Below are 133789 nucleotides of genomic sequence, written 5' to 3'. Positions count from 1 at the left end.
ACAACAAAACCTATGTTTGGGTGTATTTTAGACCAAATGGAGAGGATCACATGAGGAAAAACAAAGTTCTTCTTGGGGTTGCTTTTCAAAATGGACTGTGTAATTGATTTTTATTTTTCAGAGTCTCTTCATGACCAATTTAAATTCCTCCTCTATGAGCTCTAAGTACCTCTGTATGCTTGTTTTTATCAGGTATTGCCTCTGAAAGAAGTTAGCTTTGTATCACAGCAACAGTGTCTTAAATAATGCAGTATGCAGTGTTCGATCAGCCATTACCCAGGGCAAGATTTTGCAGGTGGTGAAGGAGCAGAAGATGGAAACCCTTTGCCCTCTTCAAGCAGTGGGTCCCAGCAGATGGGGGCAGGTACACTTCAGCCCTCTGTGTGACCCAGTAGCGTTTTCCTTTTGCCTGGTGGGCTCTCCTGCCCTGTCCCGACGGCTGTGTTGCACCAGCCATCCTGCAGTGCTTTGGTTCTGTTGCTGGTTAAGGAGAATCTGGACCATCCTCCTCACTATTGGTATCGTGCCCTGCTGCCACAGGCATTTTGACATGAAGCTCGCTTCCTCACAAAGGTGCTCTGAGCAGCTGTGCTATCAGCAAAGTAGGGTGCTTTCTTAGACCTGGGGTGACCTGAGGATCAATGTTCTGCATCTGTCTTTTGATCTGTGCTTCACCCTCCCTTTGCTTTGAGAGTCTCACCCCTCTGGGCTTGACACAGTGTGGCCTGGATGATGCCCAGGATCACAAGCAATTCCTTTCCAGCCCCTGTGCCCCTTGGTCTTTGTTGGCTTTTTTTTCCCCCCTCTCCTCTGATTTCCTTTTGCTGCCTCCATGCCACCCCTTGGACCACAGAGAGGCTTTCTCAATCTCTGCTTTCATGGGCTGTTGAAAGGCTGTTCATACAGTGAAAAAGGAAAGCCAAAGCTGAGATCAGCTGTTGAATTTTCATTCTCTTGTTGCTTGGTGGCAGGGAATTAGCCTAGGAAAATCGATGGGCACTGACCCTTTCCTGCTGGCCAAGTGCTAAACTGAGTGTTTTAGCAATGACAGCCAAGCTATGCACTGCCATCCCCCAGATCTCATCCTGCTCCATCCCTTTTCCCGAGCACTGGGGCCAAAGCTGGCCGTGTGTTCCTCCCCTGCCTCTGGTTGCTGGCTGACTGTCAGCCACAGCATGCGCAGCAGGAGGCTGGGGCAAGCGTGGGTGACCCTGCAGGAAATGCTGGCAGCATAAATATTTTATATTTAAATTATTATTATCCACCAAGACTTATTTTTGTGTTAATGTAAACTAAAAGCCACAAAATAACTGGTAACTAAAAAGAGGGCAAAGGGGGTCATTCTCACACCAGCGGCAATTACCAAGGAGGAACCTGCCATAACATTGGAACATGCAACGCCATAGGAACAGCAGCGTAGAAAAAACATGTAGAAAAGTCCTAGAGGCTCTGGACAGCTCTGCTGTGGGTGTTTTGGTGAGAGGTTGCAGATCTGGGAGAAGAAAGGCAGACTGCAGGGCTGCACATGGAAGGCCCTGCGTGTTGCAAAGGTGAAGGCACTGTGCAATCCCCCCCGGTACGGCACCTCTCGTGCTTGTTTGTGCTCATCCCTGTAGCCAACGGGTTCTCAAGAACAGCCTGACTTAATGGGAGTGCTGAGGAACGGCCATGTCCCAGGCCATTTGACATTCTGGGCTCCAAAAGCATCAAGCTGCTGCACGTTGGGAACAACAGTACAGGGCATTACTCTTGCCAGCAACGTCACCCTGTTTCTTGGCTTCTTGCTTGATGTGGGTTTTGTCTGGTTTCTGTAAAGAGGGTTGTATTGTGTCATCCCATTTTTGTTTCAGCAAAAGGTGTAGTCTCATCAAAAGCCAGCTTCCTATTAACCTGTGTCAGTAAAAGTCAGCACCTCCAAATTTCTTCTGAAGCCAGGGAAGCCTCAGATCAAAAAAGCTCATCAGAAGAAGCAGTTGCTGTGAAATACAATGCATGCTCTTGGGAGTGTCCCTGTGCAACGGGCAAGTCTTTTCCAGCTCTGCCGTGGAAATGGGCAGATTGCGTGTCTGGGATCACTCAAGCAATGTGCAAAACACAGGGAAAAAATAAGGGGGTGGTGGTGTAATAATCTCCCCCAACACCAAAACAATAATAAGTGAGCTAGTGATTTCTCAAGCAGATGAGGGAGGATAGAGGTGGGAGCTTGTACCGGCAAACAGCTGTGGAAGTGCACATTTTGGAGGGCCAGAGGGGAGTGGAAATGCAGAAGTGTTGAGAGGCAGGTGAATTTTCCTAGGCTGTTGAGCAGAATATTGCACAGAGGCTGTGCCGTTACACCATGCGTTGATGGTGCAGGAGAGCCCGGCGGGCTGACACGAGAGCATCGCTGAGGGAAGCTAATGAGCTGTGCCCGGGTCCATGCCTCTGCTCTGTGCTCTGTGCAGCAGGGAGCGTAAAAAGATAGTTGAAAGAGTGTTTCATGCTTCAGTGTCCTTTCCTGTGAAAGCACAGCTTGCATGTGTAACCTGCAGTATGCCGTGCACATGTTTATAAAGTCCGACAGTTTATTACACAGACTGAGGTGTATGCACAAGCACTTCAGAAGGCGGGAGCTCATGCTCCCTCCATCCGGGGACTCCCTGTCACCCTGAAAGAGGGCAGGGGATTGCTCAGTCCAGCTGACAAAAGGTGATGGAGTTTAGTATTGGCTCTGTGCTATTGATTTTAAGTAATCCAAGCTCTGTTTGGAAGTAGGAAATAAAACAAGGGAAGAAAAGGTTTTCTGAAAATATCTGGAGTATCTATATGCTGATGAAAACGTGAAATGTGGAGTATTTTTAGCAGCTGTTGTCTGAGTTGCCCCAAATCCATTAGTTATGGAATTGGCCATTGATTTTTTTACCACCTTTAATTAAAAAAGAGACTTAATCCTTTTTAATTTTCGAACAATCCTGAATCAGAAAGCAAAGGATGGAAGGGGAGGAGTGGGAATGGCACATGGCAGTTGTATTATCAAACCTGCATCTTTCCCTAAGAATGCTTTTGGTTTGTTATAAACTTTCATTTTTTTTCATGGAGGAAAGAGTATGAAAATAATTTCCTGCCTAGCTCTTGTTGCTTCAGTGGAGAGAGACCACTGAGAGCGAGCTGGTCAGTGACTTATGGACGCCCACTCAGAAAGTGTATTGCATTGCTGTGCCCCCAGGAGAAACTTCTTTGTCCTGCTGTTTGTCGCCACTGTTTTCTTCTTCCTTGCACACAATGGTATTTCTCTTTTTTCTCTTCTGTGCCCTGTGGTTACCTCCTGCCCATTTCCCATGCTTCTTTCTGTCAGCAGCCCCAGCAGCGGCGATGAAGAGCAGAAGCCAAACAGGATGCAAGTGGTTGCATCTCAGGGTGGTCTTTCACAGCAGCTGTGGAGCCTATTGGCTTGGTTATGTGCTTCTTCCACCCAGTGCATTACAGCTGGGACCCTACAGCTCAGTGAGTGAACAGAATGTCCTACATCATCTGTTGTACTGAAAACCTATCCTAATTCAAGCGATAGCTCCCCATATCCCAGCTTCCTTCAAGCAAGAGCGAAGGAATGCTTTATTCAAGTGAAAGACCCAAAAAAGGCCACTTCTCAATCTTCCTGTGAGATGCCAATGAATAGATTGCCTCAGAAAATGAATTCTGGGCTCCACAAGTAAGTGCTTTAATTTTGGGGTGGAGGCACACATAAGAATGAGACTGATTCTCTGCTTCCCCTGCAAATTCCTTCATAATTGAGCTGCTATTAGCAACTCCAGGGCGGTGCACTGTGTTTTTATGGACCAATAATAGATGGCTGGGGTGATTGGAGGCAATCAGCCTTCAGCCTAGAATTTTACAAAGCCCCAGATGTGGAAAATGATAGGCCACTGAAGCCTTCCCTTCTCAGACTTATAAATACCCCACGCTCCAGGAAAGCAGGCCAGCTGCTAGCTAGTGGGGAACAGGCAAAAGACCTGTGGCCACGGTGTTGTGTGTGGCCTGGGCCACTGCCAGTTGCATCAGAAGGGTTGTCCTGATTGCTTTGGCCCGTGGTGTCCAGCTGGGGTTAGTTGTACCAACTGGAGCTGTAGTGAATGGTACGGACCGAGTGGGGCATGGCAGATGTGGCAATGACCTTGCAGTCTCTTGCAGTGGTAAGGAGGTTTTGTGGGGCGAAATGCATCAGTTTTGTAAGAGCAGGACATGACCGTCACTGGGGTGGGGCTCGTGGCCAGGCTGGGACCCTATGTAAATGCATTTTCCAAACTAATTTTTCGGGCTGGGTGCTACCTGCAGTGGAGCTGAGCCTTGTTGTGCAAGAGTATACTTAATTTCATTGCATTGCTCATGGGTCCTGGAGCACAGCTGTGCAAACCAGCATTGAATTTGGAGGTGCTTTCTATGCTAAAGGACGTCTTTGTGATCTGGCATTGCCCTGCAAAAATCTCCTGCTGCTGCCTTCTTCTGGTGCCTGGGAGTGGGCCAGGCACGTTGCTGTCTTCTCTCGGTGTTCAGCAGCCATGGGTGCACGCAGATCTGCACGGGTGTGTGGAGCTCGGTGGTGGTGTTCAGGGTCACCAGCTGACAGTGCAGGTGGGCAGTGTGTACAGCACCTAGGTCAGGCGGGATCCTGGGCTCAGTCAGGGCACCAGTGCTGCTGCCCTGGTGCTTCTCAGAAAACCCAAATGCGTTCTGTTACCTAGCAGGCAGTGAGCCTTTTGACTTGGAACCCATCTAGCAAATGGGAGAAATGATGGATGCTAATATAAAAAAGAATCGGCTGATGGAGGGAGCAGAATGGGGAGGCATTTAATGTTTCTCAAGTGAGAAATCACTAGGAAAGAAGGAGCAAACTGCGCTTGAAAATAGATGCTGACTTGTTTAAAGCCAGAGGAGAAACTCAAATCAAGGCGTTGTCCATTTTGGAAGTGCAATGGAGACAAATTTCCAATACTTTAATAAAGAGGAGTCTATTAACCGTAGCCTGTGCTTACCAAGGGCAGTCAGTTGTGCTGCAGCAGTGTGAGCACATTCAGAGTGCAATTCAGCCTCTGCCTGAATTGATATTGCACAGTGGTGTTAGATGCAGCACTAAGATATTCCTTTCCTGGCAGCGCTCTGCTACATCCAGGAAGGGGCTTGTGTCTCTGTTGCTCTGTGCCTTAGTTGATATTCCTAGCTGCAATCGGGTTTCAGGTGGGTCTGTGAGGATAGCAGAACGAGCAGAGGACCCTGCTGGAATTCATGCCTAGGAGCTATGTGAGCCAGTGGAGGAAGATGTGCTGTGAAAACCCTCCCCGGCCCAACGCTCAACACCGGGTTTCTCTTGTCACATTTAGAGGTGTAGGGATTTCTGCATGAAAAAATACCTGCTGGTGTAGAGGTATTAACACTATTGAGAGTCCGGTTAACTAAGGCGGCTCCCAAATCTGATCTTAGGTGCATAATCCTGTAGGGTGGTGATGACTGGGAGTTTTCCTTTTTTGACTTTTTCTTTTCCTTTTTTTTTTGTCTCTTTGCAAAAGTATTTGCTCAGTGTAGAAAAGCACCATTATCTGTGACATATACTATAGTTAGTAAAGTAAAAAATGTTGTTTGAGAGTGTTAGTTGCTGTGTTTCTCCCCATGTAACAAGGGAGATTTTGATTGTTTGGAAGAGAACCCTGGCTGGAAGGCAGCAGAGAAGTGCCTTTCGGTGGAAGAGCAGGAAAGGAGCAAAATGAAACTTGTACTGGTCTCTTTAAGACATAAAAATAAATGAAAGCATAAATCTGAGCCCATTATGGATCTGCAATAAATGTGGTGATAAATCACAGGCAGCTGATAATGTAAGAGTAATGCATGTTTGCCATACAGTCACCACATGATATTAAAAGATAAGTGTCCATTTACAAAGCAATGATGAAGCAGTTCTGGACGCCTTGAAGATCACCTTGTAAAACTGCTAGGTGAAAGGAAAAGGTCCCAGTGCTCGTTCCAAAGGAAGTGCCAGAGACACTGGAATACGTTGAAAGAAGGTGAACTGCCTTTGCTTGCCCAGCAAGGCTGTCCCGAGGAACAGGGAAACTGAGCTGATCTCCCCAACTTGCACTTCCAAACCTGTCTTCGAGTTGAAGCATCCTGCCAAGCGAGGAGGACAGTGGTTTGCTTGCAATGCTGCCAGATTGAAACTGTGCCTGAAAAGTAGTGTCAAACCTCATAAAGCATGTAGTAAACGTAAACATCAGTTGTGATTGGGATAAGATGAAATGCTAGCAGTAACTAACAGCCAGGATTAACCACCAAAAATTTTGTGTTGCTCTATAAACCTTGGGCTAGGCAGCAAAGCAATGAGCAGGGCTGCATAATTACAGTGATAAAAGTGCAAGTGTTCTCAGCACACTCAGAGCAGAAGAGTCAGATGAATACTGCTGAGCTTGGGAAGCTGTTAATTTGTTTCATTTCTGTAAATTTCCATCCTGTAGCCTCAGCTGGTACCCTCAGTTACTTAGCTTAGATCCAGTGTATGCAGTGGAGGTCTAGGGACTTGCATCCAAGACAATGGCTGCTGCCAAAATGAAAACAGAAGTAACTGCATTATTCATGGGTCTGAAGGCTGGGTGGGGTCATTATGGATGAATCCTGCCCTTCTATAATAATTCAAGCCTTGAAACTTTAGCCAGCAGTTTCCATATCTAGCCCATAGCTCCTGATTTAGTTAGGATGCATCCTTTAGCCAGCTGGCTGTAGACCTCCCGTGGTGGTGACTACCATGTCCTGAGGGAAGCTGCCAAGTGATGGGTTGTCTCACTGTTAGGTGCATTCAGATTTCGTTCTTAAACTGTATTTTGATTTTTTTGGAGATGGTAGAATTCATACGTCTCAGTAATTTTTATAACCCACGTTGAAATAATTTCATATGGGTAAGAGCTTTGGAATATGTTTTACTTTATCAGACATGTTTTCCAGAACTCTGAAGTGCATTTTTGCTCTTCTTTTGGATGGTTATTTCTTCTTTAACCTCCATCTGGAAAGAGATACAGGATATGTTGCAGTCTAAAAGTACTGCTTTGTTGCTATCTGGTATTCCCTACAGCTAGACAAGAAACATTTTGCCTGAAGTTTTTGTTGCAGGATTATTATTTTTTTAAAATTTCAATTTATTTTTTCTCTTCTGCAGTCAAAAATTCATCTGAGGGCGGCCAGGGTTTCTGCTTAAAACTGTAATTCTGTGAAGACAGAAATATTTTTGATGAGCTCTCTGCTCTCTTCTATCTCCTTTCTGTTTCTGTCATGGTTTGCAAGACACTATCTATTAGAAAAGTGAAATATCTGGGTCATCCCTGTCTTGATCCATTCATTTTGTCATCTGTCTTCAAGGTGGGTTGGTGTAATACCAATCAAATTAAATAGCTCATTAACAACCTTGACAACACTAGCTTGGGTTCTTCTGGATCAGGTGGAGATTGAATTGCTGCACGTGATCACAGCCCTAGTTGTTCCTGTCTCATTCCTTTATACCCTGGGACCCCACTTAGTGCTTAACAGCACCTAAGAGATGCTCTGATCAAATAAAAGTTTCACATCTGGATTTTCTTCTCCCTTGTCTTCCCTGGGCACTAGAAATGTTTGGCCTTGTATTGGGTGTCATGTCGTAGCCCGATGATGGGCACGTGGGAGGCGTAGGACTGGAGAGCACCTCCAGTGTCCATCCCATGTTGAGCTCTGTCTTATGTTCACTGGTCGCCTTGGGAGGCTGATCCAGAGCAGCCTGATGGGGAGATGACACATAAAACTATGGGGAGAGGCTGTGCTTAGTTTACGGGTCTGATCAGACAAACTGTGTTTCTTTCAAATTTCCTCACTTTCCTCTTGTAAATAATAGGGCTAGTATCTGCCTTGTCCTTGGTAATGAACTTAGAAATTAGAGGTGGAAAAGGCTTTAGAAAACACAGACTCTAATGCATATGCATGAGGAGTTGACAAGCATCCCTTGATCTGCTTAGACATGTTTTGAGCAGATGGATGGGCTAGCTGACCTCTGGAGGTCCCTTCCAACCCAAATTGTTCTAAAATTCAGTGAATATGAGTCATTTGAGGCTGTGTTGTTATTTTAACACGTTTGTATGCTTTTATTCTGAGATTGGCAGCTGTATTTCCTGGATTCACTTAAGCAACTGGCTTAACATCTTTAATAGTTTCAACATATTTTTTTCAAGTGCCTTAGCAAACCAATAAAGGTAATTTAAAAATCAAACATATGAATTACGTAGTGGAGCCATACCCCATGCCAGCTGATAAAATGACCAAAGTGCTCAGTGCTGTGTGACCAGAACCAATGCTGCCTCAGACACTGAAACGGGGAATCTTTGAGATCTGTGTTGGTCTCCCTTCTCTTCAACCCAGATTATTCAAATCTAGAGCCACTTTGCTTTGTGTGCGTGTACCAGTTCAGGCTCCATCCCTTGGTCTTTCTTATTTCTCCTCCTGAGAAGAGTGTGTTGGGAGCTGTTTGTTTGCCCCTGCATTTTTGTTCCTCAGAGGCAGCCTGCGGGTGGTCTCGGTTTAGATTGTGTTTGTCTCATAATTCTCTTCTTTCTAAAATGAAGAAGGGAATGGTGGTTTTGCTCTTGCAGATCAGCTAAGAAGGGGTGGGTTAGCCTTGTCGACCAGCCTAACTCCCACCCAGCCACTTGCTCCCCACCAGCCCCAGGAGGATGAGGGAGAAAATAGGAAAAAAACCCAACCAGGAACAAGAAAACTCATGCGTCGAGAATAAAGACAGGGAGGTTGCTTACCAGTTACTGTTGCAGGCAAAATAGACTCAGATCTGCAAAAATGAATTGGTTGCCACTTCTGGCTCGTCTGCCTCCCCCCTTCTCCTCCCTCCCCAGAGCAGTGCAGGTGGGATGGGGAATGGGGGGCTGCGTAACAGCTCCTCTCTGCCACTCATTCCTCCTCACATTTTTCTGCTGCTCCCACATAGGTCCCCTTCATAGGCTGCAATCGTCCAGGAAAAATCTATTTCAGCGTGAGCTCCTCCATGGGCCATAGTTCCTGTCAGGAGAACCTTCTCCAGCATGGGGTCTCCACAGGCTGCAGTTCCTTCAGGGGATATCCAGTGTGGAGTCCTCCATCAGCTGCAGAGCGGGTATCTGCTCCAGCGTGGTCCTCTTCACGGGGTGCAGGGAGCACCTGCTCCACCACAGTCCTCTCCACAGGCTACAGGGGAAGCTTGGAGCACCCCTGAGGTGAGCCTGACGAAACTGTCATTCCCTGGACCCTTCTTCTTGTCTTTCTTGAAGATAAAGAGTGACGCTTGCATTCTTCCAGTCCTCAGGAACCTCTTCTAATCACCATTAGGATGAAGGATTATTGAGATTGACCACAAAATGATACCAGCCAGCTCCCTTAGCACTTATGTGTGCATCCCATCAGGGCCTGTGGTCTTATGTATGTCCAGTTTGTTTAAGTATTCCTTGACTTGATCCTCTTCCACACAGGTACATCTTCCTTGCTCCAGACTTTTGCCTTGGTCTCCAGGCTCTGGCATTTCTGAAGCTGATGTTCCTAGTAAAGACTGAAGCGAAGGCGGCATTCAGTACCTCACCCTTTTCCCTGTCCTGTGCCACCAGGTCCCCTGTCCCATTCAGCAGCAGGCCCACATTTCCCCTAACCTTCCTTTTGCTATGTATGCACTTACAGAAGTCCTTCCAGTTGCCTTTGACACCCCTCGCCAGGTTCAATTCCAGGTGCTATTTGGCTTTCCTAAACACATCTCTGCATGCTCGGACAGTGTCTCTATGTTCCTCCCAGGTTACCAGTTTCCACTTCCAACTCCTGTATATTTCCTTTTTTTGAGGTGTTTGAAGTTTGAGGTTTGCCAGGAGCTACTTTATTATCCATGCAGATGTCCTAGCACTTTTGCTTGACTTTGCACTTCTCAGGATGGACAGCTCTTGAGCTTCAAGAAATGAAGTCCATGTAAAGAGCACCCATATCTGGAGGCTTCTATTACTAATGTTTCTTTTTTGAGTCCTTCAGGTCAAACTTTTTGAGTTGCTCGTTCTCCATGGCAGTTAGGTTCTTACCTAGAAGAACAGAAAATTATTGTCTTGGGCTTAGTCAATTCCAAAACGTGAACCTCAAAAAAACCCCAGCAAATACAGATTGGGTCATGAGATGGAAGTCCTGTTTGTGGAGAGTAATCTATGGCATTTGTAAAAAGGATTTTTACTGTTTTGCTTTGATTGTTAAATTCAAGTGTATCTGAATTTATCCTGAACTTTAACAGGGCGATACCAGTTTAGATCAACTTGGAATGTAATCTTCAGCTCCTATACACTAATGCAGCGTGTTGGTTCTGGATGCAGCATGTGTCCTCCATGCCTGGATCTCCTGGTTTGAACTTTTGTACATGTTTCTTGAGAGCTTATTCAGAAGAGAGTGGTTCAATAATTTAAATGTGGATGAAGCTATCTCTTTCTGGCAGGTCAGATCTCCTCTGCCTTCCTTTTTCTTAGTGTTCAAGATCTACCACAAATTAGCTTCGCTAGTGAATATTTGCCTTAGCTTCACTCAGAAAACTTACTTGTTGAAAGAAAGAAACTGTGTAAATAACCCTCCAAGCTCAGGCAGCCTGGCCAAGTGCCTTGTAGCATTTTTCTCTTAGAATTTAATTTGTTCTAGTGATTTAAAGTGCAGTGTTCACACGGAGCTTGGAAGCCTCAGTGCTTCCTTTCATCACTGTTTTTATCATGATCAAACGAGCCCTTATGGTGTACAGTGAGACTCCTCCACATTATTAGTAACAATTCAGACCTATAGAGCTGCTGTTTGTTTCTGGCAGGGGAAATCGGTATGCGGTGGCTCAGGAGCAGTTGTGGCCCTTTGTGCTTACAGGTGAGCATCAGTCAGGCTTATGCACACCACAGTTTTGCACAGCCCCTGCTGCCTCAGCCGGCTAACAGCAACACAGAAGGCAGAAATATATATTTTTCAGCTTGGCTGAATCTGGAGCCTTCAGGAGGTGTTAGTGGGCCATTGCAGGGAAAAAGTCTGCAGTGCAGTTGCTTTGAGTTGTACCTGATGTTCAGGCAGTTAAAGACACTTAATTAGCACTCTGCTTTCTTTAGCTTCTATGAGCACCCTATAAATCACTTCCAAACTGGAAAGTCAGTCTGACTGTCAAGCCGATTGACCGACAAAGATCTGAGGAAGATTTGCTGTGGGGTCTTTTCACAAATAATTGTGCTCAATCTCAATAACTGAAGTATGTAGGGGTTTTTTATGTGTGCATTTATTCATGTTTCATAAATGCAATCTGTTTGCAAGAGAAGTGCACATTAAAAAGCTATTGGAATTCGGAAGTATTTATCATGTTTTCAGGCTCTTTTTTTTTGAGATGTTGAAAAAATCATCCCAGCCTGCAGGAGTCTGCTGCTGCTGCCTATTAAGTATACAAAACCATATGGTGGTTTAAGACTCTCATGCATGATAGAATTTGCAGGTATAGACGGCTGAACAAAGTAAAGGAAAAGAATTTTCTTCTTGCTTTTCCTCTATTAAAATGTTATGTTTACTTCCAATATGGCTCTAAAGTATTTTTCTAATGTGAATATTGTTGGCTAGATTTGAAGCTGAACAAGAAATGAGTAAAATGAGAAGAGTCCTGGGTTACAGTTATAATTATGTTCAAAATTCCTACTTTAAACATTGTGATGAATTTTTAATTAGAAGTTTGAAATCAGGGGATAACATCTAATTTCCGTGTTGTGAGCAGTACATTTTAAGTGAAGATCTGTGTTTTAGAGGTGCAAGGGATTAGCTATAGGGCGGCTGTTTGATCTCATAAGAAAATATGAAAATAAAGAAAAAGACTTCATCTAAGTGATGCTTCAGGTTACAAGCATGCAGGTTTAGCTTGCCGCATCACACCATAACAGCTGCCATTGCAACCCTGCTGACCCATACATAGGAAAAACATCCTGGACACCTCCACACCCTGTGATTTGGGGTTTAAATTCTGGCAGCTCCCACCCAGACACCTCCTACATGGACAGCCCTGCTACCTTCCCAGTCCCAGTGAAATCCTCGCCTGAATCTTCGAGCCTTTGGGTGCTGGGGCAAACTTCACTGGCCTTGACCGGATGAAAGAAGACCCAGTTGTATCCCAGTCTGTGAGACACGTGGACAGGGATAAGGCAATTGTTAGCTTTCTGTTGTTTTTTGATAAAGCCACTTACTTGATCTTCCACATAGCCGAGGGAGATTTTGGACACATGCCCCAGCCTGATGAGTTCATTGTTCACCAACAATGAAGGCCTGATTATAATGAAGATGCGATGGCTGATGTTTACTGCAGGGCAGCGAGCATCTTTGTTTCCACACGTCCCACTGCGATTTTGCCTTCCCTAAAACTGTTGTCGGCATCTTCTGGAAAACATGGCCTGCATAAGCAATGCTGGCTGCAGTGTGGGTGCTGGAGGGGGAAATGAGGCAAAGATATGAATGGGAGACAGCCTGGTGCCAAACAGGCAGCTGATGAGGAAGGGCCAAACAAGAAAGCCTTGGCCCTGGTTGGGCTGTTAAAAGAGCTGCCATAATGTGGGCATTGTCTTGGTAGTAAAGCTCCTATGCTCTTTCGCCTTTTCTGGTGTCCAGCTCTATGATGAGCAGGTTAACTCTCAAATATTTGAAGAAGAAGCCACTTGGCTATACAGTACCCATCTTCCCTTTCACTTGCACTAGTTTTATTTCAGCCTCCTTTGGGCTGCTCCAGGTCGTCTTGGTTGTTGGGACCAGTTCGCAGCAGTAGGTACTTGTACTGCTGGAGAGCTTGTTCAGCTTTGTTGTGTGCATGTTGCATCTGTTGAGCCCAAAAGGAGAACTGTGGTGTTATTGCCACACTGATCTGCAGCTCCTTGGGGGACCAGCTGGCCCAGCAGGAATGACGTGCATCCCAGGACTTTGGTGAGATGAGCTCCAGCCATGCAGGGGAGATGCTCTAAAAAATCATCCTGTACTTTTAAATGCACTGATAATGATCTTCCCCAACCATAAAGAGTCCCCCTTCTGTAAAGAGAAGCACAGAGGTCCTGTTGTTCCTTATGTCACCTTCTCTGGCAGGGCAGGGCTCCAGGAGCAGTGTCTTGTATCCATGAAGTCTACCCAGAAGATCTGCCTCACACATGGAGACCCTAAAGGTTTGTTCTCTGCAGCAGCTGGAAAAGGAGGGAAGGCTTCTCCCCTAGTAGAGCCATCCATGTGGGAAGATGAACGTCTCCTCACAGCTGAGTTTTTGTCTAGCAGAAAGGGGCAACAATATCCCAAATGACAAAGCAGGCAGGCTCTGTTGAGAGCTGACCCAAGCACACACCATCCTGCCTGCCCTGTAGCCTGTTCTGCTCCCAGCAGCAAGAGGGTCCTTTTTCCACTCGCCTCATGGCCTTGAGGCAGGGAAGAGGCTCCCCAAAGGGCGCATAGGTATGAAGAGTGTGTTAGAGAAAGTGAAGCCGAAATGCTGGATGGCAGGGAGTGGTGTAGGGGACACTTAGCAGTTTGCAGACTCCAAGCTTGTGCTGCTGTTGTGTGTCCTGCAGAAAGCTTCCTGCCTGCATTTTTGTCAAGGAGCTGCAGCTCTCTTAGTGAAAGGCTATAGGTTGCTGTTTTCCTTCTCTTTCCTTACTGTATTTCTTCTTTTATCTTAGTCTTTTTTCTTTTCCTTAAAAAAGCAACAAAAGCAAAGAAACAACAAAATCTTCAAAGTAATTCAGCCTGGCAGTCTCAAGATAGCACTGTTAAACTCACCTTGGCAAGCTCCACTCCGATAAAAGACACACTTGGCAGCTTCTTGCTGCTTTTCTTAAGGAAATTCTGCCCTTTTTGGTTTGTTAAGCACCTAAAATGCCTGGGTGAGATTACAGTGCTATCTTTTAATGATCCCAATAGAGGCTGATGCTACTTTTTCAAGGCATATACTGCCTGTCTTGTAATTGGTAGCAGACAATTGACATGCAAGTGTCTCATTTGGGGAAAATTGCAAATTAAAATGGTTACGATGCTGCAAATAGCACAGCTCATTATTCGCAGTCCTGCTTGTGTGACGCAGTGCACTACTGAGGCTTGAATACCATCAAGACATTCTGAGTGACACGTGTGGATCTCCCCTGCCTGCGGCACGGAAGGGCGTGTGGCAGGCTGGGTCTGGTCTGCAGAGTCCATGTGGTCACAGGGCTGTGTCAGCCCAGAGGAGCCGGGCTGTGGGTGGACATGGCCTTCACGCACCATCTTGGCTGTCCACCAGGAAGAAGGAGGAGCCCTTGAAGCTGAAGGGCAATGCTCAGAAGAAATGAGGATGTCGAGGGTGAGGGCCTGCCAAAAAGTTCTTGGCAGCTCAAGCTGTCTGAGCTTCTCTGCTAATGCACTTCTCTCCCCGCCCACCAGCCCCTAAATAGTTTAGGTAGCAATTTCTCCTGACTGCCTTTGACTTTTCCATGCTTTCTTGATCTCCAGATGCCAGAAGGCTGCATAGTATCCCAGGTCTGGTCTCCTTGTCACAGCACAAGTCACATGGGATTGATTGGTAGACAAGGATTGTGTCTCTTTGCCAGATCCTCATGCTTGGAGGTCACTTTCAGTCCTGCGGCCATCGCAGCCCCCATTTTGGGGTACAGTCTCTGTTCTGTGTGTTTCTCCTTTGTAGACACGTGACTTCCCATATTCAAGCTGACTCTGTGTGAGCAGTTCTGGCTCCCTCAGTGACCCATATGTCTTGGCATGGCAACCTTGTCATCATCACTCTCTGCTGAGCTGCTGGCTTTTGCGTCACTTGCCAATTTTGTCTGCATCAACTCCCAGAGCACAGCTGAAAGCAGAAAACCATTCTGGGCACAGTCCTGCTTCTCATGCCACCTCACTAGCGCTGCTCCAGTTTAATGCTGGTTTCCCTGACTGGTTGCTGCTTGGTATCTGTCAGGTAGGCAGTTTTTAATCTGTTTAGTTCATGCCTTATTGATGCTATATAGTACAATTTTTTTAAAACCAGATGTCATTTGATACTAAGTCAAAAGCTCTCTGAAGATCTAAGCCTATTACAGCTGGACAGTTCCCTTTATCAACCGAATTTGTAATCTCATCACAAAGCGAAATCAGGTTTGTTTGACAAGCCGTATTTTCCATAGAAATAGATTATATTTGCCTGTTGTATTCCCTTCTTTAATTCTTCAGAGAATGGGTCCTGTACAGAGATTTCGACAACGCTGTCCTGGGTTGATGTTACATGTCCCTTTCCCTCTGCTTGTGTTTTTGCAATACTGGCAAGACGTTGTGACCCTCCGAGGCTGCTGGGTGAGCTGTGCTGCTCTGGGAAGGCAGAAGTAATTTATCAGAAACCAAACTGCCAGCTGTGCCTCAGAGCAGGGGAGCAAGGCATCCCACGGGAGGCAGTTTGACAGGCAAAGGAGTTAGGAAAGGTGACAGGTCTTGAAGGACAGCATCTTCCAGGTGCAAGAATGGGCTATCCTGATATTGAGGACACCTCCCCGCAAGGCAGTAGGAGCCAGGTGGCAGAGCAGGTAACACACTTTCTTTGCATCTCCTAAAGAGTCCCCTACCCCTAGGCAATAACCCCCCTCATGACTTCCAGAGATCGTTGCCCCCCAGCCCGTGGGGCTGATGGCTTTCTTGCAACAGCCCTGGGAGGAACTGGGGCAGGGTGTCATTTGGTGTTCCTTACCAGCCACTCTTCCTTTGTAAGCCGGAGGCAAGATTTTGTCATGTAACCTACAAAGTGACACTCAGAAAGACAAACAGATGCATAAGGAGACTGGCTTAGCTAGGCAGGGGAATCATGACCTGACGTGTTTCACACTCACCAAAAATGGAAAGGAACCGAAGTGAAACCAGTTGTTTTGTGGGAAGTGCAAATTCAGAGAGGTGTTTTTGTAGCGCTGAGCACCCAGGGACTTTGGGTTGGGATGGGGATGATGGGTCATTACTGCAATATAGACAACTCACGTGGCTACTCTCCAGTTTATAGCTGTCCTTAGACTCCTGGAGTGGGCGAACAAAAAAAAACGCAGATGAAGGTGCTCACTTCGATGGGAACTAAGGCATTATATACAGCTTCTTGCCATCTTTACCTTTCTTACCTGCTCAGAATAAAGCCAAGCCCAACACATTAGGAATGACAGTGGGAAGCCAGCCTTAAGGAGACCTTCTTCTAAGAGCTGTCAATAAAGATTACCTTTTGTAATGCCTCACAGGTAGTCTGCTCCCTGCCTGCCTGCTGGATAAGACAGCACAGGGAAGATCATAGTGTGTTCAAAAGTAATACCCCAATCAATGCAGACTGCCCACCTGTCTGATGCAAGACAGCTTTGATAAGCAGTATAGGGAGGCTTGGTGAGTCTCCATACCCCTCTGTTACTCTGTGGACTTCTTAAAGTTCACCTGGGACTGTGTCTTTTTTCCCAGCTTTCTTTGGAAATCCCTTGTTAACCTGACCTTTTTTAATGTACTATTTTGTCCACTTGTGATGTTCTTCTTTTGGATTACTCCCCAGACTACATAAAAAGCCAGTGTTGGGATGTTGCCTCCCAGGGCTGAGCAGAGAGGTTGCCTTCCTCACCGTGCTGGCAGTGTTTAAAAAGATGAAGAAGGCTGACGTGCTTGAATGCCCTATCTCGGGCACAGCTGCTTCAGTGAAGGGGCTTCTTACCCTCTGTACTGTCGCTGCCTGCAGTTCCCTGCAACCAGATGTGATGGCTTCAGGGGAGGTAGGTATGTTCATCTTTCAAGCAGGGGAGTAGAAAAGATGCTGTGGGGAAAATACACTCAGGAGATTGACCAGGGGTGGCTGTCTCCCATAGAACTTCGTAGTCTGTGGCATTTTTTTACCAAAAGAAAGTCAGTGTTTGCCCATCTTATTTAATGGAATGGTCTCGTATGTTATAAACCATTCTCGTTGCCAGCAGGCTGCCAAAATTTCCAGATAGGCAGCTTAGGGAAGGAGAAAGGCTCACAGCAGAGGAGATGTTGGATGGCAACATCTTGCAGCAGTGCTGTGCTGGAAACTGAGGCTGGTGTTCATGCTGGAGTCCAATGCTTTTGCTCTTCAATGTCAAGTGTAGCCATATCAGGTGGGCTGGGTCAGACCTGAATGCTGAGGTCAGTTCTAACTCCTTCTAAGAGATCCAGCCGACTTACAGAGGTGGAAACATGTTAGATGGAGGTGGTCTGTCTCCTACAAGTGGCCTCAGCCATGCCACTTGGAGGGAGGAGTTGGTACCCCACAAGTTGTCTCTTCCCACAGGTAGAAAGTGATGGGTGGCTTATCCTGCATCAGGCAGAGGCATCTGGGTGTGGTGTGATGGAGGTCAGCACAGAGTCCTCCCCAGTTTGACCTCTTCGGCAAACAAGTAGCTGAGAAGAAGCAGTTTCCCATGGGCTATAGGGAGAGAGGAAAGGCACCTGGCTGCTGAGGGTACCCTGTCTGCAGGGTGAGACATACCCTGACTATGACCAACTTCTCTCCACCACTGATGACTATGGCCTAATTTACTGTCAGACAGTTTACATTGATGATGCTCAGTTTTAATGACCTGTATGTCAGAACTTGGGCAGCAGCCACAAACCACAGAGCTAGAGGACAGACACATGAGAGGAAATTATGCCACCAAGAACAGCTGAAACTGGGGCAGCCACCCCTGGGGCACGAGGTGTTTGACTGACAGTGCTTCCCCCATCCTGCAGGAGCTGCAGGGCCACGGTTGGAGGCTGCTACCTCAGCCCAGAACTTCAAAACCCATTTTCATTCTTGTTTGGGGATATTACTGGAAATCACAGGTCAGCAGTGGCTCCAGCCAGTTAACCCTGTCATGTACCCATCTGCATCCAGGTTTCTTCCCTGGGCTCGTGGAGGGCTTGTGAGCTCTCACTCAGCAGGAATCTGCCCCGTGGGAAAAGCAGAGCTGGAGAGAGGGGAACAGACTGATGTTTGTGGGTAACACATCTGAAAGCACCTGCCTTCAACCTCAGAAATCCCATTTGTTCACATCTTTTGGACAAAGCAACTGCAACTTTAGTCACCTTCCCCAAGACTAATTCAGGAAACGGAGCTGCAGGTAAAATAAAATTCCTTGACTGACCTTTTTTTTTAAAAACTCTGTCCAAATCACTAGTTGCCTCTGTTGTTAAATGCTTCATGCCTGTCTTCAGCCAGTCTTGGTGGCCAAGTATGTCAGAGCTGGGTGTCACCACCACAGGGGCCACAGCTTTCCTCCTTAGCCCTCAGGCAGTGGAGGGAGGCCTGCAGCAGCTAAGCTGTTTTGTGTTGATAACCACACCTATATAGATATTTAGATGTCTATAGTATCTGCACCATATCTACCACCATGTGTGAGCAAATCTGGGCACTATCCTGGCTTGAGAAGATCCATCTTCCCCCCCTCTCCCCATCTGCCACTGCTTTTGATGCTGCTGCTGCACAGCAGCTAATGCCTTCTTTCTTAAGTGCCTTGCCCGCTGTAGTGACTCTGACACAGGGTCTGCTCCTTGCTGTGCTCGCATATGGCAGCTGTTAGAACCAGAGTGAGCACCGGCAGGACCCCAGCCAGCCTGTGTTGTTGAAGACGTTCCCACCGCCTCGTCTGGTGCCTGGCAGCTCCGTTTGGCCCTTGTCTTCTCACAGTATTTATCACCCAAACATCCTTTTCTTGTAGGTGCAACTTCTCATACAGGTCTCATTGGAGACGGAAAATTGATATAAATTTCCTCTGAATGAGGCTTAGCTCATTTGCAGTGCCTTGGCATCAGCAAGGTGTGGTTTAACCAAAACAACCACAGCGCTGCTCATTTTCTTGGCAGCAATGCTGAGAAACTGGGTAGTGGAGCAACCCCTCGGCTGACTTTGCCCAGTCAGACATTTATGGCCTCTCATCAAAGAAAGGCAGGGGGATGTGAGCGTGCTCGCACTTAATTTTATGGTTTTTATAGCGGAATTGGTTTGACTGGAAGTTTTCACAGCATGTTTGTTCGTGAGTCACATATGAATAGGAAAGCAGAGGTGGAATCCTTTGGGGTGGTGTTTTGCAGCACAGTCTGAGTGACTTGGCAGTCTCTGTTTTCCAGGCTCCTGAGAGCGAGGATAGGAGCCTCAGGGTGTCTTAAGCATCAAAGGAGGCGGCTACACAGTTCTGGAAGTGCCTGCAAGAAGGTTTTTGCAGCCCAGCTGGGCGCCTCATCCAGGTAGACTTTTGAAGGACTTCTTACGAGTCTGACGTGTTTAGGAAGTGCTAGAAATACTCCGGGAAAGGGACCTGCACCTTCCAGGTCCCCACAGCAACCAGAGAGCTGGTTCCTCTGTTTCCTCCGCAGGAACTGAGACAGAGGTGTCCGTGGGTGGTGGCTGAGGCAGCCTCCTGTTGGGAAGGAGGCTTCAGTTTCAGGCTTGGTATTCCTGAAATATGTATCTGTGACTGGTGCCTCCAAGCTCTGTCTACAATGCTGAGGTATTAAATCCTTGGCTCCATCACTGTTTTGCTTTTCCTGTCTATTTAGAGGAATATACGGTTGCTATTTAGCACATACATGGCACCAAGCACTCAGATCTTGGTAGGCGCTTCTGTCCACACTCCTCTCTACCTGTCTAAGCTACCAGAGGGTTTTGCAGATTTTCATGCAGTTTGAAGTTTTGCAAAAAAATCACGGGGAACTGCATGTTTTCAAGTATCTAAACTTGAAGATTGATCTGATACTGAGAACAGGATTACCTGGCAGCTCCAAGGTTGGAGAAAGCTTGGTGGAAGTAGGGAAAAATGTTATTTTGGCAGGCTTTTGAGAAGCATAACTTTTGGGCAAGTGGAACAGCACATAGATGACAGAAAAAATAGGTAAGGATGTAAAAAGTTTGGTTTTTTGTTTTTTTTTTTTTTTTTTTACTTAAGGGATCTGTAGAAGGCAACTTTGACAGTGCCTTTGCCATCCTCTGCTTATTTTGTTTGGCATTTGCTGTTTGCTCATCCTCACAAACTTCATTTCCCTGTGTCTTTCCCACCACCCCACCTCCCCCCCTTTAAGAAGCAGAGCATGAAGCTTTGCTAAACCCAAGCCTCCTTGTCTCAGGAACTTTTGCAGCCACAAATTTTGGAAAACATGACTCCTTAATACTCCTTTAACATTTTGAAATAAAATTAAACAACCTAACAAGACAATCCAATTTGTAGCTTGAAATTAAGTTAGAAAATTAAATGACACTTTTTGGGCTAGGTTTTTAGCCAGTTTAAACTGTTCCATCAGTCAAAGATATGCTAATTAGCAGAAGCTGAAAAGATCTGTCTCTGCAAAAAAAACATATAATGCTGTTAGCTGAAATTTTAAACTAACTTTGTACTTTTTGTTGCATTGGCTAAAAATACATACATATATATATGTACATATTTACAGAGAAAGAGGGACCATTTCAAAAGAATAAATTAATTTCTCTGTAGCCTATCATATTTAAACAAAAACCTATGTATCCTACGAGATAAGAAGATTGCCTCCTCTGACTGGATTTTTACAAAATAGTTTTGGGATGAATAGCCATTATCTCAATGAGTAAAAACACTTAGCACAAGTGCATGGAGATAAAACCAAGCATTTCAAAGTCCTCTGCAAGTGTGGGCTGTTTTAGCTTTGGAATTTGCAGCATTCAGGATACAACGAGGCTCAGAAGCTGCCTGCAGTTTTCGCCACAGAGCTGGTGGCTGAAGAGTAAGGCTGATACTAGATAGTTTACTCAAAATTCTTAGAGTCCCACTATTGCATGGCTGTTTTAAGCTTCCTTGTTTGTTGGTTTGTTTTTTCTAAATAATGATACCTTGGGTTCTTAAGTGACTAGATCCAAACCTATAGGCAAAGTGATGTTTCTAATTTCTGTAGACTGAAATGTGTTGCTCACGGGTGGGCGAGCAGCAGAGCACCCACCCTGTGTGTTCGGGGTTGGCGGTATGGAGGTGAGAGGCAAAAAGCAGGGAAGAGAGCAGGAGCCAGAGTGCAGTGATTGCTATGCAGCGTTCTTAGCAGCAAGCCTGAGCTTACTTCGGCCATGCTCAGCACTGCCTGACATGTGTTGGTGCTTCATCCAAACGGAGACAACTGCAAAAGAGCCCCTGGTACTTCAGGTTGGTGGTGGGAGTGTGATACCAATACAAGCTCCACCGAGGCTGTCTGGAGGCTTTAAAGGCACTGATGTGCTTGACAAAGGACGGAGTGCAGGCTGTGCCCTTGGTCCTGCTCATCCCCTCTCTTTTTTTTCTCTTCATCCTGCTGTTGAGCATGGCCCACAAAGCCTCCTCCTCATCCCTTCCTCAGGCTGGGGGTTGGGAATACTGCGTCGCCTCTCCCCACGTCCATCTCACAGGAGAGGCACACCAAGTGGAGCCTGCCTGCCGGCCTTCCTGGGATCAATGGGAGATTAGGATCTCCTTCTGTACTGCTGTGATTGACACACATAACCCAAGTACGGCAGGAAAAAAACAAGCCATGAGCTTGCTGGCTGCGTAGGGCAGATGGTGATCTAAATACTGCTCAGTGGCAAATGGCTTTCCAGTTAAGTGGAAGCTGCTCAGGAAATGCTCTGTCTTCATAACAGAGAAACATTATTTTTTTTGTACAAAGGACAAAAACCTTGTTATTTAGAAAAAAAACACCTCTGTAAACCAAAGAAAACAAGGTGTCATGGTTGATGTGTACTTGCATGGAGCAAACTATTTCTTGCCAGGCACTTGTATCCTACAGGTATCACAGTTTGAGTGTCTGTCTATCTGCTCCGTGCTGATGCATTCAAAGCTTTCTTGCTGATGCAACCCACATCAGCAACAGTGGAGGAAATCAACAGCCACAAAGGAAGAAAGCAAAACCTGAATTCTGAAGAAAGGAGCAAGGTATAGAAAGAAGCAGCAGATGCTGATATTTCAGGTCCTGCCTGCTTTTGAAATTCATAAGGATGCAGCTAACACTCTACAAACAAAAGTACATTTCCCTCCACTCAAATTTTAAATTCTCTAGAGGTAACAAATGTTGCAAACAGACAGTTCTTGGTATTAGTTCTATTGTACATGGTGAATGCATACCACACTCCCACACTTGTGCAGGAAAATTGAACAGTCAAAGCAGAATCTAGTTACACATTCCAGATATATCTACTGCTCAGCTCAATATATTCATTACCTGGTATTGTTCCATAGCCGCTTTCATCAATAGACATGAACAATGCCATATACAATAAATTGGCATTCATATGGTTATGTAGATTTGATAACTCCCTAAGCAAACTGTCAGTGGAAGTCCTCTGGAAAGGATGAGTTTCCACATTTTTCAGCAGACTGGGTGCAGATGGGGCCAGAGTATTGCAAAGGCTGCCTCATTCCCAGGAGAAACTGGGAACCTGCTTTAGCTGTTGCTCTGACTTGTGAGTTTGGGTCCAAAAAGCATGGTTAGATAGGGAGCCCCTGAGATGTCCCATCACCTGTGGATGCTGGCAGTTCAGCCAGCTGGCCTTATGTGTGGGTTTCGATGCAAACCTGAGAAGAGCAGCCTTGCCCTAGGAGGTGTTGCAGGGTATCTGCAAACCGCTGTGCAAGAGACTCCCGCCCATATCCTTGTGTGTTTAGTGTCTTTAATGTCACTGAGTCAGCCTGAGCACCTCTCTCTGGCAATCCATGCAGTTGGGAAGGCTCTTATGGCCACCAGCCTTTGCTGCAGTGCTGGATCTGAGCTGGGATGGGAAAGAAACCTAAATCTTGGGGGACCTCAAGTCTGGTAGTCTCCTGGAGAAGAAACAAATACCATGAGAGATTTGGTGCTTATAAAGAACAGTGCCTGCCTGATGTTTGACTGTCAAAAATGTATGTTCCAAAAGAGCACCAGAGTATCTTGCTAATGAAACACATGTGAGGAAGTCTGGGGGAAGACTGCTGCCCCTGCCCGGTTTTTGTTGGAAGGTGTATGCAGGAGCCGTGGGCTGGCTGGTCTTACGTGTTTTATTATGGGGTCACAACACCACTTTGATTGCATGGCAGAAGGTCACATGGTAACTTCTGGTAGACTGATGATAGGGGTGAGATGGACAAGCTGTTGGGTGCATATTTGGCCTTTCCCAGCTCTAGAGCAGCAGCAGCAAGCTGTAAGCCAGGAGAGCTTGGGAACAATTACTCAGTTTCTGTGTCAGGTTTTGCCATATGAAACATCTCATGACACTTGTCTCAGCATCCAGGACCCACCTCTGCCCCAGGTGCCACTGAATGGAGAGGCAGCCTTGTGCTGGGTCCATCTGCAAGGCTGGGAGGTGGCAGTAACTCCTTCACCTGCTCCCGGCCTGAATTTAGCCTCAGGGGTATTACCTGCCTCTTGCAGTTCTTTTGCAACCCACAGCAGATAAGCAAGCAGCTGAGAGTCTCAGCACTGGTGGCGACTGCTACTCTTTCTTGATTTAAAGGACCAAAGCCCAGAAGGTCCAAGGTTTCCCACAGAAACCCACTGGCTCAGGACTTAGGACAATTTGGGCCACTTCTGCTGGGCAGCTTATAATCAGAAGCATATCCCTGGATCCGCTGGCATTGCTCCTTCTGACCCTGCCTGTCTGACAGCTCTTGGCTACCGGTGCAGGGATGCTGCTGCATCCCTCATTTCTCATGGAACTGAAGTCAAGGAATGTCACATGTTTGGAAATAACCTGTCTCTGGAGGGATGTCTGACATGTGCCACTCTACCAGTGCTGCAGTGTTTGCTTTCCTCCCTGTGTAGCTGAAATGTTGAGCCTCTGTTTGCAGAATTATGCTGCGATGGAGAGACGGGATGCAGCTTGATGCAAGCAAATGTCGATTTATTGTACAGAAGCACGAGTTTATATATACTTTCAGAAGCTGCGCGTTTTAAACGGATTGGATCTTGAAGCTAAGCCTTGCATACCAGGCAATCCCCGACTGGTGGTTAACTACCAGCGATTAACAGCAAGGTGTTACCTCTCCTTGGCCCGTCCCCCCCACTCCCCTATGCTCTCTCAGCATGACTCATCATGTTGATTGTTGTGTCTGTTCACGCTCCTTGTCCTCCCAGGGTTAGTGACCTACAAGCTCCAGCACATTCCGCTCAGCTAACTGGTTGCCACGCATGGTCCTAATTTCCAGCCCGCTCCTGCAGAATTATTTTTTTGTTTACCTACTGTCGGAGTCCTGAGGGCACTGATAGGCCTTAATGACCCTGAGCAGAGACCTCCACCCATGCACCCTGCCCATGAGCCAGGGGCCCATTCAAACTCAGGCCTGGGTCCCTGGTCCCTGCCTGAGCTGTGCTGTAGATGTGTCCGCCCACTTTCCGTTGGGCTCAGACCGTTGGTCACGGGGAGCCCACGGCCACCACAGGCAGCAGGGCAGAGCCGTGCTGGCACGCAGCGGCGCTGGCAGGAGGCAGCCTCTGGCCCAGCAGCGCTGCCACAGCACCAGCACCCCGCTTCCCAGCCTCGCCGTCGCCGGCTGGGCCCCCTCCTCGCTGCACGGCCAGGGCCCTCCTCTCCCGGGCAGGATGGGCCAGGCCAGCTGCTGCTGCAGCTCCAGGTGGGCTCCCCCCGGGCTCGGGGACACGCGGGCACAGCTGGGCCACGCAGCACTGGCGTTGCTCACGCCCGCCGCTCTCTGCTCTGCAGGGAGGCTCTCAGCGACGCCGAGCCGGTGCTGAGCGCGGACGTGCGGCTGACCCGGGGCCGCAAGAGGAGCGAGAGGCGCCTGCTCCTCCTCCACGAGGAACTGGTGGTCGCCAAGTTGCGGTAAGACCCTCAGAGCCCAGGTCCTTGTCCCCAGCCCCGGCCCAGGGACACCCTGGCACCAGCCCCAGGCCCCGGCCCCTCGGTGCTGGAGGCACCAACATCCGTCCCAAGGGCAGGTGGGGGACAGGGCTCTGCGCGTGGGGACCCAGCCCAAGGAGCCCCCCTCCAGCTCAGTGCCCGCCTCTGCTCTCTGCAGACATGGCACCAGCCTGCGCCCACAGCTCCGCCTGGCGCTGGACCAGCTGTGGGTGCTCAGCAGCGGGAAGGAGGCTGCGGGGCAGGATGGACAGGAGGAGGAGGAAGGCACCGATGAGGACAGCACCTCTGTCATCCTCGCCTGGCCCACCGGCTCCTGCATCGCCACTTTTGGGTGAGTCGTGGTCGGGCAGGACAGCTTCCCAGCCGTGCCCACGCCATCCCGTGAATACTGGCCTCTGCCTTGCGTGCAGAGCTGGGCAGGGAGCAGGCAGCTCGGTGGCAGGGAGGGAGGGATGGGGGATGTTTCCCCATCCTGCATCCCCTCGTCACCTTTTGGTCCCCAGAAGGGAAGGGCAAATGCAGCTGCTCAGGCAGGACAGAGCAACCCAGGGCTTGGACAGCGCCTCTGTCCCCATGACCAACGGTCTGAGCCCAACGGAAAGTGGGTGGACACATCTACAGCTTGGACAGCGACGGCCCCGTCTGCAAATGCAGGGGGACTTTGCCGCTCGCCAGGTGAGTTTGGGAAAGCAAGGAAACCACCTGCAATGGATTGAGCTGTGCTCACTTGTCCCGAGTGTCACCATGCAGGTTGGGCAGCCCACGGGAGGATGTCACCTGGACGGACAAGGACAACTGCTGGGCAGCGCCTGCTGGATGTGCTTCTGCGGGGACACGGAGAACTCTGCTGCTGCCCGCAGCTTGCAGGAGGGTAGGGCGAAGGCTGGCACAGGCTGACCCCGTGGCACGATGGCTCTCAAGAGCCTCTAAGTCAACACCTCCGAGCCACAGCCGCGGTTCCAGCTGCTGCCTCCCTGCCCATCCTGCCGCACCACACAGCACCGTGCTGCCGGTGGGGCAGCGCAGGGCAGGGCAGGCGCTGGGACCGCTGGCCTGGGGTCTCCATTGGTGGTGTCTTACTCCGTTTTCCTTTGCAGCAGGAGGGAGAAGCAGCAGCAGCAGCAGCAGCACCAGCAGGAGGAGGATGGGGCTGCCCTGGCCCTTCGCCCTGCGGCGCACCCCGGCCGCTGCCCAGGCGCCAGGGCAGGCGGGCTCCAGCTGCAGCAGGGTGCTCTTTGGGCAGCCCCTGGCAGCCCTCTGTGGGGAGGACAACACGCTGCCCCGGCCCATCCAGGTAAGCCAGCCTGGACAGACGGGGTCCCCAGCCCTCCCTCCGGCTGCTCTGGAGAGGGCCTGCGTGTCCCCAGCAGCTGCGGGGACAGGGCACTGGGCTCTGCACCCCCAGAACCCGCTTCTGGTCCCAGACCCTTTGTGGCGCTTGGGCAACCATGTCTGGGGCAGAGCTCTGGTCCATTCTGGGCATTCCTGGGGAACAGCGTCCCCCAAAGAGGGGGGAACCAAATCCTGCCTCTTCCTGCCTCTGGGGGCTTATCAGAGCTTTCTGACTCTGTCATTGCAGGTGCTGACCGATTTTCACGGGCTGAACCGCTGTGACTCCTGGGCCCCTGCAGCCGCTGTTGACAATAAAAGAATCTTTTCCCTCTCCTGACCGTGTCTGCCATAGGGTCTTCTGGAGTGGGGAGCGCTTGTGCTGGGGTGGACCCTCGGGGAGGAGATTGGGATGGTCCCTTGCCCCAGCACCCTTTCCAGCGGGCATCGGGGCTGAGCTGAGGGGCTTTAGGAGGAAAAGCAAAGCACAGAGCCACACAGGAGGGGGAGGTTGGAAGGGACCCGTGGGGGTCCTCTGGGCCAAGCCCTCTGCTCCAGCACGCTCACCTAGAGCAGGTCGCAGAGAACTGTGTGCCCTTGGCCTTTGAAGATCTCCAAGGACAGAGACTGCACAACCTCCTTGGACAACCTCTGCCAGCATCGGACCACCCTGAAAGGATAAAGTTCCTTTCTCATGAGCCGATGCAATGTCATGTGTTTTAATTTGTACCCATTACCTCCCGTTGCTTTCAGTGGATACTCTTGAGAAGAGCCTGGCTCCTTCATCTTCATTCCCTCCCAGAAGGTTTATAGTTACATAGATAGATACTATGTACATATCTACATGGCTAACACCACCACCCCATCTTCCCTCCCCCTCTCCCCCGACACACACAGGTTTTCTTGTCTTAAGCGTGCCAGCTTAAAAGCACCAGGGTAAATTTGGCTTCCTTGATACTCCTTTTCTTCTGTGTAACGTCTGTGTGGTGTGTCCACCAGCTTCATGCCTGCAGTGCTGCTCCTCTCTCTGGAAATGGCTCAGAAAGGGAAATGAAGCTATGGAAAATAGCAGCCTGTGCAAAAGAACAAGTTAACTGGACTAGAACTACTCAGCTGGGGAAAAAATGGCTTAGGGAAGACATGCTAAGGATGTGAAGAATGATGAATGCTAAGGAGAGGCCATAAAGGGACTGGTTACATTTCAGCTTCCAGCAAGACTCAGCTGTTGTCTAGGTCATAGTGAAGACAAAGAGCAGGTTCCTCATAGACCATGCACTTAAAACCGCTGCTATACACTGTAGAACTTAAATGGTGTACAATCACAGCTTTTTCTTGATAAAAATCCATCCAGAAAATATTATTCTTAAAGGTAACCACACCTGGGAACTGTAAGCCCATTGCTCCACCTGATTTGGGACAACTGTCCATCTCACTGTGCAACAGCCTGGAGCAACAGCTTTTTTCTCCTCCAAGCTTGGAAGCTCATACAACTGAAAATAGAAAATGGACTCATATTAAAACATGAACATTTTAATTTATGCATCTGATTGATATTATGCTGTAATTAAATTATATTCCCATGGTGTGTATAACATCAGGGTTGTAGTAATACAAATAATTACTAATTAACTCTAATCAGATCAGTTAGCAAATGGCAGATTCCAGATGAGTAAGCTGGCCAACAGTGTGTGGTGAGGAAAGCCAAGGAAGAATGAAGAAAAGCTAATTTGTGCTGATGGATAAGGGAGGAAGTGAAAATAACAGGAAACTGATTTTTAAGAGAACTCTCCTGCCAAAGAAAACAAGAATGCAATCTTAAAGGATCCTCTAGGCAACAGTCCTCACCCTGCAGCTCAATTCTTGGAAAAGCCTCCACTTTGACCTGTCACACTGTGCCTTGACACCCTCCCAAATGCTCCTGCCTCTCACTATGCTTTGGTGCTGAAGTAAATAAAGGGCCAGTACACAATACCTTCAGCCAAAGGAACCCTCCTAAGCTGCCTCCCAGCTGACAATTCTTTGATGATGACAAGTGATGATGGCACTTCAGTGCCTTTCTCGGCATGCCAGCAGCACCTTGGCATAGGAATTTGGGAACGAGTTCCTAATCAGTTGATCCCACTCATCTCCAGGTAACTGCAGTGCTGCAGAGGCAACTTTGAGCTGCAGAGATGGCTGGATTGGGAAGGCCCGGGCATATGTGGTGGGAAGAGCAGTGTGACAAAATACCTGGGCATGGGTGTCAGGAAGCACAGGTCGCAGGAAAGTACAGTATCTGGATGGTGCTGAAGATGCAGAGAGCCCAGCTTGAGCACACTAGAGTATGTCTCCCAAGGCTTCCTCTCTAACTAGCAGATAATCACAGCCCTCTGACATGTAATTCAGAGCATTAATCTCTTGTTCTGAATTGCCCTCTGGAGACACTGATTTCTCTCTATTAACTACTGCAGGAGCCAGCAGAGAATGAGTCCAACAGGAGTTCAATGTTTTGCTGCAGTACACACCCCAGAGATACAGACATGATCATCTCAGACCTAAGGATGCTGGACTAGCACCTGAGCAATGTGACAGCTTAGGAAATAGTTGCAAGTGTTTGGAGTTCAGGGTCTGGCAAGATCCAGAAGGCAGGAAAAAGGCTGTTGCCTGTTGCCCTTGCAGAGCCAGATCAGTTGAGGACATTGTGTCTAATGTTCAGAAGAAGGTTGATGTCAGGACTGGGTGGGAGCCAGGGGCTTGGGCAGCGTGGGCTGAACAGATGGAGTGTGTGTCTTGGTGCCTGCAGCTTCTCTTCTGAGAGCACCAGCATGGAGCTGCTTGGCTGTGTCCTCAGTGCCATGAGGTCCCAGCTCTGTCTAGCATGAGCCCCATCGACCAGCACTGGGATCATGTTTCTCTGAGCTTCTGGGTTTGTTCCAGATGTGTGGGAGCAGCCTCTGTAAGGGGAGACCAGGGCATGAGAGGAGCAGATGAGGACATAAAGCATTCAGCTTAAGAGTTTTTTCCCCATTCAGGTCGTTCTCAGACCCCTGCTGGCAGGGCTAGGTCCTCACCTTCAAACTCTGGGAGTCTTTAGGACAGGGGAGATTTGTGGAAGGTATGTGACAGCAAGAAAAGAGGATCTGCCATTGCATGCGCTGGGGAGTCTTTCCCAGGCAGAAGTAAATGCTGCTGGAGACGCAGGTGGCACAGGGCAGATCCTGCCATGGGGAGCCTTCTCATGGGGAGCCTTCTCATGGGGAGCCTTCTCAGTGCTTCCCTCGTGCTCTTGCTGAATGGGGTCAGCTGATGCTACCTGAAGACATGTATTGGGTTGGAAGTAGCCTGACTTCCCCTTCACATCTCCCACTGACTGAGTCACCCCGTTGCTCACTCTTTCCCTCCCAAGCCCCTGCCTGGCTCTCTAGCAGCTGCAGGCTGAGCCTGGGCGCTGTGGCTTGGCCCTACTGCCAGCTGTGCGGGCTTTGCTTCCCTGCCACGCTTTAATGCACAGCGCCAGGTGTGAGGAGGCCATCCTGTGGTCTGCACCCCGGACGATAAAAGCATCCAGGTCTGCCTTTGCAGCTGGCCATAGCAGAAACCCAGCTTCACGTCCCCACTGAGCAGGGGCGCACAGCACACCCGGGATCTGACGCGGGGGACTCGGGACATGCGCTGCTTTCTGCTTGGCGCAGCTATGTCACTGTCGGCTCAACACATTTTACCTGTCCTCTTTCCGCCTGCCTCTATCAGAGGGCACCTGTGGCTCAGTCTGCTAAAGTGTCTAACCCTTCGGCTCCAGGATCACGAGCTTTACTGCACTAAAGGAGGAGGATGTGCTTCCAAAGACAGATTGCCCAGTGCAGAGGGCTTAGGATAGCTCTTCTTCACAGGACCGAGGAGAATTTCTCTGCACATCAATGAAGTATGAGAATCTGGGACTGGGGCTTCCTATGTGATAGCCAATATTGCAATCCAAACATCTGTTTCTGGCTTGAAACAGCAAAATATTGTATTTCAGCAGTTCCTAAAAAAAAAAAAAAAAAGAAAAAGAAAGAAACCAAAATATTTTTAAACAGTTTGGATCTGCCAAACAAATTTTCAATTAAAAGAAAATTCAAAATGTCCTCTTGCCAGCTGGACTGCAGTTTGATGGGTATCAAATATTTTAGAGGCAAATAATTTCAAAAGAAAATAGCCTGTGTTACATCTCAAAAAGGTCAGTGAGAAATATTCTGCCATTGTGAAAGGGTTTCACTTTTTATTTTCTCAATTATAAAATGTCCTTGAAACAAACATCTTCCTTCAGCCAAGCCTTCCTTTAGATTAAATGGCATTTTCTGATGGAAAATGTTCTAAGCAAACATAAAATGATTAGAAAATGTGACCAGCTCTAATTGCTGCTGTGTGCCAAGAGTATGGCAACAGGTCCTTTTCTTGGAGGGCAGCAGGAAAAGGGAAGTTGCCTGAGCTTTTTTTTTTTATTTGATGATTCAACAAGTCACTGGCTGCTCAGAAGTTACTGGTAAGAGTTCACAGGCAAGACTTCAGAAATCATCAAATGAACTAATTTATCAAATTAAAAAATAAAGCAAGAAGAAATTGCTTTAGATTGTGCCAGGGGAGGTTTAGATTGGATGTTAAGAAAAAATTCTTCACCAGAAGGGTTGTCAAGCCCTGGAATAGGCTGCCCAGGGAGGTGGTTCAGTCACCATCCCTGGAGGGATTTAAAAGACGTGTAGATGTGGTGCTCAGGGACATGGCTTAGTGGTGGGCTTGGCAGTGCTGGGTTAACGGTTGGATTCAACGATCTTAAATGTCTCTTCCATCCTAAACAATTCTATGATTCTATGAAAATTCCTGGAATCATCCTTCCCACATGGATGCTGAAAAATTTTGGCCTTAACTATGCATGCTAGAAGAACCTCAGGGAAGAGAACGGTGCAGTAGTTCATATTCTCTTTTTCCTCAGGGATGGACCACCAAGCACTGGAATAAAAGTTTTGCTCCCACCCCTAATCTACACAGGGGTTGTATCTGTCACCCAGTGGATGGAGTGGGGCACACAGTAGCTGGTGAGGTGCCAGAGATGTGCCATGGGGTTTTGCTACAGGTGACTCAGGTGACAGGACACTGGCTCTAGGAGGCTTCTCATTGCACCCAGATTGGCAGGTCAGTGTCTGTAGCTGATGATACTCACTGATCCTCAAAAGGTCTTGGGAGCAGGAGGGAAATGCCCTTTTTACTGTCCCATGGACCAAGGAATTTGCACCTTCCGTGAGAGCCACAGAGCATTGCACAGCTGCGCAACAGTCTGCAATCTGCAGCCAACCCAAATGACAATGCAGCTCAGGAAGGAGGGAGTGATGTGCAAAGCCAGACCTTCACTCTGGGAGACGAGGGGAGAATTTTCTACCAACCCCAAGGGACTGTACAGTCCTGCTGCAACACAGAAAGCTGTTGGATGGAGGCTAAGAGGAAGAAGAAGGTCTTGCCCTACCAAGACATCTGGAATGGTGATTTTTCTACAGACCATTTTATTTTAACCTCTCATGTAAGATTTTCTCATTTGACTAGCCCACCTCTGTTAGTCACAGCTGGACACACCCCAAAACTGCTTGTCACAGCCTGAGGAGGTAGTTGAACACAATGCTTTGTGACCATATCCACGCTTTAGAGACCTCTGAGAGAGCTTCTTTGAGCCCTGGTGGCTTTCTGACTGTCCAGCAGCATTTTTGCAGGCATGCTACTTGCATTCCGTCTGAGTAGCAGCTGTACCCAATGTTCTTTCTGGTCTCCAAGATGGCTCACTTCCTTGACGAGGCTGTCATTCTGTCACAGCTGTTATGTTGCTCATAACTGAAGCAATTTAGTAATAATACAAGCTGTTGCTTCGTGAGTCTGTTTTTGAAGTAAAATCTATATTACTTAGCCTGCATATTGGCTCATTTAAGCATTTATTTATTGTGATCAGTCTTGCCTCCTGGATATGTCTCAAATGAGCAAAAAAGTAATGAATGTGCCAGGGCTATAGTAGGCGTTCTCAAAATATAATGGATAAACCGGTTCTAGGACGGAATGAAGAAATGTGGCCCCAGTTCGAAATGTGAGTCAATCCCAATCCCCTGGGTGCTCAAACTCTCCTTCAGTTTGGGAGGAATTCAGAAAGTGGAGCTGCGAATTTTCCTGGACAAGCACCTGCAAAAATGGTGGTCAGCCCACATGATTTTTGCCTTTTTGCTTTGATTTGCACAGGGAAAATGAAGACGTGGTTCCCGTGGGCCCTGCAGCAGTGCTGTGGAAGGCAGGAGGCCGGGGGAGCAGGCTGCACCCGGGAGGGGGAGCTGCCCTTTACAGGGGCCTGGGCAGCCTGAAGAAGTGGATTGATCTGAACATTGTGAAGGTTGTTGAAAGCAAATGTGACATCCTGCCTCTGGGACATGCTGACCCAGCCTTGGGAAGCATGTGAGGGGCTGGTGATGGCTGGTGCCCCTGCAGCTCCAGAGGGTAAATGGCTGCACCAGCAAAGAGGGCAGCCAGCAGCCAGAGGGGAGTGATTGGGGTGATTATAGTCCCCTCTACTTGGGACAGGGGATATCCCACCCTGTCTGGGGGTCCCCAGTACAAGAGACAGAGGAACAAACCGGAGTGAGTCCAGTGAAGGCCACCAAGCTGGCTGGGAGCTGAAACACAGGGCATTGAGCAGAAGACCCAGGTGGGGTTCTTCAGAAGTCCCTGCAGACGTGAGCTATTCTATGGTCCTATATGCAGACCACCACCTCTAATTCCTAGAGATGTCAGATGACAGGATGACTCCAGAGAGCTCGTAAACAGCTCAGACAAGCTGCCGGTCCCTGCAGAGCAGTGTAGACTCTATTAAGGCTTATTTAAACACATGAGGAAATCCATGGCCAAGCTGGATCAAGACCCACCTTCCAGTGGGCCAGATCCTTTCTGCTGCAGAGCAGTGGGTGGCACGCTGCTAAGGATGTGGCAGTGCCACTGCCATGTGTGACCATCGACTGGCCCCCACCCAATGCCAGCAAAAGATGCATTGGATGAAGGCAGCAGGGAGAAAAAAGCAGCGAACAGCTGCCTCAGAAGCATGTAGCTGGGAAGCAGCAGCGCTTAGCTCTCATGATCTGTTGTGCATTTTGTAGATGATTATCGATCAGTATTGTTTGGTTTTTTCTGTTGAAATCCACTGCAGTATTCTCTTTAATGGAGAACAAACCAGTTCATTTTCCTGTGTCTTTCTGTTCAGTATATGTTATGTGTACATATATATATGGATGTATAAGGATGTATACACCTGTATGTGTACATATATGGCCCTGGCTACAAAACAGCATGAGTCTGAAAGAGGGGGAATGCCTCTGAGTTTTCTGGAGGGACAAACTGGATCTGAGAGGTATGCAAACACCTGACCTTGTGCTGGGAAGGGAAGGCTGCTGTAACCCACCTGGTGTATCACTCCGGCTGCTTTACCTCCACACAAGCCAGTCTTGTCACTGGTCAGGAAAGTCTGTAGATGGAGGGGTTTGACCACAGCAAAATAGGCCACCACAGAGTTGTCGTCCAAGATAAGTGGTTTTCTCCCCAGATGCATGGCACTGTGGTTGTGTGGAACTGCAGATTGGATTCAGTAAATTACAGATTCTTTCCCACCTCAGACCTTATAAAATCTGTCTCCCAGAGCCCTTTTCTGCGCTTCTGCTTCCTTCCACAGACAGCGATACCCTGAAATGGCTAGAGCAGCTCATTGCGAGAACACTTGGAGGTGTCCAAAGAGGGAAATGTGATGGCACGAAACGAGTTGCAACTGCCTTTCAACAACTGCGTGCCGCAGGGTCACCAGAGCTGCTTCATAATGCATAAATACGAGACATATGTTGTCCTTCACCATATCACCATAAACTGCAACAGTGCTGGCAGCTCCTGCTTTCATTCCCTTGACACAGCGGTGATCCTGGTGTCTGTAACACTGAGTCCTGTCTGTGATGTCTGAAGCAAAACCCCATGTTATGTGTTGCACAAGAGAAGTGGAACCATGGGCTGAGGTGACCAGACTGCCTGAGGAATCACCCCGTGTTGATAATGCAGCAGCTGTGAGCAAAGCCATGTAGCCAGCAAAGAGCATTCCTTGTGCTGGCCTGATGCAGAAAGTGGAGCTGGTGCAGGATGCTGAGAAAGGCTGGATTGGTTTAGTTGAGAAAACTGACACTGTTCTTGTCATCCATCTCCATCTCTGCCTCCTGCCTTGGATTTGAAATTGTCTCAGCCCAGGACTAGCTACTTGGACCACATCTTGCCCTGAAGAAGCCAGGTATATTAACAAGGTCTCCTAGGTGCAGCCCTTCTGCAAATACTCATCCTTGGTCTTGTGTTGCTAATAGGCAAGATTAACAAATTCTGAGACTAATGAATTAAACTCTTCTCCTGCAGACTGTGTGTGTCATGGCCTGTTGTGCACTGACAGAAGCTTCACCACTGGCTGGGGCTTTTAGCAGCCTGAGTGTGTGTTCTGCAGGGTCTAACACGCAGTGCACTCTCTCTTTGTGCCCTTTCTCTGGGAGCAGTGACTGGGCACATCTCTTCCATTGCACTGCTCCTTGCTGTGAAGTATATAGGCACTTAACCGTATTGAAGAAGTCCACAGCCACTGTCAAGTTCTGTTGAAAATGGCCACTAAATTAAAAAGTCCCTCAGGTCAGAAACACCCTCCGGCCAGCCAACATCGTGTGCACTGATGCAGGAAGAAATTAAGGAGAGATTACAGAGAGGCCGCTGGTTGTTGGCTGCCTGTGAATCTCCCCCGCAGCTCACCAGGTGGTATTTCCCCAGCTGTAAAGGGGGGCATGGCACCCAGCCCAGAGAAGGTGATTGCCACTGATGCTGCCATGGGCAGGCAGGCAGGCCCCCCATCTGCCCCCCCGTCTGCCCCAGCCTCAGTGTACAGTGATGCTCCCCAGCAGCTTCACTGTGCCCTCCTCCTGCCTCGGCAGGGAGCTCATGCAAACTGGCCACCCAGTGGGTGTTGCATGGGAGATGGGAGAAATTCATTTCAGGCTGACAGAGCAATAAAGAGCGCTCGAGGCAAGGAGGATTCCCGAATGAAGGCACCGAGAATCAGTGGAGGTATCAGGGGGTTATGAAATCCCATCAGATGGCAGATGTAATGTGTAATTAGTCTCTGACCCAGCACATTAGTTGCTGAGAGTCTTTCTGTTCCCTTGAGCTCTGAGACTTTCACAAAGAGGGTTTTTTTCTTCCCTCTCGGTGAGTCTCCAGCACTCCCCATGAATCTTTTGAGGTTAATCCACAATGACATCCTACATTATACGATTAAGCGGAGCCTTCCAACCCTGGACTTTACAGCTTGATATTTTCCCTTGTAGTAGATCTTAGCTATCATTACAGCTTGTCATCTCGTAAAGGTATCCAGTGCCACTACTTTGACATTTCCTGACTGAGCCAATACGGGATGAAAGTCTCACTTCAGAAAGGGAGGGAAGCAATGAGGCAGCTGCAGCCTTTGGGAGACTGGCTTTTCTCCTTTCTCCCTCTAGAATGACAGAAACCTTTTGTAAACTGAACAGGATCTCTCTGTGTCCAAACACAGGACAGAGCACTCTGCAACCCCAAAAGTGATGTTTATTGAAAATTAAATTGCTTTTAAGCCTGGAGAGAGCATAAAAGGAGCAATGGCTTCTGAATAGCAGGTAAATTTAAGGGTCGAGCTCAAGTTGAACTGAATGACAGGTACGTTAACTCAGTTTCAAAAAGTTGCTTTGAAAAACGAAAGCACACAGAGTAATTTTCTTGGTGTCCCTCTATAGATAAATAAGCTTTCAAGGGTCTATCCTTACCTGTCAGTACTTCCTTCTGACTTCTTCCATTCATCATGCACAGCAGATGTAGCATCCCTGTCTCTCCTCCATGGTCCCACAACCCTTCCTTTCCCAAAGGAGGGGTTACAAACAGAGAATAGACATCAGCAACAAGCAACCAACAATTAATAATGGTCATCTGCAAATTGCTTTCTTAGTTCAACGATTGCTGACAACATTTCATAGGCAGTCTTGAATGGTATGGCTCTAAACAGCAGGAGTAATTGCTACAGCAACTTATGAAGATATTCCTGTACCTGACTGTAATTTGCCAGTTCACACAGGTTCATATGCTGTGGCATCACTCAGAAATGCCAGCATCATCTGGGTAAGGCAGACGCACATACTGGTCTCTCTGCCAGCTTGCCTGAGCGCACAATAGGAAGTTCACGCCAGATTTATTCTGTCTGGGGGAAGACAGGTGGGACCTGCTCTGACACAGAGCTTATATGTGGAAAGATAACATGACAGCTTATTTTTTGGTACATCTGAACCAGTGGAGCACTTGTCAGCCCATGGCCTGTAGTGGTTTGCAGCTGGTACTCAGAAAACAAAAGCTGGTGGGGTGGTTTCGGCTGCAGTGTGGGTTACACAAGCTGTTCTGTCTGAATAAAAGGACACAAATTTGATGTGGCTGCCCAGTTTCAGAGCTGTGTTTCCAGCTTAAGCAACAGGGACTTGTGATTTCATTTGCACACATACCCTCCTCCCTTGTGCTGATGAAAAGGGCTAGAAATCTCCCCACGAGTGTTTGGAAAGCTGTTTCCTGACTTTGCCAGCCTAAGGTTTTCGTCAACATCAAACAAGGTCATAGGCAGCCCAAGGCATCACTTTTACCTTTGGTTCTTGCTGTTCCTGTTGCTCTCAGATATCTTATGAGAGCCCAAACCATGTTTGTCTTTGCTCTTTCTATCTGGGCCCATCAGGATGGCAGGGCTCTACACGTCTCCCAGGCTGACGCAGAAAGACATATTGGTGTGCAGCAGAAAAATTGATTTCCACAGCTGGCATCTTCCAGGAGTATCAGTGCAGGTGGTGAGATATATAGCCCACCCAAAATTGGGGTGAGCCTCTCTTTCTTCAGAACAGTCATGTATGAAAACTGAAAGCGCTTGATGTCGCTTACATGTCTGTGAATGTGCACTGACTTGCTGAAACCACACGTCTTTGCAAGGTCACCCCAGACACTTGCTCTGCTCCTGCAGCTCTGTGAGGGTCAAGACCCTCTCTGCCAGGATGGCCCCACCGGCAGGCTGACCTGAGCCTGCTGGCCCAGGGCACACTACAAACTACAGGAAGGTTTGTTTCAGGTGCACAGGTAAAGCAAAGCTAGATCCTAAAATCTGTCTCTGCAACAGGCTGCTTCAACATCTCAGGTGGGTGGTAGCTTATAGCTGCCTCCTCAGACTGGTGCAGTGAGGTGACACGGACAGTGTTTGAGAATCAACGTTTAGAAATGCAGCAGCTGAAACGCTGCACCAGCTGCTCTCAGCCCACTGCAGGCTGAGCAGAGGGTGATATTCTTGCAGCAAGGGAATCCTTTAAGGCAAATGCATCCTCCTGCAAGCTGTAAGACAGCACCAGCACACCCCGTGTGGTCCTTCTTGCATGGTCCTTCTTGCTCTTCCACCAGCTGCTCCTGCACAGAGGTGGTTCCTCTGCTTCAGCCACATCACAGCATGTGACAATCCCAAAGCCTGAGCTGAGGAATCCCTGAGTGAAATGCTGCCTCTGCATCATTTCCTTCAAATTTCTCCTTCCTCCTCATCAGAACCTTCCTAACACTGAGAAGCAAACCCGTCCCACCCAGCTTCAGAGATCTGTGTTTAGCAGAAGCTCAGGCTGTGGCATCGGTGTCAGTGGCACGTTCTAGTCTTCATGCCGTAGATTTTTCTTTAAAGGAATATATCTGTTCTGCCAACCAGAGATGCTGCAGCGGGCCATGCCAACATCACTGACCTTAGGAAGAAGCAGGTTCCTGTTCAGCTCCTGACTGACCCACAGCCCTGGCTCAGTCCTGCAGCCCACGCTGCAGATATTCAGCAAACTAGACCCAAACTAAGGCAGAAAGCTATCAACGGGAGCTTTACCCCCACTTTGGGCTACAGCGAGTCCCAGGTCTACCTCCCTGGGATGCAAGCCCCCTCTAGGTTCCTGCTCACCCCCCTGGACTGCCATGGCAAGTGGCAGCCCCATGGTTCATGGTGGGATGCTCCAGCACATACAGCCCAGAGGCACACCCTCAACTTTCAGCCAGGTGATGCTCTCAGGAGTGCTTTTGCTAGGCAGGTCTTCCCCACAGTGCTGCTCCTGTTTACTGTCCCTTGTGGGTTCTTAGAGACATGCAAGCCTGCACTCCCCAGTTTGGCATGCTATTTTTAAGGCTAGGTGCAAAGGCCTCTATATTTTTAAGGCCGCCTGTATGGGAAAATTTCTTCTAGCTCCAGAGCTGACTTTTGCCTCTCAGGTCCATATTCAGCCTGCAAAACCATTATCAAAAATCGTAAGGCAGACCCCTCAACCACATTAAAAATGACATTATTATTATTATTGTTGGGCATGTACAATGACCTTAGAGTCTCTGTATTTGCTTTCTAAGTTTTTGAACTCCAGATTAAATTCAGATCAGACCTCTCTTTTGAAATGAAAAATCTGAGTTTCTTCTTCAATACCATCTGCTCCAAAGTTCAGGCTTTGAGAAAAAGAGTGAATTCCCCACAAATCATGCTGAGATAAGGGGAAAGCACATTATACATGGCAATCTGTGTGTCAGGGGCAAAGAACAGGAGGCTGTGGTGAAAGCCAAGTCCTAACTGAAATATGTTGCCTTGCCCAAATTCAAGCTCACTGGCACCTGCATGTTGCTAAAGTGAATGTGTGCGCTCACTGGTCTCACTGCACATCTCACATGCTGCAGCACGTAGAGCCTTCACACAGGGGTAGGGTGGTATCCTGGGGGTGTTAGCTTGAATCCCAACCATCTTTCTTATGATGAAACACAGGCAAACACACTTAAATCAGACTTATTTAGCAAATGGATTAGTTGTTGACGTGTGGTGCTCAGCTTTGGGGTCTTGGATGGGGCTTAATATGGCCCCCAAAGATTCCCAAGGTGGTGATGGATGAACAGGAGCCCATGGTCCGCAACCTGGATGTCACCCATGGGCTGAGTGAGACAAGAGCTCTGCTGGCAAAGCATGGGGCTTCTGCTGTGAGTTGATCCCTCCCAACAAGACGTAGGTCCCAAGGACCTCCAGCCGTGCACACCACCTCCTCAGCTGACCAGCACAGGAGTCACCATGTGGCAGGGCTGCATCTCTGCCCCGTAACAGTGCGAGACCTTGGGAGATACCCACATCTGAATGCACAGGGCCAGCCAGCTATTCTGAAGCACTCAGGACCCTGAAGGGCCACTGGGCTGTACTGGTGCATGCCAGGAGTGCAGCTGAGGGTGACATGCCCTATACTGCTGCACCTCTTTTCCCTCCCCCTGGTCTTTGTGCTTAGTTTAGACGAAAAACAAATGGGAAAAGGCCCAGGTGGGAGTCTCTTCATTAAATAATCAGTATTCAAGACAATAATCCTTGTCTGCTTGTTAGATAAGGGCTATCCTACCACCAGACAAGCTTTTCTCTCAGGTGTTACTCCATTATGAACTGAGGCAAAATAAAATCTGGACTGAGATACACGTTTGACAGAAGTCCAGGCCTGGCATACATGACCTTGTAGTCAGATAGGTCTAGCAACTCTTCACCCTTTAAAACAACCAAGAAAGAAACTTCCCATTTTTCCAGAACAGGAGGAACACTTTGAAATGGGGCAAATGTGAACCAAAGCAGTCATAGCCACCTCATCTCCAGGGGGAAGTGAAGCGGGACTGCAACACACATCCCAGGTTGGTTTTTAAAGCCATAACACACTGCTTTGGAGAGCCTGCTGTCAGCCCCATAGCTGGAAACCCTGTGCATTCTCTTGGAGGAATAAGGAGGCAGCAGATTGTGCCCTTGTCCCTCACCTCCCCAAACCCAGATACTGGCCACTGGGGCAAATACAGAGTGGGGACTCTCACTTGCCCACTTACTACTGCCTGGCTTCAAAGCGAAGGGGCTTCCATAGCAGGTGTTAGGGAAAAAAACATTGAAGAGGAAGAACCACAAAATTGACTTTACCTTAATAGGGCAACCTGGCCAAACCTCCCTGCATTTACTGGGCCCTCAGCTTTAGCAGTGGCTGAGGATGAATGATGTCTAGGAGTACGTTGCTAGTCTCCAGGCTTAGTTTGAAGCCCAACAAATCAATGCAAAAAAAAAACAAACCAAAAACTGTCAGTGATTGCAACAGGCCTTTGGGTCCAGGTACAGTATGGGATGGTCCATATGGGTGCTCCTTCAGCTGGCTGAATCTGGGGTACTGGGGCAAGTTTCACTTAGTCTAATGCTTCACAACCATCCAAATAAAGTGCCACACGGAGCATCAGCAGCTGTATACCATGTGTTTTAATAAACTGTATAACTAGCAGAAAAATAGGTTTGTATGTGTTTGCCCTCCTCCCCCGTAAAATAAAAGAAGTAAAATTAAAACCAAAATAATGCCAACCCCAAAACAGGAGAAAAAAATGGTCCCAGAACAAAGCTGACACACAATACAGAGTTGGAAAAAAAGGTCTTTGATGACATTCTTGGTAAAGAAATTATTTTTGTAAAACACAAGGCAAAAAAATGCTTATTATTTTGATCAGTTTCTCGCTCTGTGTATATATATATGTAGATACATATATATCTATGCTGATACACCCTTGGTGGGATGAAATGGTACATCTGTAAGACAAAGAAAAGTAAAATGTTGACTCCGGGGAAGGAGCAAAGAAGGAAAAAATGTATCGTTTCAGTCAGTGAAGTAAGGACAGTGCTAGAGTCCCTTACAACGTACCATTGCGCTGCTTGTCGAGGGACATGCTTGTCTCCCCATGGCTGTGCTGTGTCCCTGTTCCACAGATGAGCTGTGAGCTTGTAATCTGAGTGGTCTCCTTCACTGCTCTATGTATGAGCAGGACCCCAGAAATGTATGAAGCATTCCTTCCCCTGGTTAATTCCCATGCTTTACCATGATTTTTAATTTAAAATTGATTAGTATTTCAGTTTGCATTTTTACCCCTGGGCTTCTAGCACTGACTGCTCTGCAGGTCTCCACAGCAAGGCGGAGCAGCCCAGATGAGCGATATGCCACAGGAATGTGCCGTTACTATGATGTGACTGGATGGAGGAATTCACTTTACAACAGTTCTCATGCTACTTTGACCTCACACTCAGTCTGCAGAGCCACGTCATGCAGTAACCTCAGCTGTTCTGCATTGGGTGGGCCTGTGGGTCACATCTTAATCCAAAAACAAGGAAAGGAAAGAAAAAATATTTTTTATTTCCTTTTCTCCTTCCATGGAAACCTACCCACACAAGAATAGTAGGCAATACCATTCTACGCTGTGGTCTCTGCTTCACTCTTAGACAAATGAGTCCTGCACTCAAAAAAAAAAAAAGAAAACATGTTCTTCCTCCTGTTGTTATATTGCTCTTTCTGAGAACCAGCCACTGTCCATGCTTTCCCAGATCTCAGTGCCGTGCTTAACAAGCAAACTAAGCACAAGCTCATGCTGGCTGCAAAGTTCAGGTCACCAAGAAGGTATTAAGAAACAGCTCAGTTTGCCAGCTGCTTGTAAACACCATATTGCAAAGAAGGCAAAGGCAACGCACCCCTCTCCACACCTCCCCCAGCTTCCTTCCTTGTATTTTTTTTCTTTTTTCTTTCTCGGTTTCCTTTTTTTCTCTCTCTCTTTCTTTCTTTCGCTCTTTTGCTCTTTATCTCTTTCTTTCCTTCTTTCTTTCTTGTATGGGGGTTCATGAAGAGAAGCAAGACTTGTGCATCACAAATGGAGGAACTACCCCCACCCCAGCCAGCTTTCCACCCTACAATAATGCACAAGCCCATCTTATCCTGTACCTGCCCCCAGAAGGTGTTTGTCTCTTGATCTTTTTGGAAAATCATGCAGTCTGATCTGCTGGGGAGTTCTGCAGTGCAGGTGCTGGGCAGCTGGTTCTCCCTCTTTCCTGAGGTTCATAAATGATTGTTTTTGGACAGATAGGCAATAAGAGCCACAGCCACCCCAACGTAGATGCCAGTTCCAATTGTGATGGACAGGACAGCCAGGAAGAGTGCTCGCCGAGAGCTGGAGCTTGCATGATGGAAGTCCCCCTTGGCTACTGCTTTGTTTGTCTGCAAGACACACAACAACAACAATGCAATATATTTATTTGTATCACCTGGAAATGAAGATGCGATGCTCATTTCTTGGCTGAAACATGATCCTGGGATGTGACAGTAAACTGGCTGGAAATCAGATACTTTTTTAGTCAAATGAGGTTACTTGCACAATTTGGACTATGATGGAACCAATGGCATCTCAAGCAGTACTTTTAAGTGCCTTTAAGATTTAACATATCCTAGGATTTAATGCTATGCATCACGATGTCTCCTGAGATGGCTCAGCTGCCCCTGAGGAGGTGGACAGATGGGCTGGGAGCCAAGGGTCTGCCATGTCTCCTCCAGACCCAGCTACAATCCCCCTTCTGTGAGGTGGCTGGGTTCCAGCCTGGCTGGGAAAGGTGAAAAGGGAAAAGCCCTCTAAAAGTGTCACTTGCACAAAAACATTCTTCCAAGTCAGCTCAAATGGTTGATCCATTCTTACCTGGACAAGGACAAGACGGGCTGAATTTTCCCTTCCAGAGCAGTGCTTTTTCACATTCTGACTAGGCGGAATGACTGGCCCAGGTTCTCCACCACGGAGAGACCAGACACCATGTTACCTCGCATCCACCTTAGGCCTGAGCTTTAGTGCAGGACAAACACCTGGGAAACCAGAGCTAGTAGACACTGTTTCAGCCTTGATTCAGATGAACACTTACGCATATGAGCAAGGGCAGTTCCCTTGATTATCAGATGTGTGATGCACATGCTTAAGTGCTACTCTGAAGTGGGGCCACTGGTGTTAGAGCCATGCTCTTGTCTCTTGGGGGTGGTGCATTCCGTTGGATGTGTCAGCTGGAAGAAGAGTTTCCATTTTGATGATATTAGAAGTGGCTTTTGTGTCTTCTGCTACGGTTCCCAGTAGCTCAGAAGACTAATCCAAAGCTCTGGTAATTGTATCACATCTTAGATGTAGCTTTGAGTACCCAAGCAGGTGCCTTGAATTCAACCCGATCAGCCGAATTTCCCAGAGTTACTGGTCAGGCATTTTGGCTTGAGCACAATGAACCTCAAAAAGTTACAGCTTGTTAGTACAGCTGTCAGTAATGAACACAGGAAGCAGAATTGCAGCTGACTGCGGATTGTCTCCTGTGATGATCCCATGGTCACCTGGCATCAACGGGATGGTCACTGCAGAAAGCTACATCTGGAGTTTGAGAAGTATTCAAATATCAGTCCTTCTAATACACCCTTCTAGACACCTTCAAGCCCAGGACCCAAGACAAAAGCAAAATCACTGCTCAAAACAGGCAAAGGAAAGTTAAAATTGGACAGGACTGATCCACCCATTGAGAAGACCACCTAATGCCATTTCAGTGGGTCTCAGTCTCACAGCGTGATGAAAGCAGGACATCATTTTTACAGGCCATGATGCGATATCAGTAGGGTGACCTGGCAAGCAGTAACAGATCTGTCACCAACCAGAAAGGTCTTGTAGAAGCATATGAGGTCCATAAGTTCTAAGACAGTCTTTGTTCCCTTGTTACGAGTGAAGAATTTGTAATGCTTTTAATTGTATTTCTTCACAAATGCTTGATTTGCTGGGACACTTCTGCTTCAGTGTCATCTGTTGCTCTGTTTTCATCTTTTTTTTTTACTATGTTGCTACTCAGAACAATTTACAGCAGCCAAATGACACACTGAATAAAAGGCTTCTGGCCTTTCTGTCAATGACTATTAGGAGAACCATCTCTTCTCATTCATCAACCTAATTTTTTAAGCACAATGCCTTATAAATGTTGCAGGCAGAAACAATGTCAAACAATACATACTAAAAGAGAGAGAAACGAGGCTGCAGGCAGGAGGAAAATGATAATTTCAAAACAGCAACATATAAACAGCTTCCAGGTTTACATCTAGCGTCAAGTCCTTTAGTTTAGATGGAGAAGGCATCCTACTCACTTTGCAGAGGGTGTCTGGCCAGGCCTCTCGGCAGGGTGACCAAGGATTTTGTGAGATTCTTGTCTAGGACTGCCAAACGCTCAAAAGAAAAGCCCTTTCTGAAAAAATGCCAGGGGCTTTGAGGATGATAGACATATATGTTAGGGTCACTTAAAAGTGTTGGCAAGGAAAGGAGAGAAAGCTTTAGAAAGAGTTGGCCATTAGCTCTCCTCAAAGATTTTCTTTGAGCATCTGCTACCCATCACAGCATTAATAAAAGGCTTCAAACAGAGAGGCTCCTATTCACTGAAGTTGGGTTGGATTTGTCAGGTGGAGGTAAATGCACAGCACTGAAGCTATTTGAGCTTTTGGATAAACCGAGGTAACCAGTTTCAAGCCCCAAAATGGAGCAAATTTTTGAAAGAGCTGGAACATTTCAATCTGACATTTCTGAAATGTTGCGTTATGTTACAGAAAATTCTGCAACATTTTGGGATGACCTCTTTTAAATGAAACTTTTAGCAGTTTCAAACCAGTACTTTTTCACTTAAAAATAGATGGAAACTCAAAAGGAAAAGAAACCATTAACCAAAATGTCACATAATCTGAAAATTTGACAGTTTGTCTTGGTTGGATTCAATAAAAGATGTCGGCTCTACCCAAAATGATGTGTTGCATGACCCAAAGGGATTCAGAAGGCTGATTTGTCAAGCACTAATAGCCTTTTTTCTGATAGGATCTTCAACCTAGCAACAAACCTGCTCACAAAGAATAGCTTTTTTTCTTGATGAGTTCTCTGAGGACAGCCCTGACCTTTGTGAAAGGGTTTGACCTATGGTGCTAATCCAGCTTTTTGTTAAAACATTCAGCCCAGCCAAAACCAGATGTCTTGTCTTAGTCACGTGCTGCCATAGAGTTGCTGAACTCTGCAGCTACTGTCATTACAATATCACTTGATTTTGCTTGAGGAACAGGACTGCACTTTCATAGAAGTTCTAGTTTCCGACAAATTACCTAATCTGAGTGTGGGTTGGTTATTTTTTTTCTTTAAACTTCACGCACATTTTGTGACTTAGCAAAATCAAACCCCTCCTATATTGAATTCTGAATGTCGAGTGCATTGGTATGGGCACACAGAAAGGACGATCTTCTATTCCTCCTTTATTCCATTCAGAAAAGTTTCCACTGAGATGGAGAAATAATCAATGCAGAAACCATTTTCCATCAGTGTTAAGAGTAGTCTGAAAGGATTTGCTTATCACTGAGAAAACTCTTTGTTGCTATTCCCTAATTAGCAAAACCATTCCATTACTCCCCAATGTCACTAAACGCGAATTACAGCATTTCTGCAGGTTTAAGCTAAACAGATCTGGAAAGTAGTTACTACACAAAATGCAAATAAGGCCAATTTTAATAGGTTAGCATCTGGCAACTAATAAGCAGTTTTTCCTGAATTGTTTTAAACAGGATCAGGTCTTTGGCATCTCTGTGCACTTTGAGGAAGTCCCTTAATTTTGGTACCCATCTTATGACACAGCCCATTTGATGCCTGACACAGGAAAGTGATGCTCTGTCTGGGGGCTTGCACACCAGGGATGCCTGTGCTCTAGCAAACTCTATGTGGGAAATGAAGACAAGAATTGTCTTATGTAGATTAGAGAGCCCAGTCAGACCCGGTCTCACCAGTTTTTCCTTGAGGTGGTAGAAAATGTGATGACAATGGTTATTAAACCTAAAAAGAAACCCAGATATCTCAATGTAGACAGTGGTCAGGCTGTTCACTTATCTTCACAGTGTCAGTACCTCGGGTACTGTTAGCTGAAAGATAAAATTTGTCTACACAGAAGGACTGGCGACCTAAGCCCATGATCAAACACCACAGACAGACAAGCAGACACAGTGATTCAAGTCACGAGAACCAAAATAGGTACAAGTACAGAAAGTGGCATCTGTTGCGGACCCTTCCTGGTAATTGTTGCCAGCCACAAAACCGGGACCTCAGGCATCAAAACAAATCCAGTCTTCATTTTTGACACATTAGAGGGAAAAAGAAGTATTTCAGATAAAAATATTGAATAAAGAAAATACCCCACCAAATTCTGGTTAAAAATGAGGTCACATTTATGGTGTTCTAGTCTGCAAACCATTGCAAAGCAGGATGTGTTAGACTGATGCTGTCTCCGCCTTCACTGAACAGCCCCATGCTGTATGCCCACAGTGCCTGTGATGGGCACGCTCTGTGCAGCCCTGGCTGCCACGGGCACCCTGCTCTATGCAGAAGCCTTGCCTGAGACTACAGATCCCTGCATCCACCCAGGTGCTCCTGCTCAGTTGGGGGGGGGGGGGAATGGGGTAATGTGCACCACCAGGGCCCTTGTCAAGCCTCTGGGGCTGATGTGCCAAATGGTACAAATGTGTTTCTCCACATGCAATGTCCAGCCATTCATACCCAGCTGGAAATGGATTTCTGTGAGCTCCTCTTCACAGATTCAGCTCTGGGACTCTCTAAAACTGTATTTGCTCTTGTTACTTCTTTGCTCTGAAAAGCAAAGCCCCAGATACGAATATTGCTGGGCAGAATATTTAGCAGGTATTAACTAGCCCATCATGCTTGACTCTGGAGGGTAATGCAGCCAGGTACAAGAATGAAGATCCAAATGCCCTGCTAGCAAAGGGCTTGATTCATTACAGCCTTTTCAAACTAAGTGCCTTAATTTAAGTAGTAAAGAATACAAACAGCTATTCTAATGGGCTTAAAAGTGGCTGCAGAAGTAAGCACTTTTCCTAATCAAAATTATATTATCTGTGGAGTTTCATGGTACTTCTATCCATTCACTTCTTCTCTTCCCTGGCAAGACTGTGGATGGCAGCCAGATGATTGATGAACCAATTTCATACAGTCTTTGGGCAGCAGCAGGACCAACAGGTTTGATAAACAGAGCAGGGGACAAGTGCAAGACATGGGATGAATTATGAGTGTGGGATAATTCATCACACAGCACCAGGGAAGTCCCCTCACTGCACAGTCAGATTAAATACTTCTCTTGCTAAGGGTCTGTGTCCCTGGACTACCCCTGCCTCTTGGTTCTCCCTTGGTCTGTGTCCTCTGGATGCCCAGATATGACTATCAACTTGCCAGCTTCTGGAACAGATTGTGATGAAGGCTAGGGACTCCACAGCTGAAAACAGGGGCTTGAGCAAATACCAGCCCCCAGTCAATCACCTCTTTAGAGGCTTTGGAAGTACGCCAGAAAGTGAGGAGGGGCAGGGGAAGAAGGGGTAAGGAGATCTGAAAGGTTTGTCTTAGTTTGTTTAACTAACAAAATGAATGTCGTCTTGTAGAGAAACACTTTCAAGGAACTTCCCTGGAATTTCTACTTCAGCTTCTGCAAAACATATTCATCATGTCTCTGGGCTGCATGTTTTATAGGCTGAGAGAAGATGAATACTGTACCTCCACAGCTGCAAGGCCAAAAAATTCTGCTACATCTCACAGTAGTTCATATATCATACTCAAAAAATACCTTCTGGTATGCTGTATCTGAGAACAAGAAACACATTGATCACAATTATTAATCCTCCCTCATCTCCCTGAGGCTGGAAAGCAGGAATGGCTTCGTGTAGGAGAAGAAGAGTGTATCCTGACCCCTTTGGTCCGGTAATGGGAAGATTTCTTTTCATGGGTGGAAATGGCCAGCAGGGAGCAGGGATGCAGAAGCTCCATGGAGCCACTGGCCAGACCCTGAGCCTTCCTCCTCAAGTGTCATGCAAAAAAAAAGCCACAGAATGAAGAGTAACTTATACAGAAAATGCCTCTGCTCCAGTACATCCTCTTATCCTTCTTCTAGCCAAAAGCTCTGGCTACTGTTTTTAACTTGCTCAACATATACTTCTGCTGATTTCAGACTTCTGGGCAGTATCTTCCACATGCAGGCTTACACCATGTATTTTCACTATGGTGAGAAAAAGACTTCAGAGTCTTTGCTAAAGATACAGATGGGGGAAAAGGTGAATTCTGGATTTGCCTCTGGACCATGAATGATAGCAGAGAGGTGCCAGGCAGCAGGGTAAAGCATGGGGCTGGCAGACACCTGGCGTAGGGGTTGGACATGGCAGAAGAGTTGTCAGTCCTGAGGAGAGGGACCATGGAGTCCCATCAAGCAGCTCCGCAGGCAGAAATGATGAACTAAATAAATGACAAAGTTCTTCGCTCTGTCAGTCGTTTGCAAATTTCCATAGCATAACAGAAACTTCAGCCTGTGGCAACCTGCCTTTCAGGTACCAAAGAGGTTTCTGTCTTCTGGAGGTTACCATCATTTCTGCTGGGAAGTTGGCCCAGGAAAAGGACATGAGTCTCAAGCAGACATTCTCTGTTTGGAGCTTACTGTGGGAGCAGTGGGGAGCAGGCATCGCTTGAAATGCAAGCCCTTCTAAACAGATACACACACCTCCTAGGCTCAGTGCTGGAATTCATCTCTACAGATGCTTAAATTTCTTTTCCTCTTCAAAGGAAGGCATCCAGTCTGGTCTAGTCTTCAGTCTTCGGCCTCAGTGTCCAAAAGCAATTACTGGATCATCTTCAGGAAATTCCCATCCACACTTCAGTGTTGATAGATAACTTGTTTGGGATTGATGTCTTTCTTTCAGTGAGGGATCAACCCCACCCTGGGCATTTAGAAGATAAAAAGCATAAGATCTTGACCATATCCTGCTATCTCACTGTCTGGTAGCACTGAGATCCAGTTGGGATCACTGATAAGGACTGTGAGACAGTAAATGCTTAGCCCACGTGGAACTTCCCCTGGAGCAACGCTGAGACACTATGAGTGCTTGGGTAGGAGTGAAAAAAGGATGATACAGGGATGTCACCAGTGTTTCATTAACACATGGAGAGGGGATAAACTGGCATATGCAGCTGCTGCTGCTTTGCTCAAGGCTCTGCCAGATGTCCTGAGTGCTCCGCTGCACCTCAGTGACAAAACAAAACCCAGTGTGAAAACTTTCCCTGAAAGATTTCTTTCAATAATGAATCCACATTCTAGGAAACAGGCTTGTGCCCTCAGTGGCCAGAGCATACCACCATGCAATGTGAATGCACCGCACTGGATTCACACTGCTGCCCACCAGCATCCCCTCTGACCTCCCTTGCCCCCTTCCTTACCACGACTGCTCAGCAAGGCAGTGAAACAAACCACAGGCTCATCACGGTGGAGGTAGGAACAGTCACCTGTTGTAAGGCAGGCAAGAAAGGACGGGCTGGTGACCATGCTGTGTCTGGAGGAGCCTTTGGTATTGCACTTCAAGTCCATGTGCAGTTTAACATAACCTTTCTCCATCCAGCCCTCCAAGTGGCATTTCCTTCTTTGTGAGCATCACCTCCCTTATCCTGCATATGAACTGCCAGCCTTGACAAAAACCTACCAAGCTCCTGTGGCACGTGAAAACAAGTGGCCTGAATAATGGGATTCCTACTGCCACCAAATTTAATGATGTTGTATCAGTGGAAGGGGATGTACTGGGAACAATATTTATCCCTGGAAACCCATGAAATGCTCAGGAGAAGAAAGTGTGAATGGGGAGAAGAGGGTGTAAACGGAGACCAGCATGAATCTGCCTCTCCTGCATGATCAACTTTCATAGCATCTGGGTTTCAGCCATTGGATCATCTTGGTATCAATGTTTTCTGCTGAAATTTGAAAATATGACGTAGGCGAGGACATGATTCAGCCCCCGGCTGGTGCTGCCTGTGGTGCTTGATTGTGTATTCAAGTGCAGATAAAACTATAAATGTCCGAGTGAGATTTCGATACTTGGAAAAACAAGAGCGTAATAATGAGAACAGCAGGCATAAAAGTCCTGAATGAGCAGAATGCAGAGAGATGTTTTTAGATAAGCTCCACAGCAACAGCAGTTCATTTGATTGCACTTGAGAGAATGAGACCTCAGCCTGTGATATCAGGGCAATTCTGTTTTCCTGGCATATACAGGAATTTGGATGTTTACGATAAAGAAGATGAGTTCCCCCCTCCACTTTGCCTCTAGGCCATAAGCAGACGTTGCCTTTTTGTGATGAAGAAAATGTGGGAAAGGTGACAAGCAGTGAAGCCCAGTTTGCACACACACAGACGTGTGCCTGCACAGACTTACATGCAGCTGACATGGGTTTGTGTCCACACACACAGACATACACATGATCTGCCTAGAGGCTGGATGCAGCTACCTGGTATCACTAAGTTTATCAACCAATTATTAGTGACCAATTCAGTCCCAAGGGGTTCCTTTATTTGGCTGTTGGTTTCTTCCTTTGTTTGAAGACACAGTTTAAAAGTGAGCATTACTCAGGAAGGGAAATCTGGAAGTGATTCCTATTTTTCAGATTGTAATTCATGAGTGGCAAGAAGTTGCCCACAGCTCAGGGGACATCACAAGGAACCATTTGCCCGTGGTGTCCTGATCTGTATTGGGACTGACTGGACAGTGCCGCAGATGAGTCTGCATTTTGGGAATGTCACAGTCTCTTCATGTTGCATCTGGTGCACAGTCAGCAACAGAGGTCACCAAGAGGCTGTGGAGTCTCAATTCTTGGAGATATTCAAAACACCACTGGACATGGACCTGAGAAACCTGCTCTATCTCACCCTGCTTGAGCAGGGAGGATGGTCTAGATGACCTCCAGAGGTCATTTCCAACCTCAACCATTCTGTGATGCTGTGAAGACTTGAAGCTGTACAAAGTTGTGCAAGGTGTTATTCAACAGCCAATTTGTTTATACACAAATATGCCTGGAGAAATTCCTCTCTTTCACAGGCAAAACCAGGGCTTTTAAAGCCCTGTGATGACTTTGTTAGGGCTTTGTTGAAGGACCTGCTGTGGATAGGTTGGTATAGAGAGTGGATTCCCTCTGTCCACATCCAACAGTACTGCTCCGTGACCCTCCAACTCCATTTCTATCAAGGTGCAGTGTGTGGTCTTAACCTGGGTAACTGTGGATCTCAGACCCCACTGTTGGGGCCTTTTCTGTCCATGAGGATGGCCATATGACCCCACCAAGCCATGTGGGTATGTGTCTTGTGGAGGAGTGGCATCAATCCCCACCTCCAAGTTGGGGGCACAGTTTTCTGTCTCTTGGGGTGGATGAGCAGGCCATTGTGTGGTATTGTTGCAATTCAAAATGTCCACAGGACCAAGTGCGAGGAACATGGTGAGGCTCTCTGCCATTTGGTGTGACCTGCCTTTGTTTTGCTCTGGTTCCTTCTGTCTGCCTCTGGTCTTCTTCCTCATTTGTGATGGGAGGAAGACCATGTCAGCAGTTACTTTACATTCACTGCAGTGGCCCTGGACTCTCTTCCCTCCAACATGAGTCACACAGCAGGGGAAAGGGTAGGAGATGCTGCCCAGTACTGCCAGAAAGTCCAGCCCTGGACCTCCACCTTCCACTCTGGGAACAGACAAGAGAAGGGTGGCAGGACAGGGAGGTGATAGGGGTTTCTGCCTTGGGCACCCTGAGCCACATTTCGGGGAGGACAAGAATGGGAAAAGAGGGTCACAGTCATGTAGGTTTGAAAGTGTCTCTGGGGTAGTTTCTCCTCCTGACAGGAAGAGATTTGATCACAGAATGAGTTCCTCCAGTTCTGAACTCTCCATTTTCTCACCTGCAGGTGCCCCTTTTTGAATTGAAACTAAATCTCTGGGGTTTAAGTGAATTACACAATCCCCTATCTGATAGGCCATTAATGATTTTTGAGATCAGATTAAAAATTCCTGAGGTAAGATTCACTCTTGTTTGTTGATACCAGTAGCTTTCTCAACTTTGTATTACCATCAGCCATGATGGTTCTACATGTAATCTGTGTTACACTGCTCTTTACCTACTCCCAATTGCATGTGTAGAGGACATTCAGAATAGCTCTTTCTGATCTGCTGTCGGCAGAGCCCAGTTTTTAGGGCAGTGTTTTTTCCCAGCACGTGGGGTGGCTACCACATCAGTTATATGGAAGTGTCTCTGGAGGATTCTCCTTGGGGTACCATTTGTGAGACCAGCCTGCAAACTCTGGAATTCCTCTAATCCCCACCGATGATGTGGTGGGATCTTTCTAGGCAGGTGACCCAACACAAGGCATTTTTGAGAAACATTTCGTCATTTGATATGTTAATGAGTATGGTAAGAAATTATCAGGCACTGCGGACTCTGAAGCATCCAACAATGAATTGAGGTAACTTAATCCTCTTCCTTCAAGGAGTATGTTTACTTCAAATGAACTCAACTTTTCGATAGTTTACTTCAGGTACGTCCACCAAAGATTAAATGATGAAGATTACCTCTTCCATGTGAGACCTCTGTGCCCTTTTCCATGCCTTCTATTTCCTCGAAGCCCACAAAAATGACAAAACTAGGAACAAAACCCCAAAACTGTATTTTTTTCCTGGGTGACTTCTTTGTTCTCTTTAAACCTTAATGCTCTTTTCCCCCCCTCTCCTGGAGAGGTAACATAAGTGATGCAACTGGCTTTAGCAGGCCACAAAGGACCACATGACTGGAAGGGTGATTAATACAGAGGGAGAAACCTGCTTCTCTGACGTGCTCTGTGGATTGTGGTGAGTGGGATATCAGGAAAATGTCTGACAAGCACATGCTGGAAGAAAGATTTTCTGGGATTCCCAACATATTTAATCCAACAGAAAAAATCTTGGGGGCCAAGCAGAGTGACAGGCTTTGTGTCTTTTAAACACATCACCTCTTCAGTACACCAGAAAGTTTAGTGGATTTGTTTTATAACTGGAGATAACAGCAAGTAATTAAAAGCCTGATGAACCTGCAGCACTCTTGCAAGGAGAAGAACTTAAGTGGGAATATACCCCACTTAGAGCCCCGTCTAAATAAAATATTAGGGAGTTGCTTTTGATTTACATGTGGCCAGGAATGAAGCCAAACTGAAACAAAATTTCCTGTCAGTGCCAATAGACCAGGTTCTCAGTTCTCTGGAGATGCTGGAAGGATTCATGTTGATCCAATGTGGCTACAGAATAAAGCTCAAAATTACAGCGTCTCTCAGTTTGCAGAATCCTCTGGCGAGCTATCAGTGTCTTTTACATATTTCTCATTGGAAATTGCTATTTCAGCCCTAGGACTAAATGCCCATCAAGGGCAGCTCAGTGGGGCTGTGTGACCTGTGGTAGATGAGGATTTGCATCTCAGTAGGTAGATGGTAAGGCTTGATATCAAGGAGACTTGGAAGTCTAGTCTTGCTTGTGGTGGGGAGTGCTACAGATGAGCAGACAGGACTTGCTGCTGCATGGAGCCTGGATCACTTGCTGGCATTAACCCATGCATCTCCAACCCCTCCATTCTTCACCATGGTCCCTTGGTTTGATTTAAATTAAAGGATAATGCCCAGGTTTTATTCAGATTTTTAAATCAGCCAAACCACCTTTGTGTAAAAACAGGGAAACGGAGGCAGGAAGAGAGAATTGGGGTGATCCTGCAAGGAAAGGCAGAAGCTGCAGCAAACTCATTCTGAAAGGTATCCCGATGCCACTAAATTTTTATTTTTATTTTATTTTAACATCAATCAGAAAGAAATCTAACTAACTCACAAAGGATTCAGAGTGCTAACACAGAACAATTGCCGGTTTAATCATATCGCTTTAAGAGGCAAATCTGTTTACACTCCCAGAGCTTTTTGCGTCGGCCAGCTCTGCAATAAGTTAACTGCCAGGGTATGGACAAGGCTGTTGTTCTCTGCAAAGAAAGGCTTTGTTTTTGAAAAGAGGCTAGGAGTTTCATTTAGGAGCTCCAAGAGGAAAGTGACTGAATTAATTTGGGGTCTGCTGTTAGACGGGTACATCTGACACAGTGAGAAATGCTGAAGGGACCCCCCTGCTTGCAGGAATGCCAGATAGTTTGTGTGTCTGTGCAGCTTGGATGGTGGAAGAGAGCTGTCCAGCATGAGGGATGGGATGGGCTGAGCATCCCCCTCCTTGCCCTCATCACCAGCTTATATGCACAACAAATGGACTTCATCATCTACGGGAGACCTGCTGCTTTATTTGCCTGATGAGCAAAATTGGCCAATGGATTGAAAAGTTCTCAATGAAGGCTGATGGGCAAATGGACAGGCAGACAGACATCCACAAAGGCCACAGAAAATGAACACAAGCTGTAAATTACCCTAGGGTATGGGTTATGCATGCATGGTACCAGCAAGGAAATGCCTATGGCCATCATTTGCTATTGATTGCATCAGGGATGCCCTTGCACATGACAGAGCTGTAAGACAGCTAAACAGCAGCGAGCCCTGAATTCAATTCCTGCAAACTGCTGATGGTCTTCCTTCCCAAGGGCAAGCTGGAAGTGCCAGGCATGGCCCCACAGAGCCCAGCCACTTGTGGCAGGGGAAAAAAAGCAGGATCCAAGCTTCAGTCCCTTCTCTTTCTACCCACCACCACGCCTGGACACCAGCAGCAGCTCCCTGCTCTCATAGCCAGCATTCTCCTGCCTCCTGGCTTGGGTTCCAAGCCCAGATGACAGCAGCAGACCCAGCGGGCTGTCACAGAAGTCTTGTTTCAGGTGTCTCAAAGCTCGGGGATCCCCTGTGAGCAGTGACAGAGAATAGCTCTGAGCAAGATTAACTCTTTCTGGCACACATTAAGGTGACTGATTTTAAAAAGCTGATGTGTTACCTTTCTCTTCTAATTGAAATGATTAACATCTCCTCCCCACGTAAACCAAAATGTCTTAGTTTGGTTAAGAAAAACATTTCATTTAATTGTATATACTTTTTGTTTGTTTGTTTGATGCCCTGAAAAATGTTGGAGAAGAGCATAAGGGACTGTTGTCTCCATACATTTCTGACCAAGGGCAGAAAACAAGCGTAAAAAAATATGATGAAGACAAGTGTGTGATACTAGATTTTTTTAAAAAATCACGGAAATTAATTTAACAATTTCATATAGACAGTTTTAAAATATTCCACTTTGCTTTTCTTTGTTGTTTTTTTTTCTATAGATACACATTAACTGAACTTTTCAGATGAAGAATTTTGTTCCAATTGATAAAAAGGATTGGTTTTGTTCTGCTTGAAAATGTATTGATGCAGGATGCTCCTGCCTTTTCAAAATGGTTTTGAAAACCTTTTGAGACAAGAAATTTCTCAAAACAACTCCTTTCTGAAATGCATATTAAACATCTGTGTCTGTGCATGTATATATATATGCACACACATTCTTAGCAAATCAGCAAAACTTGGTGCATAAATTCTCATTTGGCTCCAATATTGGTCATTATGCAGTCAATTTTTAATTGATTTTCAGTAATGAACATGTGCTGCTGCTTCATAAGTATGACCCTTCTGAGGAAGCTGTTTCTCTTGTTGGGGCTGGAGTGGCTTTGAGTGAACAAACTCCTGTGGAGTATGGAGTAGTGATCTTCCCTATGGGGTATTTTGTGCCTGTTGCTGGATGCAAACCTGAAGCTGCCTTTGGTACCTTGGAAAACACCTAGCCTAGAAGGGAGACACTAAGAAAATAATTCCTGGCTATGCTGCTCATACTCTGGGGGAGACCTGGAAACCACATTAGGTGGTGTGATCCCTGAAGTACAGAGAAGAGATTCTCCATCCTCCATGCCTAACCCCTAAACCCATCCTTGGATGGGGAAAGAATGAATAAGGAGTGCTGTAAGACAGGCATCCTACCCAGTCACCCACCAGCATCTACTAATGGCAGCAACACCTCTGCACAGGCTGAGAAACTGAAGGACGTGCTCATCTCTTGATTCAACCCCATACTCAGTAGAGGAGGAACTCAACAAGATCTCATTTTTCACTACAGGGAAAGTTCATCAGCTGACCTGGACCAATTAATTTGTATTTGTCACCATTGCTGTTGGCACGGAAATGGAAGGTCTAACCTTGTATCAAGCTGTCAACACCCTGAAATGACTGCTCTGTCTTTCTTATGACTCAGCATCTGCAAGGCAAGAACTCCATGTTCTCCAGCAGTAACACCTTGCAGTGCTGTCACACCAGCACATACCAGCCCCTAATCTCTTGTGTACAAAAGTCCTCCCTCCTTCACCTGCAGCCAGTCCTGCATTTCAGTGGTGCAGGGCTTGGTGTGTGGGCTTTATCTCAGCCTTTGCTCTTCCCTGGAGACTTCTTACCCTTGTTAGTCATTTCTGCTCCTCCTGCTGCTCCTCAGCTCCTGGTTCACCCTCTGTCTTCTATCGAAACAGCAACCCTGCTTTTGTCATTTGTGGACGTTCTCTCCATCCTTTTAAACGGGTGCAGGCTGTCTGAAGGGTGGAAGGTGCGGTATGCTGTGTTCTTACACTGTTTCAGCAGGGAAAAAGCTCTCTGCCGAGCTGGGGCGTGGGTGTATAGAAGGCATCAGCACTACCTCCCCAGGGGCGGGCAGCTGGAAGGAGCCCAGCAGCAGCCAGAGCGAGCTGGAAAGGCTTTGCTCATTCTGCTGCTGCACTGTGAGCAGGACATTAAGTTGGTGATAGATCAGGAGAGCTCTCCAGAAAAGCTGCTGCTGAGTTACCTGTCCGAGCACCAGTAACAGCCCCTCCCAACCCAGTTTGTCTGCTGGCATCACAGAAAGACAAGGAAGACCCCATACCTGCAGCATCTTAAGCAAAAGAGTAAGTGCAGGTCTCGCAGCACAGAGCTGCTGGTTTCACCTCCATGAAGGCAAGAACATCCTGCTAACGTGCCTTCATCGTGCCTAAGTCAGCTTGTATTCCTGCCCTCGGGAAGAAAGCAAACTGGCTTGAGACATGTTTCCCCAAGGATTCTCTGGCTTTGGTACTCTCTCTTCTTGCAGCATCTTCCTAACGCCTGCAGTAACCACCCTGTAATATATTTTCTTGCTGCAGGCTTGCTTCCCAGATCTCCTATTGCCATGCTAAGAGAAAGGAGCAGGATGGAGCAGAGATGCAGCAATACTTACATTGGCATGCCGGGACTGTTTTATTTTCAATTCACGGGGCCCCTGGTCAGAATATTTGCTGCTTTGATGCTAACTGGTGGAAGGAAGAGGCCATCCCAAAGGTCTCTTCTCCCGTTAACAAACTGCCTCACAGGGGTAGGGCTCCTCCTCAGTGGAAACCCATTAGCATACAAATATAAGTCCTCATTGTCCAACAGGGAGAGCAGAGATTGCTAATAAGGATCCTTCTTAGTGGCTCTGAGGGGTCATCAACAACCTGGCCAAGTTTTTTTTATATCAAATTACTCCAGAGTGTACAAACAAGAACACAAAGTCTGCTTTTCTCTTTCCCTCTCCTTTATTGTGTTGCATACATATAGCCAGTATCTTGCTCCCTGTGATTTCACTGGTGTTGCTGTGTCTGCCAGAAGCAATGAAAAATTAAACCCAAAAGCTGCCCTCCCCAGCCAGCCGGCTTGTCTGGCAGCAGGCAGGTCAAGCCTCAACAGCCGGCAGCAGGTCCTTGCCCGTGGGAGAGCGGTGTGTCTGTGTGCGTGTCCCTGCTGCACATCCTGCACCACGCGGGGCTGCTGTGGCGAGGCAGGGAATGCACAAACACGTTCACTGCGGGGGGACGCAACCCATATGCCACACTTTTCCTGTGAAGATAGATAAAAGCCTCAGCAGGACACCCTGGTTGAACAGAGGAGGACTCCTGTGAAATGCAAACTTCAGGAGTCAGAGCTGCCTCCCTTTGATTTGAAAGGACTTTTCTTCTTGCTCTCCAGACCCTTCCCGTTAAGGTACGGGGGTGTGCTACCCTGGTCATCTGGCAGGATGACAGCCGCTACCGAGAAAGCCCCTTTCACGTGCAAGTCCCTTTAGTTTGGCTGCCTTGTGTCCAGGACTCCTTGCACCCAGGCATGCAGAGGAAGGCTATACGCCTGCCTTTGCTTTTCCTGCAAAACCCAGCGGGGATCAGCATGCCGCTACTCCAGCAGGAGCTGCCATCCATCCGCTGGGCTGCCGACAGCACACGGGCCTGTGCCCCCTGCCCGCCCCGGGCAACGGGGTCACCCTGGGCTTCACCTCAGCCCGGGGCAGGCCAGGAACCACTGTGCCTTGGGATCTGACAGGTCACGGGCCGTGTTTCTGTAGTTTGCTCCTGTCAGGGTTTTCCCAAGAGCTCATCCAGCTTGGGACAGACAGAGGGCCCAGCAATGCCCAGCCGTTGTTAGGACCTTCCTCCAGGGTGGGCACCTCGCTGACGGAGGGAGTGAAGGGCTGGAGTGTGTCCAGGGATGGGAGATGGGGCTGGGGCACCTGTCTGATGGGGGGTGGGCAGCCTAGAGAGGAGGGGGCTCAGGGGAGACATTATTGCTCTCTGCAGCTGCCTGACAGGGGCTGTGGGCAGGGGGTGTCTGTCAGTCTCTTCTCCCAGATAACAAGTGACAGGACAGGAGGAAAGAGCCTCAAGTTACACCAGGACAGGTTTAGGTTGGGTATTAGGAAAAACTTCTTCATGGAAGCGGTGGCCAAGCACTGGGACAGGCTGCCCAGGGAGGTGGTGGAATCACCATCCCTGGAGGTGTTCAAAAACCACGTACATGTGGTGCTTGGGGACACAGGTGCTGGGTTAATGGTTGGACTTGGTGATCTCAAAGGTCTTTTCCAACTGAAACAATTCGATGATTCCTGAGTAAGAGCACAGTAGCGAAGGAGATCCAGCCTGCCCCCGGAGTCCAAGTCCTCAGGACTTGCTCAGAGTGATTCTTACCATGTGGTGAGGGGGCATGAGGAGCAACAGACCCCTCTTACTCACCTGGCATCAGCTTTACACGAGAGGGTATGGGAGAGGATGGGCCACATCCAGAGGTGGTAGCAAGGGAGCAGCATGAAAGTCTTGATGCAGAGAGAGAAACTGTGTGGATGCTTAAACATCTTCCACAGTGCAACGGTGGATCTACAGGCATGCCGCACTAGCGAGGCACAAAGCCTGTCCTGGTCTGGTATCTCTGTCGCGTTTGTCCATGAGAAGATTTCAGCAGGAAGCCGTTCACGTGGGAGGGATTTGATAATTATTTCAGAGCTTGCTTGCTCTCCTCACCTCCTCCCCCTTCTCTCTTTCATCTCTCAGCCCCACTGGGCTAATACACGCTTCATGATTGAAATACATCCTTTCAGAAAATATTCCGCTAAAATATTCATGAACAACTGATTTCATTATTTGCTCAAGGCTAAATGACTTCATGATAGCTATGCAGCCAGAGGCCTAAAGCAACTGTCTGCCTTGGTGACCGTCCCCCACTGTCTCCTTCCACTCCCTCTCTGTCTCTTCTCACTTCTGTAAGCCCTTCAGGAGAGGCTCCTGCATTTTTCTTATCAGTTCCAAGGTGTTAGCTTTGATTTGTAGAGTACCTAGCACAACAGGGATCCTTGTCCCGGACAAGTGCTGGTGGCAATAAAAAAAGATACAGGCATTATCAAAAGCATCCTAATGACACTAAGTTAATTGTCCACACTTCTCTCCTCCACCAGAAAACAGCACAAGGCCAGGATCTGACCATTTCTGGAACAGGATACAAATTTTATCACAGGGTACTCTCCGAGCCTTTGTTCCCTTTCAATTCAGAGATGAGGTTCTTACAGTAGCAGGATGCTTGCTGCAAAAACACTGTCAGGGAAGATATATTGCACTTTTGCTGACGTTTCTATCTCCCACTACAGAAAAGCTGTCTGCTGATGGAGGAAATACTTCTTTCTAGTATAATTACAGGTAGTAATTCCTGCTCAGTGGAGTTAGCAGTTCCTCGCACACACAGCAGCACCCATGTGCAAAACTTGCAGAGATGGGAAATCACTCTCACAGGGCACAGCTCCACCACTGCTGATGGGAGTGGGTGCTGCATGACTTTGTCCCTGATTCCCTCAGAAAATGTCTCTGTGACATTTCAAACCTCCAGCTGAGACTGATTTCAGACGTGCTCTGTGGTATCTGCAAGCCAGAGGGTGAACAACAGTTGAGAAAAGTAACCACCTGAAGAAACTCTTTCAGGGGACATGAGCAAGTATGTCCCACAGGCTGGTACTGGGCAGAAAAAAGGGACTTCAAGTGTCTAGAGACATCTGGGGTGATAAGGAGGGAGTGGAGTGCCAGCAAACAGGAGGTTTTGAAGACAGAAGGCCTCCTCACACCTCTGGAAGCTGGTATGGAACAGCCACAACTGATTTTAGGAGCCCTGGGCAGCAGGGCAGATTACCAGCTGTGTGCACACCACTCGATATGCCTTGGTCTCTGCTGGGCTCCAGACTGGGACAGATGTGGCCCCTGTCTCTCCACTGTGCTACCTCCCCTCTTTGGCAGGACCACAGACTGAAACATCCCTTCTGCAGTTTGGTGTTAGGCAACAGGACAAAGAGCCCTGGGCAGGGGATGTTGCAGAGACTGGTGACAGCAATCTACAGAAAAAAATATTCTGTATAGCTGTGTCACAGCACTCTCAAAACCAGCTGGCTGCAACAAGGTCTTTTACCATCACATACCAAGTTAACCTCAGTAAGTAGTTCCCATGCCTCACCCCAGCACGGCCACCAACCCCCCACAAGGTCTTACAGCTCATCTACTGTTTGTGTTTCTTCATTCTCCTCAGGCCAGTCCCTCTGCTGTCTTCTTGTCTCTCCTCACCCAGGGCACACTCTTTCTCCTCCCTCTGCTTCTTCCAGGTCTCTCTTCATCAGCTGCTCCTCTTCCAAACCCCTTACAGCTATTTCACTACTTAGCAGGAACCAGCCACAGCTGCACCTTACCCACATCAGCCAACCCACCGCCCCTGAAGCCAGCCCACAGCTGTATATTATCAATGTTAATTAACCTGCCTTCATTCCTCTACATAGCTGTCCCTCCAATGCCTAACAAAGGGGATCCTAAGCCCACCAGTGAGATATCAGTTAGGTCAGACCCCTACTGCCACCGGATGACTTTTGAATGTGCGTACTTGGCCCAGGCACAAAAGGATGATGAGGGACCACCAGTTCATCTGATGGGAAATGAACAATTTCAGTCAAGCAGGGGCTGTCCTGCTCGCCCATGAGGAGGGCAACACACTCCTGCAAATTTCATTTCCCTACACCGTGCAGGAGGAGCTGGGTGAGGGAGCACAGCATTGTGCTTTGGGGCATACCTTTGCAAGGAAAGGAACTTGGTCTCTCTCCCAGTGCCATGTCCTGACTCAGATCCACCAAACCTCCTCGCTCAAGTTCTTGGGCTAGCTGCTGGAGCTGCTGAGCTACTCATAGGAGGCTGATAACAACATTTCTATCATTTTTTTCTGCTGAGAAGTCCCATGAGGGGCAGTATGTCCCCCTGGTGGGAAAGACACGCCTGGAGGTTCACCTCAGTAGAGCAAAAAGCAGTGGAGGAAATGCTCTCCAGGCTCCTGGGAATGCAGGCAGGAGACTCAGCCCCAGACAAGGCCAGGGATGTAGCGATGAGCAATCCGGATTCATACAGTAATGTCTTCTGCTGGAATGAGCAGCTGGATGAGATGTTCAATGAGATGAAACTGGATGAGGTATTGGGCATGCAGGAACTTCACAGGGAATGAGAGAACGTGCATAGTTCCGTACACCAGCCAGGCAGCAAAGGCACATTGCTAAAGCTGTTTACTGGGTGATGAGTGATGAACAGGACACTTTTAACCCCACATATTTACCAAAGCAGGGGAGCTGCTTTCTGGCACACCGAGGTGGTCATTTATCTGACCATCACCACTTCTGGGCTGGAGGGGGTGTGAACTGTGAACCAGCTGAGACACTGGCAGTGATATGGCTCCACAGAAAGAAAATCATTAATACTGAAAACAGAAGAAGCTGTGTCACCAGGCTGGAATTAATCCCCTTTCAAACAAGCCCTTCAGTAGGGAGAAAAAATGGCTTTATTATTTGCAAGCATGTGGCTCAGAGCAAAGCACCAGGTCATGACAGCAATCTCGAGCATGTTTCAGGTGCCATCGCTGCCGTTGGAGCAATTGGGCCGAGTCACTCCAGTGGTCTTTAAAAATCACCTTGCTTTCCTCTTCATGTGAGAGAGAATGAAGGTTCTCGTCCTTGCCCACAGTAAGGAAGGTAATGAAAGGAATGGCTACAGCAATTTGGGGCTACCTTGCTCTCTTCTTACAGATTCCCAGTGCTTTTGGAGAGCCTTAAATTATCTCCAGAGGAAAACACCCGCTTTGTGAGACACTGGAGTGCTAGTGCAAGGGAACATCTTCCCAGCCAGCTCTTTGCTTTGTTTTTCCCCTTCTCTTTGGTCCTAACCATGCAGATGGATAGGTTATATAGCATTGATGTTTACATTTTACATGTAGCTGCTTCTCTGGGAGCTGAACAGTGTCAGAAGGTTTTGATTTTGCAGAAATGCCATTGGGAGGGTAAGGCAAAGGAGCTGTGCTTATTTGAGTGGAATGAGGCTGATTTATGTTCATCATTGTGTTGTCTCCCTGCCTTGCAGGCAGCAACATCTGACTCCCACTGTAGCTCTGCACACAAGTTGGATGGAGGGATGTGAAATTACATCACTGGTCATACAGCCTTTGAGGGATGGTTGCCCTCTGATACCTGCCAGCAACAGGGCTTGTGAGGTCTACTGACTGGCTCCAAGTGGGGTCCTGAGTTCAGGGCCTCTTCCCAGGGCGTCCTGTTCAGTTCTGGCTTTTCTGGGGTCTGATCTGAAGCCAGGTGAAATGGATGGGACACTTCCCAGTGGCTTGAGAAAGTCTGAACAGGTTCCTTAGAGACCTTTAAATCTGATTCCTTAGAGAAGCCTTTTAGATCTGAATTCCTTTGTAGGTTTGTGCCCATTTTGGCACAAAGTCTGTTGATTTCTCCCAGCTTCGGTATGGAAAAATCACTGTTTAATTTGGCTGAGGTGGCAGAGAGGAGCTGGCTGAGTGCACATAGGAAATGATAATCCTGTTGAAGATGTTCATGTGTGACGTCTTACAGTCCAAGATTATATGTTGATGAGAATGCCTTTGGTCTTGAACTCTAATGCTAAATTCTTTCTTTTTCAGTTCAGCTGCTCCTTTTTAACACTGGATTTCCTACTTCAGCAGCTGCAAAGGCAGGCTGACTAATTCTATTAGAGACAAGAGCAGTGCTCAATTTTCCTCTTTCTACTGAAGAAGTGCTTTCCTTTCATAGTAGCAAGGGCAATGTGAAGCTTATCCATAATTGAGCCTTGCTGGAAAGGTTATTCCAACATGATATCAACCTCTTCAGGTCAGAAGGATATTCACCTAGGGATAGCATTTCTCACACCCAACTTCTTTCTTTATTTCCATTAACATTATACTGTGATTTACTGTTGCACTTGCAATTTCCAATAAAAATTCTGAAGTTTTCAGTGCCTTGTCCAAAGAACAGAGATGTTTGGGGGAATATGGGGGGCTGAGGAGGGGGGACCTGACACGTCTGCATGAACACCTCCACCTACTGAGTCCCAGTGAGTGCATCTTCTGTGAGGTACAGACAGATGAGGTGGGACGTGCACGTGGTATTGCCAAGGATGGGAAGCAAGATGGATTGATGCCTACAGCAAAGCATAAAAGATGAAATATATCTCATGAGACCACAAGCCACAAGGTCCTGTTAGCACTTAGAAAAAAAAATGTATTTAAAATGGAATGTAATAATTATAGAAAATTGGACTTAGGCATTGCTGATATTATTGAAATCCAAGCAAACAGGGGTATGAAGACATGTGTAAACCCAAAAGAGGTAGGTGACAATAGTGACCTTTACAGCCCAGGATCCTCCCCACTGATACTCCTGTCCCTCTTGCACTAGATATTCGGCAAAGCAGAGACACTCTTCCTCCTTGGAGCACTTCCTACCAACAGCCATCAGTTTAATTTTGCTGTAAGAAAGCCAGGAAGGAGTTCATGCCTGAAATTCCTAGAGTAGAGGCCATTTGGAAGAAGAGCCTTGGGGTTGTCAAGATCTGGTGCAAAGCTTGATTTCTTTGGGATGCAAATGCAGGAGACCACTAGCATACCCAGCATGGCCGAATGGCAGGTGAAAGGTGAACCAGGTTTAGTGAGACAATTATAGAAGCTAATTTTCAAATGTGCACTAAAATGTGCCACTCGACCTTGAATAAACATCCATATTCACATTCTGCATCAGTGCAAGTCTACGTGCTTATAATGTGATTTCAGTTAAACAGGAAAAACTTCTATCAGGAGAGAAGCAACCCTCTCAGGGCTGCCATCCTAAACCCATTAGTTTCTATATATTGGAGGGTGGGGATGGACTTGGATAAAGCATCTGCACAATAGTTTACTGAAACACACCTAACAGCCAAAATACGGCCACTAATACCTGGTATTTAAATACATGTTGTGGTTTAACCCCAGCCAGCAGCTAAGCTGAATATTTGCAAAATCAGCATTTGTTTAGGTGTTTTACTAACTGACTATTGCCACTATCCTGTAGCTGGCTGAAAGTTAAGACCATTTCTGCAGTTCTGACATGTGGACTGATCACTGCATAGAAATCACCGGTTTTAAAAACATCATTTTTTTAAGAAGAGAAGAGACCTCATGGTTGAAATTATGGTGAGTGAATGGAATTTCAGTCATTTATCTATTTTTTTTCCATTTTTTTTACAAAATTACACAAAAATTTGTGTAGCTGTGCCTTTCAAGGGTAGAAGGCATTTTAACCAGTGTTTGGTTTCAAGTGGTAGAATAACGGCACCTCACAAGTTATTGAATTCAGGGCAGCTATACACAGGAGTAATCTCAGGAGCATTCCTAGGTCTTAATAAAGGGTCTCAGTTTTTATACTCACTTGCACTAAACTGAAGTGGGTAATGTATCTATGGAAAGAAGGAACGTTTTAGATCCCTCTATAGGCAATGCCTGTCTTGAAGCGAGGGAATGAGCGACATGCATCAGCAGCGTAAAACTGGTGTCACCGTAAATATTGGGCAACAGCTTTAATAATACACTTGGTTAATAAAACATATTGGTTTTCTTCTTGAAAAGGATACAGTTATTTAAATTGCAACTGATGCTAAATTTTTTCATTATTCTGACTTACTAATTCCAGGCAAGCTCTTTTCTAGCTTATAAATGGCCAGAGCACAATATGTACTTTTCTCTACACGCTACAAGAGCATAGGTAAGCAAGCAAGCTCTTGGAAGAGTTCCCCAGGGTCTAAGGATGCACAATCTGCCAGCTTTCAACGTTTCTGCTATTAAAAATAATGGTAAATTACATCAGTAATAACATTTTTTTTTTTTGCATGCCAGGTGCCAGAAGATTGCCGAGGAATATAAAGTGGCATTTCTGGAAGATGCATGCCCTCCTCCTCTCTCAGCAAGTCAGGCTTTTCATCAGTTTCTGAGAGCAGGGCTGCAAGACATCTACAACATCATGCTTCAGCAACACAGCCTACCCACATGGAGCCAGCCTGAGCATCCAGGGCATACGGCTGCAAACCAACATCATGTGAAAGTCCTCCAAGGGAATTCAGGGATGCATAGGCTAGAAATCAAGACAGATATCCTGATGTGGGAAAGCAGAGTCTTTTTTTCATTACCTGAAGTTGTACTTCTGAAATCAGATGGATGAGTTAATATGGTGGATGGGTGGTAGTTACTGCATTGCATCAGGGGCTTGAACACAAAGATCTTTAAAACTTGTTGCCTTAATGGCACATGAAGCTTTTTCCTCTACATAGGGATATCTGTCTAGCTCTAAAGCAGAAAGGTAGGTGACTGAAGAGCAGTCCATTCATGGCAGTACAGAAAATATAGCAGACTCAGATCTCATTGCATTCCCTAAATGGATCTGGGTTTATCTGCTTCCATGTGCCAAAGCTGGATACCACTGCCCGCAAGTAAAGAGTGGAAAGGAGAGGTTGAAAAATCTTGACAGACATCCCACCTGTTGCAGCACTCTCCAAACTAGACAGCTACAACACGGTCTTTTACCATCTCATACCAACATACTCTTCATGCCAGTCCCTCTGCTGCCTTCTCCTAGCCTCTCCTCACCCAGAGCAGGCAGGCACACAACTCTCACTCTTCTCTCTGCTTCTTCCTCCCCTCTCTTCCTTGGCTGCTCGGCCTCTTAACAGAACCAGCCACAGCTGCACCTTACCCACATCAGCCAACCCACCGCCCCTGAAGCCAGCCCACAGCTGTATATTATCAATGTTAATTAACCTGCCTTCATTCCTCTACACCCACCAACGTGTTGGTTGTCCCATGCTGTTTACTCTGCTCCTCTGGGACAAACAGGGACTGGGGTTGAGTCTCTGGGAGGAGAAGAGCCACCAAGCAAGAGACGTCAAGGTTGTTCCTTGAAGACCAAGCCTGCATTTATACCAGTCATTCAGGAGGTCAATGATACTTCCCCTTCACATGCAGATGGTTAGGTTAGATAGTGTTGATGTTTTCATTTTACATCTAGCTGCTTATCTGGGAGTGGAACAGTGTCAAAAGCAGAGGGGACAGAGGTGGCTAATTGCTTATGCCAGTCAAGATTGTAGGGGGCAGGCGACAGAGAGAGAAATCATTTTATGAACCATAGCAATGGGGAAGTACTCTGTAATTGCAAGAGACTGAAAAAAAAATAAATAAAAAGCCCAGCTGTAATTAAAAGCCCAGAATAAATAGCAGGAGAATGCAAACAGCTCTCCTTGGTGCCCCTTAACTTCTCTGGAATTTGAAATTTATTGTCCTTTGTATGTTATATCCAAAAATCTACTGGTAAATTTAACAAAATGGGAAGGTCTTCACATCACACAATGGACTGGCAAGGGTGCTTTGATCCAGAAAAGCACGGAGCACTTGGCCAGCTCTGACTTCTACCCTGCCCTACAGCAACCTTCCCAAACCCATGGGAATGCCAGCACTGTCTCTCCAGCACCAGCAGCCAACGGCAGGGGTGTTATCCTGCCCTTGCCTTGTTCCTGCTGCACTGATGTATCTGAGAGCACAGGAAAGAAAAGCAGAGTCATATGTGCACCTGGATAAGAGCACACAGGTAAACGGAAGGAGCACAGTGATGATGAGCTGCTCTAATAACTACCCACTGACCAGCAAGAGACTGAAGCACCATCAAACAAGGGCAACAGCAGCCAGAAACTCAACGGTCTGCACCCTTAATAGCATTAGAGAGTTAACGTTCTGGCGCTGGAACTTGACTGTTCACACTTTTAGTTAGAAAAGTCCTTGGTGTGGTTTTGGTTGTGACAGGTATCAGTGTCCCAGATGATGCCACTGCATGGTGAAGGAGTTAGAGCAGAGCAGGACCGTTCCCAATGTTCATCTTTGATGGCAATGACCCTGATGTAAGGTAAGAGAGCAGAATGGACCTAGACCATTCCTGTCCACAGGCTTCAGCGCCACAGGAAAGCCCTGGGCACATTCAATTTATTAGCAAGGATGCAGTCAGTGTGGTCTAATCCACTGGCTCCCACTTCACTGAATCCTGGACAACCAGCCATCCTCAGAATTTCTGGGAAAGTGCCATGCCAGGCTCAACAGTTTGGTCATCACTGGTGTCATGGGCAGAGTGATCTGGGATACCCAGGTCATGGCCCGCATGCCAGGTTCAGCGCACTTAGTTTTAAGTGTGGGTAACTCCCTTTGGCTTTTCCTGTGCTTGACTCTTGAGGCTGAGCCGTGGGGCACATCCAGCCCTCGCTTGAATTAATTTCAAGGGGACATCTTAGGTGCATACAAACCTAGGCGCACTTGGACACACACATAGATGTAATATAGATACAAAAAATATCTGATGTAAATAGCTGTAAATCTGTTTTACAGCAAACGTTGAAGAGAGTTCAAAACCCTTTGGATCAAGTTTTGAGTGAGGAGTGAGGTTCATTCTTGGTTTTAGGGAAGAAATTACAGCTTTCCTGCCATTGTCAGCTGATCTCTGTGCAGAGCGGAGGTGGCATTTGTGTTTTGCAAATGGGCCTGGGCTATTTGCATGGAGCTGCAGCTCTTCTCACTGTTGTTAAGCTTCCTTTGAAACTTTCTGAAGCAGTTTGTTTACACTCACCCACATAGAGAATGACACACTCCCAGGGCTGTTAGCAACACGCGTCTGCTGGGAAGCCACACAGGCAGCAGCAGCCACCAGACCTGAGACACCTCTCAGTGCCTGCACCAGCTAGCTCTTCCACCCACCCTCCCTTAGACAACTGCAGGGACACTAATGCACCTCGTCAGGGGTCTCACCTCAATGAACAGGATCTATCCTTTGCATCAGTCATCCTAATGCACAGTCCATGGAGGAAAGGGAAAGTGAAATCTCAGGTCACGCAGCAGTACCAAGAACAAACAACCTTGGGTCCCTTAGTCCCAGCCTTGAGCTAGGGTGGCCTGCTCTTGCTCTGGTTGGTGTTTGAGCATGAACAGATAGAAATGCAGGTCCTCAGCAAGGATATTTGGTCATGAGGCACATCTGCAGCTGGGAAAGGGTACAGATGTGGTGATGCAGCAGCCTAAACTGCACTGGAGTTTGTCCATGTCTTCAGCACACAACACTACCTCTGCTTCCTGCAGAGGCACACGGAGGGTTTCTCAAGCTTCTTCCGTGCACACAGAAGTCAGGACAGGCTTCTGCAGGAGGTGAAGGGAGTTGGAGGGCCAGTGTGCATCACATCTTCCAAGAGGTCTGGCAAAGGGTGACTCAAAAAAACCCGGATCCTCTATGAGCTTAAGCAACATTGGCAGCCACATACAGGAGAGGTCTCTATCACGGTCGCTGCTAAGGGAGAGCAATATATGACTCCTTGTGGGGTAACAGAAAACCTACAAGAGGTTTGGGGAAGAGGCAGGACAGGCAGGCAGACTTTGCAGGTGCACCAGCCATGACAATCCTCACTCCTTCCCCAGGCTCTCCCCTGGCATTCCCTCAGCAAGTTCACACAGCTGGTGGAGTGAGTGCCTGCCTCTTCCAGGCAGCAGTTGCCTGGAGACCTCTGCCAGTGCTGCCCCAGCTGCCCCAGTGGCAGGACAGAGATGGGCCATCTGTGGGGCAGACCTGAAGTGGCCCAAGGACAGGACACCTCCAGGCGAGTTTGAATCTCTGGTTCCGTCTTATGAAACAAAGTCCACATGGTGTACAGGCTGCTTTTTTGGTAACCAAGAACCCAAGTAAGGACTGAATGTAGGACTCCCACTTCATATGTGGCGATCTGAATCCTTGGAAATCTCCTCTCTAATGCTGCCAGGCTTGCAGGAGAGACCACTCTTTGAGATACAAAGAAGCTGGAGATCAGCAGTACTGCTGTCCCTCAGCAAGTCTGAACCAGAAAAAACTAAGAACTTGCATATCATGAAAGAACAGACACAACAAGTGAGGCCAGGCCCCCCTGTACCTGGTGTCCAGCAGTGGGAAACAACCGATGCCTTGGGAAGTGTAAAAAGGCAGCGCAAGAGCATCATGCTGCTTCCCCTAAACAGTCCTCTAGTCTTCAAGGAACACTGTGATGGAACAGGAGTGATTTAAAGATCTCGGATCCCTTTATTTATTTTGTTACTTTGTTCATTTCTTTTTGCAGTGAAGACCTCAGCAGAACCATCAGCCTAGCTAACATAGTCACTGACAGATCTTAAATATTAATAAACATAGCTGCCTTCTGTAATTTGAAGCAATGCTCCTGGTCGGGGTGCTGCAAAACCAGCTGTTCGCTTGCATGATCTTCTGGAAGAGGACGTGCATGTCAAAAGGGGGATGTGCAGAATGTGCAAAAGAGGGTGATGAAAATAGCTGTGACTGCTGGTGGAGCACAGACTAAAAGTGCTCCTGTTGTGAGTGGGTAAGTTGCAATGGAGGAAGTAGCTGTCAGCTGGCATAGATACATAGCCCCAACAGCCCAGAAATACAGAACCCCAAGGGGGAATTCGTCATAGCTCTTTCTTCACCAGTAAACTTGCAAGGCAGAAGCTTAGATTTACAGAAGCAAACAGCAGGGCTTGGCTGGGCATTTTCTCTCAATGTGTTTTATGTTTGTTTGGCTGCATATGGAGTTTGACAGAACATGACTGCTCTCTGTGAAGATTTTCCTGGGGATGTGCAAAAAACTGCTGAGAAAAGGAAAATACTTCAGTTCCAATCCTCTGCTGCAGTGCTGCTCCAAGGCAGCTGCAGTTTGCCTGCTGAAAGTCTCCCTCTCATCTGAGGACCAGGGTCCTCACCAGGATGCCTCTCCACCATGATGCATTGTGGCCAGGAAGCTCTGGGATGTTCCTGCAGGGAGTCCTGCCAACACTCAAGAACATGAATACAAAACAGGATAGAAACATGTAGACTTTTAGCTTCAGGCTTAGGTTTTCTTTTCTTTTGCTTTGCCTAGTGCATTCTCATGAAAAGATTTTTTCTTGTTATTAAACTCTTTTTTGCAGGGAGCTAAAAAAAAAGAAAAAGCATTCTGCTTTTGGACTAGCTGTCAAACCCTTTTTGATGGCCATAAATATATCTACATAGCCTGCTGGTATGAATTGATAACCATTCTTAGTCATTCACTATGGATTTACTGAACATTTAAAAACTCACATGACAGTTTTCCTCCTGCTGCAGGAAACTACCTTTTCTTTTCAGAGCGTAGGGAGTTAATACAATGAAGCATCAAACAAGTAAATGTTACTCCAGAAATACACAACTTTGAACTCAGCAATCCTGCAAAAGCCGTTTAGCTCACAATCTAGGAAAGTCACCAGCATTGTTCATTATACACCATTTCCATAGGACGTCAGACCAAGCAAATCTGAGCAAGTTACAAATGTGACAGAGCTCTCCTGACAGTTTGGTGAGATTACCTTCACCGATCAAATGACACAAAACCTGCAGGAAGAAGTGAGACACAGAACATCACACAAAGATGAACACTGTACTCCAAAGCAAGTGAATCAAACAAAGCCGGATTGTGTAGATGGCACAAAGAGCAGCTCACAGATAACAAGAATAATTCAGAAGGAATTATGGAGTCCTGATCCATTACTCAGAGTATAGAACTTAAGTTGAAAACTAAACCCTAGAGTCTTAAAAGCACTTTTTTATGGCAAAGGGAGAACCATCACCTTGTAAAGCAGGGTCTCCAGATCTGCAAATTGATTTTTAATCATCAGACCCACATCTTCCCATCTCTTCCTTGAAAGCGTTGAAAGTTCAGAAGTGAATTTCATCCTAAGGCAAATTTTTGAAGTCTGGAAAGACCTCTCAGGATGGAAAGTTATTTCTTTGCTGCAGCTTATGCAGAAACTAATGGTGGGAGGAAACAGGCACCAGGTCTTTACTGCAAACTCTACCCTGGCCCTTGAAGAAATGAGCTTCTTTTCAGTTCCATCCGCCTGCCTCTGTGGCTTGAAAGAGTGCTGGCATATGCTTTCTAACAAAAATTGAGTGGCAAACTTGACAGGAGAGCAAGGAGACGCCTACTGCACACTTTGTAAACAGGCTAGTTCAGAAAAGCTGCAAGCACACCTGTTGTCAAGTAGCCAGTAAACTAATTCAAGAACGAGATGGCTGCTGTGTGAAATTAAACATTTTCTTTCCACTGAAATTAGTTACAGAGCAGAGAGCAGAGGCATGTTAATAAATCAGTTCCAGTGTATATCAAACTGGCATAAGAGAGGGTTTTAGCAAAACCAGTTGTAAGCTTGTAGAAATCTTAAGCTCTGCCTACAAAAGCTGCAGAGACATTCTAGACTGTTCCTCTAAACTGCTCTCCATTCCCTGCCCGCCCAGGTAAAGCAGCACTGCATTTCCCCCTCTTTACCTCCAGAAAGCTTTTTCTAAAGCCAGACCCAGACCTGCCTCACCGCAACCTGGGACTGAGGAGTTTTAGCCAACTTGGAGTTGATGCGGAGAAGAGTTTACTCCCTCCTTGTTTGCACCTGCCTGTCACACACATGGAGAGCGTTCCTGCATTTCTCCCTGTTCAACTCTTGTTCAGACTTTTTCTCTGCTCTGCAGCAGCGAGGAGCCTTAGCTGGCGTTCAGGCGCTGGTGACACTGCCGCACACTGAAAATGTAGGCAACAGCATGAAGGAAGGGCTGGCACAGGCAGAGATAATAATATGTATTATGCTGAATTTTATGTCAAGACCAGAAGGCTCTTTATTACAGGATTTTCTTCTTTACAGCTCCCAACAGAGCAGCTAATGCATATATTAGACTGTAAGCCTCTACAATGCGATCTATGTAAATCACAAATATAAAGCCATGTAATGTTCCCTCGCCGTGATCCAACATCAGCACTGTCAAAGCCAAGGGGGGCCCATTGCTGCTTTCACTGGCATGTCTTCGCTGGCAGGATAACTCCCTTGCTGGGGTTGCACCTCCCAAACCAAGTGGCGGGGGCAGCCACTGCTGGAGAAGGGACCAGCAGCTCGTTCTGTGGCAGAGACACAGGCATGAAAGCTGACGCACGGGACTGTGTAAACAACAGCCCTGCGGCGTCAGCCCCAAAAGTTCCTCAGTTGTCTCCTGTTGGAGGTACCAGGGAGCTGGAGTCTGAGCTGAGCCCTGGAGAGTGGGAACCCCAAATGCCTGAGTGGGACCCCCCAGCAGCTAGCCAGCAGTTACTGCTTGGAAATGTCCTTGCTGGCAGGAGAAACTGAAAGGGATTCAGCGAAAGGGATTTTCTGAGGATGGGGTGAAGCTAGTAGAAGCAACCAGGGGTATCGCCAGGCTCAGCCATTCCCAGTATAAGAAGATGTAAGAAATTCTAGATGGTGAACAAAGGAAGCACCAGGACAAGTGTCACCCTTGACTTTAACAATCCCAGAGGACTTGCCTTTATTCCTAGCTGGGGGTTTGCACCATAAATTAGTTCCCTGCTCCTAACCTGTACACAAACCGCCCAGCGCTGTGGTGCCACCACCACCATGGAGCAGTAGCTGGTGGAGTTTGTCACTGCACCGCTGGCTTCCCCTCTGAGGTGGTAGGACATCGTACCCCAGTCTTGAGTTCGAGGAGGGGGGTCAACTGGCCTTCAGCCATTTCTTGCCCGTTTTCTCACCCGGGGCTTGAAAGGAGGGTGTGGAGGAGGCAAGTACATACCCCATTGCATGGGAATGCTTGCAATCCGGGACGCTGGTGGCGTTTTTTTGGATAGTGGGGATGATTGTGCCTCTTGCAGCACCTGCAGGGAAACTGCCTGCAGACAACTCTTCATTTCACACTCGCCTCTGAGGAAGTGGCTTCACTTGCTGTGAAAGACGCTGTTTGAAGACATTTCACTAGAGGAAAACTGGCTTGTGAACCAATCAGGAGCCCTGGCTGCTGCAGTGATCAGTAGCATGTAATTTCATGCTAAGAGGCATTTGCCTCCTGAGGGCCATGTTAATGGAGTCCGACTGGGGGTTGATTTGGTTATCCTTCGCTGCTAGGTATACAGATATCATTTTCCACAGGCAGGCAGGCTGCATGTTAATGATCCTTCCTCGCAGGGGCTCGGAGGCGGCAAGCTCGCACAGAGATCCCTGCCACAGACAGCTAATCAGAGAAGGCACAGCATCCCTGCGGGGGTGGCTTGGTGGGAGGGCAGCTCTCCCAGTCACTCCTGCTACAGAGGGGAGGCTTAGCCCCTGCCTGCATGCTGCTGGGGCCACATCAAAAGTGATCGTGGTGGCTGAGGAGTGAACCCATCAAGCGTCCTGACAGCAGAACAGATGCACACCGCCAGAGATGCACCAGGCCTTCACGTACTGTCCCGTGGACAACGATTTCCAGTGGGTTCTCATGACAGTAGAGAACACACGTGGCCAGAAAACAAGCGAGCTGAAAAGGTAACTGTCCAAAAGGACGTGCTGGCATTTGCTGATGTAGAGCTGTAGTGCCAGCTCCTGCAAAAACACTCTCGGGACAGCAGCCAGAGGACCTAGGCTTGCAGTCAGCAGTGACAGCAGAGATGTCAGAACACCAGTAATGAACGCGCAATGAGGAGAGGCAGGGAGTGTGCCTGGCTCGTGTGCGATTTCAGCTCCTAACAGAGAGGTGCTGCGGCAGTGCACCTGCTGAATAAACGTACTGCTCACCCATACTGCACTCAGGAGCCCGAGATGTGAGCTGGTATGCCCCAACCCCACAACCCTGAAGGATGGTCCCTGCCCCACAGTGATTTGACACGCATCCCTCAGCCTTGTCTCAGGGGCATCGGGGTCCAGGTGTGCCATGTCAGGTACAAAGGTGCGATAACAGACCCTTTCTCCTCCACCAGCTTTTTTTTCAAGGCCTGCCTCTGATACTCTGGGTTTCCAGCAGATCACCTTCCTTTCTAGCAGCTGTATTTTTGGCTGTTCAACCCAAGGTGCTTCCACCAGTCACAGATGCCCCCCCCCCCCCCCCCGCGCCCCCCCCCCTCCCCATCAGGGATGCTCTAGGGCTTTATTATTCCCAGTGGGTTCAACCAGTGGTGCACAAAAAACAGTAGCTCTGAAAAGTAATCCACAAAATCTGCAAGGAAGTCACCAAAAGCGACACACAACAAAACCATTGTGGGAAGTGATGTAAGCAAGAAGAAATGGGGGGGTCATGGGTAGAGCCAGAAACAAGCCCCTTCCCTATGGAAAGGCTCGTCCAGCCCAGAAAAGCGGGATCTGTTTCAGCCTTACTTGATGCCACGTGACGTTGACCTCATTGGCATTGACTTCATGGTTCCTGGTCTCAGTCCCGGGGTGACATACACAAATGACTAAAGAATATCTCAGTACTCCCCATTCTTTAAGAGAACATTGTGTCTGTCTCCAACGTGGTTTTCTTGTTTACCATTCTAAATAACAACCCGGTGGTGGCAGACAGATGGGCAAGATGAACTTAAAGGTCTTTGCCATGCCTAATGTCTATGATTTTATGAGTCATTTCAGCCAGAAAAAAACGGAGATGAAATGTTTGAATGGAGCTAAAAAGACATGACATCAGGGTTCTGTTTCCTTTCTTTGGAATTAGCAATAAACTAAATTATGCTTAGCTGCTTATCATTAACAAAAAAATCTTTAGCTTGCTTTCTCCAGAATATGTTTCCCCTCCCTCCTAAATCAATTCAGATTCAGAGAAAAGCAAGAGGCCTTCTCTTGTGTACACACAGCAGAACAATCTGGTCTTTGAGCAAGTAATAGAATTTCAGGCATCACAAACGAATCAGCAATGTCTCAGCCATATGTACATCCAAACGCATGTAAAATACTTAACTGCAGCCTTCAGCAGTGCTTTTTGTTCTGGCTGCTTAGTCGAACAACCTGCCCTGCTGGGCTGGCTAAGATGCCCTGGTGAGGTCTTCCTGGCACAGCTGTGCGTGCCTTTCAGGGCGCTGCTCTCGCTAGCACATTTCATTTATGAGGTGAGAAGTCGGGATTTTCCTCAGTGGACTTCATGACACAGTGAAACTCGTGGTGTCACATAATTTGACACAGAGTAGTATTCATCTGCAAAGGGGCCTGAGATGGTTCAAGGACTCCATATCTTTCACAAGCATCACACGGACAGGGGCTCACCCCCCTCCCAGCATGTGCCTCTCCTTTCTCCACGGCCTTGGAGCACAGCAGCCTTTCCTCCCAGCACAGCCTGCTCCCTCCTGACACCTCCTAACCTCAGCCCTGCTCCAGGTCTTTGCTGCAGAAAAGGAGGATCACAACCTGCCAAGAGTGACAGAAGGAGGAGCATTGCTATCTTCTGCTTCTCCCATGCTCCGGCACTGGTTGAAGCACTGCCTGGCTATGAGAACGGGTTTGAGACAAAGACACAGCAGCAGACGATGGCAACCAGCTATGAGCCGCAGTTTCATCTGTAAATGCTTGCTGTGACAGCACAGGGATATTGGAGTACAATTCACCTCCTCTTGAAAGTTACCCCTTCACTTCCGACAGCTCAGTGACTCTTGAGACTCTACATGAGGAGAGAGGAGTTGGAGCCTCCCAACGCAAGCACAGGTTGCGTTAGTTGACTTGCCCCTTTTACAGTGATTAAAATGCTGGCAATTGAGAACTTCCCAGCTCATGTCAAGGTTGCTGCTTTGAGTTTTCTTCTCTGCCCGTCTCCCAAAACAGACTCCACGATACTGCTATGCATGTGGTGCAAAGAATAAATAAAAATAGTTACTATATATAACACAGTATTTCCTTCTGTAGCTGCAGGCTGTATAAACAACCCCCGAGATGTCAGACCTAAACGTTACATATTCCCTGTGCTTCTTGTCTTCCCTACATTGCCAGAGCTCCCTAATCAAAATGGACAGAAAACTTTTCCCCATACGGGATCAGATCTATTCCCCACATAGGGATTTTCCTTTTTCTCCTTAGAGGACTCTCCCTTTGTCCTTGCTGCTTTGCAAGGCTCATACCAATGCCCCTCTGACCCTTCCAGCACTGTCCCTCATCTCCTCCAGGTTTTCTACCACAAGCTCTCCCACTCACACTAACAGAGCAATTTATTTTCAGGTGTTGACAAGCATAGGCTGAAGATAAAAAGCAGACATCAGACACCAAACACCAAACATCAAGGCATCATCTTAATCTACCTTTGTGACCAAGTATGAGGATCTGCCAAAATGGCAATACAGCAGCAGATCTCCTGGTCAAAGGAGTAGATGGCCATTTGCTCCTGCTGCTGAATAACTCTTCCGAACTATTCACAGCCAAGTAGGTTTCAGGTCTTATGATATTTGTCATCTTGTACAAGTCCAGACATCACAACTCACCTTATCCGTAACCTCTACACACAGGAATGCCTTCCCCAATCAGTGTTCCATGTTTCCAGGAGACCTCATGCTCCAAATACCATTTCTCCCACCTCTGCAAAGGTAGAAGGATAGGTACCTGTTGTCAGGGCTTTGAGTGCAGCAGTGGGCTCAGCCAGGTGCTGTGAGACTCCTTCCTGCGATGACAAGGACACTGCCCTGCCTTACTGTCACCCCGGCTCCCTGTTCCCCTTCCCCGGTGGAGTGGCCCTGACCTTACTGCTCCCCGAAGCCTCTGGGCAAAGATGCTCACTGAGAAAGTGTTGGCATGGGGTGAATGGAAGTGTGTGTGGAAAAGAAGGTATCATATAGCCTACCGAAGTTTTACCCTCAGATTTACCTATGCCTGTGGCATCAACTTAAGGTCATTCTCAGTACTGACATTAGCATAATTCCCTGCTCCATCTGGTCACCTGGAAATGGAAGCTCTGGGATGCCTAACCTGGATGCCCAAGAAAGATCTAAACTAGACAACATTGCCATCTCTGTTCAGCAAAGGAAATACCAAGCAGGGTGCACAGTCGTCACCACTTGCAGCAGCACCACTGCCTTCCATCTCCCAATTCTCTCCTTATTAATGACACGGTCACACAGTGCAAAGCCAGTTCCTCCCAGCAACCCAAGCAGTGGTAGAGAGCCACATCCCTGTGGGAGCAGGGAAAGCATGCATCCTCCTGTTAAAACGAATGTCCCCGGACTGGACACCAAATAGGATAAGCAGGTCACATGTTTGCCAGAGATTACAAATGGTGGTATTTCTACATTTTACCCTTGATCCCCAATGCAGCAGTTGCTAGGAAGAATGATCTTATTTGCTCTGCCAACAGATGCAAGCACATACGGTGAAGACTCCAGGTTGGTGAGGTACAGGCTGGTAGATTAAAAGAGAAGCTAAACATACTGGAAGGGTGATTTAATGCTGACAATATTGTCACCACCCTGTGCTCATACTGGAGATAGCAGATGATGCACATTCTGCCAAAGAGATTTCACAGAGGTTGTGATTTTCCTTTCCACAGAGCTATGACAGCAATCTCTCAGCTTAATTAGCAATTGCCGAAATATGTCACACTTGGTAGGAGGCAAATTATTTTGGCCTTATCAAATCATTTTCAAACATGCTATTTCCTTTGTGGTCACAAAAACATTACAGCTTCAAATCCACAAGGGAGCTATTACAGAGGAGGGCGAAATTTTTTTGTGATAACAGCACGGCTCTGTAACAAAACAGCAAATGCAGGGAAACAGGAATCTTTGCTGCAGGTTTCACTGTGACACTGCTCATTGTACAATCATTCAGGTCTGGCTGACTTCCCAAAATGAGTGGAAGCAGCTATTTCCCCCAAATCATGTTATGGCAAGCAGCAAGTCAACATAGTCTTCACACGTATCCTATTTTGAAAGCAAAACAGAAGCTCCCCTAGCTCCCACTGGAGCTGCAAGCCTGATCTGCAACGTTGAGAGAAGTTCAGATTCCCACTGCCTGACTTTTTTCTCCTAAAGACGTCTTGATTTTATAGGCTTGATGCCAAACTGTGGCATCTTTTACATCTAAAGCTAGAAACCTCAAGGTGACTCTGATGGATACCCCTATGTGAGGGCTGTGGGGTAAGGCCACCGAATTAGGAGGCAGAAATGCAACAGTGTCAGCTCCTTCATATATTTATATATATCCTTATTTATGTCTGTTAGGACTTGGTAGGAAACGTGGGTCCTGCAGGTCGAGAACAGAGATAGTGTGAGATTGGAGGCAGACCAGGAAGGAGGACTGGTCTTGTACTGGAGGCTCCAGCCCAGGCTCCCACCTCTGTAAGCCTGGAAATTATATCAGGAGCCAGGCAGCAATGTCCGATACTGGATCATGAGCAACAGTCGGGAGCCCAGCCTAAGGACAGGTGCCTGCATTGGCAAGCCTGGCCTGTACAGAGGAAACGGTTGTTTCTCTTCCTTCCGACTGTTCACCCCTTGGATTTTTGAAGAACTACCTTGCACTTTTGATTGTTGCACTCCCATGAAGGACTCTGTCGAATGTCTCAATGGCTTTTGCTGTTCAGAAACCTTCCTGAATCCCTACTAAACACCACACCACCGACTGACTCCTTCCTCCCTTTTTTCTAGGGGGGCTTCTCTGATGAGCCAGGTAACCAGAGAGAACAAAAATCTCTCATCCTCCGTGGGTTTGCTTTTGTCACTTTTTGCCTATGAAGTGGCTAATGAATACAAGGTTGCTTTTTCAATGCTGATGAACAACTCAGCAGCTTGAATCCCACTGGCTTTCAATGGGATCCATGTTCCTCTTCTTCTCTGGGGTGTAAAGATAAGCAGAAAGGTCCCTGGCATCAAACGGCAGGTGCTAGTCTCAGCACTGAGAGCAGCACACTTCCATGGACCTGCCCTGCCCTGCCTGCTCCTGGCGGGGCTGCCTAGCTCCGCAGGGCTGGGCTGCTCATTTCCCCTGAGAGAAACAGCTTCTGGTGTGCAACACACCGTGAAGGTCAGACTTACCTCCCTTCTGACCCAGCCACAGTCAGGTGTCCCTACTTCAGCTCTTCCAGGACTGTAATTTAGGTGGTTCTCACCCATCCAGCCCAGCAGCACGCAGGACAGCACAAGAGGAGAGTTAAGTTCAACCTACAGACTGGCAGTGGTGTAACTGCACCCAGCAGGACGCTGTTTTCTTTTCCAAGCTAATTGTAGCAGAGCATGCCAATATTTGTGCTTCCTGCAGGACAGATTACTCCCCTCTACACATCCTCTTCTATCCGGTAAGATCTTTTCTGGTATAAAGGACATTGATACTAAGCTTGCATTACAGGGATGTGCTGCCTGAAGTATGCTGCTTTAATTAAAACAGTATAACTTCTGCTTGCAATTAATCCCTAATGGGCTTTGAAGATTGGATCGTTCATTTATCCTGGACCACAGTAAATGGGAAATTTTCGATTTAAGGAGTGCTGGACCCAAGGGGCAGAGAGATCAACGCCAAAGCATCTGGCATCTGACTGCGAGGATAGCAAAGCAGGGAAAGCGAGGCTGTACAATGGCCAGAGTGTCTTAGTCATGGTCCCCTTCCCGAGTCACCCTGTAGACACCCCTCCTTTTGTCCTCTGCAAATGAAGAGGAAGCAAGACTCGGGCTCAGCCCTTTTTAAGGCAAAGCTGTACCACAAGCCACCTCCACACCAAATCTAGCAGAGGCACAGGCAGCCTTCAAATGCACTTACTGCTGCTTTATGCATTGATAGATAAAAGAAACCCAACTGAAATATATGCCATTATTAAATGCATTGAAGGTCAAATCACCATATAAATCCAGGAGAGTACAGGTACTTCCAAAAGCAAGCAAGTGCTGTCACTGCAGTATTCTTACCACAGCTTGTTCCTGCTACCAGGAGGAGCAATGTCCCCTCTCAGTGTATTGGCAAAACTGCCTGATAAGGTAAGGAACATCTAGACGTCATCAACATTGCAGAGATTGACTGGTTTTACTTAGCCTCCCATTTCCTGAATACTGGAAGTGCTCATCTGCCCAAGCATGGCGTGTCCTGGGTGCCCTGCCATTACGGATGGGAGGGATCCTAGAGAAAGGCCTCATCTGCAGGGAACTGCATCATCAGGAGATGCAGGAATGCTCTTAAGACCTTTCCAAATGAAGGCCTTTCTGCTCCTGAGACCCCAGTTCCCTCAGTGAAAGGGAGCCACTGTTATGCCCCATTTAGACATAGTGCGTATGGCTGAACTAGGTCTCGTGTTCACACCAGAACACAGGAGCCCTGAACTGAGACACGCATCCCATGCCACAGGGAAAAATTGCTCCTTGAGCTTACCTTGAATTTTGTTTAAATGATACTTCATTCTTCTCTGTTTTCACTATTTCTAAGGAACGTTAAGAAATGCATGGAGAACATAAACCTCCACTTGCAGTTCATGAACGAAAAAACAGGCAAATAATGTTACCAGTTCCCCAGGCTGAATCCAACACCCTGAAATACTTTTGACATTCTTTGCTGTTAATAATGAAATGCAAGGGAACTAATGCTGCTCATTCCTTTTCCAGCCAGAGTGCATACATGCACTGGAAATCTCTCTGATATTTGTTTTCCAGTCAGCAGACATACAAAGTGTGTTATGGTTTTGTTGTTATTATACAACACATAAGTTATTAGAAATGGGGGAGGGTGTCATCAGGCATCAATTCTATAACAAACTAGAATCAGAGTATCTGAAGGCTTGAAACAAGGCTGACAGTGGGAAAGATGCTCAAGTGTTGGCCAAACAAAGTGAGATATAGTAAGAATAAGAGCCAATGTCCACATGATTTAAATATTCATTTTCATTGTGGGGACACTGAAAGTCCTGGGAAACAAGAAATTTGTGTCCAAAACTCTTTAGGAGCAGCCCCCAAATGTCACAGGACAAGGCGGTCTTCACCACGTTTAACGAAGGAAAGCTTTCCAATGCAGGTGAGACATGCTGAAGGCACGTCAGGAAGGGCCAGGTGATGCTCTGGGCGAGCCCAGCTGCGGTGAGCCGGCCCGGCACAGCTGCGGGTCCAGCCAAGACTGGGAGGATGCATGGAGGCGTGAGCAAAGAGTTTGGACAGCCTCTGGAATAATGCTGTGGCAAGGTCCCATAAGGTCACTAAAGTTCTTGCTTTACAACAGCTTCTGTGTAAGTGAGGGCTCCTAATTAATTGCTTAATTAATTGTAGGCTGTAGAAACCTGCTTAGAACAATGCCATCTGTGCGACAAGGTCAAGGAACGAGGACACATTCAGCACAATTACTGACTGTGGTGTCTGAATGAAATTCAGAAATCCCAGGCTGGGACAATTACTATTTAAATGAGTTCAAAGGCCCACATCTCTGCACACCAAATCCCATTTCCTGAGTTACCACACCTGGGAGGATTTGGAAGTTACTCTCTCTGCTGTTATCAGCCCAAGGACCACCTTCAGCTTTTGTAGCCCGTCCTTGCCTCAGCGAAGGGAAGAGCTGGCAGCAGCCACTAGGCTCTGAATCACAGGCAGGCAGCTCTCCGCCAACTTTTGGTCCCCATTGTGAAGGGGGAGACATGATTCCTTCTAGAGGTCGCCAGTCAGGTGTCTGAGCAACAAAAAGTCCAAATCCCAGCCAGAGGAGGCTCCCTGAACAGACCTGGGGAGGAAAGATTTGGTCTTTCCTGCTCCCACCATCACATTTCCAGACCTCCTGCTAGAGAGAGCAGCTGTAAGGAGAGGTCCCTCATGGCAATACACCTGATGATGCTGGGATGGACACTGACATGCATTGGACATCTTTGGGACTGGGGACTGGGAATTCTGGGCAACAGCTGGTGTGAACTGCAGCCTTTCTCCTGGACTTCATGACAGCAAAGCACTCGTGCCAAGGAAGGCAGGCTGAGGAATGGCATCAAGCAGGGATTGCCAGTTCCATCTCTCCTGCCCGATGCTGTGGCCCCTCTTTGATCTCTGGCCTTGCTGAGTCCCTCTGTGAACATGTGTGGACTTGCACTCACCCAAGCAACCCTGACTCCTTCACACTTCTTTGAAACAAGGTATGAAATGCCAAGATGTGGAAATATCATTCATAACTCCTTGCTCATCGTGCCCCATAATGAGCGCATTTTTATACTAAACTGGCATGGGGGAGGGTAGAAGAAAGATTTTCACAATACTAAAAAAGTGGTGGTTTTTTTCCCCCAAGCACATAAAATAATACATTAGTTTTATTACCAACAGTACATCATGTATATTGATAGGTGCATTTTAATGTCCTGCCTACCTCTGTGGATACAGCTGGAGGCAACGTATCCAGCAAATGCTATTGTTAAATTAGGAAACAGTGTTTGGGAACAATGCAATAATATTAGATAATTAACTAATCTTTCACTTCTTAGAGAAAGATTTCAAGCATTTTAGGCACAAATGAAACAAGGGCTGGAGACAGGTACCACAGAGACTGGTACGAGGTAGGGTCAAGACTCTTAGGGACTGAGGCCAGAGCTACTGAAGGAGAGTACCTGCCTATCTGTATGCCCCAGCAGCCCCGATCTCTAGGGGCTACCTCAGGGAAGCTGTTCCTGCTGGGCTCAATATTTTGCCCAGAGTCATGGGAACAAAATGCAATCTCTTCATCTACTTTAATGGGACAGGCTTATTTCTTGTTGGTCTTGTTGGCTCTCAAGCTTTATGGCTGGCATGGACTTTACAGAGGTCCTCCTGGACACTGCCACCAGCAACAGAAACCTGTCTTTTACTGTGCTACCTTCCAGGGTCCCATGATACGACTCCTTTCTGTGTTTTAGCTTTCACTTGAAGAAAGTCTTGCACTGAAGTGGGAAAGTCTGCAGGCTCACTGCTGGGACAGCTGTGTTGCTGGAAGAAAACCTCAGTGCATAACCACTGGGGAGGAGCACGATGCTCGGGCGCAAAAGCTCAACACTGGGAACCTTCTCCCTCCAGGATTTTATCAGTTTATACAACAGCTGTGTTCCTTTCCCAGGTTCTGTCTTGCAATAAGTTCTGAGACTCACCTATTTTGATATGATGGATAATCCAGTATTTATTTTAGGTTGAAAAGCATAGTCATTACCAGTGAAAATGGCAGTGCCCAGTTTTAGGTACAAACTGCACAGCTGCAGGTAGGTCCTAGTCCATTCCTTTTCAGCTGGTTCTTGTAGTTCATCCAAAAGTAAATACATGAAAACTTTATTTCTTTCCTGCTGCTGGGAAGGCAGTCAATTCAACAAGGAGTTACTATTTTCTGGCAGGCATCTTTGGGTGCCTAGATCACTAGACTCAAGTTTTCACTTCAGTTTTTCTGCAGCCCATTTGAAAGAGGTATGTAGATTGTAATCAGAAGTGATCCATTCACTTTGCTGTGCATCCAAACAAAGCAGTAATTCAGCAGCTCTCACCAGAACAGCTGCTGAAGAGATAGCAAGCTGTATATTCAAGATTAGAGTATAGCCCTGGGTCTCTGGGACATGATGATCATCTCTGAGTGGAAGAAAAAAATACCTGAATATTCTGCAGACTGATAAAAGGTTAATCTTAAGTCTTTGCTGTTGAAAACTTCTATCCATTTACTGCTGCATACATTAAACTTCAGAGGTGCGTGCCTCCTTTCATTTGTTTTTGTACTGGAAAAGGGTGTTGTCACTGTGCGAGGTGAGAGAAAGGTCCATTATGTAAAGAGCACCCAAAGAGCTACTCTAGACATACACTCTGTTCTTCTTGCCACAGGAGAATTCATTTACTGCCTTGGATGAGAGGAGCTTCATCACGTCACCAGGCTTCTGAGGCAGCCACTGGAGCAGCACCCAGAGCTTTCTGGCTTTTCTGACACCTGAAGCAGACACTGCAATGGCCAGAACAGAGGGACCATGTTCCATTGCTGTCTCTTCTTCTCTCATGCTTCTTTCAGCAGGGTCACCTACTAGGGAGGTGCAAAATCACATGCCCTGGTTTTGCCTTGTACTGGCAACATACTCCTTCTGTGTGCTCTCCTGGAATATAATCTGTCCTGGACACTACCTTTGCAGGTGTGAAAAAATCAAGTGTTTAGCTGGGATATGCAAGGATTACTAACAAAAGCCCCTCTACGTTCCTGCTAACAAAATGCATCCTTTCTGCCTAAGCTAAAAACCACCAAAAAAACACTACCTAAGACTAAAAAGTTGTTTACGCTTAGTGAGAGAATCGCCCAAACGTCAGGGGGCCTGAATCCCCTGATCGATTCCTGTGGAAGATTTGTAACCCTGCTCTTCAGATGCCTATACCAGACCTGAATGGCTTTGTGAATATGCCAGACACACCAAGCTTAGTGGCAGGCATGCAAGTAACCTGTGGAAGGTGCACTGAAACAATCCTCGCTGTCTCGTAAGCCTGTGGAATAATGAGCCAATAGATGAGCAACAAAAAGTAACAGCAGGATGAAAAGAGGATGCCAGGAGGGAATAATGTTTTATACCCTTGGAGCATGATATTGATAGGTCTCTGGGCTTTGTCTGGCTCAGCATAACGCGTGAGGCATAAACGCCTGGCACAGAAAAATTCACATAGAAAGTCTGCCATTGTGCAGGATGCTCTTGCTAATAAAAGAGACACCTCATCCTCTCAGACGTTTTGACTTGGTCTCTTCTGTCCCAAAACCTCCTTGTCATTAAACACCTGCACAATGAACTAAACTCTCCAGGGAATGTTATTTGCCAGCTACCTTTCCAATTACTTAAAATTAGCTTAAGGGCTAAAGCAATCAGGCCATTCATTAATCTAATCCCTTTTTGTAGCTGTAGTCCATGACTTGGAAATGCGACCGTAAAATCAAAAGGACAAAGAGGAATGAAAAGGAAATTATACAAGACACTCGTAAAGTTCCCTGGCCCAAGACCTCAACCACAGCACACTGAAATCAGCAGCTGCTGACACACAACACACTCTGAACGGCCGCTTTCTTGTGTGCATGAACATCTCTCTTCCCAGGAGATGTCTACCCCGAATGGAAAGGTTGGCATGAGCAAAGCCTTCCCAACTCAAGCCACTGGCTGGGAGCCAGCTCCTGCCTGGAAAGCAGAGAATTAGAGGTGCTGGTAGTCGATAAACCCCGCTTGAGAGTGGCTGTCACGGTCTGAGGAAGACCCTGGGGAACCAAAGGGCCACGAGATATCCTCTGCCACTCCGTCCGGGACTGGGCTTTCCCTCTCTGAAAGGAACGGAAGTTGCAAACCTTGAAGGTACTGAACCCTGTGAATTTCTGCACAGTGGTTGCACAGACTTTTTGCACACGTGAGCTTTTTGCAAAGCCAAGGGATGTCACCTAAATGTCCCTAATCAGGGGCCAGGGACATCAATTTCAGAGCTGCTCTTCCAAGAATAAGAGATCCAACACTCTCACACAGCAACATATGTTCCTGGCTATCTCAGCAGGTAGTCTCTCTCTCTCTATCACAGTTAAGAACAGCAGCCGTGCTATTTTATGCTGGCACAGACTGTGCCGTTCAGTATTCACTACCATCCTCTGCCCGGCAAATCTGCCATCTGCCTGATGGGAGCAAGGGGAGGAGTGTGGACAGGCAGCCAGCAGTGACCTCCTGCAGACCAGCCCTTGTGAACACAGCCCCGTCCATGCCCTGGCCACGCACGTGCTCTGCACACCCCGTGGGCTCGGCATTATCCTCCCAGCATTTGCCTTTCACGCTGAACCTGCACAGAGACACTCTGCATCAAGGGAGAGCTCCAGCCCCACACAAAACTGTCCTGGTTAGGACAGAGGTTATCACACCCATCTATTTAGTGCCCATGGTCGCAATCACCTGCTCCATGAACATGCCCACATGTAGTCACCATGGCAGAGAAAGCAATATCCATGTAATCTTACATTTAATCCTTCTGAACATGGATATCTCTAACCTGCCTTTCTTCAGGAAGGACCTACCTGGAGGAGTAAGCTGGCCCTACCCAAGCGATCACAACCCATGCCATGCTCCTAAATTAACTCTGGTCATCACAGCCTCTCTCATACTCTCTGTTTCCCCATCCAAACCAGCATATTTCCTTCTTCCTGATGTTCTTTTTTCCTCCTCAGAAGTGCTGAGGGATCCTCACTCTTGCTACTGGGCAGACTGGGTGCCTGAGCCCAGGTACTAGAGGGATCCACACTGCACAGATGTGTGTGTGTATATATATATATATGTATATATATATTTGTATGTGTGTGTCTATATAGATAGATATTCTCACTGGTGGACCTCCATACTGCTCAGACAAAGGGAAGAGAAGGATGAGGCCACTGGTGCTGACTGCATTCGTTGAGTGCTCTGAGTGTCATTCTGTGACCTGTGTGTCAAGCGATGTATATATGTACGTACGTGGTGTGTGTGCATGTGTGCTCTGCGTGTGCGTCACTGCTGCGGGTGCATCTGCAGCCTTGCTGCTGGCTGGCCCTGCAGGCACCGAGCGGCAGCAGCTTTGCCCCTCTCGGGCTGCTGAATCTGGCATGGCGTATTCTCCTCTAAGAGACTCTGCCTCTGTGTCTAATGCACGTGCATGGTCAGCAGTTTACTGCTCACAAACCCACTCGTGGTGCTCAGCCTAAGCAGACCGGTGTGCACAGCGCTGCTCCCTGCTCGGGGGCAGACCCACTGCCAGGGTGGCATCAGTCGTGTCCACAGACCTGACAAGGGCAGGACGCCTGGGTCACACGCAGGCAGTCCCTGCCCCAACCCCCTGAGCGGACAAGGCCGACAAGGGGTGAAGCCCATCGGCACAGGCCATGCTCCCCGGGCTGAGGCTCGAGTCTAGATGCCAGTCAAAGCACAAGATATGTGTGTCTGAAGAGCCATATGCAAGTACAAGACAGCTGTCTTGTGGCAGCTAAAATTATGGTGTCATTCAATGATCCTGAAGTGCTTATCCTTGCAATCACTGCGTTTAACAGGAGCTCACACATATGCACTCATACAGAGACAGTTTGCAAGCAAAGCTGTACGAGCAGTTTGCAAGCGATGTTCACCCCGTGTTTCCTCACAGAAAACCTTGGTTTCAATCGTTTCAATCTCCTGCCAAACTTCTGGCCTGAAATCTAACATGCCAGCCCTCCACAGCTATCCTTGTGTGACAAATGTGGCTGTTAAGAACTCAGCTCTTTCTTAAGGTCATCACTGAGGCAAAGTCCCGGATCATACAGCTTGCCCCAGCGAGAAGCTGAGCCCCATGGCACCAGGGTCTGAGTACCACGGGCACCGAGGGGCAAAGTCATATAAGCATGGACTGCCCTGGTGCTGGTCGGGGGACCTGACCTTCCTTGTGAATCCCTGGCTTAGTCCCCTCCTGGGTAAGAGAGCTGGAAAAGCTGGATCTTCTGCACAGAAGTGAGTGAAGGGGGAGCAATTCCCACCAGCTGAAGGGTTGGCATGTGAAGAAATAACAAATATTGACTAAACACAATCTATATACATCAGCTATTAAGACTGAAATAGGCTCAGAGTAACTCATAACTCATGTTGTCTGCCATCTGCCTTGCAACTGGAACACAGCCTGGTGAGCAGCGGACCTCCCAGGGCCAGGGCTCTCATGCAGGGACAGTGACCACCTCGGCCACCTCAGCCTGACACTGGCATGGAGCTCTGCTGGGACGAGCTCTGCCACATAAGTCCTGAGCCACTCCCTGTGAGGAGGAACTCATTTTGACTTATTTTGACTCATTCCTGACACAACAGAGTTTAATTGTCCATGAATTTATTTTAACAGGAGGGAAAGAAATGTGTGCCATGGTATTGCTCTCATTCCTAAAAATAAATGCAGGGAGAAAAAGAGGAATTGGACAAAAACACGTTGCAGGATTAGTAACCTCCACCAAGCAGGAATCCTGACAGGCCCTTATAAATAGTCTGATAGGTTTAACGGTAAACTTGACAAGACAAAAAGATAGGGGTTTTTTAACTTTTCTCTGACATCTGAAGCTTCAGACTTGCCTACAATCTACAAAGCCTGTAAAAATGAAAACTGAGGTACCTACCTGGCTCCAGATGGTGGAGATTTATGAAAAAAATAAATTAAATTAGGTTTTTTGGATCAGACGCTCTTTGTGGAGGAGACTTTTATGGTGAAAGGCATACGAAGTTTGTATTTTCCTCTGCAAAGTCTTCCCTGCAAACTGCACAACCCCTCCTCTGACTGAGCCCTTCAGACTCAGCTATTAGGAAAACACCTAATCCAAAAACTTGCAAGCCTAAAACCTCATATGACCCATTCATAGAAAAGTGGAAAATTAGCCAATAAACACTGTCTGCTGTTAAAAATCAGAGTACTTGGAGACATTACCCATCCCAAGAGGTTACCCTCAAGCAGCGGCCTCTGGATGGATGCAAAGCCCCTGTATTTTAGCTGTGATAGCTCAGGTGAGAGGAGGAGCTGGGCATCACTTAGCATGAACCAGCAATTCCAGGCGGACACCTTGTGCCTGTGAGGCAATGGGAGTCACATCCTGATCTCACAGTCTGAAGAAGCAAGCATGATGGAAAACGGGACAGGTGGGAAGAAAATGGCCCAGTCCGGACGGCAACTTATTGGTAGCTGAGAGAAAGAGCAGGACTGTGCAGCCACAAGCAGTGGACGTAAGTCTTTTGGGGGGGTTGTGGGGAACACAGAAGAAAACAGAAAAGATAAAAAAAGAAAACCCAGAAGTTTTTGCTGTAAAACAGTAGAACTGTAAAAACCAGTTTCTTCAAACAGAAGAAAGTAACTGAGCAAGTATACAACGCACAGTGATGGTCTCAGGCTCTCCGTTTTGCTGACAGAAGATGAAAGGCAGTGACTCAGCATTGCTTGGGATAGGGAGGTCACCAGGTGATGCCCTACTTGTGAAAACCAGATATCCTAATGGAAAGGCACTGGTTTTGCTTTCATAGACTGCATTTCTGAATGCACTGTCTCCCCCTGCTTGCTCAGCTCAACCTGCTGCACATCTTCACTTCCACCACGCAGGCAGACCCTGCACAGCTGCATCATCCCATATGGATGGCCTCCAGGAAGCCCTAAGCCAGCAGCACGTTGGCATGAGTCTTGGTGGAAGCACTAAGTCCCACACAGAGCAGAAACAGCCCCTGCAGGAAGAATGCTGCTTTTATGGAGCACAGGGAAAATGAAATCATTCTGTTTGTAAAGAGCACCTCTGAAACCCTAAAGCATCCATCCTCGTATAATTCTTTTGCACCATGATACAGACATATCCAGCATACATGTACTGCCAGGTGCTGCAAGAATAAACTGAAAGCACCTGTCCCTTTGGCTGGAGCTGTACTGCAAGTAGATCTTCTGCAAATCAGGCCTTCATCGGTAAATACACTGCACACCCAAAGAAGGCCAGTTTTTTGGAAAAAAGTTCAACACAAGCACTAAATTCTGGCACAAAGAATCTACCCACCAACTTCGAAGTTCCTGCATGTTACAATTTTTTCCCCAGACCGGGTCTCTTTAGTAGAACAACTCAGGAGACTTTTGAAACCATGGAATCTTCAAGAGCTCAAGCCAAAAAATAGGTCTGAATGCAAGCACCACCTGCTGATCTTTTAGTTTGATTTTTTATAAAGGATGTAAAATGTTAGAGTACCCTTTTGTATTAACAAGAGATCTCAAATATTATTCAGGAGTTTAAATTAAAAATCCTATATAAATAGAAATAGCATGCAAATAGGATGTAATGTTTTACTACGTCACATATGAAACATCGTTCCAAATGGTTTAGGCTCCAAAGTATGAGTTGGTACCCCTGCTGGTGTCAGCTTAGCCAGGTGCAGGGTTTTGGTGGTTTACACCAGATATTTTAGCTAGTTCTCAGCCACGAAAAGTTTTGGCCTTAATTTTAATTTCATTTTTCCACTGGAAAATACCGATTTGTTGGTCTTGGGGTTTTGCAGAAGAGCCAGTTTCAGTGAAGGCTGGTGGTTGCTCAGGGCCGTGATGCACCTGCTGTAGGGAAGGCAGTCAGCGAAGGCACCTGCCTGGGAACGCGGGAGTGGGCAGGCGGATGTGCCCGTGCTGCTCCATCCGCAGGGATCTGACCATCTTTCTGCAGGAGGTTTGGGAAATGAGTTTGCAGCTGATTCAGCTGTTGCAGACAGAAAGCTGAGAGGAGAGACTGGAGGAAAGGAGCATACAGGGGTGGCAATATTATTATTATTATTATTATTGTTAGTCGTAGTAGTAGTAGTAGTAGTTGTTGTTGTTATTATTATTAAGGGGAGAGAGATTAAAGATTTCTACTTCCAATGCAAAAAACCCAAAAAGCAGAAGTCAAAATGCTTCAGAAACACAGTCCTTCCTCCTGGCTAGATTTAGCCACAGCTTGCCTTGGTGCATCCAAGGGGTCAACTAAGAACGAGTAATTTACTGTCCCTCAACCTAATAAAAGCAAAGCACCTGCCTGACCTTTCTTACTGACAGCTCCTAGTTTTAGGCAGCCACATTCAGCTGTTCTCCATCATCATGCTAAACCAGACAGCACCCAAGTCTTCTTTTTCCAGGTCCTAAATCCTTCAGCACAACATCATCATCATTCCCTGCTTTCATGTGGCCTTTTCCACCTTCCTTATGCTCCTGTCGAGGTCTTACGGATTCCTGCTGGCCGCTGGTTCACAGCTGATGTGGATGCCCTGTCCTTGATAGACTGGATCTCAGTACATTTAGCTTCTCAGCCATACAGCTTTTTAGTACTTATTCATGTTGTTTGTTTTGCATTCACTGGGCTGGGCTGGGCTTTCATTGCTGGGATAAAACTGGCTCGCCATCCCCAGGCCTCCTGAAGGAACGCCACTGTGGGAAATGAATGGATGCACTGCTTTCCCCAGCGCAGAGCAAACACGCTGCGGATGGTGACACACTCTCAAGCCCTCCTTGGTTGCAGCATTGGCGAAAAATCTTGCCTAGTCCACATGTGTGAAGAGACACGGCCATGAACATGCTGGTGAACAGCTCAGCCTAAAGGATCAAACAGCAGGATACTAAAGCGCATGCAGATCCCACCCAGTGCTTTACTTTTTACTGTCACCATCATCAAGGCAAACCCCTTGACCCAAACGTGAGAAATCAACAGCATTCAAACAAGGAAAACTGTTGTTTTCCACTGGACAAACTTTAATTGTCTCAGAGGCTTCCAAGTTCAATGACAGGCACTTCACGTAAAGCAAAAAATCGTAGTGCTGTATCTCTTTCTTTGATATTGAAGACTAGGATGCTTCAGATCTGAAGTGCCTGCTCTGGCTTGACAAATACCCAGTGCTGGCAGATGCTTAGAGCAGGCAGATTAGAAAGACAGGTGAGAGAGTGAATGATTTTGGTGCTGTGAAGTACAGGCTGTAGTTTGCAATAGGCACTGCTACCACCAGTAGGTCAAAATATAAGCAAGTGACTGATAAGACTTCCAGTGTGACTCCTTTTCTGTCCCGTTCCATTATCTGCCATGCTGGGAAACTCAATAATATTCTGCAAGTGCTTATGAAGACATAATTGTTGAAAGAAATGACGGGGCATGAGGTGTTTGTTGGTTAGGCACAGGCTGGAAACCAGCAAGCCTGCCTCATGAAGGAAACAAACCAAAACACCAGTAAAAAATATTTCTGTATTAAAACTGGACAAGAACAGACTGAGTTAATTTTTCAGGGGGGAAAGGAAATGGCTCCTGGAAAGCAAATTTGCTTCCACAGAACAGAAATTATTGTTCTGCTCATGGAAGGATATTACCTAGCTTGCTTTTCTAGATGATAAATTTGGGAACCAATAGACCAGTTTTCCCAACGGGAAATCCAAGTGTTTGAGATACCGAGGGTGATTTCCACCCAAGAGTCATGTCCACAGAAAACTTCTAGCTGGACATTGTATAAGCTGACATGGAACCTGACCACTGACAACTAAAACCTAAAATGTTTTGTAGAGTCCTCCCTCAGAAAGTATCTCACAAGACAACCACCACTATTGCAGGGACATACCAAGGTGGGGAACACCCTGCCCTGTGTAACTGCCTCCCACTACCCTGGAGAATGTCTTGTCCACATCTGGGTTTTGGTGAACTTTCCCTGCTTGTGTGGGGTGATGGCTACTCCATGGATGCAAAACTCTGGTTTAGCAGGAGATGTTTTAACATTACCTCATGAGACAGGTAAAAGGCAGCAATTCCCAATGGCCAGAAGCAGCAGAGCATGGAGAACACAGTGAGGCCGAGATGATCTCTTGGTGGCATCATCAGGAAATTGTCTTCGCTTTCAGTGTCACTTGAGTAATCGCTCTGGAATAGCAAGGGAGAGAGAAATGTAGAGGTGCTGGTTAATAATATCATTATTTCTCTTCTGCCATGGGTCAAGGCTGTGATCATCCACCCATAAAACTCTTCCCAGCCACACCAGGGCAATTCCTCAATGTCAAGACAGGCCTCCAGCACTCACGGTAGAAGGCTTCTGGTGACCCACGCTGGGGTCTCTACCCTGCAGGAGTCTCCAGACAGGGCCAGCTCTGTCTGGAGTACCTATTCATCAGGGTCTGTGCACCCATCCTGCTCAGCCGTGGCCCCACAGTGACAGGACCACAGGAGTCAGCCTGCCCTCCTGCAGTGCCCACACCAGCCGGAGCATCCTTCAGAAGGACTTCAGGATTGGGACTGTGGCCATGGCACATCTCCCTCCCTGCCCTGCTGAAAGGCTCACCGGGGCACTAATCCCCTGTTTTAGCAGCACTCGAGAGACCCGAACGCCGTGTCTGCACCAAAGTCAAACAGGAGAGACGGGGGAGCCCAGCTCAGAGGTGGGGTGTCTCTGCACATGTGGGGTGGGACTGCAGCTGCCCTGCCAGCACTGACACTTGGGAAAGCCACCCCAGCCAGGGCCACCAAGTCAGTGCTCTTCTCCCCTCCTGTGCGCAGCACTGGCCAGTGGGCGTCCTTGTGACCACCAGGGGAATCTCTGTTCACTCACTTCATCACAGCCTCCATCACTATTGCATGAGCTTGAAAGCAAGAAATGAGAAATGACAGGAGATTTTGGAAGTCACCGCAGGGAGCTGAAAATGGCCCGTTTTACATGTTCATCTTTCATGAATGAAGAAAAGCGACTCTAGCCAGACAAACCAGGGTCAGTCGAGGTGGGATCTAATGCAGAGGGAGCCATAAGCATCGGGTCCCTGTATCTCCCAACTCTTCTAGAAGGTCAGGAGAATGTCAGCCAGGTATCATTCACTGGGAACAAGGGACAAATGTGGTGCAAACCTAAGCATAAGGAGCCAAGATAACAACAGCTGAAAGAGTTAAAAAAAAAAAGCATGAGTTGTTCCAGCAGCAATGAGATGCTTTGTTTTATCTGTGATTTACAGTGTGTAGGCAGAAGCGCCCACCCAGGCATGTTTCTCAGATGCCCCATGGTCAACCCTGACCTAGCAAGTTTCTTTCCTGGTGATGACTAGGACTGGTCCACAGGGGACCTGACTGTCCTGCTCCTGAGCTAGTACAACTCTCCAGCAGAGCAACAGTAGAAGAGAGCCTGCTCTCCGGTGGCTTCCTCCTCACCTTCAGGGAGCCCACATGCAACAACAGGCACCGAGGCTGTGGTCATTCCAGGCTTTGGAGTTACAGCTTTGATGTGAGAAGGATCCTGCAAAGCTTTTTAACTCACCCTGGGAGCACCTCTAGCCTGAGACAAGGTGGCCAAAACTCTTTGCCAATACCCCTTTTGTAGTTGTGCGTTCTTCACCGATGGTAGGGAAAAGCAATATCTCACTGAAAGGAAGACATCTGTGTCACGTTTAGAAACTTACTCTGTTGGGCGTAGGTTTTGTGTCCCTCTTAGAAACTTAGCAATCTGTTCAGGAGCGTCTGGCCGTTGGGCCAGAACAACTGCTAAAGTGACATTGCTCTACCAGCAAGCTCTAAGGGAGGAACTCCTGAGGAGTCTGCTAAGTGTGCAAGGCAGGGAAATGAACCCATGCACAAGAAGGTAAGTTTGTAAACCTCCCGCTGGTGAGCCATGATGGAGGGATTCTGCCCTCTTCAGACATGACACTGGCTCCAGCATCCTCCACCGCACAGCCACGCCTACTTGCAACACACAGAGGGTATTTACAGGAGGCAGCGCCTGGCCACTGCAAGTCAGGCTCTGACTTGGAAACACATCTTTGTGCTTTGACATGAGAGATGTAACCTCAGCCAGGTCCACAGTCCTTCCCCTCACCAAGTGAGCTGCGCTCCCTGCATCCAATGTGAGGTGCTGCTGTGAGAACAGATACCTATGCAAATGGTCCTGTACAGAAATGACACATTCCTGGAATTACTGAGCACACAGTGAGGATTTGCTGCTCCTGATGGATCCTTTGTAGCAAAAGCAGTTACTGCAATGACAACAACCCTCCTCAGCCTTGCTGAATACTGCTGCGTGTCCCTCGCCAAGACGCTTGGGGTTCAGCTGAGAGAACAGTGCAGGATGAAGCAATCTCAGACTCAGTTTATCCACAAGCCTTTACGTGGCTGTTATGAGAAAGAGGTGACCTCAGGAGTGCAGGCAAGACTGGAGTTACCAGAGATGAGGCTCCAGAGGACACCTCCCCAGAGCATGAATTCCGGCAAAAAGCACAGCGCCCTGCCCAGATGAATGGATTTCAGTGAATGACAAAGAAAGCAAGCATCTCTCTGCTCTCCTCTGCACTGCTCTGCTTTCCTGTGCTCTCCTTTTCCCTTCCCTTCCCTTCCCTTTCCTGCCCTGCCCTGCCCCTCCCTTCAGCTACCTGCTTCAGGTGACAGCAATGCTTCCTCAGCAAATGTGTGCAGAGGGGAGGGGAGACGAGGATATTTAAGATGGGATACTGACTCAAGTAGACACCCCATTCCTGGAAGGACCATGGCTTGGAAGCAGGAGTCACCTGGCACAGAGCAAGGCTGTCTGTGCACAGGGTTGGATGCAGGGTGTCCTCTTGGGACTCTGTTTCACGAGGCAGCACCCCTGAGAGGGGCCACTAGACCAGGCTGCTCAGTCAGGAGCCAGCAGAAAATAAACCTCCTCTGTGATGCACCACAAGAGGAACAAACGTGATGCATGGAGAGGGAAGGAAATGTATCGTACTACAGACACGTACATAACAGGTCCAGTTCTGGCACCACCATTTCCCAAGTAAGTTGAAGAAATCAGGAATCAGAGGCAGGTACAGACATCATGCTGCAAAAAATCATCTACACAGGAAGAAAGTGGAGAAGTCAACTTCACATGTAAGATAAACTTAAGATGCAATTTCATCACAGTCTGTAAATGCCTGCATGAGCAGATAATTTCTGATCAGAGACAGCTCTTTCATTTGGCAGAAAAGGAGAAGAAACCGTAGCAACTGAAAGCAAAGGAGATGAAGAGCAGACACAAGGTGCGAATTTTTAAGAGATGGTGATGAACACTTTTCTGCAGTTGTAATAGGTTTTCCATTACATGAAGCCCTTTCTCAAACCCAGGCTAGCTATTCCTAAAAGCTACGTGCTTCACCTCAGCCGAGATACTATGAGTGAACAGAGGCTCCGCAGCCTGCCATGGGCTGCCTGTGGCAAACCAGAGGCTCGACCCGATGGTCACATAGTGCCTTCCAGTATTAAAACACCAGGCACACTGGGGAAGTCAGACAACAAGGTCTGCTGTGAACCACAGCTGCCAGCAACCTTTGACAGATATGCAGGAAACAGCGCTTTTGGTATTAATCCTTTTTTCTTTCAATGCAACCAATTCAGCAATGTGCACACTCTGCATACAGAACTGATTTCTGGCATGGCCCTGTGGGATCTGCTTCAAATCTGGATGGTCCAGTGGTCTGGTTTGGACAAAGACCAACACATGATGCAATGATAGTACATACTGTTTCCCTCCACCCAGTGCCTGTTTCAGTAATGCAGTTAAACGTGGTGCCCTATTCTGACCAGTACTCTGCATCCCTTTGTTCTGCCGGCGGTCTGAGTCTGACGGAAGCAATGCAGGCGATGAACCAGCATGCTGAATGCTAGCTATCCCACCGAGGGCTGCAGTTTATCACTGCTCTGTCTTAACACACTTACTCATCACTGAGCAGTGTCTGGCTGATGCTTACTTAAGAGGTGATCTCTCTGAAACCTGTTCCCATCAGGGATTTTACTTTCTTTTTTTGTTTGTTTGTTTTGTCTTGGTGATGTATTATTTGTTTATCTTATTTTGCCTGTTTATTGATTTCTTCTTTACCATTTTGAGTTTTGCAGTTGTTTCCCTTAGTTGCTCCCCTTCAATTTCAAAGGTATTTAAACGATCCACAATCCACTAACCCTGACCTGGTCCTGATCGTCTTGTTTCCCCAGCTCCTGATCTAAATTGCCTTGTCAGTCCAGCAGCCAGCCTTTGCAGAATGGGTTCACAGAGGTCTCTTCTCGCTTGGAAAGCTTTTCCTATGTAACCTTGCAAAACCAAAATGTATCAGGGGTCAAAAAAACCTGGCTGCAGCTGTCCAAGCTCATTCTTCCTCCTGTCTCCTTGGATTTTGATCGTCTCCCTTGTGATGTTTTCTATACACCCTGCCTGTAGCTCATCAGTAACTTGCATTCAGCACGTTGCCACTGGAAAGGGGATAACTGCAGACAGCAATAAACACATCCATACTAAAAGAGCCCAGCTGCCACCGTCTCCTAAATCACAGCCTTTCTCTGGCAGAGCAGTAATCACAGCCATAAAGTAAATATCCCTAATCTCAGTGTGAGTGACAGGGGCTCCCTACAACCCTTTGAATTCACGGGGAAGGCACGTGTGTATGGCAGCACACCCGCGCCTTGCCGATGGCCAGCAGCCCCCGCGGAGGGGTGCTCTCAGCAGCTCACAGGGTCAGCTGGTGGGTGAGAAGGCTGAAGCTCTGGCGAATGCCTAATCGCTGTTACTCTCTGTGGCACAGGCATCCCGCTCAGGGAGAGGAGGACCTCCGCAGTCTGCAGGCACAGAGGTTCCTGCCAGGAGAAGCAGTGCAGCCTGCTGAGGAAGATGAGGGAGCTGCCCCCCTGCACTGAGCCACCTCAGCAGGAACAGCAGCAGTACCCGGCTCAGGCTGGGGCAGGTGGGGCGACCCCTCACAATTGTCTTCTTTTTGCTTCAGGGTGGACAGCTTCCTTTGGGGTGCTGTCCTCAAAGAAGCGTGTCCCATCCCCACATCCTGCAGCTGACAGCGTGCGGCTCACCCAGAGCTCCTGCCTCTGGCGGGCTGGCGCCCAGGGTCCTCGCCGCACAGCATCAGACTGGCAACTCAGGGAAGTGACGATGAGAAAGGGAACCGCTCTGGGCCCTGGCTGCTATTGACACGATTCACGGGAGGGCACTTGGAGACCACTGAAGGTGACTTCCCAGCCATGCTCCCTTCACCTAGGCCTGGCTAATAAAGGTTAACATCCCTTGGCAGGGCTCAGTATCTCCAAACTCCAGTGGATTCTCCTTGAAGGGAGAAAAATAAATCGAATGCAAATGAAGTGTAATCACTTGTAACCTGGTAATAATGTGCCTGTGAAGGAATCTAGGGACATAAAGTGCATCCTATGGGGTCAGAGCAATGGCCCACTGAGCACCATGCTCTGCCTCTGACACAAACCTGGACACTTTGCAGTCCATCCCTTGTGCTCCCTCAGCACCCACTACTGTCCTGTAAGAGGTGTTAGAAAGAAAAGTGTTGCCAATCCCTTTTAATACCATGGGACAAAAGAGCCACAGCACATCCCTACATGAGCTTGGGCAAGACATTTTTTATATTGTTTTCTTCAGTTCCCTGGTTGCAGAATGGAGAAAATACTGTTTTCCCACCTCACAAGTCCGCCGCAATGACCAGTGAATCCATTAGTGAGAACAAGGCGCAAGACCCTGAAGGGAAACGGCCGTACAAGCAAGTACCTAAAGCGTGCAAGACCTGCCCTGGAAGTCATCTGTGATACAGCCTCCCACGTCTGCACTAGGCTGCCTCTTTGCCTATGCTTCAGAGCTTTCTGGAAGGGGAATCCCACCATGCTCAGCTTCCCAAGGGGATGTCCAAGTATCCTTTCTGGATACCTGCTCCCAGGGGAGGCTGAGGACACAAGTAGCTCAGGTCTTATCTGTGCAATGCAGGACCATCCAAGCCTGTGCAAGCTGGAAGCACTGACAGAAAGCATGCAAGTGATTGCACTGGATGTGCATAAACACCTCTAGGACCCTTTTTTTCACATGGCAGAAGAAACATGAGCAGGAGATGCTCAGGAATGTTGAGTAGAGGGGTTAGAGGGAACAGGACATGGCTTTAGGATCCACCTTCTAGCTCTACACTTTCATGCTCACATTCAAAGGATGAGTTACACAGCAGCATGCAGCAATTTGTAGGGGAAAAAAAAGAAGGCAGGTTTAGCTTGAAAGCACTACATTTCCTTTCTTCTTTCACTCCCCAGAACATCCTCTTTATTTCATTTTCAGAGACTGTTTCAGACATTGCTGGGAAAAAGAAAAAGGGTTTTAAGAGAGAGCCCAGATGCATTCTCTTATGCGACACATATGAATAATTTAATTTGCTGCCATCAATAGCTTGAGTTCTCTAAATAAGCCATCTATCTAGAGGTTAGGAGGAAAACTAGCAGGAGTGTAATATGACAAATGATGTTTCCGGATAAAAGATGGCACTGCCTTTACACATGAACTCTAACAGGAGGGTATTTCAGCTAGCAATTCGTGTAATATTTCACTGCCGCCACATCTGACAAGTTGTCTGTCCATTAGTTGCTGCGTAAAGAACTCATAAGATATTTATAAGCATTCCAGAGATACCTAAATAGGGAATCATTTGATTTCAGGGATGGGCACTGAAGAGAGAAGTTTAAAGCTTTGACAGAAAGCGCAGCCTTCTGCTTTCATGCCTGGTAATCGCTGGAGCAAAGTGTGGCTGTATATGCTAATAAAAGCCATTTCAGAAATGTTTTTCCCTCCAGACAATTATGATTTTCATAGGCAGTATGAATAACATTACACCAGGACCTGAGAAACCCTGCTAGTAAAAAAATAAAAGTTAAACATGGCCACATTGCTGCAGCGATGCGCAGGACCCCTGCTTAGGATGTCCCCTGCTCCTCTGCTACATCTCCCAGGTTCTTCAGAGTCCCCAGGCCGGGGGAGCAAAGAAGGTCCCTCCTTCTAGCAACTTGTCAGAGATATTCCTGGGCTGGACAGACCCATGCTGACAGGGATGACAGGTAACAGAGCAGCGGTCCTTGCAACCTGGCTGGGTCAGCTCTTCAAACCCAAATCAGATCGCTGTCAGCCAAAATAGCTGGGGGGGTTTTTTCAGAAACTTTCCCTGGGGCAAAGTTTTCTGCAAGAGAACAGCAACCTTTCTGGTTATCAGGAGCCCAGCTCTCTTCAAAAACCAAACCCTGGCAGAAACACACTGACCAGCAGTAAAGCTATTTTCTGCGTGTGTCCATGGACTCCCACAAGTATTGCATGGCGGGGGTCACTACGAAGGGATGAGTTAGATTTTCCACATTTCTGAGAAGCTGAATACCCAGTCCTGAAAACCCCTAGGAAAGCACTCAACAATGAGACAGGCAATGCCAGGCGGATGTGGGGAAGAGAAATGTGTGGGGAAGAGAAATGACTCACAACCCCAGGGTTGCTCTGAATCCCAGAAGGCATTTTACTGAGATGCCTGCATTGGAAATCCATTCACCTTGCCCTGACATGTGAAGAACAGTTTTCAAGACACAACAGCTCTTCTGCACAAAGCTAATGTTTGTAAAAAGGCCTGTTTTCTCTCAGAAAGACATGCTAAAGCAGATAGGTTACAACAAAAAAACGTTCCAAGAACTGAGCCCTGATGTGCTTTTATACTATTCGGCTCCCGTCCCCTGATGAGCTGCAGCATGACAGTCAATGTGGCCAGATACTCAGCAACACGCTCCGCATCCTTGATGGCAGAACCAAATCTTTCAAGGATCTTGCAGTGGAGCAGCAAAACCTTGCACCTCTGCTGGATCAGCCTCTCTCATTGTTCTCTTTTTAACTTCTGCTCCCAGTCCTGGTGTTAACCCTTTCCACAACACTTTGGGTCTATTAGCAATTTTAAAAACCATTTGCTTCTTGTCAGTAACTGGTGGGGAAAAAAAGCTTTCTAGTGATCCAGACCTGTGCTCACTAGAGTGAATCACCAGTGCTGTGTGATTCAGGTGCTGGTTTTTTTTATTTGGACAGATAGGCAAATTTTTTGTAGTTAACAATCCGGCATGGTTCATTCCCCTGCTCAGTGACTGCTGCCCTCAAATACTTCTCTTCCATACCTGGAGTCTCAACACGTGAAGCTACGTCTCTAATGAACCTCCGTACTAGCCAAGCCCAGGAGGTCTTCACACATCTGGCCACATAGCTACAGCATCTGTCCACATGGGAACCAGAAGAACACAACACAGCAGTCACCTTTTTTGCTGGTCTTGTGCTGTCAAATGCATCTCTCCTCCCCATCTTTCTGCATGACCAGCCACAGCTGCAGAACTTGGACCTTCCTGGGATTGAAATTCCTCCCCTGGCTGAGAACCCTCGTGCTGAGCGCAGCTGCTCAGCACATTGGTCATTTGGGTCTGGTTCATGGAGAAACGTGAATATCTCAGCACTGCATGGGGCTGGCCAAGTAGCACAGCGATGGAGACTGACACTGGGCTAGAAGCAGAGGCTTCGAGCAATTCTAGCAATGTGTGTGTTTCCAGTCAGGCGGGTACTTCTTCAGACAGACCTCGCCTCATTTTCTCCTCCCTTGCTTCATTCTCCTGACGGAGAAACCCCAACACAGAAGAGAGGGGAGGCACATGGGTGAGCACTTTGTGAATGTTATCCTCTTCTGAGCACTTTTTGTTTGTAGGTCAGGATGGCTGCCCATACACCTCTCTGCTTATTAGCAGGGTAACAGCCCACAGGGTTAAGTGAGGCTGGGAATCCGTGATGCCAAATGCTGTATGCCCATTTAAGATGGGATACATGTGACCTTCTGGAGGCTACAGTCCAGAGAAACAGGTCAGAAAGAGGAGGAGCCAGGAAAAATGATGCACACACTGTCGCACCACAGTATCAGAATTTGAAGACTCTCCTCTCTTCACTCGAGATCGCCTCAGGGGAGGTGAAGGGTGACATCACTTTCCTCAGACCTTGTTTTACAGGTGGTTTTCTAGAAACAAATGTTCTCTACAAAAAGTTCATCAAGCTCCTACAGTACCACTCTGAAGAGGCACCCAGACTGAGGGCCCTACCTTGCAATGGCACCTTAAAAATCCCACCAAGAAAAGGAGAAAGATTTTTAGTATAAAATATGTTTTCCTTGTTCTGCTTATTTTCCTGGCCTTTTTCAGCCTATGCTCCAAGAGCTGGCTAAAGAAGGGCTTGCTAGATTCGGATTGACAACAGGGAGACAGGGTTTTTTGCTGCCTAAATGTCAGGCCAGATGTGTTAATAACACCATTAGGCAATTACATGCCTGCAGCAGCCACATGCATCACTACTGCAGGAGAGAAACTAGGGCAAAAAGGCAGCAACTAGGGATTTTGTTTTGATTTAGAAAACGAGACTTCCCACAGCCAATTCCGAAATGCTGGAGAAGGGTGTGATTTGAGCTAACACCCTCACATGCCTCCGAGACCAATTTTTTGTTACCCTGTGGAGGCACTGAATGCTGCATCGGTGACACACCCAAGGAAAAACACGTCTCTTCCTACCTTATCAATACCGAGAGAAAAGAGGATAAAAGAGAAGCCAGGCTCTTGTTGGGCTGCCCCTGTGCTGATCACAGGGTGAGATGCTGGTATTGCAGCAGGTGAAAATGGAAGTTTTAGGACTTGTTAGGTCTCAGTGGAGAAAACCCCGGCAACAAAGAAACACGAGCAAATAATCCCTCCATCTCAACTTGGACATTCGAGTTGAAGCTGTGGCTTTGCTCCAGCCAGCCAAACGCTCTTTGTTAGGTCAGGAGTCTGTGACCAGCACTGGAGAAAGTTCTGGGATCAGCAGCGTTATGCTCACCCTCCATTCCCCCACACACTGGCAAACACAGATCTGTGCCGTGCTTGGGCAGCTGGCTTCAGCCAAAACTAAAAAGATTTTTTTAAACAAAAAATGCATCATTTAAAAAAGAATGAAGTTGATTTCCATAGTCTGCCCCATTTGGAAAACAAAATGTACCTTAATTTATTGTGAGCCAATCAATGAAGCATGGGAACCTAAAAGAAAACATCGCATTTGGGATCTAATGAAATGCTTCACTCCATCACAAAAAAATCTTTGAATTATTTCAGAGACAGGGGGACTCATTGCAGATTGAAACCCAAAGACTTCTGATTTTTTTGAAAACCAAAGACTTCATTCAGAGATAGAATTGTTTCGTGTTTGAGCCAGTATGCAAAACAATCTGCTTTATGTCTAGCTCGTCAGGAGAAAGTAAGAGGCGATGCTGGCCTGCTGAGTAAGACAAGCTCCATCTACATGGGCAGATGCTCCTGGCCGTGACCTTACTTAGCATTCAAGCACATGGGTCTTCCTCGGTTTCTGACGGCCCATTCAGAGGCAGGAGGGAAATGCTAATCTCTGTTAGGGCTAGTGGAAGTTTTGCCATTAGTATCCGCAGAGTTGGGACTTTACCCAACAAATAAAGATGAGCAATCGCTCGCTGTCCTGGCTGGAGGAGAGCGTGATACAGCTGATCCCATGCAGACCAGCTCTTGGAGGCTGTACACTTAACCCCAAATATGCCCTCCTCCCCGCAGCCTTCCCCACATATCCCACATGTCATCTGACCTCTAGCTCTTGGAAGTCTTCCTCTTCTTCCACATCATAGGAGAGGGTGTGAATCTTGATGTCATCCGCTGAGAGATCGATAAACTTGCTGTCCGGGTACTCCAGGCTGTCTTTGGTGGGCGAGCGGTCCTCGATGAAGGTGGTTTCACAGCACTCTGAGCCAATGTTCTCACCCCACGAGCGCAGCACGTTCTCCGAGTAGAGGATGATGTTGGGCCGGTAGTGAGACTCCACTGTCTGCTGCAGCATGTTGGGGTCCAGCAGCTGCTGCACGGGGTCATTCCTGCTGTTCTCCAGGCAGCTGGGAGAGGAAAGGCTGTCCGCTCGGCGGCTCTGGTACTGGGGGGTTGGGTACACAGAGACCAGACCATCTCGGCTCTCTGCCACTAAGTTCCTTGTGTTAATTAAACCATTCCTTTTCCCAGCTTCAGTGATCTTATTGTGCATTAGCACACTGTTCTGCTCAACCAAGCCATCCATACTGGGAGGTGTCTGAAGGAGTGGGACGGGTGGCCTTTATTTTGTTGTACCTTAGAAACACGTCACACCGGGGCAGTGGCTCCCATTTTCCTGATGAAGAAAGGAAACAAATACCAAAGTGAGGACAAAGGCAATGAATAACATATCCAGGCACCCAAATCAACTCGCCTTTGGTATCACCTCACGAGGAAATACAGCCGTACATACGCGCATACCCTGCCCAAGCTCTCCATACATATCCCCGCTTGGAGAGGCCAAAACCCCCACCTCGAATCCATGGGGTGAACAGGAGCGGATGGATGGCAATGTGTGGTGACAGAGGACTTCTTGAGATGTCTTGGTAATGGTGGGCCCTGTCAGAGAAGGGCTATGATGCCTCCTCCATCCTCCCACTGGCACTTCTGGGGACAATGTCCCTTTCCTCTAAACACTCTGATAAGAGAGATGGGGAGGAAAACCAAAGATAAAGGATAAAAGAACCATTTTCAGTTCTCAGAAACCTGCAATTGCAAAGGGTAGGCAGCTGCTGCATTCAGCTGTCAGTCTCTGCAGCCACCCTTTGCCCCTGGCAAATGCTTTAGTACCCTTTGAAAACCCAGCTGAAGGCAAAGCAGCAGGCAGCGCTCTTTACATCAACCAAAAAACCACCACCTGAAGGCGAGATCAGATCTGACCCAGGGGAATTAGAACTCCTCTGGACGGGATGTCAGATCCCTGGTGTTGCTCTGGGCGCCCTAGTTCTTCCAGGGCTGTCCTGGTGTGACAGACTGATGGGCTGTGATGGGGCTTGCCAGCGTGACCATCCCTATCCATATTCACCTGGGAGACATGGAGCCACTGTCGCTTGAGCCCCCGGGGCTGTCTGTCTCCTTCTGCACGGGGGCGACAGCTGCCCTCTGCCTCACCAGACCACCACTGGCTGTTTTGTGTGGGATGCACTACGGTGTCGGAAACCAAAAGGATGGCTCAGAAGGCTAAAAGTACTTTCTTTGGAGGCCAAACACCTTCTCATCAGGACTGCAGTTCTGCTCAGGCACAGCCAAAGGGAAATGCTTTTTGCAATAGGGATGTACCTGCCACAGCAACAATGAGATCAGGGGTTTGTTTCTGGGCCTGCCTGACCACAGGAGTCACAGAAACGCCCTTGGCTTCAAAGAGCTTCGCGTGAGATCCTCTAAGGCCAAATTCTTAAGGTAGGATTACCTGTCCCCGGTGTGCTGCCTGGAAGAAAACAAGAATTACACATACAAGCACATGTACATCCGTATGTTTTTTACTCACTGCTTTCTGTTTCCCTTTTATAGCAGAGATCCTCTAACAGAGCAATGGCTCGCAAAAGCCTAATTTTATTTCCTCCAAATAACTCCAGACTTCAAACATCTGCAGTTTCCCTTTTGGCTTGCAAGAGATATTTAAACCATCGCTAAGAGCTGGTCTTCTGTTCTTATACTAGAAATTAAGCAAGAAACTTGTTTGATGCACAAGAGAGCTTAACGAAGTATGCTGCAATGTTTGCATTCACAGCACTTGGTTTATAACGTGTAGGAAACCCATTTTATGGTGGTGTCAAATAGTTCGGTGCCTAAGTGACCTGGCAGGAAAGCTACACAAGTGAGAATACACCACGGTGGGATCCCACAGAATTTACATCTGGGGAACCTGCTGGTAAAATTAACCAATTTGCAGATTAGCTTGGAAGCTTGGACTCGGTTTCACCAAAGGATCAGCCCCAAAGCCCTCAATCCCTTTGCAGCAGATAATTCTGAAAGCACGTGCCCAGCCTTCCCAAGGAAAACTCATTTCCAAATGCAGCCACGCCTGTGCTAGATGAACAGGGGACCGTGCCCTCCTCATGCTCCCAGTGGTAACGTCGGCCCTGGCAGCACAGATGTATGGGGGTGAGGTGGAGCTGCTCTTGGAGGAAGCAAGCCATGTGCAGCAGGAGACAGTGGGTTGGGAGACCAACACACTGATGTTTGCCGTAGGACAGGTGCTTGCAGAACAACCATCTCCCATCTGCCACCCTCCACTGAGCTGGCAACCTGCAAGTCCTCCTGTGGGCTGCTAAGATGTCCAAATTTGCTGTTCAGGAGGCTTCAGAGGCTGGGTGGGATGCAGACACCTCAGCTGGGGAACACCCGCTGCTTGACCCAGACTGGGTGGGACCACTCGGTGGGGAGATGTTCTGCTGTGCCTCCAACAGCTTGCTCACAAACCTCCCCTTCCTTCCTCCCAAAGAAACAAAATAAAAATGTATCACCAGAGGCAGAAGCTGAGAAAAACTCAGCTGAGGAGTAAGTTGTCAGGAGACTGCTCAGTTCCCCTGAGCTGGCTTAAAAAATGTGCAGGGCTCCCTGACATGTGACACCAACCATCAACCCCACTGAAGACAGACTTCACCCAAAACTCAACCACCTCTCCAGCATCCCTAGCCCTGCCATCTGTCTAAGCAATCTGAAACGGTCAGCAGAAATATGCCACAGCTGCAGTAGAAATTGGAAGAAGATGCACAAATCAAACAGGTCCTTTCCCAGAAAAATGGGCGAAGAGGTCAATAGTTTGTCACCACGCCAATGGCTACAGCAAAGCTGGGGTCAGGTCTCACTCCTCCAGGGGGTCCCGTCATTCCAACAAATGCGTATAGTCCGGCTGGAGCAGCACTCAGGAAAATGCCGTTTTTAAGGCTGCTTTACTGCGTGCTTTCAGGCTGCGCTGTCAGCCTCCCTTCACGTTGTCTCTGTGCTCACCTACCATCCAGATAAAGCTTGGCTCTGGAAATGCAGGTCTCGCTTCAGGTGTTCCTCTGACAGCTGTCCTCTCTTCATGGAAAATGCTCGCTCTAATGGGTGCAAATGAGGCTCTGCAAGCACAGTGGCACCACAAGTAGCTGGTATGCAGACCGGTATGTGTTCCTCATGCATTTTAGGTGGTCATCTTGAAAGGGATGGGTTATGAGGAACAGTCACTCGCATCTCTTTAAAGTTGACTTGCATGGGGACATTCCAAAATCATGGGAAAGGAAAACCACCTTTCAGTTCTTCTCACACTCCTCAGCAACAAGAGAAGAGAAGTAAGCAGAGGCCACAGTGGAAAATGCTTTAGTGTGCCTAAGTGACCTGAGACCCAGGAGCACTTCAGAACATCACTGGGATGTCAGGACTGCCCCACACCATCCCTTGCTCCTCAGTGTTCATCAGCTTACGTTATGCAGCAGCCAAGTCCCTTTGGCTGACTAAAAGGAGGCCCGAGACTCAACATCATTTCGAAAGGTGGTTTGGTTCCATGGCGTTTGGAGTGCTGACAGGTAAGATTCTGCAAAAGACCTAAACCAGGACTGCTTATGATGGCTTTGGTACTCTACAGCTGGTACCTCCACCATCCTAAGGAACTAAGAACAACTACATTACAGGCTCAAGAATCCTCCCAAATCATCCACACTAGCAAAGCACTAGCACACCCCATAGCCTGGCTTCAGCCCGTGCCCTCTCCCAGAAAATACCTATGCTGCAGTAAGTAAGTGCCATGCATGCTCCTGAGAAGCCCAGATGGGAAAACCACCTTGTTTTGGCCGGTAGGAGAGCTGAGCAGCATGGCCACGGTCGATGTTGGACCTTTCAGCCCATGGGCGACAGGACCCATCCTGGCATGCCTCACTTATTAGGTAGGAGGGAGCCTGTGGTGTTGCTTAGACCACGGACCTAAATCCATCTGGCTGGGGCTTACCTGCTGTGCATTGTAACCGGTCTTGTAAAGCAATTTTGCAGAGTCTGAGTGACACTTTCCCCTGGAGGGGGGGGAGGGGGGCAAGGAAACTTCTGAAATGAGGAAAGGGCAAGACAGGGAGCATCCTTCCCACACAGAGCTCCTCCAGCAGTGGGGCATTGCTCAAGACATCCTCTCTGGAGTCCCACATAGCAGCGCATGCCTCGGGCAAGGTCAGCAGAGAGAGATGCAGATGGCAGCACGCAATCAAGCAAAATTGTTTAACCCTAGAGTCATTTCAATCTGTAAGCTGGCTGGCTACCTTACCAGAGCCTGACCCAATCTTCCTGGCCTTGCAAGTGTACCGCTTAATGGTAAGGATCTGGTGAGACTCTCATGTCTTTTCATTATAATATCTTAACATGGGGGAAAAAATAATAAAAATAATAATGTGGCATTGATTTTTATTTTCTGGGTGAAATTCTGGAGCGGCTGGCCATTAGGTTTAAATCAATAGCACCTTGATTGCCAGTGCATTTTGATGCATAGCTGAAACAAGGTCAATTGCTGTCTAGGGAAACTGAGAAACGGTTAAGGTACCCAGAGATTCTTCATCAATAAAAAGGCAGGATTAAGAGTGTTGTCAGCCACAAATGAAATTTCACATACTCATGTATAAAAGAGAACCTCCCCTGGGCTTTTCTCTTCCAAACCACTGGCTGAAGGGAGTTAAATCAGATTTCCAAGGCTTTTGTGACTTGCTGCTACCCCAGTGTTGGTGGGAGAATTAGACTGAAAGGCTGGACTTCATTTCACCTACTGCAGACACCCAAGGATGTTTCTTGGGAGAAATTAACTGCAGTTATGCAAGTTACACAGGACCAGTGAGTGGGCTCAGTCTCCCTTTGGAGCAACAATACCCTTGTAAAATACAGGGGGGGGACCCTCTCAGCTTAATACTAACCTTCAGATGAGTGAGGCAGGTGAAATGAGTCCCCCAGGTTCAGATGGAGGAGCAATGGACTGTGGCACGTGGTCACGAGTGATGCTTAGGGGCAAAAGGCAGCAAGTGCTTATGCAATGGCTCAGAGCCTGTCCCCTGCCTGCAGGGACTCCTTGAAGGTGGATTCAGTCGCCATCCTTTCACTAAGGTCTTTCACTGCCCTGTCCCGGGCCAGGCTCACATGTCTGTGACTCACAGGCAGGTCCTAAAATTAAGATTGCCCCAGTTTCCAGATCAAACTGCAGCCCAGAGGATCCCAGATGACAGCACGACTGAGCAGATACCCTCTGACAGACCACCTGAGGCAGCTGGAAGATGCCTCCCCTGCAGGGAGACAACACTCAAAGCGAAAAAGAGCCACTCTCATTACCCAGGACCACAGCAAGCTGACAAGTAAATGAAACTCATCAGAGCCCTTTAAATAAGTGAGCTGTTCCGTCTGCTCCGAGATGCAGAGTTAATTTAACTGGTTTGATTCAGGTTTCATTTGTCTTTGCACTGTTTGAATTTCTCCCCACAAATCACTCACGGGTACTCAGGCTGACCAGAAATAATTCTGCATTTTCAGACTTGAGGCTGGAACCAGAAGGGAAAATCAAGTTCAAGCTATTGACAAAGAGTAAATCAAACTTAAATCTAATTTTTACCTTGAGGATTAGACATTTTATCCAGGTCTCTGGTACTAAAAGTGAAACCATTAATGACTATAACCTTCATTCTTTCTGACTCCTTGCATTTCTGTTTTCTCTCTTTCTTATTTTAATAAGAAGCTGCAACCAGTGCCAAGATATTTAGTTTACAATGCTGTGGTTTATTGAGCTATCACTTCTGTTACAGCAGAGCCCAGCTACAGTAGCTGCAATGAGAGCTACGCTCTGCTGGGTGTTCTGCAGGCTCCTGCTATAATGACAGTCACTGACAAACTAATTAAGCAAAGGGTGTGAGACAGAGAAACACAAGCTATAGGGAGGGCAAGGGGAGAACGCTGTGCCCTGGGCTCTGGCAGACGAGAAGCAGAAGCCAGCTCTGCTGCCGCCCACCATCTTGAAACTCCCTCGCTCCTCCGTGACCGGGCAGGACACTTCTCCTGCCTCCACCGGGCTCTCCCCTTCACAGAGCTCTAGCACAGCCGCTGGGCGTTTCAGCCTTCTGGAGACCCCTGCCAGGTACCAAAAGTCCCGTGTGAGCAGCCAATCCAGCTACCTCTGAAATACCAGGCTACAGCTGAAAAGCCCCAGCCTTTTCCTCCCAGCAGCTGGGAAAGACATTGATCCAGGCAGACCAGGCATCACCAGCCCAAAGGCCTGGTTGTCCTTGGTTTACTGCAGGACAACTTGGCGATGAAGGCAAGCCCTGGTGAGGCTGAAGGCAGATTCCCATCCACTGTCAAGGCTTCTGGCTGCGCCCGCTGCCATTCCCGGCAGATCTCGCAGAGCATCAGCCAGGAGGGGCTCACAGAGCTCGTATGACTCTGCACGGGGGTCCTGGATGTATGGGGAAAGCTTTCCCCCATGAAGACAGTCAGGCATTGGAGAAGATTGCCCAGGGAGGCTGTGCAGTCTCCATTCTTGGAGGTTTTTATGACCTCACTGAATGAAGCCCTGAGCATAGCTCACCCTGCCTTTAGCATGACATCAGCCTAGAGACCTCCTTGGGTTCCTTCAACTGGAGTTACTCTACAATCCACATCTCTCTGCTTCCACCTGACAGATTCCCATCTGTCTCCCATGTTCCCAACGAGACGAGTAACTGCTCCCATGTTCTTCTGCCAACCCCTCAGAGACTCTAAACCTAACACCAGCATGGCAAGAAGGGGCAATAATGGCCATGCCACCGGCAGAAATGGATGCAGCCTCATGACTACCAGATTCAAGAAAGTGCCGCTGGGTTTGGTGCTGGTTCCCCCAGTGCCAGCACACAGAAAGCAGAGAGGAGAAAGTTTCCTTGAAGAGCAAGCCAAATGGTGAGAGCTGCAGCCTGGTGAAAACCTTATTGTGAGAGGTTTGGAGGCTGCAGGTTTCCTGGTGCAAGCTTTCAGGTATGAGGGAGTTTTTAATGCATAATGCAATAGGCTTCAACACAGTTTAAGGCATTTCAAACATCTAGAAATTACAACAACACTTATAGACCTTTCGCTTGAAAGAAATCAGAGGCAATAGATGGATCTGGAGAGATGATTACGCAATGAAATATTTAAGGAAAGGAAAGAAAAAAAACTTCCCCACTTGTATTTTTCTTCTTTGATTTAGTTGGGCTCATTAAAATAGGTTTTGTTTTAAGAGAACACTGCTATTTCAGCAGCTGAAATTCCTTTTGACCTATTAAGTAAACTACAGGGAGTTTCATAAGGTGACACAACTAACTCACACTGGGAGAATTAGGAGTGCATGAATTTATGACAGTTAAATGTTTAATTTCTAACGGTGGAAGTAAAAAGACCTCCATGCTATTTTAGTATTACCAATATGCAGCAAATCCACCGTGAGACATGGGCCTGTCCTGAAAAGGAAGGACTCGGAGTACAGTGAAATGCCCAAGGTCACATCAGACACAGTGGCAGAGTTGGAAATAAAATTCAGGTCTCTTGATTGCCTGTCCAGAGGTATATTTAAATGTGGAAACAATTAGCATATGCATATTAGATCTGCCTGAATAATTGATTGCTTTATTCAGTAGCTGAACCAAAGAACAGGGGAGAGAGAGGAGGGATTACCTTGTGTTGACCTAAAACATAAAATGTTATCCCTGCAACCAAACACTTCTGAGTAGATGGAAACACCCTGCTTGAGCCAAAATGAAATGTAATGTTTCATTTATTTATTTTTAATCGAACTAACTTGCTTTTGGTTCCATTTGCCTCAAGTTGCTTCCAATAAAAATGTGACATGTTCAGGATTTTTTAGCAATCCTCCTTCCCAACCAGTTTTGACAGCCTCAACCCTTTGTTGAGTTCAGTCTGAATTCACTTTTCTTTTTTTTTTTCATTTGATGACAAAAGCTGCATTTTCCAACTAATAAATAACTGACCTGAATAACAGCACCTGGCTGTAATGTAATAACCCTGCCTGTTGTGGAAGGCACCAGTACGAAACCACCTTGCCACCTGCACAACTTACAGCAATTACTTTCCAAAGTGAAAGCAGTCAAAAATCAGGCTCTGTGCCTTTCTAACCGAGAAATTCATTTCACCAACACAATCCAGCAAAGCTGGGTGTCAGAAAGCTATTATCAGCTGCCTAACTGCATCTGGACACACGAACGCTATGAATCAGCCCTGACGAAGTGGCTGGTGAGCTCAGTGCGAATCTGTGCAACACCTGCATCCTGCCCTGACGCTGCATCTCCGCACCGGCCAAGCCTTGTGCACGTGCTTCGGGACGTGGTTTAGCAGTGCCCTTGCCAGTCCAGGGTTAATGGTTGGACTCTATGACCTTAAAGGTCTTTTCCAACTGAAAAGATTCTGTGATTCTATGCCCGACACATGCACCTCTCCTTCCTTCCTTCCTGGCTGCAAGTACGCATTCTCCACTCGGAGCCTGGCTGTCCGGTAGCATGCACAGCACAGGATGCCTTCACACCGGCTTGTACCACCGGGTCCTTCGCAGCACTGCTGTTCCAAGAGTCCCCAACACCACACAAGAGGACCACCTGACAACTGCATCCAGCCTCATCACATCCCTCTTGAGCCCCCCACCCTCATTTCAAACCGGGGAGACTGAGTCATGAGAAGTGATTCTTGCTTTAAAATATACATCTCTCCCAACAGAAGGCTATGCTGACATTTCTTCTCCTTCCCTCCATCCATCCATCCCAAAAAGCTGTTCTGTAAAACTCTTGATTACGTCCAGCGCAATAAAACTAACTTTCATGACATAACATATAGAGAGACACTAATAATGAAATAGCTCAGGTCACTACCTTCAGCAGCGTGGTCAGGCTGAAGGATCTGTTGGCCAACTTGAAGAGCAGGAAATTGCACTGCCTTTCACTTCCAAAGCAAGTGAATACAGCTGTTCTCTGGAGTGTATAATTGCATCCTTAATTGTTCAGAGTGCCCTCACTGAGAAAAATCTCTTCCAAAGTGAGTCCCACAACTCTCCCGCATGGAGTCTCTGCCCAAGAGCTGCTCCAGCTCCTGGGGAAAGCTTAGACTCAGACCCACACCTACCATGCCAGGTTTGGGGCCAGAACTGTCACTCTTGTGGTTCTAACCATGACCCAGAGTGAAAACTTATGCACAGCTGGACTGCTTGTTTATTTGATAGACAAGCCACACTCACAGGAGAAAAGATGCGATGCCTCAGTCTTCCTGGTCCCTATGCCACGGAGTCTGCATAGATTCTGAGAAGGACTGAGCTACCCACAAAACCTCCTGCCTAGTCTCAGTGACACCTTGTGTTGCAAGAGAACTAAAATTCTCCAGCTTACAAGAAGGTTGTTGGTACTCTGCCCTGTAGAAACCTGCAGCAAGGCAAAGTCCCTGCCACACACAACGGAGCATCGCAACGAATCCTGAGAGGCTCACCCAGGAATATCAACATCACAGCATCACCTGGCCCTCTTGGTCTGCCTGCAGGCTGACACCAGTGCCCCAAAATGCATGTTGGCATCTGTAACCAGACTGCCCACAGACAGAAACACCTATACGTGGCTCCAGGGCTGGGCCTACTCACTCAACTCTCACTCCTGATGGGCAGCCAAGCCACCCCCCGAGCCTGGTTCTCGTTCACACCCTGCTCATCTGGCTCTACTGGCGTCTCCACACTGCATGCAAGAAGCAAAGCAGGACAAGACACCTGCCTCACACCTGTTCTGCGTGTTACACCCCAGCACTATGCTCTAGGCTGGGATTTAGATACTCCTGAAGCAGGAATGATAAATAATGAGAGGATGGCACAGGAAGACAGCCTGGTGGTGCAGGCGTGGTGCAAAGTGAAGGTTTCTGTACCTCCTGCCCCAAGCAAAGCACCCCCAGGTTGTAAGTCACTTTGCTAGAAAAACAGATCTGTGATACTGTAAAATTGCTAGTGCCAGTTCATCAGGGCAAGGATGATTAGATTAAGCAGCCACTCCTGGGCAGCCTTGCTTCATCAGGCTCTAGAAGAATTGCAGAGCTCGGAATACGCTGTGGAACAAAAGCTTTAGAGAGTAAGTGATTTAGACATAGCAAGACTGGTAGCTGGAGGTAGATAGGGCAGGCAGGGAAACACTGGGAAGTAGCATCAGTGGGTGTAGATTGACATTTACAAGCCCTGCTTAACCCCCTACTCATCCCTCCCTGCAGAAATCAGAGTTGAAATGAATAATGGGGCCCATTAGACTCAGGGCATCGCTAAAGCCTGAAGAAAAATCCTATAAACCCTTCCCCCTGGGAGGAGAAGGAACATAGAACCTATGAGACTTCTGCATGGGAGGCACAGGCATTTGGCTGGCAGCACATCAACTCAGCGTTGCCTCTTGTCATCTTGCAAGCCACATGCAGTGGGGAGAAGGGAGATCCTCCCGTTGCAGAGGGCAGGACAATAGGAGCTGGAAGGTGGGTGGGTGGCATGAGAACACCGTGCACTGGGAGAGGACTGGGTCAGCCACTGCATGTAGCAGGCAGCTGCGGTGGGAGATGTCCTGAAGAAGCACGCTGAGCACAGCTGTCCTGCAGGACCTGACACCAGGCTGGATGTCTCACGGGACCTAGGATGGGCAGGTCGCCCCTCAAGGAGCTGAACTCTTTGACTATGCCATCATTGTCTTCCAAGCAAATTATCCATTTGCAAGCACTCATTCAGAGATCTTTGTTCTTCCTGGGGATTTTTAAGGGGTCTGAGCACACAAACCCCATCAAACCTCTGCTCGAATTATGCCTACTTGATGTGAACAGTCAGTTCATTTTTCCCATGCCTCAGTGAACTATAGTCTCAGAGCTTAGGACAGAAATGCTTTACAGTATGGATTTGGATGGATGGTTAATGAGGGAACTTTGCACATTCAGGTTTTATATAGATACATATGCACAGATACACATCTACAGGGATGCCATGTATAAAACTGGAAGTGCTAAAGGCATGCATGGACTCACAACTCTCATATACTGCACCACTATTCAAAAATGCAGTCTTTGCTGATGCAATGCAAATCACCACAGTTTGTCACTTTTCTGATATTAACACACCGAATTCAAAGCACGAAATATTTTGATTCTTAGGTACTAAAAGTTGGATCAGCTCCACCTGAATCCTCAGGGTCACAGACATTTATATCTGAAGAGGTGCATTCTGCTGTGATCTCATTGCTCAAAGTAGTTTCCAACTTTTACTGGAGGAAGAGTATTTAGAAACATTTGATTTGATACCCAGAGAATGTGTATTTAGACATGAGCAGATATACCCTCGCACACTTACATGCAGACACTATTGACATTTCTTAAAGCAAAGTCACTGAACATGCAGAGTATCTTCCTCCTGTTTAAACCTCTGCATTTTTTCCTCCATTGTTCCCCAATGGCACTGTATAAACTATAACCTGTAAAAACTGAAGTCTTCCAAGTGAAGAAAACAAAATTTGGAAATCCTAGTATGTAACCTGCAGTCTTAATAACCACATAGGCAGTATTAAAATCTCTCCTGGACAGAAGCATTTATACCTGCCTGCAGATACAGATATAAGGTAGAGAGAAAGATAAAAATCCTTATCCAGCTATGCTGCACCTTTTCTCTAATACTTTCCTCAGAAGGGAAAACATTTTAAATCCAGAAAGATACCTTCCTCAAGTTAAATGTGTTGTGATGCTGCCTATATACACTAGTACTGCATTACATCTGCATTTGTGTAACGAAGAGCCTTCCTGTGCCTGTGAGATTTATTCCAGAGCGTATGGCACCCATGGTTGAGATGTCTGCCTGCCCACTTAATAAAGGCAGACTTCGTTTAATCTGTACACCCTGGCATGACCTGTAGTTACCAAACTGCCAATAAAATGTCACCTTGGCCAGTAAAATCAGAAGTGGCTTATTCTTTGGAGCGAGGTGATTTGAAACTAATATGAAGAGCATCTAAATGCAGCTACTTTGAAGACGATAGCTCATTAACTATAATTAAGAGCACGTCATTTAAATACATGAATGTAGAAATGCATTCTCTGCTCTGACTGCATTTTATGATATACGATAATCCCCCTGAAAGTACCAGTTAACTCATCTTCTTGGGTTTAAGAATATCAAAGCATCTTTTAATTGTTGTTAATGCCCTGTTTATGAGGGATTAATGTCTAATTATTTGTGATCTGAATATTTAATCTCCCTGGAAAGTTTAGATCTTTTTTTTTTTCCACCTTCTTTCTCTCTCATTACACACTGAGGCTGCAGCCTCCCCTCCCGTTACTTTGAAGACACAGTTCAACAGATTGCTCTCCAGAGCAACTCCTGCCACTAGGTAGCTCCATGTTCTCACGGGGGACAGAACCCCGCAGCACCGCCCGCCCCGCACAGCCCCTTGCACCCCTCCCGCTGCAGCGCACCCCGGGCCGCGGGCGCTGCCAGCCGCGCTCCGGGAAGGATGCTGCTCCCGCGCTGCCAGTTCCAGAACGGTCTCAACGCATTTGCCAGCCTCTTCCTACTGAACGGTTCTCCCCGAGCCCGTGCGAGGTGCTTTAGTGATACCCGACCCAGAGTGATGGGACAGGCGTGGGGGACTTACCCGAGTGGCCCCTCTCTGCCACTGAACAGAGGGACCACTCCTGCCTCCTCGCCTTAAGCATCCCTCTCTCCAACTGGGCTGCCCGCAAACTGGAGGCGGGGAAGGCAGCGCCACGCACCCGGCACCTCTCGGGCAGGGCGGCGAGGGCAGGGTGGCTGCAGGGAGCCCCCCTCCCCTTTCCCGTCGCGCTGCGCAGCCCCGCGCCCCCTGCCCGGCCAGAGGCTGCCTTGCCCGGCGCTGCGAGGGGAACGTGCTCCGGTACAGGGACCGGGGGGGGAGGGATTCCTCCGGGGGGGAGGGAAGGGAAAAGGAGGACCCCACGCACAGTTTCCCTTCCAGTGCTCCCAATCCAAACCTTGCCCCTGCACTGGAAAAGCCTGATCCCTTCCCAGACCCCCTCCCGGCGCGGCGGGCACAGACGGGGACGCGCTAATTTCGGCTCCCGGCAGGGCACTGGGCGTCCGTGCCCCGCCCCCCCCCCCCCCACCACCCGCGGTGCCTAGGGGGGCAGGATCGCGGCCCCATATTCCTGCGCTCCCCGGGGCTCCCCCCGGAGACTCTTGGCCGCGGCGGCTGCGGGAGGTGCGGTGCCCCCCCGTCCCCGCTCGCTGCCCGGCGGCCCCGCTCCAAAGCATGGAGGGGGGGAGGGATTTGGTGCATCGCTTCCCGGAGGGGAGGGGAGGGGATGGGATGGGGTGGGATGGGGGGGTGTCACTCACCTCCCTGCAAGGTGACCCGCAGCGCGGTGCTCCCGCCGGGGGGAGCGGCGGTGCTCCCGGCCGGCGGCGGCTCAGCGCCCGGGCGCGGTGCCCGGCAGCATCCCGGCGGCGGGGGCGGCGGGGGGGCCGGGGCCGGGCAGCGCGGGCGGGCAGCGGGGCTGCGCTGCCTGCACCCGCCGGGCTGCACTGTGCGCTCAACTCGCGGGGAGGAGGAGGAGGAGGAGGAAGAGGAGGAGGGAGCGAGGGAGGGAGGGAGCGAGGGAGGCAGGAGAACCAGCCCTGCGTGGCGGAGCGGCCAACTTTCCTCCTGCAGCAGGAGCAGCCTCCCATCCCCTGGTGTGTACACCCGCCCCCCCCGCCCCGGTACGGCAAAACCCTCCCCCTCCCAGCCCCCTGCCTCCTCCCCCTCCCTTGGCCTTCCTCCCAGCCGGGGGTCTCCGCTGCTCCCCACGCACCGCAGCTCCGCGCCCCTCCGGGGGCCCCGGCTCCTCCCACCCCCACCCCCCGGGGCACCCCGGTACGGATTCCACAGCCACAGGCACCTGCCAGCACAGGGCACAGCACCCCAACTCCCCCAGGTGATGGGGGAGCTCCGGCGCGTCTGAAGAACTTTATTTGTGTGGGTTTATTTTTTAGCTTGGTGACGAGGTGCCGGGCTGCGCGCTGCAGCACTGAGGGGGCGGGGGGAGCTTCCCTGCTTCCCTAATAACCACACGTAACCCGGGAAAGCAGGGTTCACTCGTTCGTCTTCCCACCCCCAGCAGGCCTGCTAGCCAAGTCATTTGCCTAAAAGCTTCTCTGTCACCACTTCTTTCTGGATGCTTTAACATCTATGGCTCGAGCTGCTGTTGGAGGATCACAGGCAGGGTTTGGATCGCTGCTGCTCCTCGCTGCTGCAGGGGGAGGCGCGAGGCCCTACAGCCCTGGTGCGTTTGTGTTGCCCCCACCTCTCTCCCCAGGTTAAGGCTGTTTTCTCTCCCTGCTTGCTTGTTGTTATTCATACTCACAAAATAACCCCTGCCAAATTTTGCTGAAGGAGAATGTCCAAGATTTAAAACACACCTTAACTAACCTGAGCCTCTCTCGGGGATTTTTCAGCAGAAAAATCCCTCAAGCCTCCTCTTTCACAACGTCTTAGTGCTCTTCCAAACTCTTTGTTTTCAGTATATCCTAGTGGTACTTGCAAAAGATTTTTCTTTCCGTCTAAATAGCTGCTCCCTTGCTCATCCCTGACTTGCTCTGGACTTCAGGGAGGTTTTTTGTGTCTTACAGAACACAGCTTCTTCCTTAATGTAATAGGCACTGGGTGGCAGTAAATATGTAATCAGCAGAAAAAATAGCCCCAAATGATGATCACCCTGATTCTCCAAAGTGCTTTTCACCTTTCCTTTCTTGGGAACAGAAGCCTGTAAACCACATTCATTCTGCCTTTACTGAGTAAGACTTTTAGGAAAAAGACTGTCTCTCTGTTCTGCTTGTACAGGAACAAAACTCTAGGGGGGCTGGCTTGCAGCCAAATGAGTACAAGCTACTACAGTGCAAATTCGTACCATCAGGCGTTACTGCTACTGATTGGAGATATCAGCTGGCTTGGATGGATGGTGAATTCCTGGCAAAACACAGTTTCTTAGTGACCACAACTATTTGTGCAGTAGGAGGAAGCATGGCAAGATTTCCAAAAGGATTTGTTAGATATTTTCTTGGGAGGAAAAAAAAGGGCATTTATAGAAAACGGAGGGTGGAAGGGATATCTGGGTTATCAAGTCAAATTTTCTGGCTTCCAGGCAGCCACATCCTGTGAGCCTGTTTGTTTCCTTCTGACACTTCCAAAATGAAGTGTTTTCCATGCTGTTTCACAAGGTGAGATTCAGTGACATCAGTAAGGTAACCATTATCTCTAGCACTGTTCCTCCACCTTTGCCATTCTCCCTATACCAAACAAAGCATGCTTTTCACTCAGTCCAGGAAGACCATGGACCTTTGTGTCCATGAGAAAACAAGACCTAATTTGGTTTAGTTGAGTTTTGCAGCAGAAACAAGAAAATCTTAGTGGAGCAATCACAATTCAACCACCACAATGGTTGTAACTGTTGCTACAGACCAGGACATACTTCGCTCTTTCTTTTCGTCAACCTCTTCTCTTGCCGAGAACCACTGAAGAAGGAGCTTAGCAGTGCTCTGACTAGTGTTAATCGTGCCAGTTCCCTGTGTGCACTGAGCTTGCCATAAATTGGCCTATTCCTGACGCTGGGAAGCTAACAGCTATGCCTGGCTTGATTTTGGTATTTGCAGCTCTCATTGTCCACCTGGTTCCCTGCTGATTTTTGAGGAAAGGCTTTCAAAGACCAAGAGAAAGCTTGTGGCGAGGTGAATTGCAGCAGACCGGTTTGTGATTGGGAGGTTTCTCTTCATGTCTAGCAGCATCACTGAGCGTCTTCTTCAACAGCGCATAAGCATGCACAATCCTCACTGCATTGGACCAACACATTTCACAGCTTCTTGGTAAGAACTGTGGGTGGGAAGAAATCGGGGAGATTCATGCTACGTGTCTAGCAATGGCAACTGACCCTTTCTCTCTGTTTCTAAAGGCACTTTTCATCCCGCCAGGGAGGATACAGATGCACCTCAGTAGGAAAGCTTCTGTGTAGACAGAAGCGCAAAGCACTGCAGTGACAGAGAGCAGCATGAGGAGATGTTTGAAAGAGGTAAGGCAGGGGAGGAAGAAAAGTCCAGCTCCCTCGGGTCTGATGGCTGTTGGAGGCTTGCTGCAGCTGCTTGCTAATCTAATTTTATGCCAGAAATCTGCCAGGACAAACTGCATAGCAGGCAGGGACCCCTTCTTGCTTTGGAAACAGGTTTTCTTCCCAGGGCCTCTAAGCAAGGCTCAGCTGTAGCCTGAGCTCCTGAGAAGCTACCATTCCAAGACCTGATGAATAGTAAGAACAAGAAAAATCCTTGCAAAAAGAAAAAGTGAGAGGCAAGGCCACCTAGAGCAGAGGGAGAGGTGGGAGCAGTGCAGGGCAGCCCAGGCTGGCCTGGGAGCCTCCATGGGTCCAGCGGTCTCCTGCTGTCTGTGAGGAGCTGGGGATTTGGGAGCCATAAAGGCAGAATGTAAAGAAAAAATGCCACCCAGATGCAGAAATTACTGGAGATATACAAACAGCTTTTCTTGAAATGTGGTGTTTTGCAGAAGTTAAGGAAGGATGAGACTTCACAGGCGTATATCATTATAGCTCCAGGGAAATCATTTTGTCACTGGTTGCCCTGATCAGGGCTGGTACAAGGACTTACCCTGACCAAGCATTTGACCACTGGCTTCAGTGGAAGCACCCTAAGTAACTGCACCTGGTCGGAGAGACACACAGTCCTGATCGACAGCCTGCTCTTCGCTCTCTGGATGCTCTGTGCCACCGTTAGCAGTCAGTCTGTGAGAGCCCTTGGAGGCAGAGCTGCTCTGAAAGCCTCCTGGCCAAAACCACCCAGGAGGCATCACAGCGTTAGGAGCAGGAGAGAGGCTCCATTGGGAAACCACATGTCAAATGCTGCAGGCAGTGACCATTGCGGTAGCCATGAGGATTTGGGGAGCATCATTAGCTGGGACATCTATTGATGTGCTGAAATGCTCATGGGAGCTGGTGGGAGAAATGTTAGGCTGTGGTCCTCACTGTCCCAACAAAGTCTGAGGGTCTCGGTGTGGTGTGTGCTCTGGGAGGCCCAGGACACCCTGAGCAGTAGAGTGGAAAGACAGTGACCTGCGAGTGCATCCCTGGGCGCTAGGAAGAGCAGCAGCACCACCTATCACCAGAGAAGGAAGAAGGAGAGAAGACAGACAAAACGCTGCTCCTTCTCACAGTTCCCAGTACAAGATTGGAGCCCAGACCTTCGAGATGACCAAAGAGAAACTTCATTCTTCCAGCAGAAGAAGCTGGCTTCAGTCTTTCCCTGCAACTTTCCTGCTAAAGGCTCCTGCTGGCTCTGTGGATAGCTCCGTATAGGTCCATGATCTAGCATCCTTTGCTGCAGAGGAAACAAAACGTCACCTAACGCCTCTGTCAGGAACAGACCCCAGGTAACACGACAACGCTTGTCTGTCTAAGGGAGGTAGCCCAGTCGATGTTCTCAGCCTTAACAGCCTGGGGGAGTGGTCATGGAGTGACACTGCGGTGGTGCAGAGGGAGATGGAGGGAATGGAAAGGAGCAGGTTTCAGGAGGAAAGGACTGAGAGCTGGTATTTACAGTGATAATGAGCCGGGAGGGGGGGGCGGGTGGGGTGGGTGGGAAACCTGCAGACCAACCAAACAGGTCTCCGAGACTGCCGGAATGGCTCATTGTTTAGAGGACAGAACTGGGCTCTAGGACCCTGTGCTCCAAACATGTAGGGCTGTTGGCTCTGCAGGTCAGCACTCAAGGGCTCTCTTTGTCAAAAAACCTGGCACCGTAGGTACCGGTGTGGTCTGAACCACATTTCACTTGATTATAATTCAGAGTGATGGTACAGAGCAATCGGGAAGTAGCCCAAAATCTGTAATCTCTTTCTGCCAAAGGCAAGAACAATCTTTCCATTTAATTGGATCAGACCCCAAAGGTCTAGCCAGGAGTGCTTTTAACTTTCTGAGAAAGAAAATGGGTTAGCTGAGATGGCTGAGCTGGGTGGGTGCTGAAGTTTGTGTTGATTTGTTTGCTGGCAATTGAAACCAGAATAAAAATGAAAGCTTGGGTTAACCCAAGCTGAGCATTTTTTTTTCTTATTCTGTATTTACAGCAAATGGAAAAGTAAAATACATAATTTTTTGGCTGAACCACGTAGCTTAGCTTACAACCAATGTTTCAGTGCTTTGAACTGTTCTTTACTCCTGTTAACTGGATCTGCTTGTTTACTTGCAACAGAGGAAGAATCCAAACGCAATCTCTGCCACGCTTAGCCTAATCTGCACCAAGAGAGTGGAGTGTGGCTGCTAGATAACATCTGCTGGGAGGATGGAGTAAGCAGGATGTGGGTCTTTACATCTGGTACTAAATTAACTTGGAAAGACCTGTTAGCAAAAGTGTTTCACGTACACAAGTCGTCAGCCCAGTCTCTGGAAGGGGTTGTCTGTGCCTCCTTCCCTCGAGATGAGTTACATGAATTCAGCTAAAGTGGCCCAGTTTCTCATATGTCCAGGATCTAAGAGACTCAGAAGCTCAAAAAAAAAAAAAATAAATCACATTGCTTTTATTTTGCCATCTGTGCCTCATCTCACTGCATGCAGTTCTCATGTTTGAACTTTTTGGGATTCTTCCAGGAAGCCTTACAGCAAGCGCTGGCACCAGTGCTTCTCTATTCATAAGGCAGCTACTTGACTGGTACAGACAGCTCCAAGGGAGAGGGAACTGTATCATTGCTGTGCTGCCTCGCATTGCTGGCCTTCCAAGGTATCCAGGAAAGGCACAGGTTAATGCTAATTGAGATGCGGCCATCTGTCAGACAGAAAACATGCCAAGGCCACCCTGTGATTTTTTATAAGGGAAAGAACCAGTCACTGGTGACAATATTTAGGCGCTACAGACCTTGACCAGAGACAGACAGATATCTAAGATGATAAAGGTTCCCTTTGGACATGATCAGGAATCTCCTGAGTTGTTCAGCTCCTCACTTTAAATGCCTTTTCATCCCCTGGGAAACTGCAGCGTAACTGCTTTAAGTTAAACACATCTTTGGTGCTGAGTGCCATGAGAATTGACCTATTATTTGTCTTACGGTGTTGCTCAGGTTCCCAGTATGGAGAGATATGTATGTAAACATGGTAAGAGACAGCCCTTTCTCCAGAGATCTGATCCTATAAGTAACCAGGACAGGAAAAGCTGGGGGTGGAGAGCAGCACCTAGTCCCACTGGAGGTCTTGGACCTAGATTCATATGGGCATGTTGATGCCTAACTGGGCAGACATTAAGTTAAATTAAACAACTTGCAGATTGTCATGTTGGGTTGGTTCAGCCCCTTAAACAGAGCTGCCTGGGCCTGTGGAGAACCCTGTGTCACCCAGACAGTGTCAATGGACTCTGCACGAGACATCTGGGAGAGCTTGACATCCCTGGAGCAATGGCTGGAGGCAGGAGGATGCCCCAATAGTTAGGGACCTGAGCTGAGCCCTATGGATCTGATTTCCACCTTGGCAATTGCAATTTAAAGAGAGTGCCAGCACCTTTTCTTGCTGCCTGCAGTGGGTGAAACCCCCTAGCTTAGAAGCCTCAACAGCAGCTCTGCATGAAGGACGCAATGGTTTCCAAATTCTCCATCATCCTGCAGATTTAAACTAGTCAGTGCCTGTCCTGTAACATTCAAAAAGTGCTTTGGCAAGAAACAAATGATAATACTTTTCCTTTCTGCACTAACAGGCCATGAAAATAAAAGAGTTCCAATTCCCACCTTCGGTCTCCTGCTGCAGCTCCCATGGCAAGGGTGCAGCCTCACTGCTCCTCAGGATGTCTGCCAAGAGCTTGCGGAGGGTCAGACCTGTTTAAGGCATGCAAGCAGATGATGGGACCTGGCCTCAGGTTTGCCTACCTGGAAAGACCATGGGAAACTGCTGGGCGTGATGAGAGAAGATGCTGAACATGAAAAATAGTGAAGTGAGAAGCTGATGAGGGTTACAGGTAGCGCCATGAGGAACAGTCAGGTTTCACAGGCAGGCAGGACAACGACACTGATATGAAAACTTGTGGAAGTGCAAACTTAAGGAAACAGGCCAGAAGTATAGGACATCATGGTTAGCAAGTAGTGTAATTAAGGAGAGATGGCTTCAATGCTCCTTAATGAACAGTCCCACAAACATCTCACTACATTCACTGAAGGAATTAATCCGTCTGGCTGATAAATACCCAGTTGCCAGGAATACTCATTGAATTAACTGATGCCACCTTAAAATGCAGAGGAGAATAAAATTTTATTTTATTAATTTCTATGTGCTTACCTGCCTTTTATGTATGATGAGGGGTTTTCCTCCCCTTGGAGCAGCTGTTAAAGAGAGAGGACAGGATTTTCACAAAGAAAATGGCCTGACAAATACCCTGGAGGTGCTCTGGTGGTTCTCTGCTTGCCCTGTGCAATGCAGGAAGCCTTGGAGGGACCCATCGGCATGCTGTGTTCGGAGTGCCGTAGCTCACGGCGTGGCTCCTGTGGCACCCTGCTGTGACTATGGAGATGCTTTTGAGGTGGGCATACTCCACTTGTCCTCATCTATCCAGAGCTCTCAGGCGTGAGGCACCAGCGGGTGGGTAGGGAGGGATGTGCACAGGGAAGCACTTCAAGTCTGGAACCTCAAAGACCTCTATTATTTTAGGGGAAAAAATCATGATCTTGGAAAAAAAGGCAAATTTTTGTCTCTTGTCCTTCCTGTCCATGGGAAGAGGTCTGAGTCCCAAACTGCTTGTCCTTTCCACCTTGCTCGCCAACATCCCCAAAATCAGATCTCTTTTTCTCCTCAACAGTGAGGGGTTCACCTATAGCTTATGGTTCTCTGCCAGCTCTTAGCATATCCTTACAAGCAAGCAGAGTTTTGAGATCCATTGTCACAAAAGAGAAGACATTGTCCAAGTAAAGACAATATTAAAGGTAGTCGTGGTAGATCAGGCCTCAGGAAAACCTCCAACTGAAATCAATGAAGGGTTGTGCTTCCAAATTATTTGCATGGTTCTGTCCTTAGCGTCTGGGCATGGAATCAAAAGCAATAAGCCAACAAAGCAGCACTGAGCTGCTCCTGCGAACAGTCACCATCAATAATGAGAAATACTAGGAGAAGTACTCTTTGAAATTCAAATCACAAGGAGCATCATTTAAAAAGGAACTCAAGAGAAGCAGAAATACCATGCACCACACTTTAATTGTCATGCATGTGACAAAATCCCCTGCATTGCTGTTACTTAGCAGCATTAAATTTATTCCCATATTATTAATGCCATACCTGAGATGAAGTAATTAAACTGGCAGCCCATTTCTTCTGAACTACAGGCCAGGCCTTCAGCTGGTGTAAATCAGAATACCTCCACTGCAGAGACTGGGATTTACAGCTGCCCGGGAGCCAAGCCCTTGTTTTGAACAAGGGAGAGCTGAAAAGGAAGTCAAAACCATCATCACTGTGTGTTGTTCCTTCTGCCCCACAGTCAGGGTAAGTGAGGCTCAGGTCCCTGCTGACCTGGAACTGCGCCCGATGCACACTGCAAGCGACCTGGGAACTCCTCCCAGCAGGTTTAACAAATTAAATTTGGAAGGTTAAATATTTAATAACATGCTAGTGATTTCTTCCAAATGGGCACACTTAGTTGCTACTATACCCTGTTCCTTTCCCAACCAAAGTCATCAGAAATACTCACAGGCCTGTTTTGACAGAAATGCTATATTACGTCTGCAGGGAAAGAACTGCTGTAGGATTCATCACCCCGTCCTTCCCTCCCAAGCCCCCCAGCCACAGCTGCCTTTTGCCCACCTTCCAGCCTGGCTCCCAACGTGCCTGTACCTCTGCAACAGCAGGATGGCTCCACCTGCATCCACAGCACCTTCCACACTGTGATCCCAGATGGCAGGACTGCCCCACGGACAGGAGAAGCAGTTAAGCGGATGACTGCAGTGATAGCATGGACCTTTGAAATTGTGGGTGTCCTGATGCCAGGCACATTGTTAATCAGCGAGTGGCACCTTGCAGACCACAAAGAGATTTGGGAAAAGCCAGAATCTCACCTGGGCAACTTAAAGGCCCATTCAAAAAATCCACTGAAGCTGAAGAAAGGAGCTCACTGGGAAAAGGACCACATTTCTTGGATGTACGCTGTGCCTGCTCTTCTTGTATATGAAGGGAATAAAATATGCCTTTATGTGGGCACGTGGGAGAAAAGGGGAGGTTCACTGATTAAGCCCCCCAGGCAAGAGGGGAGCAGAAGAAGGTGAATTTTGGTGTATAATTAGGCTGACTGCTAACTGCCATAGCTGACATCAAGTGAAGGTAAGAAGTGCCAAGTTTCCAAACAGATGGTGGGAAGGGGTTCTCTGTACAACAGGCTGTACATCTGCAGAGCATCTTGCTGAAGGACACTGCGGGTGAGACAGCTTATCTGGGAGAAGAAGGAGACGGGGTAGGATTATGGAAGAGATTCAGTGAAGGGTACTGAATAGATGAAGTCTGGTTTGGAAAAGCCTGGAACTGCAAAATGCCAGGGGCTAGAACAGGGTTTAGGAGAAGTGTCACCATCTTTGCCCTGTTCTTGTAGCTATCCCTCAGCACCTGCATTTGGCCACGTTTGGAGAAAGACAGACCTTTGGTCTGAACCAGGATAGCTGTTGTTATGTTTCTGTGGCATCCCAAACTGCCAGAGGTACTAGACACGCATCATCTTACTGTATGGGCTGAAAAAAATGCATGTGCAAGTTTAACAACCACTCTTCCAGATGACTTTTTTGGGCTTTTTTCATTTCTAAGGTAGAATGTTCTGAGGGTTATATACCTTTCTGTAATCAAGGCTGAGTTTTACAGGCACTATCTGGCCCTTAAGCAAAAATGGTAACATTGTCCATTACAATTGCTTTCCAGCAGAAATTGTTTGAGGGTTCTGGCTTTTTGTGGTTTTGTTTTGGTTATGGCTTGTTTTTTTTCTTTTCAGGAGCTGTTTGTTTTCCTTGAGAACTTTTGCTTTTAAAAGGAAAACTGAACCTCTCTCCACAGTGTTTAGTTGTTCCAAATTTCACATCTTCATTAAAGTAAAACTGCAGTGTTTGAGGTTTGTGGCATATTTTTTTAAGAAATGTCACAACTTCGGATTAAGAAGCCTTCATGTTTCAGGGCTCTTCTGTTCTGAATATTGTGTACAATGAGATACTGATGCAAATGAAAAAAACTGTATTTAATTTAAAGATGTGTTCCAAGTAGGTTTTTTTTCTTATTAAAAAGAAGGAAGCTGCCTTGGATGTTTGTTCAAGGTTTCCCGCTGACCTGAGTGGCACTGGTGCCCAAATCTCTTAGACAGCTTTGAAATTCATTCCCAGGCATTTTGGCCTAAATAAAACAGCAGAAGTCTCTTAATCTTATTGCCTCTTAATGTACTAGGTAAAATTTGCCCCAGACTTGCCTTACATCATCCACTTCAAAACAGCAGCTTCTTCTCCCTTTCATGGGCCTAACCAATTAAAGATACTTTGGATGGATAACCCAATACTTTTGAACTCGCATGTCTGGATTTTTGGTGCTAGATTGCTGACAATCTTTTTCTTTTTCTTTTTTCTTCTGCTGACAAAAATATCAATACATTATGTAAGTTTTTATGGGTGTCTTGTAAATTTTTCTTTGCTTGATTAGTGCAAAAACACTCATCCCCAATAAATGCCGCTCGCTTGCAAGCAGTTAATCCGCCAGTTTTATCCACCTCTTGTAATCTACCTGTTCTGTTAATTACTGGAATCAGTGGGATGGTAACACTCCTTTTCCTTACTTTTCTGTGTAAGACTTACCAGAAGGGAGGCAGAGAGAGTTTAAGCTTTGGGATTAATAGCAGTCATTGCTTCATAAATAATAAATCATAATAATTTACAATCACTGACTCTTTTCCTTCTTTTAGTCCAAAAATCTCCTTTACTCCAGGGAAATGCATAGCGGGGTTCCACAGAGAAATTTTCTACTGATCAGCAAGAGGAAAACTTACAGCAGACTATGCTGAGCATACAAAATGCAGAAATCAGCACAGTCTGCTCAAGACAGTTGACAAAGCAGAGTTACCAAATCCAAATTGGTACATACAGCCACAGCTCCAACCCCAGAGCTGGTCAGCCGGAGCTTCCTAGTGCTGTCACTTCAAGTGATTGTAATTTCCAGCTACAACACACTTACAGGTGAGTCAAGGAAGAAGACATGGTGTAACACAGCTTCAGCTGGGGTGAATTGGCATGGCTGATGAGATTAGACGGGTTTTCATCAGGCAGTGCCCTAGGCATCCCGTGGCCCATGACCCTATTCTAACACTCCCTTTCAAAAAGCATGAAACCATTGGCTTTACATTTATATAAAAACCGTATGTATGACTATATTCTCACTGTTACACATGCCGAAAGACTCGGATGCGAGCTGTAGAGACTGTGATTTCAGGTGGTTTAGTAAGGGTTTATGTTTTGTCCATCTTCCTTCTCTCTCTGAACACCTCTCCCATCATTATCTTGACTTCACGTCTTTCTGGAGGCACCTGAGGAATTTCAGTAGGCTAATTCTCTGGGATGCACTGAAAACCAAACTGGCTCATTTTTAAGGCCAGTTAAAAAGGTGGGATTAGAAGGTACTCATCTTGTAAAAGTCCTGAGGAAATACTTACCTTTCATCCCTGTGAACATCTGAAATGTTCACTGAAAAGGCAAATTTAAAAAACACTGAGGCGTTCACACTTTGATGTAGCATGTTCCTTTGGTGTGTGCGAGAGGGCCTTTCTCCTCCCAGTGCTGCATTGCTGCCAGGGGATGTCACGCCTTGGCTTCTTCAAACACAGATTTTCCAAGTGTCTCAAGTACCAGCTGCAGTATCTCCAAAAATCACTCGCCTGCATGCCTCCTGGTCAGGATGCAATCCTTCTCCCATTGAGGGCAGTGGCAGAGCAGGATCGTTAATTTCTTTAATTGCCTTGGTCCTAGGGGTCAGCAGTTTGCTCCACAATGACCCTGGAGGATAGTTTTGTTCCAAATGTAATCATTGTGGAAGACAAATTGTTGGCTGCTTGATATCACCAAGATAGAGACAGGTAACCGCAGGGCCCTTGCCGCTAGTTAGAACGTCTCTTTGGGCTGGTGCTGCTGGTGGGCTTCAGAGATCGGGGAGCAGAGCTGGATGCACATAAATGTGCGTCATCCCAAAACATGAGCTGCTCTCTGATCAGTGCTTCAAACTCCTCAAGTCTTGCTGTCTGGTTTGCAGTCTGGGTTAAGTACATTCATGCTGCTTTACAGCTGTCAAATACTAGTAGTATGTTCTGTGTTGTGTCTCCAGCCTAATCGAGTTGCTTCTCTGGCATTTCAGTGTCTTGGATCCACATAATCACACTGGGGGTATAACATCTGATTGATCTTCATGTGTGATGACCAGCTGCGATGTATGCCCTATATACCTTTCACTGGGAGTCTGGCCACAGCAGTCATTCCAAGCCTGTCTGCAGAGGTTTGCCCAGGAAACGTTGCTGGAGGTTAATATAAGTATTTTCCCAAATGCAACCTCAGCAAGTTCTCCATGAATTTTTCTTATACACTGATTTTTGAACCTTGGTCTGAGTTCAGGAAAAAGACCAAATGAGACACAGCTGTGGTCTTCAAGTGTTTGTGTGTGGATTCCAGATGCTTTGCCAACTTGCCAGAGAAATCTACACATTTGCATCTCATTGCATGAGATCATAATGACACTGATGATTCTTGGGCTACCTGATACCTGTTCTAAAACCCAGGCCAGAGCTGTGAAGATTATCTCCAAGTTAAAGATGCACCCTGCCCATGTTCCTGTTGTGATGTTGAAGCCAAAGGGAAATCTTCCCGTCTTGCTGTTCTACACATGTAAAGGTCATGCATCGCATGCAGCAGGCTATTTCAGCTGCTGCTGCCTTGTGCCCTGCCTCTCTGCCTGAGGAATGAAATCCAAGTTTCCCATCTGTGAAGGCAGCACATAAAGGGCAGCTGAGCTGCTGGTGTCTCTCTGCTGATAGCTGTAGGACACACAGTGTGCGTGGCTGATCAACCAGCAGTGAAACTGGATTGTTCTGGGTGGTGTTTACTAGTCAGCAGCAGCTGAGTTTTGGCCAGGAGAAACTGGGCATTGCTCTCCCAGGAGCAGACGGGGCTGCGGTTGGAGGGCAGCTGCTGCAGTCTGGAAGCAGACCTTTGCCTTTGGCACTGATCTCACGGCACCCCCCGCACCAGTCCACTGGGGTCTTGCCAGACGCCTTGCCACTCCAAGGCAGCTTGCAAAGTGTGCTTGTGGCAGATTCAGCAGCGTTGGCTTGGAGTTCTGCTGAAACAGTCACACCCCATTGTCCAACAAAACTGAAGCTTCTGAAACAACCTTTCCCACCAGCAGCCATGTCTGTTGCTTCCACAGTGAAGGAGATTTGTTATGTGCAAGGCGTAACCAGTCCAGCTTGAGGCACCAAACGCAAGTGGAGATAACTACATGGCCTGTGGACTGATATGGAGCTCCTGTCAACAGACAGCGGTAGCTCTTGTCTACAAGTCATCTGAAAGACATGATGAACATGAATGGCATGAAGCAGCCTTCTTTAGAAAACTTCCATGCATCACTTAGTCTTTGGGGAAACCTGGTTTCATCCCTGTCTTTGTCATTGTGGGATTTTGTTCTAATGCATTGGTCAACCCTAGCTATTTTGTGGAGCCTTGTGAGTTCATCTTCAGAAGTTCACATTAAGACACAGTATTTCTTTCTTGAACATCACAGCATGAAGTACAAGGGCCGGTACACACTCCCTGAATGGGGTAGCTCTCATGTCTTCTGAGTCCCCAAGGTGAGCAAGAATTTATACCAATGTTTGCTTCAAGAAGATCTATTTAAAATGCCAGGGCCATGAAAGATACAAGTTTTGTTGATGTCCCACTGGTGATCACTGTCCCACGCAATCCTTCTCCATCGAGCTGTAATTCAACAGCCGTCTCCACCAGGGCAAGTCTACCTTTCTGAGCCAGGAACATGTGGGTAAGAAACCTGTGCAAGAAATGCAGAAAAAGAGCAGATGCTCTGTACAGTTGATGCTCCTTCTTCAAGATGTTGCCCAGTGCTTTTTCAGCACGGCAAACCTGGAGCAGAAATTCCACCTCTTGGGTAGCAGCTCAGAGCAGGGATGTCCAGGGTAAGCCATGTCCTCAGTTAGGTTATGAAAGGTGTACTTGCTTCCACCAGCTCTGTGAGGAAAATGTGCGTTAGGCACCAAGTGCAACAGTGAGTGAGTGTGTAAGTAAGAGGCAACATCCTATTCCACTGACCCTGCCTGTCTGCCAGGTACTTTGTCTTTTCCACGACCCCTCTGTGACTCCCCCTGGTCCCCAGCCATGGAGCCAAAGGGAAGCAATGGCAAACCTGAGCTGCCTCCGCAGCCTGCAGCTTGCCACTGGTGTTACTGGAATTTGCAATAACGGGGACCCCTGCCTGGGAGGTAAATGTGAATCACACGGGTTAAAGGGCAGAAGTTAATGCAAACCACCAAGGGAAGTAAGATAATTTACAACTACATATTTCAACCTTTCCAGCCCTTGGCTGAAGTTAGAATTTCAATGAATCATAGGCTCATAGAATCATTTGGGTTGGGAGAGACCTTTAAAGGTCGCCTAGTCCAACCTCCCTGCAATGAGCACAGACATCTGCAACCAGATCAGGTCGCTCAGAGCCCCATCAAACCTGACCTGGGATGTTTCCAGCAATGGGGCACCTACCTCTCTGGGCAACCTGTGCCAGTGTTTCACCACCCCCACTGTAAAAAAATTTCTTCCTTATATCTAGTCTGAATCGGCCCTCTTTTAGCATAGATTTCTTCCAAACTTTGTATTTCCTCAGTGAGGAAGTGTAAAAACCACCTCAGTGCTAACACAGACCTGATGTGCACAGGTGGGCTTTGCAGGAGCCCCAGGTCCAGCTGAGGCACTGCTACATCCTGCCAACAGAGAGCAGGAGGGAAAATATTACTCCAGGAATTAATCTGGCCCCTGAACAGGCTGTAGGGTGCTGGCACCAGTCTGCTGCAGGCTGAGAGATGGTTTTCACTGAGACACTGAGAGCTGGAGCTTATATATCAGAATATAGAGGACCCTATATTTGGGCCCAGCAAGCATACTGTGACAGAGAAGGAGCAGTTACGGTGTTGTAACCACAGTCACAGTGGTTTGGCACGGGTACGGACTTGTCTGCTGCTGGATCACAACAAGCTGAATGCTGAGGCTGGGAATCCAGTTGGTCCCTGGAGTCGGTGCAGCCCTGGCTGGGGATGGAAGGCTGTGTCAAAGCAGTGCCTTGCTCTTCCTCGCCCTTCCCACAGGTCCCATGTCTGTCCCAGGGTGGCTGCCGAGCAGGGTCAAGCAGAAACATGCAGCCAAGTGCTAAATGTTTTATGCTATCGCCTGACTGATTTTAAACGATGCTTATTTGGCAACACACCTCTCGGGACTTGTTCCATAAGATTAGAGATGTTTTTTCCTAATGCATCACTGTGTCTTGTAAACCTTCTCTGCCCCAGTAACAGCTTAAGAGCCTGTGTTTAAAACCGGAGCCGCAGTAGTGTTTTCCCCGCACACCACCAGCTCTGCCTCTCCATCCCACGGCCCGTGATGGGACGGTGCTGTGGCACACACTGTCTGCAGCAGTAAATCACAGCGGTGTGCAATGGCCAAGCCTCAACTGTTCAGCTGCTGTCCTATCCCTCCAAGACTGGCTAGAGTGACTACAGGGAGGGGACATCCATGTGCTTATGTTAGTGGCCTCTTAATGTCATCTCAGGTATTTCCCCACTTCATGGAGCTGGTGCTCACTTGCTTTTCAAGTGTCAGGTGCTCTAGCCCCCACTAGGACCACTGCTGGGTGGGACAAAGCATTGCAGGACTCCTCTTGGGATGGAGGAGATCCACTGTTGGAGGAGTCTTCAAAATCACCTTCACGGGGGCTGAGGAGTGTTTCAAACCTGTGTGTACTCAAAATAATGTTCAGCTGGGAAAAAAGTCCAAATGGAGAAGAAGAAACAAACATCCCTTGTCAATACTACACAACTGGCAGTAAAATTTGCTTGGTTATCTACAACAGTTACATATATCTTTTTTAATTAAAAAGAGAAAGAGAAAAATAAAACTATGTAACTATAACGAGATTAGTTATTGTCTTGCCAGATTTTCAGTAGTAACCCCTGAGGAGGCTCAGGAAAGACGCCTGAGGGTGGAACGGCAAGGAAAGGATGGCATAGCAAACATGGCTGAGCTGCAAACAGCAGCTTTGTTGTGTGAGATGGGAAGAGCTCATTTCTTCCAGAAAATGATGTGCTTTTCATTGTACTTTGTCACAGTCCATTCAAAAAGTGAAGGACCAGCCATTACACCCAACAGCACGTGCCAGCATGTCAGCTGTGATGGATGGCAGCCTATTCAGTCAGGCCTCGGGGAACAGAGGTTTGCTCATCTCAGCACCTGCCAGGAAAAGTGCCCTGGCCAGACAGAGCTCTCGGCAGACTTCGGCCCTTTGCATGGCTGCAAGGACAAAATGCCCCCAGGTTCCCCCGCACCTGCAGCGCTGCCTGTGCAATCCTTCCCAGTGCCTACCTCTGGGAAGTCACTTTTGTGGTAGGAAGAAACCTGGAGCTACTGAAGGCAGAGGATGTTTTGCTGCTGACCTGCACATCTATCTTTTGCCGTTATTAGTCTGCCTGTATACTGAGGGTCACTTTGAAGAGCAGATGTTTCCCACTAGTGATGTGAGACTGCCTTTAATTTGTGCCATGTAGCAGGGCTGGAGTTTGAAAATCCCTGGGTCACTTTCCATTTGTAATTGCTCTAAGGGGAGCCTAACTGGGAACCTGCAATCTGATGACACTATCTACAGGGACAAGAGAAGAGGAAGGGTCAACTCATTTTCTCTTGGTGAGAGAGGTCTGGAAGCTTGGGAGATGTTGTGGAACATAAGGAGGCTTCTTAAACTTCTCGTTAGCTTGTTTCAGGAATTGAGACTGGTGCTATCTGCATGCTTAAGCAGACCATCAATCTCAGCTCCCTATGCCACCAAATATCCTACAAAATGGAAGAAGAGGGGCTAGGCTGGCATGGTAAATCTGCCTAGAAACAAAAAACAGAGCTACTGCTCCGTGCATATACTGAGACATGGCTTTTGAGCGCAATGGGAAGACTTGATGGCTGGATGTGATCTAGGTATGCTGTCATGAGCTCCCCAGCCCTCTCCTAACAGCACAGCCAGCTGAAGAGTGCTTCTGGGCACCTTCTCAGTCCTGCTCTATTAGGATT

At 47.7% G+C, this 133789-nt stretch overlaps 2 protein-coding genes and 1 long non-coding RNA gene across 3 annotated transcripts; 2 read left to right on the top strand and 1 right to left on the bottom strand.

Moving 5' to 3' along the window:
• Positions 1-16931: 16931 nt before the first annotated feature.
• LOC129737295 (uncharacterized) lies at positions 16932-26119 on the top strand. Its single transcript, XM_055726011.1, has 5 exons — positions 16932-16939; positions 18105-18119; positions 24680-24799; positions 24996-25169; positions 25342-26119. Exons 1-5 carry the CDS (start codon positions 16932-16934, stop codon positions 25733-25735), a joined length of 711 nt encoding a protein of 236 aa, XP_055581986.1. The 3' UTR covers positions 25736-26119.
• Positions 26120-40555: 14436 nt separating this feature from the next.
• On the bottom strand, positions 40556-116973 carry SYNDIG1 (synapse differentiation inducing 1). Its single transcript, XM_055726230.1, has 4 exons — positions 116800-116973; positions 103207-103776; positions 92547-92684; positions 40556-42300 (listed from the first exon to the last, which is right to left on the bottom strand). The coding sequence occupies exons 2-4, from the start codon at positions 103684-103686 to the stop codon at positions 42142-42144; spliced, it is 777 nt and encodes a 258-aa protein (XP_055582205.1). The 5' UTR covers positions 103687-103776; positions 116800-116973; the 3' UTR covers positions 40556-42141.
• A 73-nt stretch (positions 116974-117046) lies between these two features.
• LOC129737243 (uncharacterized) lies at positions 117047-123738 on the top strand. The gene is made up of 3 exons (XR_008734845.1): positions 117047-117135; positions 119092-120868; positions 123175-123738. It is a non-coding gene; the product is annotated as an uncharacterized LOC129737243 (long non-coding RNA).
• The last annotated feature ends 10051 nt before the right edge of the window (positions 123739-133789 follow it).

The sequence above is a fragment of the Falco cherrug genome, chromosome 13, assembly GCF_023634085.1.
Source record: "Falco cherrug isolate bFalChe1 chromosome 13, bFalChe1.pri, whole genome shotgun sequence".
NCBI lineage: Eukaryota > Metazoa > Chordata > Aves > Falconiformes > Falconidae > Falco > Falco cherrug.
This window is presented reverse-complemented; position numbering and strand designations above follow the sequence as displayed.

Excerpts from the sequence above, each read along its gene's own strand:
- LOC129737295 (XM_055726011.1), top strand. Across the intron at positions 24,800-24,995 it reads CTGGTGGTCGCCAAGTTGCG|ACATGGCACCAGCCTGCGCC; the intron begins GTAAGACCCTCA and ends TGCTCTCTGCAG. Across the intron at positions 25,170-25,341 it reads TCCTGCATCGCCACTTTTGG|AAGGGAAGGGCAAATGCAGC; the intron begins GTGAGTCGTGGT and ends TTTGGTCCCCAG.
- SYNDIG1 (XM_055726230.1), bottom strand. The coding sequence starts at position 103,686 with ATGGATGGCTTGGTTGAGCAGAACAGTGTGCTAATGCACAATAAGATC. Across the intron at positions 92,685-103,206 it reads AAGACTTCCAAGAGCTAGAG|AGCGATTACTCAAGTGACAC; the intron begins GTCAGATGACAT and ends TTGCTATTCCAG. Across the intron at positions 42,301-92,546 it reads CCTTTTACCTGTCTCATGAG|ACAAACAAAGCAGTAGCCAA; the intron begins GTAATGTTAAAA and ends TGTGTCTTGCAG.